Below are 144,179 nucleotides of genomic sequence, written 5' to 3'. Positions count from 1 at the left end.
CAATTTTGGAGAAATCCTTGATAAACCGGCGATAAAAACCGGCGTGACCAAGGAAGCTCCTCACCCTTAACATTAACGGGGAGGTGGTAATTTTTGAATCACTTCCACCTTTGCTTTGTCAACTTCTATTCCCCCGTCGAAACCAAGTGCCCTAAGACAACTCCCTCGTTGACCATAAAGTGGCACTTCTCCCGATTCAAAGACAAGATTAACCTCAATACAAATACTATGCAACACTTTCTCAAGGTTAGACAGACGAGTTAGAAAAATCACTTCCATATACACTAAAGTCATCCATAAAAACTTCCATGATAGACTCAATATACTCTGAAAATATCCCCATCATACACCTTTGGAAGGTGGCGGGGGCATTGCACAAACCAAAAGGTATTCTCGCGATACGCAAAAACACCCTTAGGACAGGTAAATGTAGTCTTGGCCGATCGTCGGGTGGATAGGGATCTGAAAGAACCCGAATACCCATCTAAATAGCGAGAAAAATTTGTGGGAAGCTAACCTTTCTACCATTTGATCAATAAAAGGAAGGGGAAAGCGATCTTTCTTGGTGGCGGCATTCGGTATGTCTCGTAATCTATGCACATCCGTCAACCAGTCACTACTCGGGTAGGTATTAATTCATTCTTCTCATTCTTAACTACAGTTGTCCCTCCTTTCTTCGGGACTACCCTGTCATGGGCTCACCCATCTAGAATTACCTACGAGAATAAATAATACCCGCATCCAGCACTTCATTACCTCGGCCATCACAACATCCTACATCTTCGGTTCGGTTCACCGACGCCGACCTTGTCTGCAAGGTTTGTGATCCTCCTCCAACTCTATCCTGTGCATACAAATATCGGGACTAATCCCCGTGATATCATCCAGTGAATAACCCATTGCCTTCCTGTTTTTCTTAAGTACAGCTAACAAAGAAGTCAGCTGATCATCACTAAGCTTAGCACTAACAATGACCGGATGAATCTTGCTCCGTGTCGTCTAGAAAAGCATATTTAAGATGAGAAGGGAGAGGCTTACGTTCCGGTACCTTTACCTCAATGGAGCAAAGAGTGCTGATCATTTGTTCCACCTGCTCTCCCTCGTGCTCGTCTAGATCATCAACAAGAAGCTCCAACGCAGCGTCATCGTCCCTCGGGTTATCTCGCACACTCATCAAAAAGCATGAGAGCTTCCGGTGGGTCCTTCATAAAAGAACCCGACCAGAAGTCATAAATAGACTCATCAATGATATCGACCGAATAACAAGTGTCCTCTATCATTGGGTGGGCTAAAGTAGTGGGCAAACTGAATGTGATAGCGTCATCTCCTACTGCAAGAGTCAGACGCCCCTGTCTAACATCAATCACGGCCCCCCTGTACAAAGGAACGGTCTTCCTAAAATAATGGGTCGGGTGTCCTCGGCTATATCCAAAACAATGAAATCTACGGGGATGTAAAGCTTGCCTATTTTCACGGGCACATCCTCCAAGACACCTAAAGGTCTCCTAACGAGATCTATCACCCATCTCGTAGGGTAATGTTAGTCACTTTGAAGTGACTCGGTTTCAATTTCTTGCGAGAAGGAAGGGCATGACACTAACACCGGCACCTAAATCGCAAAGGGCCTTATCAATAATCATATTGCCTATGACACAAGTGATAGAAAAGCTGCCCGGGTCTTTCATTTTTGGAGGGGCCTTATTTAACAGTAGGTTACTAGACTCTTCCATAAATGAAATCGTCTCAAATTCGCTCAAATTCCTCTTACGCGTCACAATATCCTTCATAAACTTAGCGTAAGTGGGAACTTGAGTAACAAGTTCGAAAAAGGGACGATTACACGAAGGTTCTTCACGATGTCCACGAACTTACCATCTTGTTGCTCGATCCTTGCGTCCTTCGAGGACGACTTGGGAAGGGTACCCTGGTAGCGATAAGTGGTCCCGCAACCTTTCCTTTACCCTTATCAATGCGTGACGTCTCCACAGCAGGGGAAGATGACACGGTGGCGGTATTAGATATTGAATTAGGAATTCCGCCACTTAATGCATCGGATCGAGTACCTTTACTGGTCGATCGACCAGTTTCTTCTTCGATATCACTCGATCGACCTATCTTGACACTCGATCGAGTGTCTTCTTCAGTATGGTCTCTCGATCGAGTAACTTGGAGTTCTGTACTTCTCGATCGACCGCCAGTGTCACTCGATCGAGTGACTGGATGGTTAGAACCGCTCGATCGAGTAGATGAGTTGCTCGATCGAGTGGTTACTGCACACGCAGCAAGCATCTCCTGTAGAAACTCGTCTAGATCGTCATCTAAGTCATCATCAGCTGCCAAAACTTCATTCTCTCCATGAATAATGTCATTTTGAGAATTCATGGCACTGACGGAATCGCAAATTGGAGGAGTCTTGGTTTGGTCTGTCGCGAGTGTTAACTGCGCGACTTGTTCTCTCAATTCCGATATAACAGCATCAGATTGCTCTGACCTACTCAACATGATGGATTTCAATTCGGCAATTGCCTCTCTTGAAGAAGGAGAGACCGGTTGTGGAACGGGTTGAAAGGCGAAATGCTCTTTATCTCGTCGTATAGCCGGGAGAAAGGAACTCCCTGCTTGAACTTCTTATATGCAAGGGCACGCTCTACACCTGCCGTGCATTCGTAAAGGTCATGTCCTTCTTCACCGCATCTTCCACATGGCTCTGTATGCTCTGTAATCGTAGGCATCTTGACGAATAGACTATTAACCTGCAAAACTAATCAAAGCTTCGCGAAAATGAGATCAGCCTCAAGGAATGAATTCCTTGAGACGAGAGACAAACTTAATTAAAGAAACAAATATGCGATACCTCCCCGGCAACGGCGCCAAAATTTGACACGGCTGTCGCGTACCTGTCAAAAATAACCAACTGGCCAACTAACTAATATAGCTAGGGAAGTCGGGTCGAATCCACAGAGAGGTAGGAAATTGACTGCTAAAACTAGGCTCGTCTAAGTAACCAATTTGGGGGTTATAAAATTGTGATTTCTAAACTAACAGAGTAATGAAAAGAGAAATAAAAGGAGGAGTTAACAGATAAAAGAGGATAGCTAAGACAGGCGGTTCACCATAATTATCTGGTCGAGTAATCTAGGTCCCAGGTCAATACAACACGGTCCAAGGGGTAGCGAACGTCACCTTTCGGTCCTTAATTCACCCTAAAACGTAAACAGCTTAACTCTCGCCCTCGCTGCAATATTCTATTGTTCGCTACTAGTCTCCCTCTTCCAACCTTTCGGTCCAGGTCAAGGTCCACCAAGGATAAAGGTCTAATTGCGTCGACTCAATTAGGCAATTACAGTTATTTGTAGCATTTAAACAACAAAGACGATGCCGGTATCAACCTAGTGGATCGATTACTCTCCCTTCAAATCATGGGTCCCCTATAGTCTTAGCATAGGGAATTAGCTACTCATATTTGTCAGATTAACAATAACAATAACCAAGCAATTAAAACTGAACATGATGAATAATCTAATTGATTGAACGATTATAAGGTAAAGAGAGAAAAGGAATTAAAAACAATAATTACGATAAAGAAATAATTAAATTGATAATACCGATTCCGAGTAGCAAGGTAGAGAGTAGAATTCCAAAAGAACAGTGACCAAAGTGACAGATGAAAAATGTACGTAATAATGGAGATGGGAGTCACGTAGTGTACTCCTCGGTCTTATACTGTAAAAACATCTTAAACCTAATCTATGGACTGATTACAAAAGCCCATAGAAGATTAGGCGGAAATAAACCAAAAACACACGAAATCCCCTCGATCGAGCAAGATGATTACTCGATCGACGTCCAAGTCACTCGATCGAGCTAGGACATCCTCTCGATCGAGCTCTGCCTGCTGAACCTCCTCGATCGACTCCATGAACTGGTCGATCGACCAATAGTGAGTGTAATAAGCATTCGATCGAGCACTAAAGGACTCGATCGAGCTACATAAGCGCGTCAGGACTTGAGCTTCTCCCTTTGCTCAGCTCATGCGTACTCCAGGTGTGAAATTCCTAAGCTCCGGCTCCATATTTCCCATGAATGCATACAATTGGGACAATTAAGGCTCGATTTAGCTCCTCCTTGGTCAATTTCTGCAAATTACAATAAACGGGCCAAAGTAGAATATTCGGGGGTATTTGTAGCCAGATGCTACATAAAAAGCACAGAAATGCGTGTAAAAATGAGGTGAAAACCTTATATAAAAGACACGCATCAAGAAAAAAAAATCATCATTTTTTTTTAACTTGAAATATATAAATACACAACACCCGTTTATCACCCGATCCACCCGTTTCATCCATGGATGATTGATGGATGGATGACGGATGATATGTTTCATGGATGACGGACGGGTTGGATGAGATTTTAAAAGGACGGATGGATGACGGATGAGGCTTCACCCGACCCAAACCCGATCCATTGACATCCCTACCCTCCCCCTCTTAAGTACCGGATTGATAAACTCAACAATTGGTATCCGAGCCTCGTGCTCTTGATTGCCTTACCACAAAGACTTTGATCTTTTTGAGTTTATCAGTTTAATTAATTTTTTTTTCTCAATGAATTCCAAATCAGTCAAATGTCCTGTCTTTGATGGCACAGACTCTGGCTGGTGGAAAAATCGTATGATGCATTTCATACAAGGAACAGAATATGAATGTTGGCTAATCATCGAAAATGGTCCCCTAGCTATCACTACCACCAATGCTAATGGCGTGTCTAGTATAAAAGCACCCAAGGACTACACATCCGATGATTACAAAAAGGCGGAGAAAAACTCTAGGGCCATATCACTCCTGCAATCCGAAATTGGCGAATCAGAAACTAGTCGTATTGTAGGATGTAAAACGGCCAAACAAATCTGGGATAGTCTAGCACTAGCCCATGAGGGGACCGTGCAAGTAAAGAAACAACGTATTCATCTCTTAATGCAACAATAGGAGTCCTTTAGAATGCACGAGGATGAACCAATAAAGAGTATGTCTTCATGATTTTCAAACATAACTAACGAACTTTCAAATTTTGGTCGACAATTTGAAACTGAGGACATTGTCCGTAAAATTTTAAGAAGTCTTACCAAGAAATGACGACAAAAGGTCACGACCATTGAAGAGGCTAGGGATTAAACCACTCTCACCTATGAAGCTTTGATGAGATCTCTTATGGAACACGAAATAACTCTTGATAATGATGCCCAAGAGAAACCCAAAGCTAAGGGACTAGCCTTGAATGCCATCTCAAGTGATAATGAAACTGATCTAGAGAAGGAAGTTGCCTTGCTATCTAAAAGAATTGCCAAAATAATTAGAAAGCAAAATCAAGGAAAGTTCAAAAGTTATAAGCCAACAAAAATCTGTTTCTTCATCTTCCTCATCACATTCTATATCTAGAATGGGTTGTTTCAAATTTGGTGAGCGAGATCATCAGATCCGAAATTGTCCCAAATGGGAAGAAGAGAAATCTAAAGATAAACGTGAAAAATCTAAGCAAGAGTACAAACGTGCAATGATGGCTGCTGTATGGGGTGAGTCTGATTCAGAGGACGAGGAACCTTCTAATTATGAGAAAGATGAAAAATTCTGCTTACGGTCCACATACAAGCCAAGATCTCAACGGAAAAGGGATGATGATTCCCTTATGTGTCTCATGGCTCATTCAGAAGCTTCCGATAGTGAATCTGATGACGAGGTAAGTCTCTCTAATTTCAAAATTAAGATTAGGTCTTTATCCAAGGAGAAAACTATGAGATTACTTAATGAGACTTTGGACACGAGTTATGAACAAACTAAGGGCATTAGCAATAGATGAACCTCTAAGAGGTTTGTTCTAATGCCACATAAGCTAATATACAAACCCGTCTAGCTACAAACCTCAAACTAACAATAGATAAATCTTTACAAAGTTCATAACGTGGCCCACATTATTATTCCTCCCATCACACTCTCTCTCTCTACAAACCAGCATACAATCTAGTAACCCTTCTTAACTACAAACCTCAACACCTATGTCTAGCAATAGAAGGTTTGTAGACAAACCTCAAAAATAGAGGACATGTCATCTTACAAACCCTTGACAAACCTTCTATTGCTAATGCCCTAAGCATCTTGATGCCATACAATTCGAAATTGAAAGTATAGCAGAGGAGAACATTGAGTTAAAACGTAATCTGAAAAACCTTAAAAACAAACAGTCTACCAGACTGTTCAATCTGACTTCACAGCTTGAAACGAGTCTCTTGTTAGCAAAATCCACGTTTTAACTAAGGAACTAGATGAGATTAAAAGGATGCATGCTACTAGTTCAACTTCCTATTCTGAAGTTTGTTCTAAGTTTGATAGACTTAATGTTGATTACAACTCTCTTCTTGATAAGAATAAAAAGTTGCTAATAAAAGTCGAAAACTTAGAAATCGATTTGATGCGAGAAATGTTGTTGCTAAATGGGAAGGTAGTGGTACGGTCCTTGATTTTATGGTTAATCAATCTAAGAACACAAATAAACTTGGATTAGGCTATGACTCTCGTTCCGACTTCAGACAAAACGGTTCTCAATACCGTACTGTCTGGGTTCCTGAACAGAAAGTAAACACTCCTCCTGACTGTTCATAACAGAATGACGCCAGTGCAGAATTTGCTAAGAAACCTAAACCCACTGAGAGAGATTTTCGCAAGCGTAAGTACGTGGGCTTACCTGAATATATCATTTGCAAATTTTGTGGACACACAGGACACGTATTTAATGTTTGCGAAAAACGGTTAAGTCATTTGGATCAAAACATAAGAGTTGTTAAGAAAATGTGGATTAGGAAAGATATTTTAGATACTGTTCGTCATAAGAAGGGACCCAAACTTGTTTGGGTTCCTAAATCATCTAACTAATCTCTTTTTCAGGGCCATATAAGAGGAGGCAGCCGTTGGTATCTTGATAGCGGATGTTCACGACTTATAACAGGTAATAGAAACCATTCCTCTCATTATCGGCCTACGATGGTAGAAATGTGACATTTGGAGACAACAAAAAAGGTGAAGTAATTGGTATTAGCAAAGTCGGCAAGTCTCTTTCACATTCCATTGATGATGTGCTGCTTGTAAAGGGTCTCAAACACAATTTGATTAGTATTTCTCAATTATGTGACAAAGGAAATAAAGTCGAGTTTCATGCAAACCTTTGTTACGTAATCAAGGAAAGTACTAATGAAATTGTTCTTCAAGGTAAGAGAGTTAACAACATTTATGTGGCTGACTTAGGAAGCATTCCTAGGAAAACCATTAAGTGTTTGTCTGTAATGCAAAACGATCCTATATTATGGCATAAGAGGTTTGGACATGTTGGCTTTTCATCTCTAACCAAACTTTACAAACTCAATTTAGTGGAAGGCCTACCTTCTATGAAATTTGAAATTGAAGGAGTTTGTGATGTTTGTGCTCGATGCAAACATGTCCGAAGTTCTTTTAAATCTAAAAGGTTCGTTAGCACCAAGCCTCTAGAACTCATTCACATGGATTTATGTGGTCCGATGAGGATTATAAGCCAAGGTGGAAGTCTTTATGTGTGTGTTCTAGTGGACGATTACTCACGGTTTATTTGGACTTTATTTTTACATGCTAAAAGTGAAACTTTCGAAGAGTTTCATGCCGTAATTAAGAAACTCCAAAACAAACTTGGTCACAAATTGATCTCCATTAGAACCAACCATGGAAGAGAATTTGAGAATAATTCGTTTATATCGTTTTGCAGGGAACATGGTATTGATCATATCTGCTCGTAGGACACCGCAACAAAATGGAGTAGTAGAAAGAATGAATCGAACATTAGAAGACATGACTAGATCCATGTTGCTTTGTAGCGAGTTACTTAGAAATTTTTGGGCCGAAGCTGTGAATACAGCTTGCTATATTCGTAACCGTGTTGCTATTAGATCTATCCATAAGAAAACGCCTTATGAGCTTCTATATGGGCGAAGACCAAATATTTCACATTTCCGCTGCTTTGGATCTAAATGCTATGTTCATAACAATGGCAAAAATAATTTGGGAAAATTTGATCCAAGAAGCGATGAGGCGGTTTTTATAGGATATTCTAATGAAAGTAAGGCCTATAAAGTTTATAACAAGAGAACTATGTGTTTTGAAGAAAGTGTTCATGTAATTTTCGATGAAACTAACGTGCTTAGTGCTGAATTGCAGGATGATGATGACTTTGAGATTGGATTTGTGAGGGACGATCCTCCTGAATTAGAAGAGGGGCCTTCGTCATTAGAAGGAACCGGTGCTGAAGAGGTCACGAATTCGTGGGGAACTGAACAGAACACAGGACTGTTCAATCAGGATAGTTCAACAAATACTGTTGAATGTGAACATACGGATGGACAGTTAAATGCAGGCACAAATCAGGCTTCCAGTAGCTCAGATACTTCGAGAAAGACTAATACAAATGTCGAGCAGAATCGAACAGAACCCAGTACTGTTCGGTTTACAGATACGAATATCGAGCAGAACCCAGAGCTGTTCAATATATACCAGAACCAGAAACATTTGTTCCTCAACGTTGGAAGCATCAAAGTTCATATCCTATGGATAACATCCTAACTGATATCCATGAGGGCGTCTAAACTAGATCTTCATTGAAAACCTTTTGTGCTCATTAATCATTTTTGTCTGAATTAGAACCATCCAGCGTTAATGATGCTTTAACAGATCCTGATTGGGTTATTGCTATGCAGGAGTAGCTTAATCAGTTTGAGCGAAGCAAGGTGTGACATTTGGAACCACAAACAATAGATCGCTCCGTCATAGGAACAAAATAGGTATTTCGTAACAAATTGGATGATGCAGGTGTAATTGTGAGAAACAAGGCTAGACTCGTGGTGCAAGGATACAATCAACAGGAAGGGATCGATTATGATGAAACCTTTTCACCCGTGGCTAGACTTGAAGCCATTTGTCTCCTTATTGCCTTTGCTGCACATATGGGTATCAAACTCTTTCAAATGGACGTTAAGACCGCATTTCTTAACGGCTATTTGCAAGAGGAAGTCTGTGTTGAACAACCTCCCGGTTTTTTAGATAGTAAATTTTCTAATCATGTTTATAAATTGGATAAGGCACTTTATGGTCTTAAACAACCACCTAGGTCTTGGTATGATAGTCTATCAAAGTTCCTTCTTGAAAATGGGTTTCAAAGAGGTTCCGTTGACAAAACACTATTTTTAAAACCGGTGAAAGAGGACTTATTAGTTATTCAAATTTATATAGATGATATCATTTTTGGAGCAACTAATGATGTTTTATGTTCATATTTCTCCAATTTTAGGCAATCGGAGTTCGAGATAAGCATGATGGGCGAGCTAGGATTCTTTTTGGGTCTTCAAATTAAGCAAATCACACATGGAATAATGATCCATCAAAGAAAATACATCAAGGAGATGCTGAAGAAAGTTGGTATGACTACAGCAAATCCATTCTCTACACCCATGTGTTCTACACTAAAGCTCGATAAAGATGAGAAAGGTAAAAGTGTAGATGAAAAGGTGTATCGAGGTATGATAGGTTCACTCATATATCTTACTACTAGTTGTCCAGATGTTCTTTATAGTGTGTGTGATGCGTGTATTTTATATAAGGTTTTTACCCTACATTTACACGCATTTCTATGTTATTTATGTGGCATCTAGCTACAAATGTCCCCCGAATAGTCTACTTTGGTTTATCTTGTATTAATTGCAGGTATGAACCGAAAAAGAGCAAAATCGAGCCTGAACCTGTCCAATCGCATGCATTTTGGAGAAGGAAGAATTGGAGCTTGGAATCTGTTACTTAGGGATGTGTGAAGTGGCTTTGGAAGGTGTTTTGAGTTCATCCGCGCTAACACAACACCATCGACTAAGTTGGCTGCTAAAAACTGGTCGATCGAATGCTTTATCCTGCTGAAGATCCTCGATCGAGTAACTATTGTCCTCGATCGAGAGGGGCGTTTTCAAGGCTCCTCGATCGAGCACTTATTGTCCTCGATCGAGATGTTTGGTCTGGACTTTGCTCGATCGAGTGGTTTCCTTCTACTCGATCGAGTAGTTTCTACCGCGCGGATATTTTCTATGCAAGGATATTCTATTTTCTATCTTAGAATAAATAGGATGACTGCAGTAGGACAATTATCACTTCTTTTACCTTTAACTTTTGGATCTCAAACTTTCATCTCATCACTTCCCTTTTGCACTTTACTCTTAGACCTAAAATCTCCATTGTTTTGGAACTCCTTTGTAATCGGTATTTCTGATCTTCAATTTCTTTACTAATTATTATTGCAATATTTATTTCTTGTTCTATTCATCCTTTCTCCTTTACTCTTTCTCTTGTTTTACTAAGCAATTTATTCATCATGTTTAGTTTAATTGTTGTGGTTGTTGTTACTATTTTCTCAACATTAATTATGCATAGGTAATCTTCTATCCTAGGACATAGGGGATCCATGGTAATTAGGGAGATTATGAATGGGTGATTAGGGTTTGGTATAAATTTGGTTTGTGTTGTTAATCATTGCATTTAATAGCGATTAGTTGCTTGAGTCGATGCATTTCGCTAATTGATTCAGTACACCTTGACCAAGATCGAAAGATTGGAAGGGGTAAGACTTGCAATGAACATTAAGGCATTCTAATGAGGGTGAAAGCTAAGTTAGTAATGTTTTAGGGCGAATAGCGGACCGAGAGGACCTTTTCATTACCCTGCAGACCGAATTTATGCTGACCTTTGACTCTAGATTGGACTCCTAGAAAACCATGGTGAACCGACTGTCCTAGCTGCTTCTCTTTATCTGTTCACTTCATTAAAGCTTATTCCTTGTTTATTTTCTCGCTCTCTTTCTTTTTATCTTCGTAGTTTAGAACCAAAATAATCAAAACCCCAAGAAACAGTTACTCCCTGTGGAGTCGATACCCGACTTGCCTTTGCTGCATTAGTTAGAGCCAGTTGGTTTTATTTTTGATAGGGTTGCGACAGCCGTGTCAAATTTTGGCAGCGTTGCCGGGGAGGTGGCGTTATTTTGTTGCTTTATTTTAAGTTTGTCTCTCGTCTCAAGGAATTCATTCCTTGAGACATCTCATATTTCTTTAAGTTTGTCTCATATCTGTTGTTCTTACAACTACATCTGCTGAGATGCCTAATATCGCTAGTCACTAAGAACCTACTGTAGATACCTTACCAAAGGGGTTTTTACTTTCTACTACGGATGCAGGCACCTTTGGAATACATCCATCTTACATTCAGTTGATGGAGATGAATCTTTTTAGGGGAGTAGCTGGTGCAATTCTGGCCAAGCATATGGAGTTATTCACTGATTACTGCTCCGCCATCCCCTTAGTCGCTGGGGTGACGTAAGAATGGGTCAAGGAATTTCTTTTTCCTTTTTCCTTAACTGATGATGCTCGGGAGTGGTTGCGAGATTTGGATAGGGAAGCTGTTGTCGTCACTGACTGGAATTCCCTAACCTTGGCCTTCTACAGAAGGTACTTTCCTCCACAACGCACCAACACATTAAGAGGCCAAATCACTACTTTCACACAGTTGGCCGTGAAGATTTAAATGAAGCTTGGACTAGGTTCAAGAAACTAGTTCGCTCTGTAACTCATCACGGTTTCCAACAATGATCCCTCTGTAATTATTTTTACAATGGGTTATATGATGATCAAAGAGCCATATTAGATGCTGCAGCCCAAGTAAGATTTCAGAAAAATATTGATGACAACAAGGGATGGCATCTTATTGAAGACATGACCATACATGTAGCTGAGTATGGAAATCCTAGAGGAGGTAGGCGAGTAAGCGTAAAGGATGATGAATCTCCTGTAGTTGTGACTAAAGTTCTTGATGTCAGGTGTGACATATCGGAGAGCCCGACGATGGGTGAACATGTGCAGGTGCATGCTATAATTGAGCAAGAGGTGATTTGAGGTAGATGTGGTGCGGAAGGACATGATCCCATCAATTTTATGGCAGAAGTAGAGAGAGTCTGTGTTTATCAACAATACAAGCAAGGAATCCCATTCTCTCAGTTTTATGAAGAGGTAGCCATATCAAGTACCTCTATTCCTATTGATTCGATGCCGCAACAAGACGAATCTTCTTCCAAAAATATAGAAATAGTAGAGCTGAAATCCTTGGTGCTGTCTTTGGCACTCCAAGTCCAGAAAAATGTGGAAGAAAATGAGGGGTCTATGAAGAAATTGCAGGATCAAATCACTCAATTTGCATCTGAGCAAATGAACCAAGCAAATCAATTACCTCTTTGTGACCCAATTAACGCAATCAATCTCCGAAGTGGTCTTTACCTATAATGGATCAAAAATGCCGGAAAATGCTGATATATTTGTTGAAGAAATTTCGGAAACTGTTTTGGAAGAACAAATTAACGACGTCGCTGCTGAACATCGTTCAAGTCCTCGATCAAGAGAATCTGGTCCTCGATCGAGTTGTTTTTCCTATGAAAGTCCTCGATCGAGTGATCTAGGTTCTCGATCGAGGAGTGCCCAATTAGATGATCTTGATCGAGAGGTTTGCATTCCTCGATCGAGTAGTTCGTATGAAGAAAGTTCTCGATCGAGTGATTATGTTACTCGATCGAGTACAGGTAACAGCGGAGATGCTGTTTTGAAGTCTAAACTCGTTGCTGGGTCATCTTCCTTAGCTGCGTAGATGCCACGTTTAGACAAAGGTAAAGAGAAAGTCGCAGACCCGCTTACTGTTACCAGAATTCCTTATCCAGGACGTCTGAAAGATGCTAAGGTTGAGCGACAGTACGGTAAATTCGTGGATGTGGTCAAGAATCTCCAGGTGACCGTTCCTTTTACCGAACTAATTACCCAGGTACCTTCTTATGCAAAATTTATGAAATATATTTTGACGCGTAAGAGAGAGCTGAGTGAGTTTGGGACTGTTGCATTTATAGAAGAGTCTAGTAATTTAATTCTCAATAAAGCTCCACCTAAAATGAAAGACCCGGGTAGTTTCTCTATTACCTGTATCATAGGAAATGAAGTGATAGATAAGGCTCTCTGTGATTTAGGAGCTAGTGTCAGTGTCAAGCCCTACTCTGTTTGTAAAAAGCTTAATATGGGTCATCTTAAAATTACTAACATCACCCTCTAGATGGCTGATAGATCGGTTAGATGACCCCTAGGTATCCTAGAAGACGTACCTGTCAAAGTAGGCAAGTTCTTTATACCAGTAGATTTCATTGTCTTAGATATAGTTGAGGATACCCGGACCCCGATTATATTTAGAATACCATTCCTATGTATAGCTGGGGCCATTATTGATGTCAAACATGGGCGTTTGAATCTTGTAGTGGGGGATGATGCTATCACTTTCAGTTTGCCTGGTAAACTTGCTAGACCATTGATAGAGGATACTTGTTATTCACTTGATATCGTTGATGAGTCTGTTTGTGAGTTCTGGTCGGATTTCTTGATTAAGGATCCATTGGAAGCTTTGTTGTTGTTAGATGAGTGTGCAGATAACCCAGAAAACAATGATGCTGTGTTGGATCTGCTTGAAGCTGCGATAGATGAGCGTGAACTCACCGGCGCTGAAGGAGAGAGGGTGGAACAATTGTTAAACACTCTTTGCGCTATGGAGGTAAAGGTACCTGAGCGTAAGCCTCTTCCTTCTCATCTCAAATATGCATTCTTAGATGAAACTGAGCAATATCCAGTCATTATTAGTGCCAAATTGGATGATAAGCAGCTGACCGCTTTGTTAGCTGTTCTTAAGAAAAACAGGAAAGCAATGGGTTATTCATTGGATGACATTCAAGGCATCAGTCCTGATATTTGTATGCACAGGATTGAGTTAGAGGAAGATCACAAACCTTGCAGACATGGTTGTTGTGATGGCTGAGGTAATGAAGCTACTATATGCAGGTATTATCTACTCTGTTGGTCATTCTAAATGGGTGAGTCCAGTTCAGGTGGTTCCTAAGAACAGAGGAACTACTGTGGTTAAGAATGACAAAAATGAATTGATACCTACTAGAGTTGTGACTGGTTGGTGGATGTGCATAGATTACAGACAGCTGAATGCCGCCATAAAGAAGGATCACTTCCCCCTTCCTTTTATTGATCAGATGGTAGAAAGGTTAGCCTATCATAAGTTTTTCTGTTATCTAGATGGATACTCAGGGTTCTTTCAGATTCCTATTCATCCGGATGATCGGAAAAAGACTACTTTTACCTGTCCTCAAGGTGTTTTTGCTTATCATAGAATGCCTTTTGGTTTATGTAATGCCCCTGCCACCTTTCCAAGGTGCATGATGGGGATATTTTCAGAGTATATAGAGTCTATTATGGAGGTCTTTATAGAAGATTTCAGCGTCTATGGGAGTGATTTTGATAACTGCTTGTCTAACCTTGATAAAGTGTTGCAGCGCTGCATTAAGGTTAATCTTGTGCTAAACTGGGAGAAGTGCCACTTTATGGTCAATGAGGGAGTTGTCTTAGGGCACTTAGTTTCTGATAGGGGCATCGAGGTGGATAAGGCAAAGGTGCAAGTGATTCAGCAATTGCCTCCTCCTGTTAATGTTAAAGGAGTGAGGAGTTTCCTTGGCCATGATGGCTTTTATCGCCGGTTCATAAAGGATTTTTCGAAAATTGCTAAACCACTTATACAGTTCTTACTTAAGGATGCCCCCTTTGTTTTTACTGATGAGTGTCTTTCTGCTTTTAACATGTTGAAGCAGGCCTTGATTTCAGCACCGATTATCCAGCCTCCCAACTAGGAGTTGCCATTTGAGATTATGTGTGATGCTAGTGATTATGCATTAGGAGCGGTGTTAGGTGTTGGAAATCATATTTTACATATCACATATTTTAGTTTAAAGTTTTAGTCATAAAAATTTAAAGATCTTATGCATGCAAAACATATAATTAAGTGTAAAGGAAAACCGGTTCCTTACAATAAATATTTCGGTTTATGGGCACAAGTAAGGTCTCCTACCTTCACTTGTTCTTGAGCTATCATGAGTAATAGAATGATCCTCCAAAGACTTCAAGTGTAGAAGCCACTCCTCTTGATTGCACCCAAGATTATCCCTTATCTCTACTAAATAATATGTGCTAGATATTTGTTTAGTAGTTTACCTTAAAATTGATTACTAATACTCATATATTACACTAATAATATTAGTAATTTGATTGAAGAATTTTGGATCAAGATTTCTCTAATTTTGGAGAAATATGAAAGAGTGTAAGAGAGGTATACATGTAGAAGAGTATGAATGAATTAATTATCAAAATGAGAACAAAAAGTTCTCATATCTAATGCATGCCACCGGTGGGAAGGAGACAAGGAAGGCATCTTTTCCTTTCTCTTTTTGTCTTCACAATGTGTAGGTGTGTAAGACAAAGTAGGATAGGTGTAAGACTACAAAAGCAAAGCCTATGATTATTTATCATAAAATAAATCAATCTTACACCATCACAACTCCCTCCGTTCGGTCCATCCTCCATAATATGGACTACCATTTTATTTTGTCAATTTGTCATTTGTCACACAATATGTCTCATGTAATATATTACATGTTATTAATTAATTTAATGCATATTTATCCCATAAATACCATTTTACAAATTAATTAAATTACATACAATAAATTGACTAGTGATACTTGATCACATAAATAAAATGGGTCATAAAATTATAATTCACAACATCTTGTAATTATAATTAACCATTCATTCTTATCTCTATTGTTTCTCAAACAATAAACAATTTAATTAGTAACAAAGCATTTTATTACTAAAATAAATCTTATTTAATCCCATTACAATAAGATAATATTATTCTCTCTCACAATTGAATTGTTAAATTTTAAGGAATTGATCAACTTGTATCATCATACAATTAATCAACTTTACAGATAAGGGCATCATCCTTTAGGTGTGACCTTAAGGGATCAACCGACCACCACCGTCCCACGACAGTAACGTCAAACTCTAGCAAGCCAATCGTTACCGATTAATGTTGATCAGTTGACTATAAAATGAATCATCCCTTACGTATTCTTAAAAATGAGATTTAAACATGTGATCATCATGATCGACAATTGTGATCGCATTATTGTAGGGGACACTCCAACAATCTCCCACTTGTCCTCGACAAGTGTGCGTCACCAATTCTCTTGTCCTATTACTATCTCCCACTCAATGCAAGGTGTCTTTCGGGTCATACTTGCAAGTGATCATATCGAGAGTGGTTTCCTCGATCTGGAGAATAACTGATTGACCGGAATTTATCTACCATAGATACCTTCCGAGCGTGGCCACGCATTTCGAGTTCATTACTGCTCGAGTGGCCCTGAGATATTGTTTTAACCCTGACAAAGGGGTGGACAATTCCTATCGCACTATTCCCTTCGACTAGCCACAACCATCATAACCCAAAATATGCCCATTTGACCCCATTTACGAAGGTCGTAGTAACATAAATCAAAGCTAATCTGAAACTGTGCCATCTTAGGCGAACAGTCTTTAGTCAAAATAATCGACTCATTAGAATACTATAGTAGCTCTCGCCACGACCAGGCTATATAAATTTTCCAGAACTCTATAAGCGGTCACTGCCCGACAAAGTGTTCCTAATAGTCTGCCTATGTGATCGACTAGTCATCTCACATGACTGTATGGCACTGAACTTGCCATCAATCGCATCACACTCTAGTCACTTTGAGACGTCACCTCATACAAGTGACTATGGGCGAATACTATGTTAATCCGGGTTCACTTTAACGGGGTTCAATATCGTCATACAACCCGTTTGGATGTAACAAAGTATAATAAAAGAGTTTTAAAGTAAAACTCGAACGACAAATGCGATTATCACATATGAATAGTCAATGCCTGATTATTATTTCATATTCTATAATCTAATTTGATCTTGTATGTAGTTGTTCATATCAATCCAATTGAAATGACATGACTCATCATGTTAAGCCTATGAATAGGCATTGTAAGTAGGTCTTAGCAACTCCATGCTCAACCTTGCTACATACTTGTTTTCCTTTCGTAATGTATACATTTGCATTACAAAACTTTCTGAGTACGTGTCTAGATCCAATCTAGACATAGGCTTTCTTGCCTTAAAATAGCTCCTACTATTTTCACAGTGTGCGGGACTCATCCCTCTTGCACATCCCATGATTGCAAGTGTACTCAATTTCCGTTGTAAATATTTCTCATTGTTCTTTATTGCCTAGAACGATTCTAGAAAATCTATTTCTTAAATAACATAGCCACAATGGTTTCTTAACCATCCTAATGTGTTTTGATTATGGTTTTGTCGGAAACCATGCGCAATCTCAATTGTCAATTGTCATTTGTGTAACACTCTTACACAAAATTGCATCAAAAACACTTTGCATTACATCCTTAATGCTTCTGCAAGCACTTAAGGGTAATCTTTATGGCTTACTTGGTAACTATTACTAAATTCGATTTGAAACAATTCATCATACTCAAAGTATATGAAGTGCTATACATCATTACTCATTTAATTGATCCGGCAGCGGAAGCAAATGGAATCAATCAAATATGTTCAACTTGATTGAATTAATCATGAATCTTATCAACATAACACTTCTTATTTGACGCTAATATCATGTAGATTTATCTACATAAATCTGGATATTAAAGATAGATGTATTATATTACTCCAAGTCATAAATCATTCGCAATGATCAATATGTCATCCACATATAAGACTACTAAAATTTCCGTAACTCCCACTAAACTTCATGTATAAACACAACTTCTCGACTTATCGGGAAAATTTTTATACCATGATCAAATCATTGATTCCAACTCATTGATGTCCTACTCAAGACCCTCTCTTAAGTTTCACATTATCTTAGGATGACAAGAATCTACAAAACTCAAGACATGTATTGAATACATTCCTTCTAATTGAAGAAGTGGGTTTAAGATTCACTCGCTATATATATCTCATAATGAAACACAATCCCTAAGAAGATCCAAATAGACTTAACCATTTCAACTAGTGCAAAACCCTTTGCAACCAATCAAGCTTTGATATCTAACAATTCACTTGGAACTTATTTCGGATTTTCATGGCTCTAAGCCTTATATTGAGTTGTGACTTAAATACTCTCATGTAAGTCATATGTTCATTACTTTCCAGAAGTAATCAACTTGAATCAAACAATTTCTTTGTAAGTTGCAAGCTCTTTAGTTTCTAAAAGTAACACTAATTCATCATCTTCAACAAGTGATGACTTTAACCTCCTAGGTTTTGAAGAAAGAACGTCTTACACAAAACATCTCATGTAGCCAAGAAAGACCAGTTTCTTGCGACATAACATTCTTTGTGTGGCTCTTGAATAATTTCTCCCACTCTGTCTTCTAGAAATAAACTTGTATTCTAGAAAGACAGCTTCACGAACCACAAACCCGTTGTACTCGTGATTATAGTAAGGAAAAATAAGCATTTGTTTCTTTTGAAAAACCTACAAACATTGTACCCTACCATTTCATATCTCATATGACTCGTTTTAGATTTAGTGGAAAAATAATTTAGACAAAATGATAAAATCCCCAAGAGGATCAAGTAACTCAAAGTAACTTAATTGAAGTCCAAACAATATCGAATAGCGTTTGATTTCTTTATCCAACCACACATTATCCCATAATGCATGCTAAGAGAGATTAATTTGTGATACTATATCACATTTCCTTTGGCTTATATCAAAGTCTTCACTTTGATAATCCCATCACGACTAAATCGTGATTCTTTGAACTCTTTGAACTTCTTCAAAGATTTCTCTATTTACCTTATTAAGTGAACACATTAGCGTCAACTTAAATCGTTGGTAAAATAAAATGATCAACCTATTTTGGATCAATGATTTACAACCTTGATCTCCTTTTCAACAAAAAGGCACGAGACATCTTACTTTGAATACAAGATACGCATATACCATAAGATCTAATGGTTTTAAGAGTACTCGATAACTCTTTGCGTTCATCATTCCAGAATCTAAGGTTTAATCTTGGGTTACCAATTTGAGTCTTGCATCATCTTCATGATATATCATTCTAGTTTGGTTTAGAATATAATCACCTTGATAATGGGCTAGCCACACATCAAATTATGGTGTATAGGGTCACAAAAGTGAAACCTCTTTTGTATCTTAACAAGTTTATATTCTTATTTAGAGTTTATACACTTAATAGTCACAATTAAGTAAAACTCTAAACCCAAAAATAGATTTGAGTACACAATGACTCTATCTCTCAACATCATTGTTGCTAGTCGTCATATTCTAATCATCCTATGTATCAAATACAATGATGAAAACCACCACCGGTTTTAATATTATCAGTAGTACTAGCAAAATTTATGTCAATCAAATAAACATTTAAAGAAGAAGGTCCCATTAGATGTCCCACAACTAACTTGTTGATTCTTCAATAATTTGGGGTAGTTTCTTTTCTAGCGTCCAACAATTAAGACAATGGAAACTTTATCGGTCGGGATTGATAGGTTTAGTATCGTTATTTTCAATAACTTTACTTTTAACATTACCTTGTATCAATTCCATTCTAATTTTACTTCTTTGAACTTCGTCCTTTTCTTAACGGTTTAAGAGAATGCTCCTACTCATTTTAATGAGTCTTTGCTTAGAGAAGCAAAATTGAATTTCATGAAGACTACTCTTCAATTCATTTGTTTAGTCTTAAAACTTTCATTGTAGTGGTTGCGGTATTTTGGTCAATTTTGATTTCAAACAAATCTAGTTAATTACCAAAATGATTTAATCGTTTCAAAGTACTTAACTCAATTAAGCATATGAGAAACAATTCATTGTAAGTAGATATGTTAGTCAAGAATCAAAAACCCTTTTGATCACGAATAAATTTTATCTATACTCTTCACAAGAGATCCTTACGAGGTTTTTAGAAGAAAAATTCAAATTTTGTCTTTAGTTACGATGTTTTAATGGAGATATGAACTAAAATCGAAATGATATCGTATATAATTTGAGGTAAAGAAATAGAACAATATGATAACGGAATAATGAAAACAAAACATTTATCGTTATAATAATACTTGTAAATATAATAACAAGTAAAACATTTACATAGTGACCTCTACCCAACTATGAAAAATGATTCCAAGATCCAAATTCATATTAACTTGTGGCACGGTGTGCCGAAATACCCTTTATTAACATGACTCGGTGGATTAACTCTTTAATCGATTCTACTTTTAGAACTCTTGGTCGATAAAATTACATTAATATTTATCTTTAGCCCGAAACACATCCGGAAATCGTCGTGAATACTTTCGTTGAGTTCAATCCAAATTTCGAATAAATGTGTCCATGATCCAAATTCATATTAACTTAGGGCACGGTGTGCCGAAATACCCTTTATTAACATAAATTCGGTGGATAGACATTTATCACCCACTTCCCCTACGTAGCAAGGTTTGTACCCCGGTAAGGCCGAGTGCACTCCCTCACGAAATAGGTTTTCATGGTTTCTACTTTTTGGTAAGGCTAAGTCTCAATTGTTTATTTTAGCGAGAGGTCATGTCAATTTATTACCTATCACGTTTTAAGTGAACTAAAGCGGTGAACTACGATAATTGTAATTGACACGGTCGATAAACTCGATTTAAAATGCATGTTTAGTTATGGGGATTTAGCAATGCATGCAACATATAAATAAAATGCAAAGCATAAAAAATAAAATCCTAGTATGGCCTTCCTAAAATAGTAAATCTAATAAACTATTACAAATTCGGAAACCAACTCCTTTGGTCCCTTGAACTTCGGTCTTGGCACGCACTTCAAGGCAACACTTTCTTTGATGGATCGCCTTCTCGAATGGCACCGTCTTCAAGGAACTCCGGAATAATTAAATTACAAAATGAATTACATAATTTCCTATTATACATTTGTAATTAAAATAAAAACAAATCTATTAAATTACAAAACGGTGATACGAGATCACAATAATTACAACCGAATCGATATTCCCATACATATCGGGTAATACCAATTAAAACTAAGGCCATACTAAGAAAAAATTACATAAAATTAAAATATGACAATCATAAATAAAATACAGCATTATAATATGTATGAACATGCTCAATTTTATGCTAAATTGTCTTTTAAGAGCCAATATCGTATATTTATCGGTTTTCATGGATTTGCGTGATTATAACTTGTTAAAATCACAATAATTACATAAATTCATATTTATGTACAAGTTAATTACCCTAACCCTCTTAGGACTCAAAAATTAGTCTCCACTAACATTTTGACAATAATTAAACTTGATTTCTTAATATTGTTCATAAATGGACCCAAAAATACAAAATTATGCTATAAACTTCAAATTAAATTATAAAAATTTCAAATAATTTCGAAATTTGAAATTTAAACTCATGAACATTCTGGAAAAATACCATGACACTCATAATATTCAAAACTTAGGTTAAAAATTTCAAAAATTTATCGAGAAAAACAATGTTGCGGTTTATCGGTTTTAACAATTATGACCATAAAAATATGAGAAAAATTATTTTTATCAACTTTTCACTTTTAGATCTGAAATATATGATTAAATGCAACATGTGACATTTTTCCTTTAGTCATGAAGTATGTTTTATCATTATTACTAATTATAGTCACTATTTATGTGATTTTTCATCAAAAATTCATAAATCATGCATAAAGACTTCATTATAGCCAAATATTTTACACACATCTTGTAAAATTTCATGTGACAACATACTAAATTTCCATGACCAGATTCGAAATATAACTCATATAACCTATTTACCCATTTAAATACGATTTTAACTTGAAAAATCCATATTTCGAGTAATACAACTCATTTTATCATGAAACTTTACATGCCATCAGTAGATAATTTATGTGAAAACATATCCAAAAACCACTGAAAAAGTCAAAGTTTAGCTATTTTTCGTCCAAAAATGACATTTTCCTCATAAAAATCACATTTTAATGCCAATAATATATAAAATGAACAATAAAAATCCATAAATAAACCAAAATGTCTTAAAAATCACTTACGACCAGAAAATTTTAACATGCAAAATTATTTCATGATTTATCTTCATAAATCCTAAATAACAAGTTTTATATGTTAATTCAATTAACTCGGAAAAACTAACCCGATTTTGCATGCAACAACCGTGATGCTCTGATACCACTTGTTAGAAATCATATTTTATATATCACATATTTTAGTTTAAAGTCTTAGTCATAAAAACTTAAAGATCTTATGCATGCAAAACATATAATTAAGTGTAAAGGAAAACCGGTTCCTTACAATGAATATTTCGGTTTATGGGCACAAGTAAGGTCTCCTACCTTCACTTTTTCTTGAGCTATCATGAGTAATAGAATGATCCTCCAAAGACTTCAAGTGTAGAAGCCACTCCTCTTGATTGCACCCAAGATTATCCCTTATCTCTACTAAATAATATGTGCTAGATATTTGTTTAGTAGTTTACCTTAAAACTGATTACTAATACTCATATATTACACTAATAATATTAGTAATTTGATTGAACAATTTTGGATCAAGATTTCTCTAATTTTGGAGAAATATGAAAGAGTATGAATGAATTAATTATCAAAATGAGAACAAAAAGTTCTCATATCAAATGCATGCCACCGGTGGGAAGGAGACAAGGAAGGCATCTTTTCCTTTCTCTTTTTGTCTTCACAATGTGTAGGTGTGTAAGACAAAGTAGGATAGGTGTAAGGCTACAAAAGCAAAGCCTATGATTATTTATCATAAAATAAATCAATCTTACACCATCACAACTCCCTCCATTCGTTCCATCCTCCATAATATGGACTACCATTTTATTTTGTCAATTTGTCATTTGTCACACAATATGTCTCATGTAATATATTACATGTTATTAATTAATTTAATGCATATTTATCCCATAAATACCATTTTACAAATTAATTAAATTACATACAATAAATTGACTAGTGATACTTGATCACATAAATAAAACGGGTCATAAAATTATAATTCACAACATCTTGTAATTATAATTAACCATTCATTCTTATCTCTATTGTTTCTCAAACAATAAACAATTTTAGTAACAAAGCATTTTATTACTAAAATAAATCTTATTTAATCTCATTACAATAAGATAATATTATTCTCTCTCACAATTGAATTGTTCAATTTTAAGGAATTGATCAACTTGTATCATCATACAATTAATCAACTTTACAGATAAGGGCATCATCCTTTAGGTGTGACCTTAAGGGATCAACTGATCACCACCGTCCCACGACAGTAACGTCAAACTCTAGCAAGTCAATCGTTACCGATTAATGTTGATCAGTTGACTATAAAATGAATCATCCCTTACGTATTCTTAAAAATGAGATTTAAACATGTGATCATCATGATCGACAATTGTGATCGCATTATTGTCGGGGACACTCCAACATTAGGTCAGCGGAAAGACAAAGCTTTGAGCGCAATCTACTATGGGAGCCGAACTCTGGATGAGGCTCAAGTAAAGTATACTACCATTGAGAAGGAGTTGTTAGTTGTGGTTTAGGCGCAGGAAAAATTTCGCTCTTATTTGATAGGTTCGAAAGTTACTGTTTTTACAGACCATGCAGCGCTGAGATACCTTCTTGCTAAGAAGGAAGCTAAGCCACGATTGTTGAGGTGGATACTCCTCCTCCAGGAATTTGATCTGCAAATCAAAGATAAGACGGGCGCCGAGAATGTAGTAGCTGATCACCTGTCGCGATTACCGCAGTAGGAGGGAGAGGATCCTTTACCTATTGATGATTCTTTTCCTGATGATTCTTTATTTGCAGTTGATATCAGTACTAACCATGATCCATTGAATGCATATTTGGCTAACTATGTTGTCAGTGGCGAGCTGCCACCCGACCTGTCTTATCAGCAGAGGAAGCGATTTCTTTACAATGCAAAGCAATATTTCTGGGATGACCCTTATTTATTTAAGGAGTGTGCAGACGGTCTTTACAGACGGTGTATTCCGCAGTGGGAGACCAAAGCAATCCTAGAAGGTTGTCATTTTTCCTCTTATGGTGGTCACCACGGTCCGTCGCGAACCGTGGCTAAGGTACTTCAATCCGGTTTTTTCTGGCCTACTTTGTTTGCAGATGCTAAGGTGTTTGTTTCAGCTTGTGATGCTTGCTAGCGCTCGGGAAATATCTCTAAGAGACATGAGATGCCACAAAACGGCATTCTAGAGGTCGAGGTTTTTGATGTCTGGGGCATTGATTTCCAAGGACCCTTCACGTCTAATAACGGTAACAGGTATATATTAGTAGTTGTGGACTATGTGTCTAAATGGGTGGAAGCAATTGCTTCACCTAACTGTGATGCCAAGACCGTGATTAAAATGTTTAAAAATATTATTTTTCCCCGATTTGGTGTCCTTAGTGTCGTCATTAATGATGGGGGAATGCATTTTAAAGAAAAGAAACTCACAGCTATTCTGTCTAAAGTCGGTGTCCAACATCGTCGCGGTTTGGGGTATCATCCCCAAACTAGTGGGCAGGTTCAGGTCTCTAATATGGAACTAAAGGAGATTTTAGCTAAAGTTGTCTCGAAATCACGGAAGGATTGGAGTCTTAAATTAGATGACACATTATGGGCATATCGGTCTACTTTTAAAACACCGATTGGTGCATCACCATATCGGTTGGTTTATGGGAAGTCTTGTCATTTACCTGTTGAACTAGAGTGTAAGGCTTGGTTGGCTACTCGTGAATTAAATTATGATCCTAAGCTGTGTGGTCAGAACCGTTTATTGCAGCTAGATGAGCTGGAAGAGTTTAGGCTAAATGCCTATGATAGCTCGCGCATCTACAAAGAGAAAACGAAGAGATGGCATGACAAAAGGATCATACCTCGAGAATTCCATGTCGGGCAAAAGGTGTTGCTGTTTAATGCTCGACTGCGCTTGTTTCCTGGTAAGCTGAAGTCCAGATGGAGTGGCCCTTATACAGTGACTCCTGTCACCAAATTTGGGTCCGTTGAATTAGAGAATTCCGAGGGCAAAAGATTTAAAGTGAATGGTCAATATGTGAACCATTACTATGAAGCAAATGACTTTGTTGGCAAGGTTGAAGTTTTCTACTTCGACAATCCAGATGAGCCAGATAATTGAAGTCAAAAGGTCGTGCGGGATCTCTTAAACGTGCGCTATCCGGGAGGCAACCCGGCTTGTAATTTGTTGTACTTTTGTTAAAACTTTTAGTTATTTTTGTGTGCTTTAGTTGTTAGTTTTCTAAACAATAGGCTGAACGTTTGAACTTGTTTTGTAACTTCCGTAGGTTATTTATTGTGTTTTTGCAGGAACATTACGTGAACTCCTCGATCGAGTACCAAAAGGTCTCGATCGAGCACTTTTGCTGCCAACTCTCCTCGATCGAACACCTTCTTTCCTCGATCGAGTACCTACAAAAGAGGACACCCCGATCGAGAGCCTCACTTCCTCGATCGAACACTTTCTCAAGTCCCATCCACTCGATCGAATGCCTTATATCGCGATCGAGTACTGCTGCTTTGCCTCGTGTCTTGCGAGGTTATCACGGGGCTGTTTACGACCTCCCATATTGCTAGCTGGTTTGGGGAGGTCGTTAATTCACGTCATCTTGTAAGTTTTCCGAGCTTACACTCTTCTTTTCTCTTCAGTTTGCATTTCTTTTCCCTATTTTTGGTACAATGAGGGCATTGTACGGTTTGGTTTGGAGAGGGTATGCATCCATATCTGTGTATGCACGTTGTTTTTATAGCATTTCAGTTTGCACGTTTATTTCTGCATGCATTGTTTATTTTAATTACAAAAATCCTACAAAAATTGAAAAATTTCGAATAATTCAAAATTCCACGTTTATTTTTACATTTAGGTTGAGTCGGAACGTTGGAACTTTTATGCTACTTTGAGTGTTTTACCCTTACCTTGCACATTCTTAACATTTATGTTGGCATGGTAATGTGCATAATCTACGAGTTTTTGGTTTAAACTTATCTGAACGAAAAGACTTGACTCTAATATTGGCAAGCTACATATACATTCTAAGGTTTAGATCTTGATAAACTGGTGACATTCATGACCAGTTTCATTTAGGATGTGAATAATACTCTCTATAAGACATGTAACATCAATTTGCACGAGCACTACATTCTTTTATTAGCACCTGTATGCATTCGGTTTGCGGTGGTGAGACACGTGGAGAGGTAACTTACAACCCTTCTTTCATTACTACCCATTAACTTCACATTAGCCAAATTTTCTTTTTGACCCCCTAACTACATCCAAATTTAGCCTGCCTTGTCAAGCTAGTTGAGTGGTTTTTGTGGGTATGCTGTTATCCATGTCAGATTTGGTTCGCTTTGAAAGATTTGAAGTTGGTAGTATGAATTGAAAAAGAAGAAAAATGAAATGAATAAGTTGAAAAAGAAATATGAAAGAAAGAAAAAATGATGAAAAAAAAACCATATGGAAAAAGATCGTTGAATAATACTCATATGCTTATCATTACTTTTCATGGGGAGTCTTTTGTTGGTGTGAGTGATGTTTTGCCACAATGGCACGGTTTTACGTTTTGTATTAAGTAGTGAATGTAATACTACGGTTTTATGTGTCTTTGGGTACTCTATCGAGCGGGGCTTACTCTGTCGAGTAAGTAGCTTTTTACGCAAAACAGTACTCGATCGAGTAAAGGGCACTCGATCGAGTAAGTCACTTACTCGATCGAGTAAGTGTGTTTTTACGGGTTGATTAGCCGGGTTTTGTTAATGATGCAAGATTAATATAAAAGGGTGGCCGTCACTATTCTTAATCACTGTTAACCTTTCTAAAAACCTTTTTGAGAAAAAGAGAAGTTACGTAGTTCGTGTTCTTCGCATTGTTAACAAATCCCAAGGCCAGGAGTGTCGGATTGTCTCGTTCTTTACGCCGTTGTGATCGTTGTGTCGAGGGTAAGCTTTTCATATAATTTTCATAATGTTTCGTTAAGTTTGGTTAAACCCTAATTGGGTAATGTTGGGAGTTTTTGGGTGATTTGTATGATTGTGGTAGTAATTGTATGCATACGTGTTATAGGAGGAGGAATCGTTGAGGAAAGATTCTGATTAGCTGCTAGACCGTCTGTGGTGTTTGCATTCCAGGTAGGGTTTCCCTACTCAGTATTGGTTACATAATGTTGATGTTGTTGTTGATTCCTTTATCGTATTGGATTGGATTTGGTGATTGTTTATAGTATATTGTTGATTGGTTGTATAACTGTCTGTGATCTTCGGGGTGCGTCCCTGGCTGAGTGGAGTCACTTGTGGGAGTGGCTTCACGCCCTTGATTCGCCTTCTGTGAAACCCGCCACAGAAGGGATGTGCACATTAATAAACATGGGTTTATCGCTCGAAGAAGATGAGCGGGGCTTAGGCGGGAACGGCTGCGATTCCCCACTGGCGGCGAGGAGTACTTGTGTCGATGGGTACTCTGGCAGGGCTATACACTTTAGTGTGTAGTCAGATTGTGGAGATGAGATGGAGTTGTGGAGATTGAGTTGTGCTGATTGTGTTGATTGTAATACTGTTTCTTTGCAGCTGTTGTTTTATGTAATCAGTACTGACCCCGTTTAAATGTTTTAAAATACCGTGGTGATCCATTCAGGGATGGTGAGCAGTTATTGAGCAGGTATGAGACGATGCGTATGGGTTAGCTGGGATGAGTCACCGCGTTGCCGTTTTAGAAGTCTTCCGCTGTGTCGAACATCCTTTTGTTGTTTAGTAGTTTGACAGTTTGAGAACCTTTGTATTTCTTTTATCATTTTTGGATTTGAGTTGTATCTTTTAAACTTTATTACTATTTAAGTACGTATCGTTATTGTCCATTTGATTATCATTGCCTCGGGTAACCGAGATGGTAGCATTCTTATATCTTAAGTGGTCCTGGTAAGGTGCTTGGAGTATGGGGGTGTTACAAAGTGGTATCAGAGCGACGATCTTGAAACCTGTAACCAATGAACCTAATGAACATAGAGAGTCAAACTAAAATGAACCCGGGTAGGATTTGTAGGAGCTAATGCAAAGACTTGGGAGACGTCCTAAAGTCGCGAACTCGCCCTACAATTTTGAACCGGTCACCACATGGGATGTGAGTCGGGATCGTTATGTGTTTACCTTGTGTGTTATGTATCTATATAGTAATGTGTTATATGAATCGGTGGATGCATGCATGTGGAGGATAGGAGATGTGTAGTGAAGGAAGATAATGATATGATTATATATGTTGTTGGTTGAATATATGAATGGCATGATAGTTGATTTATAACATGGCATATTAGAAACATGGACGGGAAGTTACTGTTGTTTGAGTATATAAAGATACATGTATATATATATATGCTTTTGGTTTGTCGTTTTGCATAAAAGTATAGATAGTTGGAAGTGTTAGATTGAACATGCGGGTAGTATACGAGTCTTCATGACTCGATCGAGTGGGGGGCCCTCGATTGAGTAGGTGAGTGACTCGATCGAGTGGGTGTAACTCGGTCGAGTAGGTGGTTTTCCGTTTCTGGGCAGTAGTCTGTATTTGGGCACTCGATCGAGTAGGATAGGGCAGTCGATCGAGTGGGGTCAACTCGATCGAGTGGGAGGTTGGCTCGATCGAGTACGTTCTTGGGTGCTTTCTGGGCAGGTTCTGGAGTCGAGGCACTCGATCGAGTAAGTGGGCAACTCGATCGAGTGACCTCAACTCGATTGAGTGGGTTGTGGCACTCGATCGAGTAGGTGTTGTACAGGTCGTTTTCGTGTTCTGAGATATGGGATGTGTGTTCATGTTTACCTTTCTTATATAGTTCCAAGATGCCGCCAAAAAGAACTGCGTTGTATGCCAGGGCAGAGAACATGAGTATAGATGAGATTGTTAAGATGTTGGAGCACCAAGATGTTCTTACTGAGGCTTTGAAGAAAGTGGGGAAAGATAAAGAGGCGGAGCCAGATCACTCGAAGATAAGTATACATATAGCAAGGTTTAATCCTAAGGAGTACATGGGAACTGGGGCGCCAATTCTGCTGGATAATTGGCATAGAGAGATGGAGAACATACTTAATCTGGTTCATTGCCCAGAGGAACTTCGAGTGGAAGAAGCTGCGTTCTACTTGAGGGAAGCAGCTGGTGAGTGGTGGGATAAGGTTATGGTGAGTGCTTTAGACTTATATGGTAAACAGGGGTTACCTGCTATACCATGGGATGACTTTAAGAGAGCTATAAGGCGAGAGTTTGTGCCAGAACATGTGCGTAGTAAGATGAGAGAGGAGTTTGATGACTTTAAGATGACTTCTGACATGACCGTTGTTGAGTACTACAATAAGTTCAACGAGAAATCTAGGTACACAGAGGACATGGGACTAAGCCAAGAGAACTTGGCATTGAGATTCAAGAAGGGGTTGACACCCAAGAACATGGAGAAGTTGCCGGTAGGGGTCCTGACAGATGTTAAGGAAGTGTATGAGCGTGCCGGGAGAGCTGAGAGGTTAGTAGAGATGACCAAGGAGAACCGGGAAAGAGCTTCTGAGAAGAGGAAGGCTGAGAGTAAGGGCGGTGGCCAGTCTAGTTATAAGAGGGGCGGCCATAACCAGGTGAGAGCTTACTCTTCAGGGTCGGGGTTTAGCGGTGGAGCTTCTTATGGGCGTGGCCGTGGTGGTGGTAGCAGCAGTTGGGGTTTTTCTTATTTTAACTGTGGCGGTGTGGGCCACAAGAGGCATGAGTGTACCAGTGCTGTGAGTAGGGGTTTCCAGAGACCGTCATAGGGAAGTTTCGCTCAGGGTCCATCGCAAAGTTATGCTAGTAACAGGGCGGCTGGGTCGTGGAATAACCGGGGTGGTCAGAGTAACAACAATGGTGGGGCTCACCGCAATGGCGGTAATTCATATCAAAGACCGGCGACGAACAACAACAACCAGGGGTCGACTGCTAAGCCATCTACCTCAACTAGTACTGTCCAGGGAGGTGGGCAGAAGACCAGTGGTAAGCTGTTCATGATGGAGAAGAAAGCAGCTGAGGATGATGCTCACTTTATCACCGGTACTTTTCTTGTTAATGGAGTCTTTACCTTTGTTTTGTTTGATTCGGAGGCGTCACAATAGTTTGTATCATCGAGTCATGCCAAGTTATTGGGTTTGAGTGAGTATGAGTCTGTAAAAGAGGAAGTTTTTATACCATCGGGTGAGTCTGTATCTTGTGGGCGGTTGTATAGAGGTGTGTCCATGATAGTTGGGCAGGTTGACCTACCAGTGGACTTGTTAGAGTTTCCTTTGAAGGATTTTGAGATGATAGTTGGTATGGACTGGTTGGGTAAGTACAAGGCTAAGATAGACTGTCATCAAAAGAGAGTTTCTTTGAGAGGTCCTAAGGGGATTAGTGTGTCTTATCGTGGGTTTGTTGTCAAACCCAAAGTTAATTTGATTGCAGCAGTGATTTTGAAGTCTTATCTGAGGAAAGGGTGTCCATTGATCTTATGCCATGTGAGAGACCATAGTATGGAGAGTCCGACAGTTGAGCAGATATCAGTGGTGGGAGAGTTTCCAGATGTCTTTCCAGATGAGTTATCGGGTTTGCTACCGAAGAGGGAGATCGATTTCAGTGTTGAGTTGAAACCGGGGACAAGGCCAATCTCTAAGGCGCCGTATCGTATGGGTCCTAAGGAGTTGGAGGAGCTGAAGAAACAGCAGGATGATCTGATTGAGAAGGGATACATTAGACCTAGTGTATCACCGTGGGGAGCACCAGTCCTGTTTGTGAAAAAGAAAGATGAGAGTTTGAGGTTATGCATCGATTATAGAGAGCTGAACAGAGTTACAGTGAAGAACAAGTATCCTTTGCCGAGGATTGATGATTTATTTGATCAGTTGAACGGTGCAACGGTCTTTTCTAAGATCGATTTGAGGTCGGGTTACCATCAGGTGAAGATTCGGAAGGAGGACATACCAAAGACAGCTTTTACATCGAGGTATGGTCACTATGAGTATATTGCGATGCCGTTTGGGTTGTCTAATGCACCTGCAGTGTTTATGGATTTGATGAACCGGGTTTTCAGTCAATTTTTGGATCGGTTTGTTGTGGTCTTTATCGATTATATCTTAGTCTTTTCTAAGACTAAGGAGGAGCATGAGGAGCATCTGAGGATAGTGTTGCAGACTTTGCGAGACAACCAGCTGTATGCAAAGTTGTCTAAGTGTGAGTTCTGGTTAGAGGAGGTTGCCTTTCTGGGGCATGTGATTTCAAAGAAGGGTGTTGTTGTGGATCCTGCAAAGATAGAGGCAATTACTCGGTGGGAATCACCGAAGAATGTGGCAGAGATCAGGAGTTTCTTAGGTTTGGCTGGGTACTATCGACGGTTCGTGAAAGACTTTTCTAAGATAGCCAGACCTATGACAGCTTTGATGAGGAAGGAGAACAGGTTTCGTTGGGATGAAAGATGTGAGACGGCGTTCCAAACATGAAAGGAGAGTTTGACCACAGCTCCAATCTTAGCATTACCTGAAGGGAATAAGAACTTTGAAGTGTACACAGATGCTTCAAAGAATGGGTTGGGTTGTATGTTGATGCAGAACGGGAAAGTGATTGCCTATGCTTCTAGGCAATTGAAGCCTTATGAGGAGAACTATCCGACACATGATCTGAAGTTGGGTGCGGTTGTGTTTGCTCTCAAGATTTGGAGGCACTATCTTTATGGGGCGACCTTTAAGGTGTTTTAAGGTCACAAGAGTCTCAAGTACATCTTCACTCAAAAGGAGTTGAACATGAGACAGAGGAGGTGGATGGAGCTGATTGGGGATTATGACATGGATATTATATACCATGAAGGGAAAGCTAATGTGGTTACAGATGCGTTGAGCAGGAAGAGTGTGCATTCTCTTTGCACAGCTATGTCTTTTATGAGGTTGAGAGATGAGGTGGGGAAGATAGGGATACATATGATATAGAGAGGGGATGCCAGAGGAGACTTGACTGTGGAGCCAGACCTTTATGTTGATATTCGCAGGAAGTAGGCTTTGGATCCCAAGATTAAGGAGTGAAGAGCCGGAGTAGAGAAAGGGACAGTGTCTAAATTCTCTATTCATACGGATGGCAGTGTGAGATTCGATGGGAGATGGTGTGTTCCTAATGATGAGGAATTGAGGAAGATGATCATGACAGAGGCTCATTGCACACCATATTCGGTACATCGAGGCGGTAGAGATGCGAGGTTCATATCATGGTTTTGGAAAGAGTTGCAGGAATTGATGGGAACTACTTTGAAGATGAGTACTGCATTTCACCCTGCGACAGATGGCCAGACAGAGAGGACCATCAAGACTTTAGAGGATATATTGCGCGCTTGTGTTATGGATTTTGGTGGTAGTTGGGAGCAGCGTTTGGATCTAATTGAGTTTTCTTATAACAACATCTATCACACGAGTATTGGCATGGCACCGTTTAAGGCTTTGTATGGGAGGAGATATAGGAGTCCGATTTGCTGGGATGATAGAGCTGAGGCAGTGGTTTTGGGGCCAGAGATGGTACAGGAGTTGGTTGAACAGGTTAAGCTGATTAGACAGAAGATGAAAGCGGCTCATGATCGACAAAAGAGTTATACAGATTTACATCGTCGTGACATAGAGTTTCAGGTTGGGGATAAGGTTCTTTTGAAAGTGTCTCCTATGCGTGGGGTCATGAGATTTGGGAAGAAAGGGAAGCTGAGCCAGACGTTTATAGGACCATATGAGATTTTGGGTTGTGTGGGTGAGGTTGCTTACCGGTTAGCTTTACAAGCTGCTTTGGATAGAGTGCATAATGTGTTTCATGTGTCTCAGATGCGGAAGTATGTGAGCGATCCTTCACATGTGTTAGATGTAGAGAACATCGAGCTGGATGAGTCCTTGTCTTACCTTGAGGTGCCGAAACAGATTCTTGATCGACAGGTTAGGAAAACTAGACGTGGGGAAACAGTGTTGCTTAAGGTTCTTTGGTCTAACCATGAGGTTGAGGATGCTACTTGGGAGGCGGAGGAGGCTATGAGGGAGCGGTATCCATCTCTTTTTTATCAAGTATGTGTGGTTACGGGGACGTAACCATGTTTCTTTTAGGGGGGTAGGAGATGGTCGCATAGAGTTTTTGTATGTTTTATGTTGGTTTAGTACAGTTAGTAGTTGTCTTGTGTCGGGTTGAGTGTTATTTTGGGAGATGTTTTTTGAGTTTGTTTTAAGTTTTGGTTATGTTGTTGTGTCGGAGTAGTGTTAGTGTGTTTTGTTTTTGGTTATGGGTTGAACTTCGGGGACGAAGTTCTTTTTAAGGAGGGAAGACTGTAATACTACGGTTTTATGTGTCTTTGGGTACTCTACCGAGTGGGGCTTACTCTGTCGAGTAAGTAGCTTTTTACGCAAAACAGTAGACTGCCTGTAGGATACTCGATCGAGTAAGTTGGCGACTCGATTGAGTAGGGGCACTTGATCGAGTAAGTCACTTACTCGATCGAGTAAGTGTGTTTTTACGGGTTGATTAGCCGGGTTTTTTTAATGATGCGAGATTAATATAAAAGGGTGGTCGTCACTATTCTTAATCACTATTAACCTTTCTAAAAACCTTTTTGAGAAAAAGAGAAGTTACGTATTTCGTGTTCTTCGCATTGTTAACAAATCCCAAGGCCAAGAGTGTCGGGTTGTCTCGTTCTTTACGCTGTTGTTATCGTTGTGTCGAGGGTAAGCTTTTCATATAATTTTCATAATGTTTCGTTAAGTTTGGTTAAACCCTAATTGGGTAATGTTGGGGTTTTTGGGTGATTTGTATGATTGAGGTAGTAATTGTATGCATACGTGTTATAGGAGGAGGATTCATTGAGGAAAGATTCTGATTAGCTGCTAGACCGTCTGTGGTGTTTGCATTCCAGGTAGGGTTTCCTTACTCAGTATTGGTTACATAATGTTGATGTTGTTGTTGTTGTTGTTGTTGTTGTTGATTCCTTTATCGTATTGGATTGGATTTGGTGATTGTTTATAGTATATTGTTGATTGGTTGTATAACTGTCTGTGATCTTCGGGGTGCGTCCCTGGCTGAGTGGATTCACTTGCGGGAGTGGCTTCACGCTCTTGATTCGCCTTCTGTGGAACCCGCCACAGAAGGGATGTGCACATTAATGAACATGGTTTATCGCTCGAAGGAGATGAGCGGGGCTTAGGTGGGAACGGCTGTGGTCCCCCACTGGCGGCGAGGAGTACTTGTTGCGATGGGTACTCTAGTAGGGCTACACACTTTAGTGTGTAGTCAGATTGTGGAGATGAGGTGGAGTTGTGGAGATTGAGTTGTGCTGATTGTGTTGATTGTAATACTGTTTCTTTGCAACTGTTGTTTTATGTAATCAGTACTGACCCCGTTTAAATGTTTTAAAAAACTGTGGTGATCCATTCGGGGATGGTGAGCAGTTACTGAGCAGGTATGAGACGATGCGTATGGGTTAGCTGGGATGAGTCACCACGTTACTGTTTTAGAAGTCTTCCGCTGTGTCGAACACCCTTTTGTTGTTGAGTAGTTTGACAGTTTGAGAACCTTTGTATTTCTTTTATTAGTTTTGGATTTGAGTTGTATCACTTAAACTTTAATACTATTTAAGTACGTTTTGTTATTGTCCATTTGATTATCATTGCCTCGGGTAACCGAGATGGTAGTATTCTTATACCTTAAGTGGTCCTCGTAAAGCGCTTGGAGTATGGGGGTGTTACAGTGAAGCGGAATGAGTTTACTATTTGGTTATGGTTGTACTAGCTTGGCTTTACCTCCACTTATCCAAATTTATTTTGCCCCTTCTTACCCAATTACCTCACCTCACATTACATGTAATTCCTTGGCATGTGTCTTGGTCCTAATTGGTTGGAATGCATATGTATGGTCGGTAGAAATCAGTTTCATGTTAGTTTGCATGCATGTTCTTATAGGTCGAGTTAGGTGAGTGTCTTTACTTCTTTATATCGTATGCAATTATACTCACCTTGTGCTTAATTTGTGTAATGAGCGACCCGTGAGAGTCCGATATATATGAGTCTTGCAAGGTCGACGGTTCAGTAGTTTAAAACATTGATTTAACGGCTATTTGCAAGAACAACAACCTAGGTCTTGGTTGAACAACCTCCCGGTTATTTGCAAGAGGAAGTCTATGTTGAACAACCTCCCGGTTTTTTAGATAGTAAATTTCCTAATCATGTTTATAAATTGGATAAGGCACTTTATGGTCCTAAACAACCACCTAGGTCTTGGTATGATAGACTATCAAAGTTCTTTCTTGAAAATGGGTTTCAAAGAGGTTCCGTTGACAAAACACTATTTTTAAAACTGGTGAAAGAGGACTTATTAGTTGTTCAAATTTATGTAGATAATATCATTTTTGGAGAACATAATGATGTTTTATGTGCATATTTCTCCAATTTTATGCCATCGGAGTTCGAGATGAGCATGATGGCGAGCTAGGATTCTTTTTGGGTCTTCAAATTAAGCAAATCACACATGGAATAATGATCCATCAAAGAAAATACATCAAGGAGATGCTGAAGAAATTTGGTATGACTACAGCGAATCCATTCTCTACACCCATGTGTTCTACACTAAAGCTCGATAAAGATGAGAAAGGTAAAAGTGTAGATGAAAAGGTGTATCGAGGTATGATAGGTTCACTCTTATATCTTACTGCTAGTCGTCCAGATGTTCTTTATAGTGTGTGTGATGCGTGTATTTTATATAAGGTTTTTACCCTACATTTACACGTATTTCTATGTTATTTATGTGGCATCTAGCTACAAATATCCCCCGAATAGTCTACTTTGGTTTGTCTTGTACTAATTGCAGGTATGAACCGGAAAGGAGCAAAATCGAGCCTGAACCTGTCCCAATCACATGCATTTTGGAGAAGGAAGAACCGGAGCTTGGAATCTGTCACTTAGGGATGCGTGAAGTTGCTTCGGAAGGTGTTTTGAGTTCATCCGCGCTAACACAGCTTGATCGACTAAGTTGGCTGCTGAAAACTGGTCGATCGAATGCTTTATTCTGCTGAAGATCCTCAATCGAGTAACTATTATCCTCGATCGAGAGGGGCGTTTTCAAGGCTCCTCGATCGAGCACTTATTGTCCTCGATCGAGATGTTTGGTCTGGACTTTGCTCGATCGAGTGGTTTCTTTCTACTCGATCGAGTAGTTCTACCGCGCAGATATTTTCTACGCAAGGATATTCTATTTTCTATCTTAGAATAAATAGGATGACGGAAGTAGAACAATTATCACTTCTTTTACCTTTAACTTTTGGATCAGAAACTTTCATCTCATCTCTTCCCTTTTGCACTTTACTCTTAGACCTAAAATCTCCATTGTTTTAAAACTCCTTTGTAATCGGTATATCTGATCTTAAATTTCTTTACTAATTATTATGGCAATATTTATTTCTTGTTCTATTCATCCTTTATCCTTTACTCTTTTTCTCTTGTTTTACTAAGCATTTTATTCATCATGTTTAGTTTAATTGTTATGGTTGTTGTTACTATTTTCTCATCATTAATTATGCATAGCTAATCTTCTATGCTAGGATATAGGGAAGCCATGGTAATTAGGGAAATTATGAATAGGTGATTAGGGTTTGGTACAAATTTGGTTTATGTTGTTAATCATTGCATTTAATAGCGATTAGTTATTTGAGTCGACGCATTTAGCTAATTGATTTAGTACACCTTGACATAGATCGAAAGATTGGAAGGTGTAAGACTTGCAATGAACATTAAGGCATTCTAATGAGGGTGAAAGCTAAGTTAGTAATGTTTTAGGGCGAATAGCGGACCGGGAGGACCTTTTCATTGTTAGAAATTTATATCTCATTTATACACAACATATTCATATATGTGATGAATTAATTTAGTCATAAAATTAAATATTGATCTTATGCATGCAAACAAGAATAAGAATAAAGAAGAAATCGTCATTCTTACAATGAGAAATCGGATAAATGGGCACAAATGAGTTCGCCTACTCACTTGTTCTTGAGCTTCCTAAAATGGATGAACAAAGGATTCAAGTGGAGAATCCCTCCCAAGGAATAATACCCAAGATAACCTCTTAATAAAATTAATATTATTAATACTAGAACAATATTAATTTAAATGAAATTGACCCAAAAATATTTATTTTGGTCTCTTAATTTCGGTTAAGAGAAGGGAGAATAAGAAGTAATTTTATCTCTCTAAAAATCTATATTTTTTATGTTAGAATGAATGAATATACACTAGCATCATGTAGTGTAAATTGGATAAATTATATAGAAAAACCCTTGGCTTTTCTCTATGACAAAACCGGTTGGGGTGGGGTGGTGTTGGCCAATGCATGATCAAGGTGCTCTTCACAAAAAAACACTAGGGTTGCATGGCTAGTAATTAGGTTAAATGATTATGTTTTTCACTTAATTAATCAACACAATATTTATCCTAATCCACCCTCTATTTCGGTCCATTTGAGATAAAATGGATTCCATTTTATCTTTGTCAATTTGTCAATTTGTCACATGTCACAAGTCATGTAAAATTGTTATGTATTTTTAACATATTAAAAATCAACGCATTAATAAAAATACGTCATATACAAAATCGACTTAGTAATTCATAATTACTTGTACCAAAATAATTTACCAATTATAAATCAAAACATCTTGTATTTATAATAAATTATTCATTCAAATCAATTTGTTTCCGTAAATAATGATTTCATCTAAGTAATAAAACAATTCGATTACTTAGACCGTATCTTATTTAATCAAATTATAACGAGATACGTAAATATTACTTCCAAAATCTTCCGTTAATTTTAAGTAATTTAATTAACTCGTATCGTCATACGATCAATTAAATAATCAATTAAGAGTGTTACCCTTTAGGTATGACCTAAGGGGATCAACTGGTCACCACCGTCGCACGACAGTAATGTCAAACTCTAGTCAGCCAATCATTACCGATATGTGTGGACCAGTTGACAGTAAAATATTACTTCCCACATGTATTCTTAAAATGAGATTTAAACATGTGATCATCATGATCAACAGTTGTGATCGCATTATTGTCGGAGGACACATATTCCAACAATCTCCCACTTGTCCTCGACAAGTGTGCGTCACTAATTCTCTTGTCCTATTACTATCTCCTATCAATTCAAGGTGTCTTTCAGGTCGTACTTGCAAGTGATCATATCGAGAGTGGTTTCCTCGATCTGGAGAATAACTGATTGACCGGAATTATCCACCATGGATATCTTCCGAGCGTGGCCACGCATTTCCAGTTCATTACTCCTCGAGTGGCCCTGAGATATTGTTATAACCCTGACTAGGGGTGGACAATTCCTATCGCACTTATTCCCTTCGACTAACCACGGCCATCATAACCCAAAATATGCCCATTTGACCCCATTTACGAAGGTCGTAGTAACACAAATCAAAGTTAATCTGAAACTGTGCCATCTTAGGCGAACAGTCTTTAGTCAAAAGAATCGACTCATTAGAATACTATAGTATCTCTTGCCACGACCAGGCTATATAAATTTGCCAGAACTCTATAAGCGGTCATAAGGCCCGACAAGGTGTTCCCAACAGTCTGCCTATGTGATCGACTAGTCATCTCACATGACTTCATGGCACTTGAACTTGCCATCAATCGCATCACACTCTAGTCACTTCGAGACGTCACCTCATGCAAGTAACTATGGGCAAATACAATGCTAATCCGTGTTCACTTTAACGGGGTTCAATTGTCTCTACAACCCGTTTGGATGTAACAAAGTATAAGATGAGTTAATAATAACTCAAACGACGAATGTCGACATCACATTCGGATAGTTAATACCATATTACAACCTTGTGATGTATATTGCAAGTGTGTAAACACTAGTTGATTGCAATAGAAGTTTAACATACCATGTGTCCATGTGTTCATACTTCTTGTATTGCACTTTCCTTTATATTCATGGTATCTTTCATAGCATGAACCTTACCAAGTACACATATAGGTTCCCAACCTTGGTTTGGGTTCTTTATCTTGAAAGAACTTTCTTGTTGTTTATCACATAACCAACGAATTTATGGTGGATGATATAACTTGCACTGATCAAGTGTTCTTCCATTTCACAATGCACTAGGTATACGTTTTGTAGGGTCTTGCAACAATTGTCAAGATGATTAGCCTAGCAATTCTCATAAGTCCTAGCATATTAGAAAAACATTAGTTTTGAGTAACTTCTTACTTTAACTAAGTATCTTTCCAAACCTTTTATTTCTCCTTTTAGCTTGAATAGCTTAGGATTTTCATAAATCCTTACGTGTGTTCGAACTTTAATATGTGCAACCTCTTGTCACATAACAGAGTGTTCTGTCCAACACTGGAATCGCTCATTAGTTCTCCTCGAGAATTCATGACGATTCTTCTATGGCTTGCCAATGATTCATCATGCTCTTATGCATATGATTCATTATTGGACATGTGCATGATTATTCTAATGGCGGAAACATTAGTAATGAGTAATCATGTGATCAACCATTCTAAGGTTCAATAAATGACCATGACTGCTAATGGCAATTCCATTTTCATTGACATGAATAACCTATGTTTCTTGTTGATTTCGATGTGAATATCTCAATATCTATCTAACATCTCATGATGTGATTGGATTCATCATAGTCCATTTTCATCCAGAATTGAAAACTCAAATACTTCTTTGTGAAAGACAGTATTCGCTCGTCATTCTCAATGAGTAATGAGTTATAAATTTTACAAGATGATTGCTCCCACTAAATTCCATGTCTTCACATGATAATTTCAAACTCCCACTTAATTCCACATGTTTCGCAATTGACTACTCAATCGAAAACATTTCAAGAATTGAAATATATTTTGCTTTGCCAAGTTATTAAGATAAAACCATATATGTTCCCAGCATATCCTTTCAAAATACCTATTTTGAAAAGATTTCAATCTTAAACTTATGGAAAGAGATTTTAATCTCTAAATCATTCATTTTAATAATGATGCGTAGAAATGTCATTATTTAAATGCGAATTTCATTTAATACACGTCCTTCTCAAAATACCCTTTTCGGAAGGAGTTTTAACCATTTCATTTTCATAATGAGGTTAACTAATGACACTAGCGTGGTTAACAATTAACTTAGCTCTTTTAGATATGGGCATATCTTTCTTTGCAACTAGTATCGGCATATCTTTCTTTGCAACTTTTAGTCATAAATCTCATTTATATTCAAGGATGCAACTTTGTTTCATTTAGGCTCTTAAGTAAATATCAATATTGAAAACTCTTGGTCATACGTTGTTCATAAACTAGCCAAATCTCTTGTTGACACCTTTCATTAGTCATATTCTTCCAAAACTTTCTTTTGGTGTCCTCATATAGTTATCTTAAGAACATGTTCTTTCGATTACTTCACTTGGTCTCTTTTGTCATATAGATCTCATCTATACGAGACCATAGATCTCATCCATTTAAGTATACTCCCTAGATTAGTATACCAATCATTCTATCTTTCGTAGATCTCATTTACTCAAGTACACAAATTTGCATTGTGTTCTTCTTTGTGTCTTCATTTTCCTCCCACTCTATCTTTAAAATAAATACACTAGAGATTCAAAGATAGCTTATAAGACACAAATAATGATTTTGAAGTATAAGGAGGACCATCTCATAGGTTGACTAATTGTTTTAGATTTGAAAAGTGTACTTGGTAATTGACATTCCTTTTACGAGAGTTCATCAACTCATTATCACTTTATAATTGATCATACACAAGCCTTAAGCTTGTGGACATATAATGAATTCCATCATTAAATCATATGTTTCTATGTGCAAGCATATAAAGACGAATTTTTAGAACAAAGGAAAAATACGATAAATCGGGTGACTTGGGTTGCAAACCAAGCCACCATAATCCAAAATACAACAACTGTTTAGAAAGGATCAAACATTTCCATGTCGAACACGGAAATAAAAATAGTTCTAAAAATCCGAAACATAAATTAAAATAAGACAATAAAAAGCCAAGCTTCATGGAAGCTACTCCTAGCTCCTTTATGATTTCTCAAGCTTGCTTTTCCTTTCCCTTGTCTTTGCTTGGAGGAGGCCCTATTTACAATAAAAAGGGGATACATTATCACAACTTTGTATCACAATACCATAATTGAATTAGAAACATAAAAGAAAGGATAGTCATTTACCTACTGGAGTGATCTTTCCAGCTTTGATGTCACCAAGATACTTGGAACAATTTCTTTTCCAATGTCCAACACCATTACAATAATGGCATTTATCAAGAGGACCCTTCTTGATTTTGGAAGTGCTAGCTTCAAAAGTCTTAGCTTTGGTGAAAGTGGGAGCTTGCTTCTTACCCTTCTTCCCATTCTTTTTGAACTTCCCCTTGCTCTTTGTGCTTATGTTAAGCACATCCTTAGGTGGGTTAACATTTAACCCCATGTCTCTTTCGGCTTGCACAAGTAACTTGTGCAACTCTTCAAAAGACATGTCCTTGTCTTGCATGTTAAAATTCACCCGGAATTGAACATATGCCTTGACTTTGGATAAGGAGTGTAGAATCCTATCTACAATGAGTTCTTTGGGGATTTCAACCTTTTGAATCTTCAAAGTCTCGACTAGCTCCATCAATTTGAGCACGTGAGGGCTAACCTTTTGGCCCTCCTTAAAGTCGAGATCAAAGAATGCCGAGGCCGTCATATTGGACGATCCTCGGAGTTTGTGAAAACATTGTCACAAGCTTGGAATAGATTTCATTAGCGGTGCCCATTTTAAAGGCTCTCCTTTGGAGATCCGCCTCCATCGCAAAGATCAACACATTTTTCATTGCGGCGGACTCCTTGTGGTAAGCCTCATATGCTTCCTTAGTGGCGGCGGTCGACCTAGCATTAGGTTCGGGTGGAGAGGCCTCGGTGAGGTAACGAAGCTTGTCGTCACCTTGGGCGGCTAATTTGAGTTGGGCATCCCAATCGGAGAAATTTGACCCATTCTTTTCAAGTTTACAACGATCCATGAAGGATCGGAGCCATGAAGCATTAGCGAGAGGTGTGGCGTTGGTGTTTGGCGTGGCCATTTGTTATGAGAAATAAAAACGGTCTACAAAACGAAAAATAGAAGGAATAAAACATATGTCGTTTTCAAAATAATTACACTCGTAAAAATTTAATTTAAACAAGTTTTATTGCATTTATCTAGTGACCTCTACCCAACTTAGATAAATGATTCCAAGACCCAAATTCATATTAACTTGGGCACGGTGTGGCCGATGAATCCCTTATCAATATAACTCGGTGGATTAACACTTTAATCGATTCTACTTGTAACACCCCCATTTATTTAGGAGCCTTTAGCTAGACATTCCCAAATAAATAGGACTGTTACCATCTCGGTTTCCCGAGGTAGTGAATAACAAAGTCCAACTCACCAAAGTACTTTAAATTAAAACTTTAATGATTACATGTTTATTACAACTTAACCAACTAAAACTTAATATAAAATAATTACAACTCGCAGCAGAAATAAATAAAGTGATAAAACTTTCTATGTGGTCTAGACTTCTAGGTAGGTTGTCCAAGTCCTCACGCATTCCCATAAGCTCCCAAGTCAGCTAATCTTTAGTACCTGTCAAATCTGCTCCCCATAAAACGGTTCACCGCAGGTGTTCACGAATACACAGTCAACCGCGAGGTTGAGTAGGAATAAATACTAACAACAAAAAACATACGATAAACAATCCAATTTCCTTTTTCATTGCACAACCCCCTGACAATGTGCTCCTTTCATTTACTACTCGTTACACTAATCATCCCGCCAATCTCTGGCCGGGGCAGCCTCAACCCGAAGGTGAGTAAACACAAATTACATTACCAAAGGTAATGTCTGCCCCAACATATAGTTGATTAAATATCCACCAGATGGCCTGCAGACCAATCTGGGGCCTGCCTCGAGTAAATACGATAAAATATCGTCTGCCAGAATAAATATGTTCAACCACTCCACATTAGTATAAGTAATGTCTGCCAGAATAAATCTGTTAATACTACAACAATACTCCACCACAATTACCAACATATACAATGTAATTCTCCCTTCCAACAGTTACGATATGATTAACCAATATATGCAATATAAATCTCCCTTCCAACTATTATGATTATATGAAACCAACACAATTCATATACGATCAATTCACTTTAATACAAACCATCCAAAAAACATTATCCAGTAAAAGTTGAGTAGGATTTATCCCTACCTGGCAAGCAATTCCAATTACGCAGCTCAAGCAATCCAATAAATAAAGCAATCCGATTCGATTATAATTCTTCACAACCGTCACCTAATCAAAATATTATAATTTAATTTAATTCAATTATTCATTTATTTATTCCGTTTAGTATACAAATTGTTCAAACCAATTTATTTATTATAATTATTAAAGGTTTACGATTATTAAAACTCGGTTAACTTATTATAAATTAATTAATTACGTCAATTATAATCTCGTATAATATAATTCAAAAACCGGTTTATTAAAGTTAAAACCCGATTACTTATTAATACCTGAGTTAACCCGTCTTAAAACTAAATAAACCAAAAACCCAAATCCCATGAATCCCCGTGAAAACCCACAAAACAAACCATATACAATCGCGTCGAAACCGTTGTTCACTACCCTTCCTAAACCCGTCTTTCACAACTTCCTTGACCACCATCAGCCCCGACCAAACCTGCCACCTCCTAGTCCACACCACGACGAACACCAGAGACCAAGACCACCACCCAAACCGCCACCAGCAGCCCCCAGACACCCCGCCCTAACAGCCCCCTTCAAAACTCGACACAATCAACACTACACCCTTATTCACCTCCTCTCACCACCCTACGACCACCAGTGGCCACCACCGTGGTCTCCCTTGACCCACGGTGGTCCCACTACTGACCCCGACCACTCACGGCAGCTCACAACCACCCAGAACGACACCAACAATCCCCTTAAAACCCCTCCCCTGTTCTCACGTTTTCCAGCCACCACCGCCGCAAAACACCATCTCCGGCCACCAAGACACCACCAAGGTGGTCAACTACCTCCCCCCATCACAACCCTACCATGCCCAGGTCAAGACTCGACCATTAGAGGGTTCAATTACCCATCCCAAACCCCACGACCAACTCGCAACACCTCCCTGACCAGCCACCTTTAGCCCACCGCCACCGCCACCCTAGGCCTTCCTAGATACCACCACCACACCCGTTCCAACCCTTGCAACCCCACCAACCACCTCCCAAAGTTTGGTCTCATTCCGTCAAGGTTTGGGTCAGTTTCTAAGTGTCTTAAGATCGTCCGACTTTCAGCTGTATACGAAAATAAAACAAGATTAGAAATTGTTACCTATTAATTACCGCTTGCTAATTCCGCCTCCAAAAGCTCCTCCTCTTAATTTGTGATTTATTTATCAGATTTAATGGGGTATTTATAGTGTAGGATTGTAGAGAACGCGAGGTCAATTAGGAAACTACATAATTTACCTTATTCTAATTAGTATAGGAATTACTATTATTATAATTTTCATTATATTATTATTATTATTATTACATGTGTTAATCTTACCATAAATAGGATTCCCTCATACAATATGTACTAATTTATTATTGCCATAACTTTATTATTACTATTAATATAATTATTATTACTTTTATATATTATTATTATTAATTCCCGATACAAATCCCGATTACACTCATACCAATTAATAGACTTCGGCCCAATTAATCAATAGCACACGGCCCATATTATTTTAGCTAAACCCAATTCCCGACTTATACACTTAACTTATTATTTAATTAACGTCTTACTTGTATTTATTATTAGAAATGTCACTTAATCAATTATTAAATTATATAAATTATCTTCACAATTTATTATTAAAATACGGAGTATTACAGTCTTCCCCCCTTAAAATGAACTTCGTCCCGAAGTTCGCACACGACTACTACCACAACACACATAGACATTCTCAAAACTAAGCATCATCCAACACAATTATGCATTTTACGATTATCAATCATGCTAATCTTATGACAAGGTATCACAATAACAACTTAAAACACTTGTAGTATCACATTCCTTCCCCCTAAAAATAAACTTCGTCCGCGAAGTTCAGAATATCTAACAATAGGAACTAACAATTCATTGTTGTAACGCCACAAAATATTAAAACACACATTGTAATATAAACAATTATTATTTCCAACACGAATTAATGGTTAAATGAATACAAAATATTTGATTTACTTTCAAGTAGCAAAACCACAACATATAATATATTTAAACTAACTTTATTTAACTATTGGCGAATACATTGCCAAAATAAGTAATAAACTATCACAAAAGCTACGCATAAAGGTTTAGTTACTCTTTCTTAATAATGGTATCTAACTTAAATATGGATGCAATTTTAGTGAACATATATATGGCTTAGGGCAACACATTCCGCATATCACTAGACATGGTAATCTACTCACACAATTCACAATATTAAAATATAAAGAAACAAAAACTTTCATTTGCTCAAGACTAAGGAAAACATGCTAAAACTAAAAATCATAAATAATTAATAAATAATTAATTCTTTAAAACTTATACCTTTTTGAAAATAGAGAGAGTTAGTAAACTATGAGAAAAAGAATGAAGGCCAAAGCTCATAAGATCAATTTATAATGCATTTTACAAACTACTTGGTCGAAACAAAAATTTTACAGCAACTAGTCAGAAACTTAGGTCAACTTGTAAAAATCACTAATAATTATCAAAAATTTACCTTGTAACGTGACTTATCAATTTAGAAATATATAAGAATCTTTTAAACAATGGAGTTGGAATTATACTAAATCGACAGGTAGTTTTTAAATGGCAAATTTTACAAAAACATTGCGCGAAAACATCACTGTACAGGAATATTCTGACCACTGCCAACTAAAATATTTATTTCTCCTAAATCGTATATTATTTGAACATGAGACCAGTGGCATATGAAATCTAACTCATAAGGGTATCACACATAAAAATATCATAAACGGACTTTAAACAGGCAGTAAATGACAGCCAAAACAATCAAGGGTAAAATTTTGAGAAATCAACCAAAATCGCATTCTTCACAATTTCATGCAATTCCTTCAACACTTCACATGTTAATCATACTCACACCTCCCACATACATGCCAACATACCTTCCCCATATCAACATGCTCATAACAATACTTCAAAGAATTCATCCGCAATCATTAACGAAAACAGTCATTCAAACAAGACAAACAAATTCCTAAGGGAAATATACTATATTCATTTTAAATTACCCCACACTGAAATGTCTCTCAAGGTACCCGGTTCAAAACTGGAAGGGCCAAGGTACGAATTAGGCTCGCTTTCCTAACGGTACTAAGAGGGGCTCCTAACAGTTTCTACCCGGGGTTCATTTTATTTAGACACATCCTAAGTTCATTATTATTCATTGGTTAGGCCTGAGGATCGTTTTGCTCTGATACCACTTTGTAACACCCCCATTTATTTAGGAGCCTTTAGCTAGACATTCCCAAATAAATAGGACTGTTACCATCTCGGTTTCCCGAGGTAGTGAATAACAAAGTCCAACTCACCAAAGTACTTTAAATTAAAACTTTAATGATTACATGTTTATTACAACTTAACCAACTAAAACTTAATATAAAATAACAACAACTCGCAGCGGAAATAAATAAAGTGATAAAACTTTCTATGTGGTCTAGACTTCTAGGTAGGTTGTCCAAGTCCTCACGCATTCCCATAAGCTCCCAAGTCAGCTAATCTTTAGTACCTGTCAAATCTGCTCCCCATAAAACGGTTCACCGCAGGTGTTCACGAATACACAGCCAACCGCGAGGTTGAGTAGGAATAAATACTAACAACAAAAAACATACGATAAACAATCCAATTTCCTTTTTCATTGCACAACCCCCTGACAACGTGCTCCTTTCATTTACTACTCGTTACACTAATCATCCCGCCAATCTCTGGTCGGGGCAGCCTCAACCCGAAGGTGAGTAAACACAAATTACATTACCAAAGGTAATGTCTGCCTCAACATATAGTTGATTAAATATCCACCAGATGGCCTGCAGACCAATCTGGGGCCTGCCTCGAGTAAATACGATAAAATATCGTCTGCCAGAATAAATATGTTCAACCACTCCACATTAGAATAAGTAATGTCTGCCAGAATAAATCTGTTAATACTACAACAATACTCCACCACAATCACCAACATATACAATGTAATTCTCCCTTCAACCAGTTACGATATGATTAACCAATATATGCAATATAAATCTCCCTTCCAACTATTACGATTATATGAAACCAACACAATTCATATACGATCAATTCACTTTAATACAAACCATCCAAAAAACATTATCGAGTAAAAGTTGAGTAGGATTTATCCCTACCTGGCAAGCAATACCAATTACGCACCTCAAGCAATCCAATAAATAAAGCAATCCGATTCGATTATAATTCTTCACAACCGTCACCTAATCAAAATATTATAATTCAATTTAATTCAATTATTCATTTATTTATTCCGTTTAGTATACAAATTGTTCAAACCAATTTATTTATTATAATTATTAAAGGTTTACGATTATTAAAACTCGGTTAACTTATTATAAATTAATTAATTACGTCAATTATAATCTCGTATAATATAATTCAAAAACCGGTTTATTAAAGTTAAAACCCGATTACTTATTAATACCTGAGTTAACCCGTCTTAAAACTAAATAAACCAAAAACCCAAATCCCATGAATCCCCGTGAAAACCCACAAAACAAACCATATACAATCGCGTCGAAACCGTTGTTCACTACCCTTCCTAAACCCGTCTTTCACGACTTCCTTGACCACCATCAGCCCCGACCAAACCTGCCACCTCCTAGTCCACACCACGACGAACACCAGAGACCAAGACCACCACCCAAACCGCCACCAGCAGCCCCCAGACACCCCGCCCTAATGACCCCCTTCAAAACTCGACACAATCAACACTACACCCTTATTCACCTCCTCTCACCACCCTACGACCACCAGTGGCCACCACCGTGGTCTCCCTTGACCCACGGTGGTCCCACTACTGACCCCGACCACTCACGGCAGCTCACAACCACCCAGAACGACACCAACAATCCCCTTAAAACCCCTCCCCTGTTCTCACGTTTTCCAGCCACCACCGCCGCAAAACACCATCTCCGGCCACCAAGACACCACCAAGGTGGTCAACTACCTCCCCCCATCACAACCCTACCATGCCCAGGTCAAGACTCGACCATTAGAGGGTTCAATTACCCATCCCAAACCCCACGACCAACTCGCAACACCTCCCTGACCAGCCACCTTTAGCCACCTGCCACCGCCACCCTAGGCCTTCCTAGATACCACCACCACACCCGTTCCAACCCTTGCAACCCCACCAACCACCTCCCAAAGTTTGGTCTCATTCCGTCAAGGTTTGGGTCAGTTTCTAAGTGTCTTAAGATCGTCTGACATTCAGCTGTATACGAAAATAAAACAAGATTAGAAATTGTTACCTATTAATTACCGCTTGCTAATTCCGCCTCCAAAAGCTCCTCCTCTTAATTTGTGATTTATTTATCAGATTTAATGGGGTATTTATAGTGTAGGATTATAGAGAACGCGAGGTCAATTAGGAAACTACATAATTTACCTTATTCTAATTAGTATAGGAATTACTATTATTATAATTTTCATTTTATTATTATTATTATTATTACATGTGTTAATCTTACCATAAATAGGATTCCCTCATACAATATGTACTAATTTATTATTGCCATAACTTTATTATTACTATTAATATAATTATTATTACTTTTATATATTATTATTATTAATTCCCGATACAAATCCCGATTACACTCATACCAATTAATAGACTTCGGCCCAATTAATCAATAGCACACGGCCCATATTATTTTAGCTAAACCCAATTCCCGACTTATACACTTAACTTATTATTTAATTAACGTCTTACTTGTATTTATTATTAGAAATGTCACTTAATCAATTATTAAATTATATAAATTATCTTCACAATTTATTATTAAAATACGGAGTATTACACTACTTTTAGAACTCTTGGTCGATAAAATTACTCTAACATTTATCTATAGCCCGGAACACATGCGACTACGGTCACGAATACTTCCGTTGAGCTCAATCCAAATTTCGAATAAATGTGTCCATGATCCAAACCCACATTAACTTGGGCACGGTGTGGCCGATGAAACCCTCATCAACATGAATTCGGTGGATAGACATTTATCACCCACTTCCCCTACGTAACAAGGTTTGTACCCCGGTGTGGCCGAGTGCACTCCCTCACGAAATAGGTTTTCATGGTTTCTACTTTTTGGTAAGGCTATGTCTCAATTGATTATTTTAGCGAGAGGTCATGTCAATTTATTATCTATCACGTTTTTAGTGAACTAAAGCGGTGAACTACGATTATTATAATTGACACGGTCGATTAACTCGATTAAGAGATGATGCATGTTTTAGTTATGGCGATTTAGCGATGCATGCGACATATAAATAAAATGCAAAGCAAAAATTAAATCCTAGTATGGCCTTCCTAAAAAAGAAAATCTAATTAACTATTACATGTTCGGAAACCAACTCCATTGGTCCCTTGAACTTCGGTTTTGGCACGCATCTCGAGGTAACACCGTCTTTAATGGATCGCCTTCTCAAGTGACATCGTCTTCAAGGATCTCCGGAATAAATAAATTACATAACAAATTACATAATTTCCTATTATACATTTGTAATTAAAATAAAAATAAATCTATTAAATTACATAACGGTGATACGAGATCACAATAAATTACAACCGAATCGATATTCCCATACATTTCGGGTAATACCAATTAAAAACTAAGGCCATACTAAGTAAAATTACATAAAATAAAATTTTGACAATCATAAATAAAATGCAGCATTATAATATGTAAGAACATGCCCAATTTTATGCTAAATCGCCTTTAAGGAGCCAATATCGTATATTAAACGGTTTTTACGGATTTGCGTGATTCAACCTTTTAAAATCACAATAAATTACATAAAATCATATTTATGCACAAGTTAATTACCCTAATCAACTTAGGACTCAAAATTAGTCTCCACTAACATGTTGACAATAATTAACTTATATTTCTAAAATTGTTCATAAATGGACTCAAAATATACAATATAAAGCCATAAACATCAAATAAATCATAAAAATTTCAAATAAATTTGAAATTTGAAATTTTAAACTCATGAACATTCTGGAAAAAAATACCATGACACTCATCATGCTCAAAAATATAGGTTAAAAATTTCAAAATTATCGAGAAAAACAATGTTGCGGTTTGACGGATTTAACAATTATAACCATAAAAAATGAGAAAAAATTATTTTTATCAACTTTTCAATTTTAGATATGAAATAAGAGATAAAATGCAACATTTGACGTTTTTCCTTAGTCATAAAGTATGTTTTAGCAATTTATACTAATTAAAGACACTATTTATGCTATTTTTCATCAAAAATTCATAAATCATGCATAAAGACATCATTATAGCCTATTATTTTACACACATCTTGTAAAATTTCATGTGACAACATACTAAATTTCTATGACCAGATTCGAAATATTTCTCATATTAACCTATTTTATCATTTAAATTCGATTTTATCATGAAAAATCCATATTTCGAGCATAAGAACTCATAAAATTATGAAAATTTACAGGTCATCTAAATATAATATATGTGAAAACATATCCAAACACTACTGGAAAAATCGAAGTTTAGCTAATTTTAGTCCGAAAATGACATTTTTATCATAAAATCACATTTAAATGCCATTATTATATAAAATGAACAATAAAAATCCATAAATTAACCAAAATATCCTAAATACATTTTAGGATCATAAACTTTAACATGCATAATTGATTTTGTGATATATCATAATAAACACAAATTTATAAGTTTTATTTGTTAATCGTATAACTCGGAAAAATTATAACCGATTTGCATGCAAACAACCTAAGGCTCATGATGCCGCTTGTTAGAAATATATATCTCATTTATACACAACATATTTATATATGTGATGAATTAATTTAGTCATAAAATTAAATATTGATCTTATGCATGCAAACAAGAATAAGGATAAAGAAGAAATCGTCATTCTTACAATGAGAAATCGGATAAATGGGCACAAATGAGTTCGCCTACTCACTTGTTCTTGAGCTTCCTAAAATGGATGAACAAAGGATTCAAGTGGAGAATCCCTCCCAAGGAATAATACCCAAGATAACCTCTTAATAAAATTAATATTATTAATACTAGAACAATATTAATTTAAATGAAATTGACCCAAAAATATTTATTTTGGTCTCTTAATTTCGGTTAAGAGAAGGGAGAATAAGAAGTAATTTTATCTCTCTAAAAATCTATATTTTTGATGTTAGAATGAATGAATATGCACTAGCATCATGTAGTGTAAATTAGATAAATTATAGAGAAAAACTCTTGGCTTTTCTCTATGACAAATCCGGTTGGGGTGGGGTGGTGTTGGCCAATGCATGATCAAGGTGCTCTTCACAAAAAACATTAGGTTTGCATGGCTAGTAATTAGGTTAAATGATTATGTTTTCCACTTAATTAATCAACACAATATCTATCCTAATCCACCCTCTATTTCGGTCCATTTGAGATAAAATGGATTCCATTTTATCTTTGTCAATTTGTCACATGTCACAAGTCATGTAAAATTGTTATGTATTTTTAACATATTAAAAATCAACGCATTAATAAAAATACGTCATATACAAAATCGACTTAGTAATTCATAATTACTTGTACCAAAATAATTTACCAATTATAAATCACAACATCTTGTATTTATAATAAATTATTCATTCAAATCAATTTGTTTCCGTAAACAATAATTTCATCTAAGTAATAAAACAATTCGATTACTTAGACTGTATCTTATTTAATCAAATTATAACGAGATACGTAAATATTACTTCCAAAATCGTCCGTCAATTGTAAGTAATTTAATTAACCCGTATCGTCATACGATCAATTAAATAATCAATTAAGAGTGTTACCCTTTAGGTATGATCTAAGGGGAACAACTGATCACCACCGTCGCACGACAGTAATGTCAAACTCTAGTCATCCAATCATTACCGATATGTGTGGACCAGTTGACAGTAAAATATTACTTCCCACATGTATTCTTAAAATGAGACTTAAACATGTGATCATCATGATCAACAATTGTGACCGCATTATTGTCGGAGGACACATATTCCAACATTCATTGCCCTGCAGACCGAATTTATGCTGACCTTTGACCCTAGATTAGACTCCTAGAAAACCATGGTGAACCAACTGTCCTAGCTGCTTCTCTTTATCTGTTAACTTCATTAAAGCTTATTCCTTGTTTCTTTTCTCGCTCTCTTTCTCTTTATCTTCGTAGTTTAGAACCAAAATAATCAAAACCCCAAGAAACGGTTACTTAGACAGACCTAGTTAGCATACAAAACTCCCATCTCCCTGTGGATTCGATACCCGACTTGCCTCTGCTGCATTAGTTAGAGCCAGTTGGTTTTATTTTTGATAGGGTTGCGACAGCCGTGTCAGTGTGTTTGTGTGCTCCGTTTCAGTCAAATTCTAAAGAATCGCATTTAACAGCTGTAAAGCGTATTCTTTGATATTTGATTGGAACTCATGACTTATATCTATGGTATCCTATGGATTGTAATTTCACTCTCACGGGGTATTCAGATGCAGATTATGCAGGTTGCTCAGTTGAGAGAAAGAGTACCTCTGGTATTGCTACTTTTGTAGGACCGTGTCTTATCTCTTGGGCTTCCAAGAAACAAAATACGGTTGCTCTATCTACTGTCGAGAGTGAATATCTTGCTGCTGCTCAATGTTGTTCTCAAATCTTATTGGTAAGACAACAGTTGCGGGATTACGATATGATCATTAATTGTGTTCCTATTCTTTGTGATAACACTAGCGCAATTAATATTTCAAAAAATCTCGTTCAACACTCCAGGACAAAACATATTGACATAAAAATCTCGTTCAACACTCCAGGACAAAACATATTGACATTCGTCATCATTTTCTTCGTGATCATGTAGAAAAAGTGAATATTTGCTTAAAATTTTGTAAAACTGAAGATCAGTTATCTGATATTTTTACTAAACCATTGGCTAGAGAACAATTAGAGAAAATCCTATTAGAATTGATTCTTTTGAGTAGTAGCTCGTAGTCAATGTCGTCTTAAAGTTAATCCCTTGAATGATTGACTAGAATGGAGGTTGGAGTGTTTTGTGTTGACTATGTGTCCTAATGTTCTTGTGCTAAGTGCAGTCTGCTTACTCTAGTCGGTTTCTCATATAGACTAGTAATAAGTTGACCTGTCTTTGAGATGTTATCAAATATTCATATTCGTACTTTTTGACTAAATAAGACCTTATCCTTACTTTCCTAAAACACACAACCCAATAACATCTAACCCAACCGTCCCTCACCTACCTATTAAACCCACCCGTCCCCATTAAAATCAAACCTCTCATAACTCCATCTCCTTATTACTGAAAAGAAACCTAACCCTCTTATCACCTTCATCATACCGAAAAAACCCTCCAAAACCTAGCTCACGGCCACCACTACAACGGCCGACCCAAAACCCGTTCTCCAAGCCACCACCGCCACCAGATCCAAAACCCGGATAATAGAAACCGCATCCATATCCATACCGGAAACCACCATCACACCCCATAACACTCCTGATTCTCCCAAAACCTCCTCAAAATCACCCAATCCCAAATGAAAACCCTCCATTCCCACCAAATCCATTCCCACCCGGTCTTAAAAACCACATGCAACCATCTCCGAGGAGCTAATTAATGCCACCGTCGAGGAGGTCACCACACTAGAAGAACCGATTGTTGTCTCTTCACCTTTGAATCGAAAAGGGAAAAGGGTTTTGATTAAAAGAGGCAAAAGGGTGTTGTTCAAACGAAAAATCCGATTGTTGAACATGATGATGAAAAATCGGAGGATACTTGGGAAGAAGCTTATGATAAGGGGATGGAGAAGGTTCGGTTCTTTTCTAAGGGTAAAGTTGCTGGGGTTAAGCACAATCTTAAACGGAAACGTGCTTTTTTAGATGTCAATAATGATGTGGGGAACGATGATCCGAGTTCGAGCCTTAATGGTCCTGTTTACTCCACCATAAATCGTGACCAAATTCTAAGGTTTATCGACTCTCTCGGGCTAGAGGAGGAAGAAACTGATACGTGTCGTCGTCTGCTCACTTATCCGATTATGTCTGGCAGGTATTATCCTACTGCGTGGTTGACGGAAAAGGTGTCGGTAGGGTTCTTTGTTACTGCACTTGAAATACAAAATTGGGTTCCCCTCTTTGGAATGACTTGTCCTGTTTATATTCTTGAGCTTCTTCAATTTTATCAATCTATGGCTGTTAATGCGTCTTGCAATATGCTCACAACAACTATTAATGGCCAAACTCTAATTCTCCACACAAAAGACCTTACCAGCATGTTCCAAATTGGCACTAAAGGGTTTGGTAAAGTTGACAAAAATACTTGGTCCGGACTCACTTATGTCACTAAACAGGAAGTTTTACAATTTTTTGATAAGAGTCTCATATCTGAATCTAATGTCAAAAATTTTCCCCGTAATATGACTACTGAAAAGAAATTCATGTTTAATTGTATGCGTCGCACTATTACCCCTCGTAAGGAGACCCGTGGCAGTTGCTTGCTCTCGGATTTATTGATCTTGTATCACTTGTTTAAGCAACTTCCTCTAAATCTTCCGTCTATCATATTTCATCATATTCGCTCTGTTGCTGAATCTGTTCAAATTTCAAAGGAGTCTCATCCGTTACCATATGGGATGTGGCTTTCCTATATTTTTCAAGAAAAGGGTCTTCTCACTGAATACAGTTTCGGGGTTGAGATGAGGGATGAGATGAAAGATGTTCTGTTACGACAAATGCAGTTGGAGGAGGTGGGTGATCATTTGGTCGCCATTGGAGGACATCCGACAGATGTTGATGTTAACAGTGTTGGTACAGGGGGTATTGAGGTTCTGAATTCTCGCATGAACACTATGACGGATGCTATGGTTAGTCACTCGGAGAAGTTTGAACGTGGTCTTGCGGATCTTGAAACCCGGGTTGTAGCCAAAGTAGAAGCTGGGAATGCCTCCCTTCATGCCAAACTTGACCAGATCCTAGCCTTATTACAACAATAGCCTTGCCTTACTCATCCTCTGCCTTGTTTATTTTGTCGTCTTCTCTTGCTGGATATGTTTATTTTGGTACTCTTTTAGCTAGTCGTATGCTTGTTATAATGATGTCTTTTGAATGTGTCCGATAGCTGTCATTTTTTATCTCTAACTGTGGGCATTGCATCATCTCTTTTTGCGCTCCTTTATCCTTTTGATGATGTTAAGAGGGGGAAAGATGTAGGGACGTATTGCACTTGGTAGCTACTTAGTATTAGACCTTGACTATGGTGAAGCTCTCGTTGTTTTCTAGCTCTAGTTGCTCTCTATGTCTAATGGTTTAGAACTTCTTATTTTGATCTCAGTCATATTTGTGTGAATGTTCCCATTTTCTATAATCTGTGTTGGATAATTTGAGTATAATTTGGATATTGTCTTGTTGAGGGGGAAAGATTTTTCTAAGGAACTTGCCATCATCAAAGAGGGAATTTGTTGAGCTAAGTTCTTGATGATGACAAGTTCCCAATCCTTTGTTCTGTCTCAATTAATGTTTTGGCAAGAATGTGAATGTTGTAGGTCAGGATTACATCAGTTAAAGAGGATGGAAGCTGCTATATTCAAGTGTTGGTCCGTGTCTAGCAACAATGTAAGAGTATAGTTCTTAAGCTCACTTGTTATGTTATGAACAGTTCTGAAGACTGTTCAGTTCTGAATGGTTCACAAAACAGAATGGAAAAAACGTGATTGATTTTATTTGGCAAAGAAAAGATTTAGAATAAAATATTTTCTGAAATATAAAAGTTTGGCTAAGATATTTTTATAAGAACTTTCTGGTTTTTATTGAGAAAAAATATCTTTGAAATTATTTGGAGGATTTATCTTGCAAAACAAGTCAAACTATTTTATGGAATATTTTTATTCTAAAGATATTATTTGTATTATCTCTTTGCCAAAAATATAGGATTGGTTACCAAACAATCTTCCTATATATATTTTCAGTTGACCATTCATATTGATCGACGAAAAACCAAAGCATCACAATATTGCACTGAAAGCTTTATTTTGTAAACCATTCTTCACGTGTGTCTTTTCAAGTCCAGTTTTATAGGAAAATATTTTTCGTGTCTTGTGAACCATTCCCGTGTGCTTAAGTTCCTATATTCATAAGATTAATTTTATTCTCCATTGTTCTAATTCATTGAACCATTTAAGGAGATAATTTGTATTGTAATCTTCCTTTTGTGAGAGTGTTTATTGGGGTACGCGGTTGTACTCGAGTCGCACGACCGGGGTTGATCGTGGGGATTTACTTTGTAATCGGGTTTGGTTATAAAGTAAACCCGATTACAAAGTAAATATTAATAAGAGAGAGGGTGGACGTAGACCTTTAGAGAATAGGTCGAACCACGTTAAAAATCTCGTGTCTCGTGCCTTATTTTGTTTTGTTTATTTTGCAGCCTTTTGATTCACGCGCTCAGTTAGAACAGTATAGCACAACTCTGATGGTTTGAACAGTCTTCGTGACTGTTCATTTCGCCTTGTATACTGTTTTATTATCGAACGTGGACAAACTACTCGCTTTAATTTTTAAAAGGAGTACTTAATTCACCCCCTCCTCCTCTTAAGTACCGGATCGATAAACTCAACCAGTATCAAGATTATGGTATATTTTTTTTTTACCAGAAGATTATGGTATATTTTAATTTCCATTGACTATGGTATATTTTAATTTCAAGAATCGAAACCAATATAAAGATCTTAACAAGCAATACACCAACAGCATCATCCACCCAAATAACGACCAAAACTACACCTACGGCACTACCTCCTTGATAATTTGGTATGCATTATTAATTACCAATTTCCTCCAAGGAAGTCATACTCCAAAAAGTAACCAAGAAATGGAGTTTAGTTTGTCACTACCTCTCATCACGCTAATCCTTACCATACTACTATTCACATACACTTTTATAACCCATTCAAAGAGACACAAACACACATTACCAGGCCCACCAAAACTACCCTTTATCGGCAACCTCCACCAACTCGTCTCCAGAACAACATTGCCACACCGTCGCCTAGCTGAACTAGCCAGGATGTACGGCCCACTAATGCACCTGCCACCTAACCCTAGGTGCGGTCTCCACTGTTATCGTGTCGTCAGCAGAAACGGCAAAGGAGCTGATGCGGACCCATGACGCAGTCCTATGTAGCCGGCCTAAGCTCATGCTGCCTGAAATAATGTTTTATGGGAGCAGTGATATTGCCTTATCTCCCTATGGTGAGTACTACGCTTGAGCTCCTTACCACCAGTCGAGTTCAGGCGGTCAGGTCAATTCGGGTTCAGGAGGTCATGGACCTTGTCAAGGCTCTAGCGTTGGAGTCAAGTAGTGTGGTCAACATAACCGAGAAAATTTTTGATCTCACTTTTAACATCACCTTAAGGTACTTTTAACATCCGAACTAATTGACGGCGATTGCATCTGGATTATCTATAGGTGATCTTTACCCGTCTATCAAGTTCATACACTCCATAAGCGGGATAAAAGGAAAACTCGAGGATTTGGTTAAGAGAGCCGATAAGTTAATGAACCCGATAATTGAAGAACACATAATTAATAAGCTAAGGGATCATAATAACGAGAATGTTGTGGAAGATTTTGTGGACATTCTTTTAAACTTTCACAAGGGTGATCTTCATCCAACCTCTAATGAATTCTCCCTACAAATTGATAACATCAAATCTATTGTTTTGGTATGTTATGTTAATAATCGTTGCTTCCTTATTTATTTTAGGGATTTTCTCAATTAAACTCATGAACTTTTACGTTTTTTAATGTGTAGTTCTCTTCTTTCACAAAAAACTTTGACCGTCAATAACTCTAGGTTATGAGTTCCGAAAAATGATACACTTTGTTTTCAAACCAATGAGCCGTTTAAAGTATATTATGAAGCATGTGTTTTTCTCAAATGTTGTTACTCCGTATTATTTTAGGCTCCTTTTGTTATGGACACAATATTATCATATCAGCACTTCTTGTTTCAGACGGACTATTTCCGTCTGAAATTAAGACGGATGAAACAAATGTAACAATTTTATGATAAAATGTATTATCAATTTTTTTGTTAAAAAGTGACAACTTCAGTTAATTATAACATTTTATTATTAAATAATACTTAGTTTCTATTAAAAAAATATTGAAATTTTCTGATTTTAAGATGAGACCGTTTAAGAGACCTACCCATATCATATCTACTTCAACCTTTATACGCAGGAATTGTTTGGAGCTGGAAGTGACACCTCTTCGACTACAATAGAGTGGGCGATTTCTGAATTGCTCAAGAACCAAAGAGCATTGGAGAAGGCAACGGATGAGGTGCGCCAAATTCATCAAGGAAAAGAATGTAAGATAAACTTAATGATTTCATTAATGAAATCAGTCACAAGAATCAATATAGACTTGAATTAATTCAACCCTAATACAATCAATAGACGGAATAAAGGACTAACCTTGGTCCATATCTTACAGACGCAATCAATACAATAAGAAGTATAAGACGATTGATTCTCCTCCTTAACCCTTTCCTTTATGTTCCTTTGATGATGGAGGAAGAAACTGACTTTCACCCTTTCACTTTAATCGTAGGTATGTTTGTGTTTTTGTCATATGAATAGATTATTATTTTTAACTCTAAGTATATATAATATATTACGTAGGAACTGTTAAAGACAACAGTAAAATAAACGATTGGGGCCGACTTTTCTGTCGGACAGTGCTTTGGAATTTACCAGTTCCTCAGATGTGGAAGATTTTGATTTGGAAGATTGTCACCAATGCTCTGCCAATCGGACAGGAGTTTTATAAGAGGAATATAGAGGTGGATCCCTCCTGTAGCATGTGTGGCGGTGATCAACGAGCTATGGAAACAACTGAACACCTATTTCGAGATTGTGGTCTTTCAAGCCGAATCTGGGCAGGCTCTGATTTAGGCATTCGGGTGGAGGGAGCAGGGGGCGTTTCTATATCCGATTGGATATGCAACTGGATTCGTTACCTCTCCAAAAGAGATGAGGGGACTCGTGAGGTGATCCTTTTTATAACTACCTTATGGGCTCTATGGACCGTGCGAAACAAGATCAAATTCCAGAATCAGGTTCTCAACTCGCAAGGTATCACCAATATGGTCTTCAAGGTTATCTAGGAGCAAACGAACATCTTGTGGAAGTCCTTCAATTCGAGACAATCTCAGGTTGATAAAGGGATAGAGGAAGGGACACCTCAAAAGGAAGCTTTGGCTATTCGAAATGGTCGTCCGGTGTGTATTCTGGGCATACCGATTGGTTGTGCGGTGGTACGTGTGAAAGTTGATGCTAGCTGGAACCGTAATTATGAGGCGGCTTTCGGATGGATTGCTTCTGATGGCACAGGGAGGGAGCTGGAAAGGAGGCAGGAACGTATCAGGGCGGAATCGGAACTGCAGGCGGAAGCTCTGGGGATACAAGATATTGTGCTATGGGCACAAGAGAGGCGGGTTCTCCACTTGGATATTTCTTTGGATTGTCTACAACTTGTCACTCAATTAGCGGGAGCAGAAAAGGATGACCACAGGATCACGGGTATTCTAGAAGACATTCGGGCTTCCTTTAGTTTTTTTCATTGCTTAGTTTTTAACTTTATTCCGAGGCGTTTCAATGGCTTTGCGCATAATCTAGCAAAGCAGGCCATGAATTTGTAAAACCTTTATTTACAGCTGTCAAAAAAAAAAAAAAAAAAAAAAAAAAACCTTTTCGCACAATCAAACCCGATCGTACCTTTTCGTGAAAGCGGACGTATATTAGGGTAAGGTAGGAGGGAATAATAATTCCCGTACTTTAATTACATTTAATCGAGACCGATCCATCACGGTGTCGTCTTTTATATTAAAATCTCGTAACATTTAATATTAACTTAACTTCTATTTAAACCCGAAACACATAGGCCACTGGAATATTATAAAATGTTCTAACTTTCTCCCACTTGGCCTTTGTGTCGACTTGATGGTTCAATAATACTATAATGTGCACTTTTATGTTAAGCTTTTTAACTTTTGTATCTTTAATTGAACTAGAACTAATTTGATCATGGCGGTCACACGTCATTTATTAATCGACATGATTCCTTCCATGTATCACAAATCAATTCCAAATCTAAGTCACCTTTAATTTGAGAAGAGCATTAATTCTCACAATTAGCCACATGTAATCTAACAACTGTAATGTATACATATACTATAATGATTAACATGTCCGCTATAACAGAAACAGTATTATAAGTGAATTCTAGATGTCACATTTATTACAAGCATATTAACTTTATAATAACAAGGCTTTTGATACAACACCCGTGCGTTCTACATGGCCAATGAACATCTTAGGTGGTAATCCCTTAGTTAATGGATCTGCTACCATCTTATCCGTTCTTATATGCTCAAATGACACTCTTTGCTTCTGTACCTCCTCTTTGACCGATAAGAACTTTAATTCCATGTGCTTAGCACCCTTGGAGTATTTATCGTTCTTAGAGAAGAAAAGCAGACTGAGAATTATCACAATAAATTCTCAGCGGCTTGGCTATACTATCGACGATCCCAAGTCCCGAGATAAAATTTCGCAACCACAATGCATGAATAGTGGCCTCAAAGCATGCTACAAATTCAGCTTCCATAGTAGAAGTAGCAATGACAGACTGCTTCCCACTTTTCCATGATACTGCCCCTTCAGCTAAAAGGAACAAGTAGCCAAATGTTGATTTTCTACTATCAACACATCCGGCATAATCTGAATCTGAATAACCAATCACCTCAAGATGAGATCTCCTATAAGTAAGCATGAACTCCATAGTGCCTTGCAAGTACCTAAGGACCTTCTTTGCAGCTTTCCAGTGGTCCATTCCAGGATTACTTTGGTACCGACCCAACATTCCAACATCAAAGCTGATATCTGGTCGAATACATGTCTAAACATAGTTCAAACTCCCAACCACAGATGCATAGGGAATTCTCTCCATTTCTTTTCGTTCTAGCTCATTACGGGAACATTGCATTTTACTAAACTTGTCTCCTTTTTGTATAGGAATTATCCCTGCAGAGCATTCATTCATTCTATATCTCTCCAAAACTTTGTCAATGTAAGCTTTCTGAGACAACCCTAACAATCCTTGTTGTAATACTACGGTGTTATGTGTCTATGAGTACTCTATCGAGTGGGGCTTACTCTATCGAGTAAGTAGCTTTTACGCAAAACAGTAGTCTACCTGTAGGGTACTCGATCGAGTAAGTCGGGGACTCGATTGAGTAAGGGTCACTCGATCGAGTAAGTCACTTACTCGATCGAGTAAGTGTGTTTTACGGGTTTGTTTTGACGGGTTTTGTTAATAATGCGGGATTAATATAAAAGCTTTCGTCACTTTTTCCTTAAACACTTTTATCATCCTAAAACCTTTCTAAAGAAGATTGAAAGTTACGTTGTTTGCTTTCGCCGCATTATTAGCAAATCCCAAGGCTTGGTTGGTCGGATCATCTTGTTCTTTACACCGTTGTGATCGTCGTGTCGAGGGTAAATTCCTTGTATAATTTATGTAGTGTTTCGTTGAGTTTCTTTAAAATCCTAATTGGGTAATTTGGGGGTTTTGGGAGTATTTTGATACTAGATGGTGATTGTATGATTGTATATTTGATAAGAGGTGATTTTGTTGAAGTTGGTGATTTCTTTTCCAGGTAGGGTTTCCCTACTCAGTATTGATTACATAATGTTGTTGATGGTTGATAATTGTTGTTGGTTTGTATCGTATTGGAATTGATAATTGGTGATTGTGTTGTATATTGTGATTGTTTGTCTGTGGTTCTCGAGGTGCGTCCTCGGCTGAGTGGAGTCACTTGCGGGAGTGACTTCATGCCCTTGATTCGCCTTCTGTGGAACCCGCCACATAAGGGATTTGCACATTAATGAACATGGGTTTATCGCTCGGATGAGGTGAGCGGGGCTTAGATGGGAACGGCTGCGGTCCTCCACTGGCAGCGAGGAATACCTGTTGTGATGGGTATTCTGGCAGGGCTACACACTTTAGTGTGTAGTCAGGTGTGTGATGATGTGACGGAGTTTGGGGATTGTTTGATTGTATTATCGTTTTGTTGCAGCTGTTTGTTTTGTGTAATCAGTACTGACCCCGTTTAAATGTTTTAAAAACTGTGGTGATCCATTCGGGGATGGTGAGCAGTTGTCTAGCAGGTATACTGTGGATGCGCGCGGGATTAGCTGGGGATGGAGTTGCCACGAGTCTGATAGTAGTCTTCCGCTGTGTTGTCATATTACTTTTGTTACTTTAGTTGTAGTTTGGTTTTAGAACGGTTGTACTTTACTTTACAGTTGGTTTTGTTATGTAATCACTTAAACTTATCTATTAAAGTACGTTCTTTTATGGTCTATTTGATATACATTGCCTCGGGTGACCGAGATGGTAGCATTCGCATGCATTAGGTGGTCCTGGTAAGGCGCTTGGTGTATGGGGGTGTTACAAAGTGGTATCAGAGCAACGATTTTGGAACCTGTAACAAATGAACCCAATGAACTTAGGGAGTCAAAATAAAATGAACCCGGGTAGGAGTTGTTAGGAACTAATGCAAAGGCTTGTGAGACGTCCTAAAGTCGCGAACTCGCCCTACAAATTTGAACTGGTCACTAGGGGGTGTCATGGGATCGCTATGTGTTTACTAATGTTCTATTGCGTATGTTGGATGATGTGTTGTATAGAAATGTTGGAAAATGATGAAGTGAATATATGATAAAGTGTTGTGAATAAGCATGTTGCATGATAGTTGGTTTACAATGTTGTTTTAAATTGTTGGAAAAGTATATGAGAATGATGAATGATGTGGTGGAAAAAGGGGAGTAGTTCATATATGATAATATACGATGAATAATGATGTTGCAGGATGGATGCTTTATAATGTGGCATAATAGTAACAGGTGAATTGGAATGTTATGTCGTATACGTATATTTTGTTTGCGTAAAGTTGTATAATAAGTTCATATACTTGTCTATTGTTGTATCATATGCACTTGTTAGATAAAGAATGTGGTTGAAATGGATGAATTGATTGGAAAAGATGAAATGGCAATTGCATGAGAATATGAATTTGTGATTATGAATATGTTTAGGTGACGAAGTGGATTTGTAATATTGTTGTATTAGTAACATGGAAATAGGATTTGTAATGTATGAGTATGTTTTGTGTTACGAAATGTTATAAAGTTAAAGCATGCGGGTAGTACATGATTGATAAGTTGAATGTTATATGAGCATGATAGATGTTATTGTTTGGCTTTTTGTAGGTAGTAACATGTGGTTAGGGATAGTGGTTTTACAAGTATCGAGTTGCTTTTGTTCACTTTGTTGATGTTTAAGTTGTTTGAAAGAGAAAATCAAATAGTTATGTTGTCCGATTACAGCGAAGTGGTCTTTAAACTGTTATAACTTGAGATGTATATATGATTTTGATGTGATTCCAATTGAAGGTGATAGCTTATCTTTTTACGATTCTAACGATAGGTCACACGCCCAAAATGACCAAGAAACGAGTGAGATATGACCGTTTTACGAAAATTGGACAGTGTTGAGAAATGCGTAGGGTACTCGATCGAGTGGCCCTTACTCGATCGAGTGCACCTCTTATTACTCGATCGAGTAATCCTTACTCGATCGAGTAGCCCTGGTAATTTCTTATACGTGCTTCTGACCTTCGCCTACTCGATCGAGTAGATTGTACTCGATCTAGTGACCCCTGTTTTGGGTCATATGCTCATCTTTTGACTTCGTTGCATATTATGTTTAATTCAAAGATGTTATTTTGCTTCTTGATGCATTGTTTTACATGTGTGTCGATCGTGATGCATAAGTTACCCAATCTTATGATGTAGTGAGTGGCACCTTATGGTGGGTATGAGTTCGGTGGGGAGGACATGAGTTATATGTGGTTGTGATGGATAGTGGAAAAAAAAAAAAGGAACATTGATGAGTTGATTGAGGCATGGTGCAAGTTTTGTGAGACGTGGTGAGTGATATATTTGCGAATTTGAGTAATGTAAAGGTAAGTGTATATGAGCATGCAGTGATGTAAGTGTAAGGAACGTGAGGATAAAAAGGTTGACAGGAAGGATGTGGGTAATAGCAACTTGAGATGTGTAAGGAATTATGGAGGGAGATGGTTAGATTGTGTTGGTTAAGAATATATGTAATGAAAGTCGTTGTAGAGGGATGGAGAAGAGTGGTATATAATGAACTCAGATGGAGACATGTCGCGACGTGGATTTGTAGATAGTGAGTGAGTTTGGGAGATTTGGTTTATTAAGAGGTAAAACTAGTGTGTGATATCCTTGGGCAAATAAAGGTATGAGATGAGTTTTGGTCTTAGGAAAGAAGAAAAAAAAAAAGGTAATTGTTGCTCAGTAAACGATGATTTTGTGGACTGATTAGTGGTAGGTGTGAGTGAGTAGAATGATGAGAGAGGGCCCATGGTAAGAAAGAGTGAGAAGGTACCGATATGAAGTAATGAAATTTGAGTTTTGGAGCAACGAAAAGGTAACTGGATTACTAGAGAGTTAGGTAAAAGGTGTAAGGAGATGAACTAATAATTGGTATTGTTGAGTGTAAAGGGAAGAGAAGGATGAAAGTAAGCTGAGAAAATGTCGATCAGAGTTAAGGAACACGAAAGTAAGGAATCATGGAAATGTGTGATAACATCATGAGAGGGTGCGAGTTAATGGATATATAGGAGTTTCAGCACAACATGTTAGCCATGAGCTTCGAGGACTTAAAGGGAGTAAAAGTTGGAAGAGTGTTTGCACGATATGAGATTTTGGAGGTGAGTTAGGTGGCGAAACAATTAAAGGCAAAATTGGATTGAATGATCAGGTAAATGTTGTTGATGGATTTAAGGTACGTTATTTGGGATGCTAACCGAAGATAGGAAAGAAACCGTGATATTTAGAGATGAGTATAAGAGGTTTGATGTACGAACGGTGGTAGTGTGGAAGTGTTGTCACTAGTGGTTAAGGGCGATGATAAGCATGAAAGATAGCCATTTTAAAGAGGTTGGTTTTTGTAGAGGTCGGATTGGTATGTTTGGTTATGAGGGGGTATACGATGTGGACATAGGAGGCGGTTGCTAGTAGTTGAGTATTAGCTGTATGGTTATATTTGGCAGGATAGTTATGCGAATGGGAGAATACGTTATGATAGGCATACGAGTTAAGCTCGGGCGAGAGGTAACCTTTATCAAGTGGTAACTTACGTGTTCAGGATTGACTCGTTGGATGTGATTACGGGTCTATGATGTGTATAAACGTTTGTGTGAGGTTTTGACCTCACGATAAGTGGTATGGTGTGATAGTTATAAAGTTGTTATTTGAATGTTCTGTAATGCATGTTGGGTACAGTAACCTAATGGAATGATATTCAAAAAGTGACAGTTTGAGTGATCTAGCATGGCTAGTTATACTTGTGTGTGTATTCATGATATATGTTTATTCCGTGTAATGGTATGGGTGATATTCATAAGGTTGGTATCTGTTTATTCCGTGTAATATGTTGCGTTGTGATCTAGTAAAGAAGTTTTGAGTAAGTTTTCTTGTCCGAAAAGTTATATTGAGTCAGTGTTTATGGGAATTGTATAAGTTGCGATGACTATCGATGTAGCTGTTGTGCCTCGGGTGATGATTCGGGCACGGTATTTCGTGTTGTGATGCGGGTATTTTCGCGCTGCGGTGCGGCTGTTAGTGGCGGTGTTGTGATGCCGTCGTCGGTTGTGGTGGAGTAGGTGGGATGAGTACGTTTTCGAATGAGTATACCAGTCATATAGATTGTTGTTTTGTTTACTGCTGTTTCCTGCGAGTTTCGGTTTGGACATATAGACGGTTATTTTGTTTATTGATGTTTCTTACCAGTTTCAGCTTGGGCATGAGGGTAGAGTATGATATGGAAGAGAGTTGTGTATGTTTCTGTTGCCGGTATGGTATAGTGATATCCTGTTGGTGGGACACAGTTGTAAGAGGTTGTTAAAGTACTTTTGACCTTGTTTTGGATGAGGCATGGGTTGACATAGTAATGGCAAGTGATTTGTGGAACAGGTGTTGTACTAATCTGGAAGCTGCAAGTAGTTCATAATCTTTTATAGAGACAGTGAACATAAGGTGTTGGGGATTAGTATCAAGTTAAGTTATGTATGAGCTTTGCGGTGATGAAAGAAAAGAATTTGAGGATCTAGTGTGAGTGTGTGTAATAAGTGTGGATCGTGAGTTCTGTTTTTGGAGATAAGTGCTTTGTATAGAGGAGTATGTCGTTTTACGGTAATGTGGAAGAATTGGAGTATTGGTTATACTAAGGATTTTAGGGTATAGGGTAGGTGGTGTGCCGAATGAATTGATGTATGGGAACTGTTTAAGTAAGAGAGCCTTGGAAATAGGAGTGGTTATAGGTGTTGAGGTTTATAGGAGTTTATCATTGACGTGTGGTGGTAATGAGAAGATATAGCTAAGGATCTAGTATTAGTGAGTTACGAGGACATAACATTTATCTTAAGCGGAGTAGGATGCGACAAAGAGAATTTGATGGTTGTGCATGTTGTAGTATAATTGGAAGTAGAGTGTTGGTGTAGCATAAAGGATGGATCTTTGTTGTGATTGATTTTATTAAAGGTCATGGCCGTGCTTGTAGTAGTTCGATGTTTAGGAATGGGAGAATACTTCGATAGTGTTGGCAGTGGGACGATGATGTTTATGAGTTCAATAATGTTGACATTTGGATGATGATGTTTATGAGTGTCAGTAAACTTCAAGGACGAAGTTCCTTTTAAGGATGGTAGAATGTAACATTCCGTTTGATATTTATGAGTGTCTTGATATTGGATTTTCTAGTGGATGATGTAGTTGATACGATATCGTGAGCCATGTTGTGGAGGTAGGTATAGTTGGTGGAGTTGGTGTTAAGAGTTCACGTTTTATAGGTTGGGATTTGTTTTGAGTTCTTAGTTGCGTTGTTGTGTCTTGATCGAGTCAGTACGTTTGTTTTTGAGTATGGGTTTGAACTTCGGGGACGAAGTTCTTTTTAAGGAGGGAAGACTGTAATACTACGGTTTTATGTGTCTATGGGTACTCTATCGAGTGGGGCTTACTCTGTCGAGTAAGTAGCTTTTACGCAAAACAGTAGTCTGCCTGTAGGGTACTCGATCAAGTAAGTCGGGGACTCGATCGAGTAAGGGTCACTCGATCGAGTAAGTCACTTACTCGATCTAGTAATTGTGTTTTACGGGTTTGTTTTGACGGGTTTTGTTAATAATGCGGGATTAATATAAAAGCTTTCGTCACTTTTTCCTTAAACACTTTTATCATCCTAAAACCTTTCTAGAGAAGATTGAAAGTTACGTTGTTCGCTTTCGCCGCATTATTAGAAAATCCCAAGGCTTGGTTGGTCGGATCATCTTGTTCTTTACACCGTTGTGATCGTCGTGTCGGGGGTAAGTTCCTTGTATAATTTATGTAGTGTTACGTTGAGGTTCTTTAAAACCCTAATTGGGTAATTTGGGGGTTTTGGGAGTATTTTGATACTAGATGGTGATTGTATGATTGTATATTTGATAGGAGGTTATTCGTTGAAGAACGATTTTGATTAGCTGAATGTGACGATCTTGGTGATTGCTTTTCCAGGTAGGGTTTCCCTACTCAGTATTGATTACATAATGTTGTTGATGGTTGATTATTGTTGTTGGTTTTTTCGTATTGGAATTGATAATTGGTGATTGTGTTGTATATTGTGATTGTTTGTCTGTGGTTCTCGAGGTGCGTCCTCGGCTGAGTGGAGTCACTTGCGGGAGTGACTTCACGCCCTTGATTCGCCTTCTGTGGAACCCGCCACAGAAGGGATGTTCACATTAATGAACATGGGTTTATCGCTCGGATGAGATGAGCGGAGCTTAGGTGGGAACGGCTGCGGTCCCCCACTGGCGGCGAGGAATACCTGTTGCGATGGGTATTCTGGCAGGGCTACACACTTTAGTGTGTAGTCAGGTGTGTGGTGATGTGACGGAGTTTGGGGATTGTTTGATTGTAATATCGTTTTGTTGCAGCTGTTTATTTTGTGTAATCAGTACTGACCCCGTTTAAATGTTTTAAAAACTGTGGTGAACCATTCGGGGGTGGTGAGCAGTTGTCTAGCAGGTATACTATGGATGCGCGGGGGATTAGCTGGGGATAGAGTTGCCACGAGTCTGATAGTAGTCTTCCGCTGTGTTGTCATAATACTTTTGTTACTTTAGTTGTAGTTTGGTTTTAGAACGGTTGTACTTTACTTTACAGTTGGTTTTGTTATGTAATCACTTAAACTTATCTATTAAAGTACGTTCTTTTATGGTCTATTTGATATACATTGCCTCGGGTAACCGAGATGGTAGCATTCTCATGCATTAGGTGGTCCTGGTAAGGCACTTGATGTATGGGGGTGTTACACTTGTGATCTATCACGGAAAATTTCGATTCCGATCACATAGGATGCCTCACCCATATCTTTCATTTCAAAGTTTTTAGATAGATATTTCGTTACATCATGTAACATGCCTAGATCATTCGCAGCAAGCAAAATATCTTCAACATATATGACTAAAATAACAAATCTGCTCCCACTGATCTTAATGTAGATACACCGATCAACGGTAATCTCTACAAATCCATATGACGTGATGGTATCATTAAACTTTAAATACCATTGTCTAGAAGCTTGTTTTAGTCCATATATCGACTTTCTCAGCCTACACACTTTATCTTCATTACCCGGGGATGCAAATCCTTCAGGTTGGTCCATATATACTTCTTCCTCAAGCTCACCGTTTAGAAAGGCGGTCTTTACATCCATTTGGTGAAGCTCGAGATCATAATGAGCTACCAAATCTAAAACAATTCTTAAAGAATCTTTCTTTGACACCAGAGAGAAAGTTTCTTTGTAATCAATGCCATCCTTTTGAGTGAAATCTTTGGCAACAAGTCGAGCCTTATACCTTTCAATGTTGCCTTTAGAGTCCCTTTTGGTCTTATAGACCCATTTCGACTCGACGGCCTTAGAACCTTCAGGCAACACAACTAAGTTCCATACTTTGTTGTCATCCATAGATTTCATCTCCTCTTTCATGGCAATTAACCACTTTTCAGAATTGTCACTTTCCATGGCCTTATGGAATGAGACTGGATCCTCACTAATGCTCAAGTCACATTCAACTTCAACGTCATATGTCTCGTAGTCATTTGGGATGGCTGATCTTCTTTCTCTTATAGATCGCCTTAATTGTTCCTGTGGAACGTTGGCTAATCTCCTTCGCCTTACAGATTACCTTGACTGTTCACGTGACATATTATTCTCCCCTTGAATTGTGACTTGATCATCATTGTTGTTGTCATTTTGTGGGTTTTGCATGTCATTTCGTGGTTGTTCCATTATGTCATATGACTGTGATGACACGATTGGTACAACAATTCACATGCAACTTCAGGGGAAGGAACTTCAACCTGGATTTCTTTAATGTCCACTTTTCATGGTTCAGTGCTCCCACTAGTTTGACCGTTCTCAATGAATCTAGCATTTCCAGTCTCTACTATTCTCGTACTGTGATTAGGACAGTAAAATCTATACCCCTTTGACTTTTCAGGATAGCCAATGAAATGACCACTGACTGTTCTAGGATCTAGCTTCTTTTCATTTGGGTTATACAACCTTACTTCAGCTGGGCAACCCCAAACTCGAAGAGGTCTTAAACTCGGTTTCCTTCCCGTCCATATTTCATAAGGAGTCTTAGGAACTGCTTTACTAGAAACGCGGTTTAAAACATAGGTTGTTGTCTTTAATGCATAAATCCATAGTGAAAGAGGTAAAGAACAATTACTTAACATGCTCCTAACCATTTCCATTAAAGTACGGTTTCGCCTTTCAGCAACACCGTTCTACTGAGGTGTACCGGACATTGTATATTGTGCACAAATACCCCTACTTTCAAGTAACTTTGCAAATGGACCAGGACATTGTCCATTTTCAGTAAACCTTCCATAAAACTCACCACCTCTATCAGACCTCACAATTTTCACTTTCTTTTCTAGCTGCCTTTCCACCTCATTTATGAATATCTCAAGGACATCCACAAAAAGAGCATTTTCATGCAACAAATAAGTGAAAACATACCGCGAGAAATCATCTATAAAAGTGATAAAGTACTTTTCACCACTCCAGGATGGAGTCTCAAAAGGTCCACATATATCGGTGTGTATAATTTCTAAAAGCTGAGAGCTTCTTGTAGCTGATTTCTTTACTGTATGTTTAGTCTGATTGCCTTTAATACAGTCTACACATACATCTAAGTCACTAAAATCCAATTGAGGTAGAATTTCATCTTTTACCAACCTCGTTAACCTTTCTTTGGATATGTGACCTAGCCTTTGATGCCACAAGTAAGCTGATTTTTCGTTCGATGCACTACGTTTAATACCTTGACACTCAACATAAAATAGGGACAATCTTTAAGATCTATATGACAACCAGTGTCTAAGATTAATCTGTAAGTCCCAATGCCCTCAATGCGTGCCTTCATCCTATTTCCCATGGATACAAACTGTTCAGCTCCTCTTATGGGCCGGATCATACGATATCCCTGTTTAATGTGAGAAATATGAGTAGTTGCACCAGAATCTAACCACCAAGTATTATTAGGTACTTCTATAAGATTTGATTCAAAGCAAACAAAACTATAATGTTTACCTTTCTTTTCGAACTATGCCTTCCTTTTAGGACAATCCTTCTTAAAGTGTCCCGTTTTCTTGCAAAAGTGACACTTCTTTTCTTTCTGGATCGCACTTTTAGGTCCTTTAAAGAAAGACTTTCCCTTCTTACCATTCTTACCCTTCTTACTCGGTTTAGCCTTGCTGCTGCTGGCACCATCATAACTCAAGAAATGAACAGCTTGATCTTTCATCTTCTTTAATCTCCCCTCCTCCTGTATAAGCATGGCTTTTAACTCTTGATAGTTTCATTTATCTTTAATGGTGTTATAGTTCACCTGAAACTGGCCAAACTCATAAGGTAGAGAGTTAATGATGAATTGGACCAAGAAAGTATCACTTACGTCCATCCCTAAAGTCTTCAACTTTGCTGCCAGGTTAGACATGTGTGTCACATGATCATGAATCGGTTGAGACCAGTCAAACCTTTTAGTAGTAAGGTCACTCATTAAACTACCAACAATTGACTTATCAGCTAAATCCGACTGTGAACACTCTTTTACTTTAAGCATGAATTCCCTTACTTTCTCTGTTTTAGGCATGGAGGGCTTAATGTTATTAGTCATTGTCATCCTCATGAGGTGTAAACCCAACCTGTTAGATTTCTCCCAAGCCTGATGATACCGTCGTCAGGTACCAAAAATAAATACCTAGTTACACTAACAGAAGCTAGCAGTAAGTAGGGCCGATCTCCACAGGGAGGCGGTCACTATCCACTTGTCTACTTGGTCTGTCTAAGGTCACAGTGGGGGTTTTGAGTTGTTTTAACTAAACTAATGAGATTAAAAAGGAATAAGAAAAATTAAATAGAGAGAGGACTAGGATTTTGGGTCATCAATGAACGTCAGTCAATTGCAGTGAAGGTCACAGATTAGTCGATGTGTCGGTCTAAGGGGCAACGAATATCTCCTTCCGGTCTCAATTCGCCCTAAAATACTATTAGCTTAGCTTCCGCCCTCACTAAAGCATCCTATTGTTCACTGCAGGTCTCACCCCTTCCAACCTTCCGGTCCAGGTCAAAGCTTACCAAAATTAAATAGGCTAATTGCATCGATTCAACTAGCAGGATACAATTAAAGCAGTGATTAACAACATAGATAAAAACGACAACGACAATCTGCAAACTAATTAACAATTAACATCGGTCCATCGAATCCCCTAATCCCAGCAAAGAGAATTAGCTAGACATAATAAAGGGAAGAACAGAATTAAAGAGAGAAATAATAAACATTAATAAAGGAGAAAAGGGAAAGAGAGGAAGTTACAGTAAATCCGGGAAATGAGAGAAAGGAATGTTTACAGAGAAAAGAGCAAAGTAAAAGTATCAAGGAACGCAGTCGAAGAGTGAAGAGAGGAGAGAAAAAGAGAGGTACAAATGACGTCTCTCCTTCCTATTTATAAGAAATAGGATTTTTATTTGACCTAATACGAAAAAGATTAAGAAAAGCCCGAGCCCATAGAAAACCACTCGATCGAGTGGTTTAGAACAACTCGATCGAGCAAATCCGAGCTCAAACCACTCGATCGACTAGAAACTATACTCGATCGAGTAGACCCTAATAAGAAACTATTCGATCGAGCTAAGAAAGCACTCGATCGAGGTCTTCAACCATCCATAAGTACTCGATCGTCTAGAAATGCACTCGATCGAGTGAAATATGACTCCAGCAGCTCATAACTTCGTTAGTTTTAGCTTTGACTTGTCTTTTTAGCTCCTGAAATGGCTTCACGCATCCCGAGACAGCTATATTTCTTCTCCAACTCACTCTTCCTCCAAATGCATGCTAAACGGACGATAAACGGCTCGATTTCACTACTTCCTGGTCCATTCCTGCAAATAGAACAAAACAAACCAAAGTAACATATTCGGGGCATTTCGCAGCATAAAACTACGATAATAGCATAGAAATACGTGCATAAAAAGGCCTATAAGGGCTATATAGAATGCACGTATCAAATCTCCCCAAACCAAACCTTTACTCGTCCTCGAGTAAACTAAATGCAAACTAGTGGAACGGATAAGATAGCTCAGAGCTAGCTACAAATGCCCACTCAAACCAATTTAATGCAAGCAAACTAACACTTATAGCACAGCATTCAAATGCAAACGAGTTATAGGATGTTTATAAAATAGCTGAACCGTCGACCTTGCAAGACCTTTAATAATGGAATCTCACGGGTCACTCTTCTCTCATGAAGCAAAGGGTGAACATATATATGTAAGAGAGAAATAAAAATAGTCGCTCACCTAGACTACGACCCACATAAACATGCATGCAACTAATATGATAGACAATTCTAGCTACCGTTCACACATTCCAACCAAACAAGGTCCGTCACAGCCGAGGGCTTACAAAAATATGGTAAAGTGAGGCAATGGGTAAGAAAAGGCAAAACATTTATGGGAATGTGGAGGTATAGGCGGCCAAGCTAGTACCTAAACAATACCATATAACAACATCCATTTCCAACTCAATTATAGAATTAAGCATGAGTGCCCTTCATTTGGCACAAAACTCACCAAACCGAACTGAAAATACTCCTCAATAAATATAAGTAACGCATAGGAGCAGAAACCGTCTCATCAAACAACATCTTTTTCTTTCTTTTTTCCATCACGGTTTCTTTTTTTTTCGTTTTTGTTTTTCGATTTCTCTTTCTTTTTTCACGTTTTTTTCATTTTCCAATTCTTTTTCTTTTCATCCTCCTTCTTTCTTTTCTACCAACTCGAAATCAATATAATACAAACCAAACTTGGCACAATAAATTAGATACCGCAAAGATAATCTAGACTAGCTTGACAAGGCAGGCTAAATTTGGATGTAGCTAAGGGTCAACAGGCAAATTTGGCTAATGTGGAGTTCAATGGGTAAAAATGAAAGAAAAGGGAATGTAAGCGCCTCCCTGCGTGTGACACCAACCACTAACCCGAATGTATGTAGGCAAAAAGCAATTGAATTTCATATATGTGCAAATTAATGATACATGTTATGCAAGGAGTAACTACTCACAATCCTACATGAAACTGGTCATAAATGACACCAGTTTATACGGCTCTAATTCCTTAGAAATTATATGTAGGTTGCCAAAATTTCAGGTCAAGTCTAAACAGTCAGCTAAATTTTAACATTAACTCGTAGATATGCATAAGACAAAGCTAATAAGATAATAGTTCAATGCAAGGCTTAAGCAAAAAGACAATTGTAGTGCAATTTCATCATAGAAATCGACCGTTCCGACTCAACCTACATGCTAAAATAAACGTGAAATTTTTTGAATTTTTTCTAATTTTTCAATTTTTATGTGACTTTTTTGAATTTTATGGAAATAACAATGCAATGCATACAGAAATTAAACGTGATAACAGAAATGCAATAAAAACAACATGCAGAAACGGATATGGATGCATAACTTCCCCAAACCAAACCGTACAATGCCCTCATTGTACCAAAACATGGAAAGGAAATGCAAACTAAAAGAGGAGAGTGAAGATGCGGAAAACATACAAGAATACGCGAAGTAGGGACCTCCCCAAACCAGCCCGCAACATGGGAGGTCACTAATAGCTCCAGAACAGCGTCACAGGAAGCAGAACAAAACGAATCTACTCGTGGTACTTCGATCGAGAAGATAGAATACTCGATCGAGTACAATCAGCTGCCAAAGTGTTCGATCGAAGGAAGTAGAACCCTCGATCGAGAAGACCAATTATTACAACTAAAAAGAAATTTAAGGTTCGAAAAACAACTGAAAATAAAAATCTCCGGGTTGCCTCCCGGTAGCGCTAGTTTCAGTCAGGTCCCAGCTCGACCTTCTTTTCCTCGACAGCTGCTCCAGTCAATCAGAATCAAAGCAACTCAAAGCTCTTAATAGTAGATCATATAACTGCGCATGTGCTACACAAGAGCATAAGTAGCACCAAAGTATAATAGTAAAATAGGAAAATAAAATGTATAAACGTTTAAGCCTAATGAGTTTTCTATGAGAGCTCCTAAATTTGTCAACAAAATAAAGGAGCTCGGGAGCAATCATAAATAATTTAGGGCTCCGTTTCAGATTAACAAGTTTGTGACGACAAGTACGGTGAAAAACTATTAAATTACTTGTCCAGCTAGGAGGAGGTATAGTATTAAAATACAAAGCATGAGTCAAATGAGGCAATGTACTATTTAAACAAACAATAATAGAATTATCGTCAACTACCTCGGTGTGGTCGCTCTCAATGATGGAATCATTGACAAAGGAAGATATTACCTCTTCCGCGCTAGGAGCAATTACCGACTCAGCTATCTTCTCATCACCCTCCTTAGTGGAATCCGTCCCGTAAATCGCAGCCTCAAGCGCATCCAGCTCGGCCTTGAAAAGGGGAGATTCACCGTAACCATTATCTTCAGCAAAATCATCATCTAGAACAAACCCACATGACGTTTTATTGCTCACACTGGCCAATTCAATCGATCGAGTAGAAATGTTACTCGATCGAAGACTCTCCTCTTGATTTTCACTCGATCGAGTGCATGAAACAGCTCGATCGAACGTTTTCTCTGGAAATCCACTCGATCGAGCACTATTACTAGCTCGATCGAGTGATCTTTGCAGTGCATCGCAGAAATCTTCATAACTCGCTTCATTTTCGGATAGATCTTCGTAATCCGAGTCATCCAAATCATTAATAGCGCTAGGCAACTCGGGTCCTTCATGGGAAAGACCACTCTTGGTGTAGGTAAAGTATACCTTCTCTGGTTGCCCAACATTCGACTCAGCAGCTAACTGAGCTATTTGAGACTCCAGCTCAATGAGTTGAGCTTCTTTACGTCTATCATCTTCTTGCACTCGGAATGCAAGTGCCCTCAACAAAGATTTCAACTCAGCAATCTCTTCTTTCTGTTTATCAGGAGGAGGAGCTTGTTGTTGCGACGGCAAGACAAACGGAGGCTTTTGGTAGCCTCGTTGATAAGGCAGAAGTGGCGGCGCAACTACAGCGGAATGGCTAGCTCGTCTACGGTGCTTGAACGCGTAGACCTTATCGTTCTCTGCCATGCAAATAGCTGCATTGTGCCCAGCAGCACCACATCTCCCGCAGTAAATCACCTGTTGCGCCATATAATGGAACATAGGTGACGGGTCAAAGATACCCAAGCCTTCCCTTTGACTATATTTTACCTAGAACTGTCTAGGTAGGACCTGTAGGACCTATCAAAATAGCACTAAAGAAAAAGATGAGAACGGCCTCAAGGGATAAATCCCTTGAGACTAAAGACAGACAAAATTAAACAAATAAATAAAGTAATTGCCTCCCCGGCAACGGCGCCAAAATTTGTTACCGTCGTCAGGTACCAAAAATAAATACCTAGTTACACTAACAGAAGCTAGCAGTAAGTAGGGTCGATCTCCACAGGGAGGCGGTCACTATCCACTTGTCTACTTGGTCTGTCTAAGGTCACAGTGGGGGTTTTGAGTTGTTTTAACTAAACTAGTGAGATTAAAAAGGAATAAGAGAAATTAAATAGAGAGAGAGGACTAGGATTTCGGGTCATCAATGAACGTCAGTCAATTGCAGTTAAGGTTACAGATTAGTCGATGTGTCGGTCTAAGGGGCAACGAATATCTCCTTCCGGTCTCAATTCGCCTTAAAATACTATTAGCTTAGCTTCCGCCCTCACTAAAGCATCATATTGTTCACTGCAGGTCTCACCCCTTCCAACCTTCCGGTCCAGGTTAAGGCTTACCAAAATTAAATAGGCTAATTGCATCGATTCAACTAGCAGGATACAATTAAAGCAGTGATTAACAACATAGATAAAAACGACAACGACAATCTGCAAACTAATTAACAATTAACATCGGTCCATCGAATCCCCTAATCCCAGCAAAGAGAATTAGTTAGACATAATAAAGGGAAGAACATAATTAAAGAGAGAAATAATAAACATTAATAAAGGAGAAAAGGGAAAGAGAGGAAATTACAGTAAATCCGGGAAATAAGAGAAATGAATGTTTACAGAGAAAAGAGCAAAGTAAAAGTATCAAGGAACGCAGTCCAAGAGTGAAGAGAGGAGAGAAAAAGAGAGTTACAAATAACGTCTCTCCTTCCTATTTATAAGAAATAGGATTTTTATTTGACCTAATACGAAAAAGATTAAGAAAAGCCCGAGCCCATAGAAAACCACTCGATCGAGTGGTTTAGAACAACTCGATCGAGCAAATCCGAGATCAAACCACTCGATCGACTAGAAACTATACTCGATCGAGTAGACCCTAATAAGCAACTATTCGATCGAGCTAAGAAAGCACCCGATCGAGGTCTTCAACCATCCATAAGTACTCGATCGACTAGAAATGCACTCGATCTAGTGAAATATGACTCCAGCAGCTCATAACTTCGTTAGTTTCAGCTTTGACTTGTCTTTTTAGCTCCCGAAACGGCTTCACGCATCCCGAGACAGCTACATTTTTGTTCCAGCTCACTCTTCCTCCAAATGCATTCTAAACGGATGATAAACGGCTCGATTTCACTACTTCCTAGTCCATTCCTGCAAATAGAACAAAACAAACCAAAGTAGCATATTCGGGGCATTTCGTAGCATAAAACTACGATAATAGCATAGACATACGTGCATAAAAAGGCCTATAAGGGCTATATAGAATGCACGTATTACCTGATAATGACACTTTTCGGCTTCGGAGCTCTGAGGTGTAATTTTTGTTGGTTCCTCATCTGTCAGGATGGCAATGTCCAAAGCCATTATACCCAGTGTACACTGGATCTTTAAGGCCCACTCATCATAATTAAGGCCATTAAACTTTACAAAAGAGTCAGCAGATGCAAACATATTTGGAGATGCTGTAAACATTTATACATGTTTATCTATTAGTGCTTTGAAAAACTATCATACAGATTCAAATAAATAAATAAATAAAATATAAACTTGCATACATGTATTTAAATGACCTTTGGGCAACACTTAAATACAAGTAACCATCATTGATGTTAATATATACTTTAACAATTAATTATAACACACATGAATCAAATAAGGATGCTATCTTTGGATATACATACTATAAGACCCAATTTATGAATAACTAATCATTTTATATTATCAACTATATTTAATGACCCACCTTTGGGTGATCTCCCAAAATATAGATGACAAAAAATAATTGATCAATCAAACTATAATGTCATTTAACCATCTCTTTTAATCATGATCAATTAAAACTTTAATTTCAAATGTCTAAATGCAATATAACAAGGCCACTTTGGTGACTAACATGTAATACACAAAATAAACATTTAAATTTAATGAGTTATATAATCTTTTATGTGTTAATATTTCACAACACTTATCACCCATTCTTATGATATGCCAATGTACTGACTTATATTGTTGTTCTTTCATCTCTTGTATGTGCAAATCAAGAGTAAGTGACCATTTATCATGGTCCATAAAAGAAACCAAGTGAATAATGTAAAGTAATGTCATATATGTCTTCTTTCTATGTATGTATTAACAATCATTTGAGAACAGTGTTTAATATACATGTACTTCATACCTTAATGTAAACACGTATAAGGTAAAAAAGGCGTGGAACTTTAATCTACCCAAGACCATTGACAAAAAAAAAGGTCTGACATAGTCCAAAGAAAACCAAAGACATGATGAATAAGGTTTATCTTACATTCTAATGTTTGTCTAAGAAGTGACAGTAGTATTAGAACCACGAATAAGATGATTGTTGTCACAACAGGTGAAACTTTAATAGAACATTTACCTTTAAAGGGTAATTGTCCTGTTTGAACGAGGGCCGGAATACAAAATTAGACCCAAACATTGTATGCACTGAAACATCTGAATGAACATAATAACAGACAAAAAGGACGCAACGGCAAAACCAAGTGAATAAACATATGGTGTAAAAAATAATCATCTATTCATGATGACAGTAAACTAAGTGGAAGAAAATTCACCGACAATTGATAAACATATCAAATAAAAATCAGTGAATCAATTAAACGTATCTTTAATGGCTAAATTAATCAAATCTACAGTGGCTCTTGATACCAAATGTAAGATAAACTTAATGATTTCATTAATGAAATCAGTCCCAAGAATCAATATAAACTTGAATTAGTTCAACCCTAATACAATCAATAGACGGAATAAAGGACTAACCTCGGTCCATGTCTTACAGACGCAAATCAATACAATAAGAAGTATAAGACGATTGATTCTCCTCCTTAACCCTTTCCTTTATGTTCCTTTGATGATGGAGGAAGAAACTGACTTTCACCCTTTCACTTTAATCGTATGTATGTTTGTGTTTTTGTCAGATGAATAGATTATTATTTTTAACTCTAAGTATATATAATATATTACGTACTTTTTCGCACAATCAAACCCGATCGTACCATTTCGTGAAAGAGGTGTAAGAAAACATCTATGTAATTCATGACATAAGATGTTATTAGTCTTACTCATTTTATGGTCATTAGTAAGAGATGTTTTCTTTTGTAAATAATGAATATGTTACAATTCAAAAACATATGTTTCATATTAATTTGCTAATAAACATTAAGGGCTATACATCAAAGAGTAAGTTTCAATCTTAATTAAACCTTGATGGAGGGTTAATATTATGTTGTTGTTATGAAATTTGGTCCTCTCTCTACCTATAAATAGTGACCTTTGTCCATCACAAAGATCATCACAAAAATATTACAAACACATACATTAAAGGTTTATAGGCAAAGGGAGAGAAACCTCATTTCTCAACTAAGGATTTATTATTCAACAAAACTTATTATCATCATATTGTCCGGAGGTTTGTTCTAATATTATTAAAATTAAATTAAATTTGTGATAATCATGTAATTCAAGATCTTAGGGTTCATGTTATGACTTATATATTTAACATGTGGTATCAGAGCGTTGTTTAGAATGCATGATTATCCATTAAAAGGATTTATATAAATTGATATAGTATGAATAATAGATCCATTATTAACTCTATTTTGTTAACATATAATTATTTAAATTCCGCAATTTTAAGTTTGAAAACGATTTCATTATCGTGATTACATTAATAATAATTAAAATGATATTAGCTAGATTATAATGTTTTTAGTAACATTTTAATAATGTCGACTCTTACTAATGTTCAACTCATTTTATTATTGTCGTTGTTTATGTCGTTATAAATATTATTTTATTTTTTTGTAATTGTTTAACATTAACATTTATAAATAATATGTTTACTTTAACAATAATTTTTTATGACATTAAAATAATGTACTTTTAATGTATTAGTATGTTATACGACATAACTATATATTTTATACGAAGAAATGGTAAATGTAACATATTAACCTACATTTTTCTTTTCTCATCTTAAGCGAATAATAAATATTGTTCAAATGCAAGAATACATATTATTTGTCCACAGACAAATAGTATTTATATATATTTGAGTAATAATTAAGAAAAAATATTCTATTATAATTATGTTTTTTATGATAACCATTAAACGGTATCAAGTCTATATGCAATATTAGGTCACTACCCACAGGAGAACCTAAAATTATATAATTTAATTGTATGTGTTGTTTTATGACTAAATTATTGTATCCCGTTTGCAGTTAATGTATCGTCAACTCTTAATTCATATGCTACGTCTATAATCAAACTTAATGGAACTAACTACTCAGAATGGAAAGAGCAAGTTGAATTTTCCTTAGGAGTACTCAAACTGGACAAGGCTCTTATTACAGATAAGCCTGCACCATTATCTGATAAGAGTAATGTTGAGGAAAATAAACTCCACCTTCATTGGGATCGTTCTAACAGACTTAGCATGATGTTTATGCGAATGGCAATTGACACGAACATCAAGACATCCCTACCTAAACTGAGAGTGCAAAAGAATACTTGCAAGCCATTGAAGATCGGTTTAAGACTGCAGATAAATCCCTTGCTGGGAAACTTATGGCAGATCTTGTAACCATGAAGTTTGATGGTTCTCGCACAATGAGTGCTCATGTCATTGAAATGATAAATCTTGCGGCCAAACTTAAGAATTTGGGATTGACTATGGATGATGCTTTTCTAGTTCAATTTATCTTAACTAGCTTACCTTCTCATTATGAACCTTTCAAAATTCATTACAACACTATTACGGAAAAGTGGAGTCTAAATGAATTAACTAATAAATTGGTTCAAGAGGAGTCTAGGCAAGGCTCGCAAGGCATTAAAGTTGCTCATTTCGTTCAAGGAGTTGGGAAAAAGAATAATTCATCCCGTAAGAGAGAAGCACCTAAATCTCATGATGTTAATCAACCATTAAAGAAGAAAAAGAAAGATGATGTTTGCAAAATTGCAAGAAGAAACCTGGACATTTCCAGGCGGATTGTGCTAAACGTAAAGCATGGTTTGAAAAGAAAGGTAACCCAATGGGTTTCGTAAGTTATTTCGAATCAAATCTTACTAATGTATCTTCTTCTACTTGGTGGATTGACACCGGTGCTAACGTTCATGTTTCGAATTCTATGCAGGGATTCATTATGATCCAAACCACAAATTCAAGTGAGAATTTTATTTTTATGGGAAATAAAGCCAAAGCTCCAGTTAAAGTTGTTGGAACTTTTCGTCTAATTTTAGATAGCGGTTACCAGTTAGACTTATGTCAAACTCTTTATGTTTCGTCTATTTCTCGTAATTTAATTTCTGTAAGCGCACTTGATAAGTTTGGATATTCATTTGAAATAGGCAATAAAAATTTCAGTTTGTTTGAAAATTCTAACCTTATTGGTCGTGGAATATTAATAGATGGATTTTATAAACTTCATCTTAAACCTATTGAAGCTGAAATTTGTCTCACCTTGCATAATAAAGAAACAAAACGTAAGTCATCCAAAAATGACTCTTACTTCGTGTGGCATAAAAGACTAGGTCATATATCTAGCGAAAGAATAAAACGTTTAGTAAAAGATGGTGTTCTACCGGACATTGATTTTACTGAAATTACAGCTTGTGTTGATTGTATTAAAGGAAAAACTACGAAAAACACAAAGAAAGGAGCCACAAGAAGTACTCAACTTCTTGAAATTATACATACAGATATTTGTGGACCATTTGATGTTCCAACTTTCGGAGGAGAAAAATATTTCATTACTTTTATCGATGATTATTCACGTTACTGTTATCTTTATCTATTGCATGAAAAATCTCAATATGTGGATCCTGTACAAGCATACATTACCGAGGTTGAAAGACAATTAGAAAAGAAAGTGAAAATCATTAGATCTGATAGAGGTGGTGAATTTTATGGAAGGTATGACGAAACAGGACAACATCCTCGACCTTTTGCTAAACTTCTCCAAAAACTTGGAATTATTGCTCAATACACAACGTCTGGTTCGCCATGGCAGAACGGTGTAGCTGAAAGGCGAAATCGTACATATATGGAAATGGTTAGATCCATGATGAATCATGCTAACTTGCATATATCGTTATGGATGGATGGATACATTATCATGGTCCATAAAAGAAACCAAGTGAATAATGTAAAGTAATGTCATATATGTCTTCTTTCTATGTATGTATTAACAATCATTTGAGAACAGTGTTTAATATACATGTACTTCATACCTTAATGTAAACACGTATAAGGTAAAAAAGGCGTGGAACTTTAATCTACCCAAGACCATTGACAAAAAAAAAGGTCTGACATAGTCCAAAGAAAACCAAAGACATGATGAATAAGGTTTATCTTACATTCTAATGTTTGTCTAAGAAGTGACAGTAGTATTAGAACCACGAATAAGATGATTGTTGTCACAACAGGTGAAACTTTAATAGAACATTTACCTTTAAAGGGTAATTGTCCTGTTTGAACGAGGGCCGGAATACAAAATTAGACCCAAACATTGTATGCACTGAAACATCTGAATGAACATAATAACAGACAAAAAGGACGCAACGGCAAAACCAAGTGAATAAACATATGGTGTAAAAAATAATCATCTATTCATGATGACAGTAAACTAAGTGGAAGAAAATTCACCGACAATTGATAAACATATCAAATAAAAATCAGTGAATCAATTAAACGTATCTTTAATGGCTAAATTAATCAAATCTACAGTGGCTCTGATACCAAATGTAAGATAAACTTAATGATTTCATTAATGAAATCAGTCCCAAGAATCAATATAAACTTGAATTAGTTCAACCCTAATACAATCAATAGACGGAATAAAGGACTAACCTCGGTCCATGTCTTACAGACGCAAATCAATACAATAAGAAGTATAAGACGATTGATTCTCCTCCTTAACCCTTTCCTTTATGTTCCTTTGATGATGGAGGAAGAAACTGACTTTCACCCTTTCACTTTAATCGTATGTATGTTTGTGTTTTTGTCAGATGAATAGATTATTATTTTTAACTCTAAGTATATATAATATATTACGTACTTTTTCGCACAATCAAACCCGATCGTACCATTTCGTGAAAGAGGTGTAAGAAAACATCTATGTAATTCATGACATAAGATGTTATTAGTCTTACTCATTTTATGGTCATTAGTAAGAGATGTTTTCTTTTGTAAATAATGAATATGTTACAATTCAAAAACATATGTTTCATATTAATTTGCTAATAAACATTAAGGGCTATACATCAAAGAGTAAGTTTCAATCTTAATTAAACCTTGATGGAGGGTTAATATTATGTTGTTGTTATGAAATTTGGTCCTCTCTCTACCTATAAATAGTGACCTTTGTCCATCACAAAGATCATCACAAAAATATTACAAACACATACATTAAAGGTTTATAGGCAAAGGGAGAGAAACCTCATTTCTCAACTAAGGATTTATTATTCAACAAAACTTATTATCATCATATTGTCCGGAGGTTTGTTCTAATATTATTAAAATTAAATTAAATTTGTGATAATCATGTAATTCAAGATCTTAGGGTTCATGTTATGACTTATATATTTAACATGTGGTATCAGAGCGTTGTTTAGAATGCATGATTATCCATTAAAAGGATTTATATAAATTGATATAGTATGAATAATAGATCCATTATTAACTCTATTTTGTTAACATATAATTATTTAAATTCCGCAATTTTAAGTTTGAAAACGATTTCATTATCGTGATTACATTAATAATAATTAAAATGATATTAGCTAGATTATAATGTTTTTAGTAACATTTTAATAATGTCGACTCTTACTAATGTTCAACTCATTTTATTATTGTCGTTGTTTATGTCGTTATAAATATTATTTTATTTTTTTGTAATTGTTTAACATTAACATTTATAAATAATATGTTTACTTTAACAATAATTTTTTATGACATTAAAATAATGTACTTTTAATGTATTAGTATGTTATACGACATAACTATATATTTTATACGAAGAAATGGTAAATGTAACATATTAACCTACATTTTTCTTTTCTCATCTTAAGCGAATAATAAATATTGTTCAAATGCAAGAATACATATTATTTGTCCACAGACAAATAGTATTTATATATATTTGAGTAATAATTAAGAAAAAATATTCTATTATAATTATGTTTTTTATGATAACCATTAAACGGTATCAAGTCTATATGCAATATTAGGTCACTACCCACAGGAGAACCTAAAATTATATAATTTAATTGTATGTGTTGTTTTATGACTAAATTATTGTATCCCGTTTTGCGTTAATGTATCGTCAACTCTTAATTCATATGCTACGTCTATAATCAAACTTAATGGAACTAACTACTCAGAATGGAAAGAGCAAGTTGAATTTTCCTTAGGAGTACTCAAACTGGACAAGGCTCTTATTACAGATAAGCCCGCACCATTATCTCGATAAGAGTAATGTTGAGGAAAATAAACTCCACCTTCATTGGGATCGTTCTAACAGACTTAGCATGATGTTTATGCGAATGGCAATTGACACGAACATCAAGACATCCCTACCTAAACTGAGAGTGCAAAAGAATACTTGCAAGCCATTGAAGATCGGTTTAAGACTGCAGATAAATCCCTTGCTGGGAAACTTATGGCAGATCTTGTAACCATGAAGTTTGATGGTTCTCGCACAATGAGTGCTCATGTCATTGAAATGATAAATCTTGCGGCCAAACTTAAGAATTTGGGATTGACTATGGATGATGCTTTTCTAGTTCAATTTATCTTAACTAGCTTACCTTCTCATTATGAACCTTTCAAAATTCATTACAACACTATTACGGAAAAGTGGAGTCTAAATGAATTAACTAATAAATTGGTTCAAGAGGAGTCTAGGCAAGGCTCGCAAGGCATTAAAGTTGCTCATTTCGTTCAAGGAGTTGGGAAAAAGAATAATTCATCCCGTAAGAGAGAAGCACCTAAATCTCATGATGTTAATCAACCATTAAAGAAGAAAAAGAAAGATGATGTTTGCAAATTCTGCAAGAAACCTGGACATTTCCAGGCGGATTGTGCTAAACGTAAAGCATGGTTTGAAAAGAAAGGTAACCCAATGGGTTTCGTAAGTTATTTCGAATCAAATCTTACTAATGTATCTTCTTCTACTTGGTGGATTGACACCGGTGCTAACGTTCATGTTTCGAATTCTATGCAGGGATTCATTATGATCCAAACCACAAATTCAAGTGAGAATTTTATTTTTATGGGAAATAAAGCCAAAGCTCCAGTTAAAGTTGTTGGAACTTTTCGTCTAATTTTAGATAGCGGTTACCAGTTAGACTTATGTCAAACTCTTTATGTTTCGTCTATTTCTCGTAATTTAATTTCTGTAAGCGCACTTGATAAGTTTGGATATTCATTTGAAATAGGCAATAAAAATTTCAGTTTGTTTGAAAATTCTAACCTTATTGGTCGTGGAATATTAATAGATGGATTTTATAAACTTCATCTTAAACCTATTGAAGCTGAAATTTGTCTCACCTTGCATAATAAAGAAACAAAACGTAAGTCATCCAAAAATGACTCTTACTTCGTGTGGCATAAAAGACTAGGTCATATATCTAGCGAAAGAATAAAACGTTTAGTAAAAGATGGTGTTCTACCGGACATTGATTTTACTGAAATTACAGCTTGTGTTGATTGTATTAAAGGAAAAACTACGAAAAACACAAAGAAAGGAGCCACAAGAAGTACTCAACTTCTTGAAATTATACATACAGATATTTGTGGACCATTTGATGTTCCAACTTTCGGAGGAGAAAAATATTTCATTACTTTTATCGATGATTATTCACGTTACTGTTATCTTTATCTATTGCATGAAAAATCTCAATATGTGGATCCTGTACAAGCATACATTACCGAGGTTGAAAGACAATTAGAAAAGAAAGTGAAAATCATTAGATCTGATAGAGGTGGTGAATTTTATGGAAGGTATGACGAAACAGGACAACATCCTCGACCTTTTGCTAAACTTCTCCAAAAACTTGGAATTATTGCTCAATACACAACGTCTGGTTCGCCATGGCAGAACGGTGTAGCTGAAAGGCGAAATCGTACATATATGGAAATGGTTAGATCCATGATGAATCATGCTAACTTGCATATATCGTTATGGATGGATGGATACATTACGAACAGCTGTTTATATCTTAAATAGAGTACCAAGTAAGTCCGTTCCAAAGACGCCATTTGAACTTTGGAAACGGTGGAAACCTAGTCTAAGACATCTCCAAATTTGGGGTTGCCCAGCTGAAGCTAGAATTTACAATCCACATGAAAAGAAATTGGATTTAAAGACAATCAGTGGTCACTTTATAGGTTACCCTGAAAAATCCAAAGGATATAGGTTTTATTGTCCTAACCATAGTACGAGAATTATTGAAACCGGTAACGCCAGATTCTATGAGAATGATGAAATCAGTGGGAGTACTAAACAACAAGAAGTGATCATTCAAGAAATACGGGTACCAATCCCTATACCCTTAATTTCGAATGATATTGGAAATCCTCCTATTGTTGAACCCATTCACAATAATGAGGAAAACCAAATAATTGATCATCAAATTCATAATGAGACTTTCACCAATCATAATGATGATGAAGCACCACAAGAACCGCCGTTAAGAAGATCTCAACGACAACGGAGATCGGCTATTCCTGATGATTACGAGCTTTATCTAATAGAATCTCAAGGGACTCAGGACCCGATTTCTTATTCACAAGCCATTAAGGATGTTAATTCTTATAAATGGATTGATGCCATGAAAGATGAATTAAAATCTATGGAAAGTAATCAAGTATGGGAAATCGTTCAATTGCCTCCGGGCCATAAAGTCGTCGGATGTAAATGGGTCTTTAAGACCAAACGTGACTCCAACGGAAAAATTGAACGATATAAAGCTCGACTTGTTTTCAAAGGTTTTAATCAGAAAGAAGGCATTGACTACAATGAGATTTTTGCTCCTGTTTCAAGAAAATATTCTCTAAGAATTATCATGGCATTAGTAGCTCATTATGACTTAGAATTACATCAAATGGATGTAAAAACCGCCTTTTTAAATGGAGATTTAGAAGAACAAGTCTAGATGCGTCAACCCGAAGGCTTCATAATTGAAGATCAGGAAGACATGGTCTGCAAACTTAAGAAATCAATATATAGATTGAAACAAGCTTCGAGGCAATGGTATTTAAAGTTTCATGAAACCATAACTGCTTTCGGTTTCACTGAAAACGTTGTTGACTCTTGCATTTATCTCAAGTTCAGTGGCAGTAAGTTCATATTTTTGGTTTTGTATGTTGATGATATTTTATTAGCCAGTAGCGACCTTGGTTTATTACGTAAAACTAAGGATTATCTCTCTACAAACTTTGAAATGAAAGATATGGGTGAGGCTTCTTATGTGATAGGAATAGAAATATTCCGTGATAGATCACAAGGAATTTTAGGATTGTCTCAGAAAGCATATATTGACAAAGTACTTGAGAGATTTGGCTTGACGACTTGTTCCTCTAGTCCTGTGCCACTGCATAAAGGAGACAAACTTGTTCTTGAGCAGTGTCCAAAGACTCTTATGTAACGAGAAGAAATGACAAAGTATCCTTATGCATCTCTTGTAGGGAGTTTCATGTATGCACAGGTCTGTACTAGACCTGATATCAGCCACGCTGTTGGCATGTTGGGTAGATTTCAAAGCAACCCAGGAATTGATCATTGGAAAGCTGCAAAGAAAGTACTGCGATATTTAAAGGGAACAAGAAACTACATGCTCACCTATAGAAAATCAAGTCATCCACAGGTGACTGGTTATTCTGATTCAGATCTTGATGTCCTGACACTAGGATTTGCACTCTTGGCTATTTGTATCTCTTATGTGGAGGTGCAATATCATGGAGAAGTAAAAAATCTGAGTTGCTTTTCGGATCCACCATGATGGCTGAATATGTGGCATGTTATGAGGCTTCAATTCAAGGAACATGGTTGCGTAATTTTGTCTCACAGTTTGGTGCTTTAAGTTTTATCTCTAAGCCACTACTTGTCTACTGTGACAATAAAGCTGCAACATTTTTCTCAAAGCATGGCAGGATAACCAAAGGTTTAAAACACATGGACCTCAAATACCTATTACTAAAGCAAGATGTTAAACTAAAGAAAATTGTCGTCGAATCAATAAGTACAGATTTACAAGTGGCAAACATATTTACGAAAGGATTACCTGCACCAACTTTTCAGAAACACACTGAGAGTATGGGTCTTACAGATAGTTCCTAATTTTTTCATATTATGCCATTTGATTTCTATTTATGCACGACAATTATTGAGCTCTATATATAACGTTTACATCTGCCTTTTCTGTTTTCTAATGTGTACACCTCAAGTATTAGATGAATAAAACAGAATAAGTCTTTCATACAAGACCTTATGTGACCATTACGATACTCTTACTTATGGTCTAGATATGAAAGTTATTAATGTAGTAGTACATGGAAGTAAGCATGTTGCAAAATAACATGTACACGCCATGACTCCCATTGATCGCTAGATTATCCAAGACACTTATGATAACCAATTAAGAAATTTTAGCATATCATGCGCGCCTTATGAATTTAATATGAAAATACTAAAATATATTCCTAATGACCAAGTGGGAGACTGTAAGAAAACATCTATGTAATTCATGACATAAGATGTTATTAGTCTTACTCATTTTATGGTCATTAGTAAGAGATGTTTTCTTTTGTAAATAATGAATATGTTACAATTCAAAAACATATGTTTCATATTAATTTGCTAATAAACATTAAGGGTTATACATCAAAGAGTAAGTTTCAATCTTAATTAAACTTTGATGGAAGGTTAATATAATTATGTTGTATGTTATGAAATTTGGTCATCTCTCTACCTATAAATAGTGACCTTTGTCCATCACAAAGATCATCACAAAAATATTACAAACACATACATTAAAGGTTTATAGGCAAAGGGAGAGAAACCTCATTTCTCAACTAAGGGTTTATTATTCAACAAAACTTATTATCATCATGTTGTCCGGAGGTTTGTTTGTTCTAAAATTATTAAAATAAAATTACATTTGTGATAATCATGTAATTCAAGATCTTAGGGTTCACGTTATGACTTATAAATTTAACAAGAGGACGTATATTAGGGTAAGGTAAGAGGGAATAATAATTCCCGTACTTTAATTACATTTAATCGAGATCGATCCATCACGGTGTCGTCTTTTATATTAAAGTCTCGTAACATTTAATATTAACTTAACTTCTATTTAAACCCGAAACACATAGGCCACTGAAATATTATAAAATATTCTAACAAAGAAATGATCGACGACACAACCATAGCCGAACTCAAGTACTTGAAACTTGTTATCAAAGAAACCCTAAGGCTTCATCCTCCTTTTCCTTTGTTAGTCCCTCGACAATCGATGGACCGGTGTCAAATAAATGGGTATGAGATCGATCAGAACACTCGCATTTTCATCAATGGCTGGGCAATCGGAAGGGACCCCAAATATTGGAAGGATCTCGACATTTTTAATCCATAAAGATTTGATGGGTCGTTAGTAGATTACAAAGGAAATTACTTTGAGCTAATTCCATTTGGGTCGGGGAGGAGAATATGCCCGGGCATGGGACTTGGCATTGCCATTATTGAACTTGCCTTAGCCATGTTGCTATACCACTTCGATTGGAAGTTGCCCCTAGGTACGACACCGGATGATGTTGACATGGATGAAACTTTTGGAAGTTCCTATCATTCTTGACTAACAAGTAACAAGTAGGGAGTAACCTGACGTCTGATCTGTTAATTACTAGTGGTGGATTTAAAGGGGACTAGTAGGGGCGGTCGTCTCTATTGGATATTAGGAATTTTAAATTTCTTAGTTAAAATTTTCGAAATTCAACGAGGTTTACTTTATGACATTACTAGTTTGCCTCCGCTGAAATTTTCCGCTCCCTAATGAAGAATCCCGACTCCGCCAATGTTAATTACTCCTACTTGTGTGTTGTTGGAGTCTTGTAGGGACTATACACGGTACTTACAGTAAGCTATTGTAGCTAAAAGTTAACAAAGAATCATGTAAGCGTTTGTGCTACTTAAGGGTGTGTTTGGATTGAGAGATTTAGGGTGTGTTTGGATTGAGGGATTTGGAGGGAAAAGAAAGGGAGTGAGAGTAGAGATTTAGAATCCCTAGGTTGGATAGAAAATGAGGGTGGAGGGAAATGGAGGGGGGGGGGGGAGATTTGGAGGGATCCAATTTCTCTCCTCCAAGCCTAATCAAAATCTCTCCACAATAGGCAAGATTTGGAGGGAAATTGTATCCAAACAACCACACTCAATTCCCCCTCCTCTTCCCTTCTCTCCCTTTTCCTTCCCTCCTTCCCCCTTCCCTCCCTTTCCCTCCACTTTTGCTATCCAATCACACCCTTAAGAAGAAAGGGAGAGGAGAGAATTGGAAGGATGAGAAATTCATTATTTGGTTAGAAAAATGAAGGTTGAGGGATTTGGAGGGGAAGGAAAATGGATCCCCTCCATTTCTCTTCTACAAGGCAAGTTATTTTCCCATGAACATAGGCAAGATTTAGAGGAAAAATCACTTCCTCCATTTTCCCTCCCCAACCTTTCCCTTCCTTCCTTACCCCTCCCCTCCTTTTTCCTCCTTTTTTCCTATCCAAACAAGGCTTAAGGGTGTCTTTGGAAAGTAAAAGTGGAGGAAAATGGAGGGGAGGGGGAAGGAGGGAAGAGAAAGGGAGAGAAGGGAAGGGGATGGGAAATGGAGTGTGGTTATTTAGATACAATTTACCTCCAAATCTTGCCTAGTATGGAGAGATTTTGATTTGCCTTGAAGAGGAGAAAATGAATCCCTGCCCCTCCATTTCCCTCCAACCTTATTTCCTATATATCCAAGCAAGAAATTTTAAATTCCCTACTCTCCCTCCCTTTCTTTTCCTTCTAAATCTCTCAATCCAAACACACCCTAAGTGCAATTTTCCGTGATTTTTCTGTGAATATAAAATAAACACAAATACATGTATCCTTTATTTTGTAACAAAATACAACCAGTTTAAGTGGGCAAATTTGGAACAACTAAAGGGGTAAGCCGCTATGTAATTTGAATGAATGTTTTACTTTAGATCTAAAAAATCAAAAATTAATGTCGTGGATCCATAAACGAGAAATAATTTGAAATGAACATTAATTTAATAAATAGTTTATTAAAATAATTTTTAAAAAAATTCCAAACATACCGTCCTGATGAGAAGCGAGGGTTTCAAAATACGTAATCAATTTTAATTTCAATGAAATCATGAATATCAAATTAAGATTCTTTGTTTGCGAAACAAGGAATTTGAAATCCAATTTCTATGTTTGGCAATACAAGGAAATTGAGAATCCAAATTTGATCGAAACTCAGTTTTGAAGTATTCAACTCATATTCCAAGGTTGTAGGCTAAAATTTTCAGCACATCAACATAAACAAAATTGCCGTTCGACATAAATTTTAACTACAACCCAAAAATTTCAACATCAAAACAAAAAGAAGAAACAAATTGTCTAACTATCATAAAGTTCAACCTATAGTTTTCAACTAGAATGCTCTACTACGCTCATCAAGACAAAGCAAAATCCAATCCAACTTTTGATCACTCGGAAGGTCTTTGAGAACTTGAAATTTGACCGGCGCCTCCACGAACATATTTATGACTCTTAGAACTTGAGAACGGAGGATGCCAACAACTTTCAAAACCTCATCAAATACCTCTTTTCCTCCCAAAGTTAGAGTTGCTTTTAGTCTAGCCTCAACATATATGTTTTGAGTGTGTCAGCAACTTTGACTAACTTTGACTAATCGCACCAGCTAGACTATCACATTATATGGAGCTAATAAGAAACCTTCGCCATTGATATACCCTAAGTCCATAAGAAAATACTTATTCTTTGGTACTTTAAAATTATAAGCATGCCTTTGAAGAGCGTCGCGGAGGACACGTTGATCAGGAGCACACCCTTCCCACCCAGATAGAACCTATGTAATACAGAGTTTTGGATCACAAGTTGCTAAAACATTTGTGCTAATGTGATTATTTCTATCCCGATACCTATGTCGATCCTCTAAAGGGACAGTCATATCTATATGAGTGCCATCAAGGGCGCCAACCACACCCTCAAACCATTTCCATTTTTGGGTCATTGGCAAAACTAGTGGTAGCATCTACTTCCTTAATGTAATATCTTCCTATTTTTAAAACAGCTCGGAGCACCGTGTGAAATTGGTGACTCACGGTTTCTCCTGATCATGCAAAAAGAGCTTGAATAGATCGATTTTTCAAATTGTGAGCAAGGGTATGGAGAAAAATTGCGACAACTCCTTCATTAGTCACGTTTCTAGAGGTCACTAACCCACCCTTTGATCTCAGAATCCTACATCATTTCTCAAAACAACGCCGATCAAAACGCAATTGCTCTTGACATTTCCTATTGTTTCTTAATGTATCTAACCACACTGCTCTTTTCTGCAAACGTTCGTGTTCATTCCAAGCCAAATCCCTGACCTTATACCTTTTGTAATTCAACTCCCCTACTATATCAACAACAAAACCCACAACTAGCGTGGAAAAAGCTCCATATCATCATCTTCTTCTTCTTCTTCTATTTTTACATGTTTCAATGATTCTAGTTCATTATTATCACCAACCATATTACTTTATAACATGTGAATTAGCATCCTTGCTTTTTAACTCCAACTCATAAATCACATGAACAACACTAAATTTTAGCAAAATTATACATCATCAGCATCATTCAAATCAACCAGAATTGCTTACCACAAAAGACAATTACGGAAACGATTACAATTCACACAGTTCGTATTTCTTCCAGTAAAATAATCACCACAACTAATATTTCATCGTGTTAACGTCCTAATTACAGTTTACTCGATAAAAAAATAACCAAAACACCTACAAACCGAAATGCACAATCATCAACATTAATCAATACTCTAATTCACTGGAAATCTAAATCAAATGATAAAAAACCAGTGATATATAATCAAATCAACTATACAAACAAACACATACTTCGATTACAATAAAATCGAAAAAACCCTAGAAAAATCGAATATGCAACGAAACAAATATTAATGCATACAAAGAGTAATTAGAAGCATAAACTGTGGATATATCGGAAAAGATAAGGAAACGTACTTAAATTGTTCTTTCAATTAGCCGTTTATTGCATAAACCCTATAAATTGGGATGAAAATTGTTGAGAAATAGGAGAGAGGGAGTGACGAAGGAAGTGTGATAGTAGTGTATTTGGAAATACGTGGGGTTTGGGGGTTGATTTGAAATAGGATAGTTTATTAAAGTTGAAAATCCAAATTCAAATCCAAATGCCACTAAACAGCCAATTTGGCCCAAATTCATATTTGAAAATCAAATCCCCTTTCCCAAACAGCCCATTATAGAGTTCAAAAGTAACGGCTTAAGGCCACCCCAAGCAAGGTCAATTGGTGAAAGGTCACCTTAATCCATATTTAAGCAAAAGATTAGGATGACTCAAGGGTTGAAAAGGTGAGAAGAGGTCAATTGGTGACCTTCACTTGCTCAAATTGACCCAAGAATTGACCTTACATGTGTCAAATTGTAATTGGTTACAATATTTAAAATCCAATAAAAAAAAACTAATATATTAACATTAAAAGTACAAAGAGTATGCGGTTTTTTTAATGTATGCAGCTTTTTTAATTATGTATGCGGTTTTTTTAATTATGTATACGTTTTTTTAATGTATGCGGCTTTTTTTAATTGCTCAAATTATGTATGCGGTTTTTTTATTGTCAATGAAATCGGCTTTTCGATTATTAAATTTTAACTTTGTTATTTAATAATTTTTTTCCGAAGTGTACGTCATTAAATTAATGTTTAATATATTGGAGTACTTTTATTTTTTTAAAATTACAATAAAAACTTGTGTATAATTAGTTAGTAAATAATAATTGAAAAAAGTAAGAGAGAGGTTTTAGTGGGGTAGAGTGTAGAAAATGATAGAAAATGTTAGAAAGTGGAAAATGATTGGATTAATTGACCCAGGTCGTGACCTTTTGCTTGGGGGGTGAACATGGGTCAAGTTAATAAGGAGTGATTAAGAGTAAAATTCTAATTGACCCGATTAAGTCGACCTTTTGCTTGGGGATGGTCTAAGGTACACAATTCCATATATAAACTTCAGCTCGGTTAGCTTGATATGTAACCTTCAATATTATTGCATGTTCATATTGCATGTTATAAATTAATTCACAATAACAGGACATCTATGAACAAGGAAGGCAAAGATGGAAAAGAATTTAAGGCATTGTTTTCAGACATGGCTGAGATCAGCTCTGGATTATCTATGGCTGATCTTTATCCGTCGTTCAAGTTTATAAACACCATCAGTGGAATGAAAAGAAAACTCGAAAGTTTGGCTAAGAGAGCTGATACATTAATGAACCCAATAATTGAAGAACACATGATTAACAAGCAAACGGGATGATCATGAGGAGAATGTTATGGGTGATTTGGTGGATGTTCTTCTAAACTTTTACAAGGGTGATCTGCATCCAACCTCTAATGGCTTCTCTCTCACAACTGATAACATCAAAGCTATTGTTTTGGTATGCTCGATCCTTAGTGCTAATCTGTTTATCTCCCCCGTCCTAGTCAATAGTTTACATTTGCTTTATTTCCCCTTCAAATTATTCAGTGGGACAGAGGGAGTACTTATTCTAAATGAATTCAATGCTAATCTATTTATTACTTTAATACTTATGTGAAGGAATTGTTTGGTGGTGGAAGTGAGACATCGTCGACAGCAATAGAATGGGCGATGTCTGAATTACTAAAGAACCAAGCAGCAATGGAGAAGGCTAAAAATGAAGTGTGGTAAGTTCTTGAAGGAAAAGAAATGATCGATGAAACAAGTTTAGACCAACTCAAGTACTTGAAACTTGTTATCAAAGAAACGTTGAGGCTTCATCCCCCTTTCCCTTTGTTAGTTCCTCGACAATCGATGGCTCCATGCCAAATAAACGGGTATGAGATCGATCATAACACCCGTATTTTCATCAATGCGTGGGCCATCGGAAAGGACCCCAAGTATTGGAAGGACCCTGAAATATTTAATCCTGAAAGATTTGAAGGGTCATTAGTAGATTATTACAAGGGAGATCATTTTGAATTGATTCCGTTTGGGTCAGGGAGGAGAATATTCCCGGGCATTGGTTTTGCCGTAGCCACTATTGAGCTTGCTTTAGCCATGTTACTATACCACTTCGATTTGAATTTGCCCGAAGGGACTAAGGCTGAAGAGATTGACATGGATGAAACATTTGGTATAGTTGCAAGAAGGAAATTTTTTTTTTTTTTTGGCAGCTGTAAAGAAAGACACGACTAACAAACAAACAACCTAGTTGCCCATAACTCCTTTTGCAAGGTTATGAGCAATTCTATTAAACCTACGCGGCACAAACCTAAACGATAAACAATGAAAAAAAAGGAAAAAGAAGACGCATGTCTTGAATGACACCATCAATGAGATGGTGTTCCTTCTCCAGCCCGGCAAGTTGAGCCAGAAGTTGAAGACAATCCGAGTTGACCTCCAAATGAAGGATCCCTTGTGAAAAAGCCCACCTTAGCACATCCCATAGTCCTAACGCTTCAGCTTGTAATCCAGATTCCGCAGAAATCCTAACACTTCTGGACAACAGTGACTTTCCACCATCCCCATAGGCCACCCACCCAATACCCGCATGTCCCACCGATTTCCATCCCGCATCTACCATAACCCGAATAGCCTGACACCCTCTCCCACCTCCTACCACAAAGAAGGGCCGCCCTTCTCGTAAATGACATAGATCATTGGCACATGTGTCCACTTCCACACCTCCCTTATCTTTCTTGCCAGACTCAAGCTCCCTCAACGCCGTCTCCACCGAACATGACCACAAACCAAAAAATATTTGAGGATGAAAGTGTTCCCCCTGAAACAGAATTCGGTTCCGCACCAGCCATAAGCACCATAGGGTGGCCAGGAACTTAATGACCTTAATCTCCGCATCCTCCGTTTTTCTTAAATAGATTATCCAGTTAATGACCCAGTCCCCAATATTGATGTGGGCACTGCCTAGTGTCCTAATTCCGAGATCGGAACAAGCCCAGACCCGACAAGCGATTCGGCAATCTCGAAACATATGAGCACTTGTCTCGGCAAGCCCCTCACAGTCCACACACAACTTACAGGAGGAGTCCACCTGAATATTTCTCCTCATAAACTCAGCCCCCATCGGCAGTGAGTTGGTCAAAAGTCTCCACAAGAAGACCTTCCACGAACTCGGCCCCGGTAAATTCCAGAGAATTTTCTTGCAGAAGGACACCCCTGCCTCATTAATCCGATCTTTATCCTTAGTGGTACCATGAATCTTCATATACTCCTCAAAAGCAATACCATACCCACTCTTAACAGAATAAAGACCATCACTAGTGTGTTTCCAAAACACCTTGTCGCGCACCTGTGACAAACAACAAGGAATGACCAAGATCTTATTCACCGACTCCGGCGTAAACAAAAAGCGAAGGAAACCCGTATCCCAGGACCCATCAATCAACCTCAGATCCTTCACCTGTAAATCTTTTAACCAGACATTGTCAGGTAACATGGCATTGTCACTTGGTTCAGGCCTTTCACCATTCACCCAACAGGAGTTCCAAACCGAAAGGCTAGAATTAATCCCAGGCTTCCAAGCAATATTATGCAAAATTAGCTCCATCCCATAACGAATACCACGTACACCCCAGGAGACATTATTTTGTCTTGTAGGAGTTGCGCTCGCGGACCACCCCTCTCGTCCAAACAATTTGGCCCTAAAAACCTTACAAAACAAGGACTCCTGACCCGAGATAATTCGCCACGCCTGCTTGGCCAGTAAAGCTTGATTCAAGCACTCAATATTCCGCATCCCAAGGCCCCCCGCACACTTAGGTAAACTAAGAAATCTTCTACTACACCAATGAGTACTCCTTCCAGATTTGCATCCAGCCCACCAAAAATGTGCCAGCATTGAATTGATCTTGCTAGTCACACTTACCGGTAATTTGAAAACCGATAGAAAGTAATTAGAAATATTTGATAGGACGGACGAAATAAAGGTTAGCCTACCCGCAGGTGATAGAAAAATCCCATTCCAAGAGGACACTCTCTTCGAAACCATCTCAATAAGCCCTGCAAAGATCTCACGCTTCGAACCCTGAAACTCAGTGGGAAGGCCCAGATATTTCCCAATTCCCGTGTTATGTCGATTATTTAGTACCTGCAAACATTCCCTGGCCTGGTTCAACTTTGTACTTGGACTAAATAAGACTCCAGACTTATTATCATTAATGCGCTGCCCTGACGCTCGGCAATAGGCATCTAAGATGCCCTTCAAGCTGTAAATTGACTTGTTGGAATCTTGCAGGAAGAAAACAGCATCATCCGCAAAGAACAAATGTGTCAAAGGAGGAACATTAGGGCATAGCCTTATGCCGCGAAGAGCCTCCGCATTCTGCGCCTAAATCACTTTCCCAGACAACACCTCCATGCACAGAATAAAAAGATAGGGGGATAAAGGGTCACCCTGCCGAAGGCCACACGTTGGCTTAAACACTTCCAGAGGGGAACCATTGAGGAGAACCTCGTAGGACACCGTCGAAACACAATTCATGATAAGATGAACCAGATTTTCCGGGAAACCAAACCTCCTCAGGGTTAACTCCAAAAATTGCCATCGCACTCTATCATAGGCCTTACTCATATCAGCTTTAAACGCAAATCTGCCAGACTGTCCATATTTATGTCTATTAATGACATGAATGGCTTCGTGAGCAAGAAGGATATTATCACTGATTAACCTACCCGGAAGGAAAGCATTTTGGAATTCCCCAACCAGAAACCTCATCACCCTAGCCATTCGGTTAGTAATGCACTTAGTGACAATCCTCATAAACACATTACAGAGACTAATAGGTCGATAGTCCTGAACCTGTTCCGGATTGTCCCCCTTAGGAATCAGGGTAATAAAAGTACGATTAGCTTCTCTCAACACCTTCCCGGAGTTAAGCACCGAGAGAACGGCCTTAGTGAAATCAGATTTAATCATCCCCCAACATTTCTGGAAGAAAACCACCGGGATACCATCAGGACCAGGTGACTTGAGTGCCCCCATTTGGAAAACAGCCTTCCGGACCTCCTTTGCGGAGAAAGGTTTCCGTAACCAATCCACATCATCATCTGTAACTTGTTTTGTGATTCCCGTAAAAATCTCGTCCTCAACATCTAGGAAATTCAGGCTATCATCTGCACTATGCTATGAATGAGCTTTGTAAAGGTGTTTAAAGTATCCCAGGAAAGCCTGACCCACCTCCCCCGGATCATACACCCAATCACCCTCAGCATTCCGAATCCCATAAATAAAGTTTCTACCCGCTCTCCCTTTAACCCAGTTGAAGAAATATTTGGTGCAAGCATCACCATCCACAACCCACCGTAATTTTGCTCTCTGCTTCCAGAAGCTAGCAGCCGCTCTAGCAAAAGCCCGTACCTCTTCATCAACTTTAGTATATTCCTCATCCTTCCCCTCCCTTATAGCTAAATCCATGCCTTTTTCCAAACGAATATCGAACTCTTCCCATTTATGATTCCACTCACTTCTTTTATCAAGAGCCCAAGATTTAACCCTCCGCCTTACCAGGGCCAGTTTTCGAACTGTTCTAAAAGCCGGGGAACCCACAACATTAACCACCCAAGCCTTCCTAATTTCCATGAGGCAATCCTCATTTTCAAGAGCCCATGAATCTAGTTTATACGGTTTCCTATTAACATTATGTACAAGGTTGAGATCCAACTCAATTGGCGCATGATCCGAAATCTGGATCGGAAAATGCTTCAGACCAGTATTAGGAAAAACCGCAAACCAGTCCTTAGAAGCTAAGGCCTTATCAAGTCGTTCATACACCCGATTGAGATCCTTTCTATTATTGCACCACGTGAAACGCGGTCCTTTAAAAGGTATGTCAACAAGCTCATTTCTCACCCTCCATTCGTTAAAAATCGCGGCACCATTGAGTGAAGAAGAATTAGCACCCCATTTATCACATGGATATTCTACTTGGTTACAATCGCCAATTATCAAAAAAGGGTATTCGAAAGAAGCAATGCAACCCTCCAACTCATGTAACACCGAAGCTCGCATAGCTGTTTTTGGTGCCCCATAAAAAAGAACCAAGTACCACAAAAGCCCATTATATTTCGCAATACGAAGGATAACAAAATTCATACAAGAGTAGACATGGCTTATTTTTTCTCCCCTACGCCATCCCACCCATAATCCTCCAGAAGCGCCTAATGCGTCCATTCCAACAGACATATCAAAACCAAAAGAACGAAACAAAGGGCTAATAGAACTAGCATTACATTTAGTCTCCATAAGAAAAAGAAAATCATAGTACTTCCTACTAAGAAGCGCTCTTATCTTAGGAATTGTAGGGGAGAGCGCATTACTAAGACCCATACAATTCCAGGCCAAACCCATCATGGTGAACGAGGAGGTTGTGACGGCCCAACCTCCGCAAAACCATCAGCATCAGCATCATTAACAGAAGACTCAGAAGAATCATCCATCACCAAATCAGGAGCAGTAACACGAAAGCCTCTTCCCACCACACCCTTGTCACCTTGAATACCCTTCCCACTGCATAAATTCTTGGCAAGATGAACGAGGTAGGACTTTGCACTCTCAATTGAAGTAATAACACCATTTGGAACAACCACATTTGCCACTTCAGTACAGCACTTCCTCTTCCTAGAGCCCCAAATAACATCCCTCCTAGCCTCCATATGATCAGGGCGATGATACAAATCAGCAACACCCATGAATCCATCAGACAACCCAGCTCTAACCACGCGGCCCTCATCCATAGTAGCAATGAGTTTAGCAGAGGGACGGCATGTTGAATTCATAGGAAAGCCCTCCTGTGGAGAAGACATGGTCTCTTCAATCAGCAAACCTTTCATTTTCAAAGAGTTATCACTGCCCTTAACCTCAGCTGCACGAAGAGTGGAGATCTTCTTGTTCAGAGCTTCTTCAACTGCATTCAACTTAGCCTCCATTAAAGCAATCCCAGTAGAAGAGAGAGGAGAATGACCCCTAACCTCACTTCTACCCACACCACTCCCCCCCCCCCCCCACACACCAGCTTCAACCCCAGCCTTTCCAGCACCCCTCTCATCAGCCACAACAGGGACACGCAGATCAGAAGTTACCTCAGCTGCCTCCTCAGAAGAAGAAATCAAGTTAATAGCACTGCTATGATGGAATTAAAAGGACTCATCAGAGGAACGTCCCAACATGGCTGGGTTCAGGACCCAAGAGCAGGCAGGTGGTCCCAAATCAGATTCAGAATCAGAGCTTATATCAATAATTTCCACAGAGGTATCCTCTAATGGAGTCCCCATATCCTCAGATGGTGAACCCAAGTCCATATCAGCTGATCCCTCCTCCCCCTCCTCCCCCTCTCCAGGTTGATGCCCAAAACCTTCTGGATAATGGTACACAATTGGCAGTCCCTGAGGTGGAGGATCAAAGGTCTGATTCAGCCCACGGTGGTTATCTTCCATTCTTGCCCAATCAACATCACTCTCAACCCAATTCAGGATTGCCTCCTGAATTCTTAAATCACGGTCCAGACCACCCCTTGAAGAACTAGCCCCAGTATATAGTAAGTAAGGATCAGCAGCTTGCACTTGATGAAGGAAACTTGGAACCCCATGTAAAGGGTTTCCTTGTTGATCAAAATCCTCAGCAGCACTGTGGTAATCATCAGAATTACTAGCATTATTAGCAGGAGCAGCAGCAGTCACCTGATCAGAACCCATCCCATTCCCACCACCATGCTGGGAAGATTCTCCATGTAGCCACCCTCCCAACCCAGGTCGACCATCAGCAGCAGCTCCAAAACCAGCACCCCTTAACCCCTGATCCTGAAAAATTCCTCCAACCCCTAAATTATTAACAACAGGTGGATACCCTGCAACCTGAGCCCCCTCAGCCATCTGCACTTCTGGAATCACACCCTCCCTATTAGCCTGGGAACCCTGTACATCTCTCATATCAGCATCCCCTTGACCCCTCTGACTTCCAACATCCACACGAACACCCTGATTACCAGCAGCAGCTTCATTTCCCCCCATAGCTCCCCCACCAAAACCCATAGGATAGAAAACTGGGGCAGCAAAGGGTCTATCAGTTACAGCAAACCGCATCCCAGGATACACCCTACCACCAGGAGTGAGACCCAGTTCAAAGTCAACCAACCTCTCAGGTGACTCCCTCTGCCTCTCACGACCTCTGTCCACCCTCTCATTAACAAGACGAACATCAGAAGAGATAAACTTGGTGGTAGAGGGGGTAGCACGAAGATCCATATTGAACATTGTATGATTATTGTGAGAATGAAAAACCACAAAGCCCTTATTCATAGTCCTATCCAACATCCCATTTATACTTGAAACAATAGTCATAATAGACTCCCTGCACTGAGCCCCCCTGTGTCCCACTTTACCACACTTAATACAATACTTAAAAATCTCCTCATACTTAAACTGAATCCAGAGTAGATAACCCCCATCCATAGCCAAAAAGAACCCAGGCATCAAGGGTTCATTCAGCTTCACACACACTTTTAGCCTTAAGTAGTCATTTTTTGGAATAACCTCAAAAGGCTCAACTTGAAAGAAGTGACTGAGAAGCTTACTCGCTACTTGAGCCACATGCATGGAGAGGTACTCAAACGGCAACCCACAAACACGGACTTTGACCTCAGCATATGGAAACCGCACAGTTCTAGGGATAGTATCCGGATACCATCGAGCAAAAACCATCAAAGCCCCATCAATAGTAGCTGTCGTCCTTCTCAACTAGCCCTCCATGTCATCACTATCAGCACAGTGGAGGACATAGATATCCCCCATTTTATGAACAGTAATCAGACCCCTGACCTTCCATTTTTTCCGTATCACACCACTTATGAACTCTGGAGTGAACAGACGATAATCCACTAAGAAACCCAGAAGACAATTACCCCAATATTCCCTAGATTGACCCAGGAAACCTGGATCAATATTAACAACTCCCCCACTCCTTGGATACCTCCAAACATTTGCATGCAGTGGGTTCCGGGGATCAAACTCAGGAGTGTTCACATTCTGCTCAAAAGGTTGATGGTTGTAGATGTTCTGATGAACATCATGATCACCTTGCTGCCCATAACCCTCATCACCATAAGCGAATCTCCCAAACTGAGTTTCGAACTCCATAGATAATAAAAGGGAACAGGAAGACTTAAAGAAACGACGATGAATATGTTTACTGATTTTTTTATTTAATCTGGAAATATAAGATGAAGGAAGAAAACGATTTGATGGATTAAAAACCCTAACCCTTGAATCCCTTAAATAGCCCATTGAGCACCCAGAAATCCGTTGCCCTACCCAGAAAATCCCCAATGGAAGATGAAGGGATTGAAACGGATTGGGGAGGAAATGCTTGGAAAGCACAAAAGATTAGACACCCAATACTTTAATACGAAAGATAATGATGACAATATTAAAGAAAGATTTAGAAGAAATCAATCTACTTTTTGCAGGAAGATAGATTAGGGTTTACAGCATACCCAATTAGATTGAAAAGGAAGTGATGATTAGTTTTTTGGGGAAAGAAAAAGCACGTGCTCTCACAAAAGAGAGAAAAAGCTCTCTCTAGAACTTAAGAGAGAGAAAAACTTGCAAGAAGGAAAAATGAATTGCTCGTAATTCCAATTATTATTCATAGTCACCCTAGTTTCAAGTGAATGAGTGTACGTTTCTTTGCTGAAAGAAAAGTCTTGTACTAGCATTCCCATATGTCTGGTGCATTCTATTGGCGATGTGCTGAATCTCCGATTAGAAATTTCAATAGATTTAATCAAATGTTGTCTGGGCGTGTCTACGTGAACATTGTAGAACTACTAAAGTTGATTTGGCTTGCGAAAGTTGATACAAATCAAAATGAAACTAAGAGTAGCTTAGTCATTTATCTCATTTGTTTCTTATTTTCCAAGTCATTATAGCCTATATAAAGGCATTAATTACATCCCCTATTTACTAAATGAATAGGCGAAACTCCAAATTTTCCCGCCTAAACATATTTCCTAAAATAAAGTTTAGTTATTTTTAGCATATTCTATATGTATTGTGGGCTATAATACACATAATCTTTCAGATTTATAAACCTATTTGTGATATTCATGTCATTTAGTATTTTATATTCTACACAAAATTATCTTCAATCTTTTTATAATATAAAAATGAATTTTTTTTGTTTAAAGAATCATACGAAAAAAATTAATTGGTTTTCTATGATAAAAAGTTGCAGCTAAAAATATATTATCAGTAAAATTTTATAAAAATAACACCATTAATCTCTCGCTAATAGGAAAAACTTTCATTGAAATACTCATTTCATGATTAATACGATTTTGACTTTAATTTTTCAAATCTAAAAATATAACGATGAGAAACGTTTAAAAAAAAGATTAGTTAGTTTAAATTTCATAAATATAATACACTAAAAAAAGTAAAACTCTATATATACCGTGCATACATTGCACGGGAGCTAAACTAGTTGTAATAATAAATCAATAAATTTTATTAATGAAATTGTGAGATTTATCTCATCCCCTACTACTAAGAGAATTTTATTCTCTTAGTAGTTTCCCGCCCAAGTGTTCCCCACTTTGATGGGCCCGCCTTATGGATTGAAAACAACACAAATCACGTTCTAAGTTGGGCCCTCGAGTTAAACTAATTGGTTTTGCATTGATTTGACATCATTAATAACATTCTAACGTGATAATTCTTGGAATCTTATACATGGAAATAAATTATGCTTTGACTTTTCTAATTATACAATCTTATATGGAAACAAACTATAATTTGCCCCACAAATTATGCAATGGTAACAATATTATTTCGAAAATCTCAAATCCCAATATCTCGAATCACAATAAATTACCCCCAATATACAATATCTCATATCAATTCGCCAGAGATAAAATCCGAAAAAATAACATCATATCATTTACCCCTAATTTAGGGGTTGTTTGGTTGATCAAGGAACTTAATTTTCCTAGGAAAATACAATTCATGGGAATTAAGTTCCCTCGTCCAATTCGGGTAAATTTCGGAAAAGTGTTTGGTTGCTCATATAGGAATTAAATTCCACAGGAACTTCCAATGACCAAGGGGGGAGTAGGTAAGCAACTTCCTACATCATGTAGGCATTGGAAGTTCCTGGGAAGTTCTAATTTCTACATTTTCCAAAATTTATGGCAACCAAACAACCCATGTTTTTCAAAATCATGGGATTTTCCAATACCTATGTTTTCTAAGTGGCAACCAAACGACCCCTTACCCCTGATATATTATGCAATCTTTACAACATATCAATTACACTATGAATTATGAAAACATTGCAATAATACTGTAGATCAATTATATATGCTATTTTTGAACTCTCAATCCAGAAAATCTGTCGTCACAACATATCAATTCATTTTATCAATTATAGGAAAATATCATCATTATTTATATTATATTTGAGGCAAGTTTTATATAATCACTTCCCTTCCATTCACATTATTATATGTACGTTAATATAACTATATAACCATCACAATCATATAACAATACCACCACAACTTCATCGACATCTCAATACTTTTTCAATATTTTTTCAACTTCTACCAATGGCATCTCAAACCCGACTTCTCAATCTCATAGGTCATATTGACAATAGCAAGGAAACTTGGAGAATCAAACTCAGAGTAGCTAGACTATATGAAGTACCTTCATGGAATAATCCCAAAGAGATATGCCGTATTGAAATGATACTTTTAGATGAAAAGGTAACACTTATATCTATTTAATAAACAACCTTTTTTTATTCAATACATTAATGAGGGTGAACTTTATACCATTTTCAATTTTTTGGCACTATAATGACAAGTTGAAAACATGCAAGAGTAAATGGAAGATCAACTTTTACAGAAACACATCTGTAAAAGATTGCCCACCCATAGGAATTGATAAATTTGGTTTTGAAATGGTTTCCTTTCAAAATATCTTTGATCAACTACCATTGCCTAATGTTTTCATTGGTATGTTTTCATAAATTTAATAATAAATATGAAATTCTATTAAAGTTATTGCTAATATAGCCTACATTTACAACATTTCCAACATTTCTATATGCAGATATTATTGGTTGTTTGAAAGGTAAGAGCCCCGTTGAGATCGTACGAGATGAGGATGGAAAGACAACGAAAAAAATTACTATCAAGCTACATGATGAAAAGTATATAATTTGAATTTATAATTTCCATTCCTATAAATATAATTAATATAACTTCTTCTGCCATGTCATTTATTTTGTTTTAGTTCACTTATCCTAGAGGTCTTGCTATGGGGTGACTATGTCGATTTGCTACTCAACTACGTGGACTCTCATCCAGAAAAGAGAGTTGTTGTCATTGTGCAATTTGCCAAGCATAAATATTTCAACAGTAAATCTGTTTAACTACATGTATTATTAGCTTCTTAAACGTATAGTTTCCTGAATTATATTAACCCAAATCTATTATAGGGATTCCTTACATGTCCAACTCATTCTACGCAACTAAACTATTGTTGGACAAAAACTGTGAGGCTGTAACTTCTTTCTTAGAAAGGTATGCATTTATAAAATGGATTGAAATTCTACAAATATGCGTATCACATCAGGAATTTAACACTCTCCATTTCAGATATGGAAATACGGATGACGGTGCTTACCTTCTGGAAGAAATAGCTGCAAGTCGGTCAGTGTCCATACAAGATGAATTCTTGACTTTGACCAAGAGAGTTCATATTGCTGATGTCGTGGACATAAAAGAGGTCAAAGACATAATTAGAGTGATTTATTTAATAAATTACATAATTATAACATCTACTTTAATATTATATATGCATCCTTGCTTTTGTGCCGTGGTTGGAACGATTAAACGTGTAGATACACAACATGATTGGTTCTATTCATCTTGCAAGTTATGCGCTACAAAGGTTACCATGAAGGAGAAAGGAATTTTTTACTGTTTTAAATGCAAGAAGACACTGAAGTTTGTTTTCATGAGGTAAAATCCACCTTAACATATACTTAAACTGTAAGCATATATGATATGTTAATCCACTTTTACACAATTAAATTCGCTACACATATTCATCCAATCCTTTAAAAAAATTGTAGATACAAGGTTGTATTTAAAGTTGAAGATAACAGTGGTTCAACATCCTTACTGATGTTTTGTCGCGAAATGATACAATTGATACAAAAGTCGGCTGCAGAATTACGTGAAACTTTGATCAAGGTTTGCTATTCCGACACCTTTACCGCATAAGTTTTATCTCTAAATCATGAATAAACAAATATTAATTAAATAATGTATACCTGCACCATTCAAATTGTGCAGAATGGCGATGAGGGACTTTTTCCTATTGAGTTTGATGACCTCCCGGAGAAACAGTTCCTGTTCAAGCTTAACATTAGCGAATATAACTTATCAAAAAACTACAAAGTGTACACGGTCAGTCGCATAACCGATGATCCTGTGTTGTTGAGTGCACACTTTGCCCTCTTACAGACAGAAGAGGTTTGGTTATAGCAAAATATTAATATTTTGGCTACCGTCATAACTATGCTATTTACAATAAAATAAAATAAAATATAGCAAATGAAGCAATCACACACAAAAATATTCCGTTTAATGTTGTTACCCTTTTTTCACCCAAAATCACGGAAATCTTTATCTTTCCCAATATTAACATATGGTATATTCTGTAAATATACCAAATTAAACAATGACACCAAAATATTACTTTTAATGCAATTACCCTTTTTTGAGCAAAAAATCAAGGAAATCATTATCCTTCCCTAATATAGTTATATTTGTTTAGAATAATTGTTTATAATCTCATTAATGGAGAGATGGTAGAGATTGTTAATTTCTGGCAGAAAGGTAAAATTGCGCATGCTGAAGTTGATCATGGATAAACTAAAATCAAAGTAGGATATGTCCACTAGGAAAGATGTACCCAATCAGAAACGTCAACGAACAACAAACTCTCGACCATGTAAAATAAATGCAATACGTAAACTAAGTTAATTCACTACATTTATGTAGGTAGATGAGCTATGTCAATTCTGAACATTTACCTTGATATGTGCAAGGTCAGGTTCACAATTGCTAGATACTACTAAAACAGTTGCTGATCATGACGGCCTTCGTATAAGTCACACACGATCACCCCTATCAAACATTACAAATCGTTACACTCCAGGTAACAGTACTTTGTAAACATTAGCACTACAGGTTCTAATTAATATGTACGTCCTTAAACTTGCTACAAGTAGTTTTAATAGTTACGGCGGATTATCAGACATGATACTATGATGTTGTACCAATACTGCTTGCTAGATATCTTTATTCAATTCTGAACATTTACCTTGATATGTGAAGGGTCAGGGTCACGGTCACAATTAGTGTATACTACTAACACTCAACATGACAGTCTTCGTATAAGTAACACACGATCATCCCCGTATTTCGGTAAAGGTAGTAATACTTTGTTCAACTTATGTCCAAGTTATACGATACATGTATCGTTTACCTTATTATTGCATACACATGATCATTTTTAATTTGTTGCCAAACTCTTATGCAGAGAATGAACTTGAGAATGCTAGAGAAGTTTTGATCAATTGTAAGTACAACTTTAACATTAAGCACATTCATCGTTATATTTTTTACTGTTTGCTATATTTAATTTATTGTACATAATTCATTGTCTCCCACAATATCTTATATCATGAGGCGAAAGAGTATTACATGCACCGTGTTCACAAAGACGGCAACCATATAGAAAAATTATTTACATTATTTTGCTTAAACCGAAAAACTGACCATATATTGCATAAAAAAAAAAGCTTCGCACGGTAGCTCCAGCAGGTCACCTGTCACGTCACCTGTCACACCTGGCAAACATGTTATTCAAAGTCGAAGAATAATTAGCTCAGTAACTCGAAGCATTGATCTAAAAATTGATCAAATGGAATTGGACCATTCCACTAATACAACTGATACACTAATGAGTCCAACTGCAAGTGATAACACCACAAACAGTAGCACAGTGGTGCATGATAACAACGAATCAAGTGACTCTGAAGATGATTACGAAGGTATAAATTTGTTTTATTTACTACTTTTTCATTATAAAATTTATTATTATGATTGACACATTAAATTTTTGTAGGTTATTGGGACATTGGCGATTCTATATGGACATGCACAGAATGCAAAGCAAAAATGTGGTACCAAGAAAGAAAATTGAAATGTCAGAACACTACATCTCCTCAATTCACATTATGTTGCGGGAATGGGAATATCACCTTACCTTTATTAAAAAGCTCACCAGAAACACTCACTGATCTCTATTCTAACAATGACATAAAAAGTAAACACTTTTTAGAAAACATAAGGGCTTACAATATGATGTTTTCATTTACACCAATGGGAGACAAGGCTGATAATTCAATACTTTTAGGCTCCATGGTCAAAATTATCATCGAATAGGGAGTCTTTTACCAGAAGATGGTTCGACTCCAAAATTCGCTCAATTATATATATATATATATATATATATATATATATATATATATATATATATATATATATATATATATATATATAGAGAGAGAGAGAGAGAGAGAGAGAGAGAGAGAGGAGTTCTTATAAGTCCACAAATTTGGTTGAGTCCCTAAGTCCTAATCTTAGCCACTCATTTTTTGGATGTAACTTCAGTACTTTATGAGTGTAACTTTAATCATTTAACGCTATTTTTTATATAAAATTTGAATTTATGGCTATTTTTTAGACAATTTTTTGAATTTATGGCTATCTTTTTTATATTTTGAATATATAAATTTGAATTTATGTAATTTTACCGATTTATGTAATTTCAACATTTTATGGGTGTAACTTTACTGTTTTTTATGTAATTTCAATACTTTTGAGTGTAACTTTACTGTTTTACAAGTGTAACTTTACTCTTTTAACAGTGTAACTTTAGTATTTTAAGAGTCATTTTTTATGTTAAAATTTAAATTTATGTAATTTTTATTATAGGTTGAATTTACATAATTTTAACACTAAGTTTAATGTAATCCTTGAGTCCATTTTGAGTGTAACTTCAGTTTATTAAGAGTGTAACTTCAGTTTGTTACGAGTGTAACTTCAGTCTGTTAAGAGTGTAACTTCAGTCCGTTTAGAGTGTAACTTCAGTCCGTTTAGAGTGTAACTTCAGTCTGTTACGCGTGTAACTCTAGTCCGTCAAGTGTGTAACTCTAGTCCGTCAAGCGTGTAACTTTAGTCAACCACCGACAATACCACCACCATCATCCATCCCGTCACCACTACAGCACCACAGCCATCACCCACATCTGACCCTACCCACACCGAACAACCACCACCAACCTACCAACCCTCACCAACCCATTAAAATCAGATCTAAAAACGAAAAAAAAAGATCAACAATAAAAATAGATCTGAAAAAAACCGACAACCAACAAAAAAAAACTACATACTCACACCACCACAAGACTAGCCCCACGAACACCAACCAAAAAAGATCTAAAAAAGATGAAAACGAGATCTGAAAAAAAAAAAAAAATAGTGCGGCGGCTGTTGTGGCGACGTCATCGTGGTTGGCGGTGGTAGACTAGAGGGGCGGCGTCGCATAGCTGTGGCACACCACCACGACTAGCCCCACAAACACCAACCAAAAAAGATCTAAAAAAGATGAAAACGAGATCTGAAAAAGCGAGATCTGAAAAAAAAAAAAAAAAAAAAAAAAAAAAGGAAGTGCGGCGGCTGTTGTTGCGGCGGCGTCGTGGTTGTGGCGTTGTGGAGCGGCGTCGCATGGCTATGGCGGTGCGGTAGGTGTTGTTATTGTTGGCGGTGGTGTTGACATGGAGGATGTTGTAGTTGGTGGTTGTGTAGTAGGTGATGGTGGAGCTAGAGAGAGATGGGAGGAAGAGAGAGAAGTGAGAGATTTGTGTTGTGAGGGAATGAAATGAGATGGATGTGAGAGATTAGGGTTTTGTACTATTTATATCACATCTCTTTATTTTGGTCTAATCTCAGCCATCCATTTATTAGATCCAAAGGCTTAAATGAGGACTCAAGGACTCACCTAAATAAGGTGGACTTATAGGATCCCTTTTCTATATATATATATATATATATATATATATAGAATCAGGATACTGTACGAACCAAATTATGGAGCGAACCGTACGAACTGAGTGATTAGGTACATTTCTATGCACTGTACTCGTCTGACTTAACATCAAACTCAATTAAAATCCTCTCTCCCCTCAAACCCAAACATTTCCCCATCATTATCATTACCACTACTCACCTTCTACCGTCACCGCTCCACCATCGGCGGCCGACCTCATTAACATCGACGATCCCATTTTACACATTTTCAGTCATTAGGAATTCATTTTGAGTCGAAATCTCTCATAAATGTGTTCAATGTTATTAGTTTTTTGAAATTATTCTTCGTTTTTCGTAGATCTACGATTTAATTCACTCAATTAAGGCGCATTTCAAGTTTATCAATGTCATCGGAGGAGGCGTTGTTGGCTGCAGTTGAAGTGGAACTTCGGGAGGCGTTGTGATGGCTGATGTTGCTTAGTGATCTCGAATTCAGAGAGGATGAGAAGATGAGATCTGAGTTGTAGGCTGTTAGATCTAGATTCTGAATTTTATGGACTTACATCGACATTTTTATGGGGTACAAAAGTATAAGTGGTGGTGGTCTGTTTAAGTCAGCGTCGTCGTTTGGGTGACTCACGGCGGGGGCGTCTGGTGGTGGTTGGGTTGCTGACAAGAGGGGATGACAAGTGTTTATGTGGCGTGTTTGGTGGTAGTCGTGTGTGCGTGGTGATGGTGCTAGTGTGGATATGTGGTGGTTGGCGGTGGGGGTTGCTGTTAATGTTTTGATGGCGGTGACGTCATGCCGGAGTTGGGTGGCGAGGAGCCAGATTCGTGGTGCTGTGGAGAGAGGCTTTTTATGACATTTGTTCCGGTGTCGCATTCGTTGTGGTGGTGGCGACAGTGGTAGTGGGGGTGGCGGGGGTGGTGGCTGTCGGGGATGTTGATAGTGGGGACGGTGTTGGTTGTGGGATTAGTTCAGGGACGGTGGTGGTGGTGCTGCTGGCATTAGGTGGCAGTTGGTGTGGTCGTGGTCGTGGTAGTGTTGGGTGGGGGCTGGTAGTGGTTGTGGCGGCAGGTTAGATTGTGGTGTCACTGGTGTGGCGGTGGGTTTGGTGGATACACATCATATCATGCTGGATACATACGGTATTACTACTGGATACGTACGGTATTACTACCGGATACGCATGGTAATGTTGGTGGCAATGGCGGTGGTTGGGGCTGTGGTCATGGCAGCGGCAGTGGTGGATTCACAAAATAGCACCCTAGATACACACGGTATTACTACCGGATACATGCGTATCCGGTTGTAATACCATGCGTATCCGGTAGTAATACAATGTGTATCCGGAAGTATGAACTAGTGTATCTAGAAGTATTATAGTGTGTATCTGAGAAGTATTGTGTATCTTGAGAAGTATTATACTGTATATCTGAGAAGTATTTATGTTATAAAATGTATTGAATAAGAAGTGTATCTAGTAGAGTAATAAAATGTATCTGGAAAAAAAAGGGCTAGTTCGTACGGTTCGTACGTTAAGGTGGTTCGTACCGAACCCGCTATATATATATATATATATATATATATATATATATATATATATATATATATATATATATATATATATATATATATATATATATATATATATATATATATAGTATTAGGATCATGTAAGTCCACCTCTTACATGTGAGTCCATAAGTCTCATTTAGAGCCAATGGATGAAGAAGATGGAGGGGTGAGATTGAAAGCAAAAAAGAGGGGATTAAGAAGCTAATTTAACCCAATCTCTCTCTACCCATACTAATTAATAACTATCTTATAATTAACCACTAATCTAACATATATATACCTTTTCACTCACCACCTTATCTCTCATCTCATCCAATTCCAATAATCCCCTCTCTCTACAACTCAATTTCTCAGAAAACCCAAATAAATCAAAATAACAAAAAACCAAATAAATCAAATTTCAAAAACCCAATAAATCCCTCATTCTCTCATCCTCACTCCACCACTACCGGCCCACCACCTTCTCCATCACATACAACTTCCACCACTGCCTCCGCACCACCACAACCCACCACCCTCCAACTAACCACAACAACCACCATGATCCGCCGCCCACTCCTCTTCCTCACTCAACCCAGCCGACTCGACAACCACACCCACTGCGCCCAACTCCGCCATACAACCACCATTTTGGATCGAAATTTCACAAGGATTCCGAATATAAAATTTTTTTTTGGAAAAAACTTGTATTTATAAGTAGATCTAACAATTTTAGAGAAAAACAAATTAAAAAACCGCGAGATTTAGATGCGTGGTGGCGTGGATGCTTGGGTGGTTGTCGGCAGTGGTGGGGAGGAAATCTTGGTGGCGGTAGATGCTGGGGTTGTTTTTGGGCGTGACGGTGTGGCGGTAGTAGTGGTGAGATAGGGGTGGCGTTTTTTTTTTAAAAAAAAAAACTTAGATCTTCTTTTGGTGATTTCGGTTTTGTTTTCAGATCCAATTTTTTTTTTTCAATTCAGTTTTGGTTCGTTTTTTTTTTTTTTGGTTGGTGTTTTTGTTGGATGGCATTGGTGGTGTTGTGGATGAACTCGTTTTGGTTTGCTTTTAAGTTTATGGTGGTGGTGGTGGGTTGCGTTTTTAGAGTATTTTTTTTTTTGGTACTAAATCTATAATTATTGGTTTTTTTTTCATCCGTTTTTAATTTTAGTATACTAAATATATTAATTATTGGTTTTTTAGTACTAAATCAGATCCGTTTTTTTTCGTTTTTTTTGTTTTTTTCAGATCCGGTTTTGTTGGTTTTTTAATTTTAGATCCGTTTTTTTTCCGGGTTATTGGTATTCTTACAAGTTATAGTTTTATTTTAGTACTAAATCTATTATTTATGAAATAGTTTTTGTGAGATCTCATTCTCATTTTTTTCTTTTTTTTTTGTTGATATCGCCTTGTTAATATCCGTCTTGTTATATATATTTGCCAATTTTCGTATTTAGAATTTTGTCTTAGCATTGTGTGATTTCTATTAACAAAGTTACACTTTTCTCTATTAATGTTACATTTTTTCCTATTAAAATTACACTTTTTTTCTCTGTTAAAATTACACTTTTTTCTGTTAAAATTACACTTTTTCCTGTTAAAATTACATTTTTTTCTATTAAAATTACACTTTTTCTGTTAAAATTACACTTTTGTTAGCTAAAATTACACTTTTGTTAGCTAAAATTACACTTTTGTCTGTTACAATTACACTTTTGTTGCTTAAAATTACACTTTTGCATGTTACAATTACACTTTTGTTAGCTAAAATTACACTTTTGTTAGCTAAAATTACACCTTTGTTGCTTAAAATTATACTTTTTTCTGTTACAATTACAGTTTTGTTAGCTAAAATTACACTTATCTCTACTAAAGTTACCCTCTCAATTGCTAAAGTTCCACTCTCAATGGACTAAAATTACATTCTCAATGGACTAAAGTTACATTTTCAATGGACTAAAGTTACACAATTTGGACAATTTGGACTAATGGATTTATTAGTAATTTACATAATTTGGACTAAAGTTATATAAATTTGGATTAAAATGACACAATTTGGACTAAAATTATACAATTTTAGACTGAAAAATACAAAATTTGGACTAAAAATACACTATTTACGACTAAATTTCGACTAAAAATACACTATTTATGACTAAACTTGGAATAAAAAATACAATGTTGGACTGAAAACACACTATTTACGACTAAATTTAGACTAAAAATACAACTATATACGACTAAATTCGGAGTAAATATACATAGTTTCAACTAAAGTTACACAATTCATTTAGTTTGAGTCATTGAGTTTGAGCAATTTCAATCATTGTCCACTAGAGGGTAACTTTAGTAAATTGATAGTGTGTATCTTTTATCATTTTATAAGTGTAATTTTAATCTACAAAAGTGTAATTTTAGTACACAAATGTACAACTTTAGTACATTGATAGTGTGCATATTTTATCATTTTATGAGTGTAATTTTAGTCCACAAAAGAGTAATATTAGCTCACAAAAGTGTAACTTTAGTCCACGGAACTGTAATTGTAGTCCACAGATGTGTAATTTTTGTCCATACAAGTGTAATTTTAGTCCACGGAAGTGTAATTTTAGTCCGTAAAAGTGTAATTTTAGTCCATAAAAGTGTAATTTTAGTCCACAAAAGTGTAATTTTAGTACAGGGAAGTGTAACTTTAGTCTACAAAAGTGTAATTTTAGTCCACAAAAGTATAATTTCAGTCTATAAAAGTGTAACTTTAGTTTATTGAGGTTGTAATTTTAGTCCATGACGATGTAACTATAATCATTTTAAGTCATTTTTTTATGAAAATTTGAAAAATAACAAATATAAAAAAAAAAGACCAAAACATCAAAATTGAAAAAAAAATAAAGAAAAACGCAAATGAAAAAAAAAACGGGTCAATGAAAATAATATTTGATCTATTTTAGTAGATATAAAATCAAAATAAAAAAAAACTCATAAATTTGAAACAAGATTGTATAGCAAAACGATATTTGCGAAAAAAAGAATAACAAAAAAATAAAAACAACATCTAAATAAAATAAAATAAAATAAAAACGTCACTGGCGGCGCCGGTGGTCGTGTCGGGTGGGTGGTGGTAGGTGGGTGGTGAATGAGAAATAGATGAGTAAATGATTTTTTTGGTTTTTTTATTTGTTTGGTTTTTTGGTTTTTTTTTCTTGGGTTTTTTATTTTTGGGGGTTTTGAGAGAGAAGTGAGTGAGTGGAAAATATATATAGTGAATTAGCGTTTAATTATGTTGTTAGTGATTAATTAAAATGTGTAGGAGAGAGAGTGGAAAATTAGTGTTAATGGTGCTTTTTTGTTTCAATCTCCACCATCCATATTGGATGATCCAAGGGCTATAGTGAAGACTTAGGGACTCAAAGGCATATGGTGGACTTATAAGAACTTTACACTATATATATATATATATATATATATATATATATATATATATATATATATATATATATATATATATATATATATATATATATATATATATATATATATATATATATATATGACCATGAGGTCAAAAACAGAATGGCTCACTTCAGGTACTCTAGAGGCATTTTATAATTACCTGAGTATATAATGATTATTTTTTTTGTCTGATGATATAAATATTTAATGTCATTTTTCAAATTGCAAAAAAAATCTTTTGAGCGAGGACATCGCCAAAAGTATTCAAGACATGCTAGATGAATATAACAACTTGACAAAATCATTTAGAATGGCAAGAGATCGCTTAGGATATGATGATGATTCAAATGTCAAGCTAAAGCTCATAGGGAGGAGGCAAAAAGATGCTCGAACTTACAACCTACCAACTGTAGATGAGGTTGCAATGTTAATAGTTGGAGACGTTAAAAGCTCTGACGTAACAGATTTAGTTCTTGAGAGATAAGACGACAGATTGAAGAGAATCAGTGAACTTCATCCTTCATATCTTGTTATGCAGTACCCTATCTTATTTTCTAGAGGGGAAGATGGTTATACAGTTGAGATAGGCTTTCATGGTAACACAACTCTTAAGAGGAAAAATATTAGTATGAGGGAATGGCTTGCTTTTCGAATTCATGAAAGATTGGGTGAGGCTACTACTATATTATGTGCCTGCAAATTATTCCACTAATTTTTGGTCGATGCCTTCACAATGATAGAAACTCAAAGGCTCACATATATTAGAATGAACCAAACGAAATTTAGAACTGACATTAAGAGGAATCTAACAGATGCTTTTAATAGAGGAGATAATGATTCTTCATCCATTGGTAAAAGGCTTGTGTTACCTTCGTCCTTCCCTAATGGTGATCGGTTCATGATCGAAAATTATGGAGATGCTATGGCAAACTGTAAATGGTTTGGTTTCCCAGATCTTTTCATTACTTTCACATGTAATCCATTGTGGCCTGAAATTGTAAGACATGTCAAAGAGCGAAGTCTCACGCCTGATGAGAGGCCTGACATTATAACTCGGGTATTCAAGATAAAGCTTGATCAGTTTAACAACGACATTAAGAACAAAAATATATTCGGCAAGGTGCAAGCTGATACGTTTTTATATTTTTGTTCTTACAACATCATATTAATATTAAAGAAAAGGAATATTTTATCCGTATATTTTAAAAAAAAAAAACTTCACTTTTTTTTTTATTAAAAACGAAGTTGTGTATACCGTAGAATTCCAGAAAAGGGGTTTACCACACGTTCATATCGTGTTGTGGTTGCATCAAGATGACAAAATTAAAAACCCAGAGGAGATTGACAAATTTATTCAAGCTGAGATACCGGACTAACAAAGTGAACCCCTTTTGTATTGTGTTGTAACAGAAAATATGATGCACGGTCCATGTGGTACAGATTTCAAACAATCACCGTGTATGATAAATGGGAAATGCTCCAAGTACTTCCCTAAGGAGTTTTCGGATCACACATCTGTGGGTAAAGATGGATTTCCAGTATATAGGAGGAGGGATGATGGTAGATGTGTGAGAAAGAAAGGAGAGCTTCTAGACAATAGAAATGTTGTACCATATAATCCTACACTTTTGATAAAGTATCGTGCTCACATAGACATAGAGATGTGCAATCAAACATCTTTCATCAAGTACTTATTCAAATATATCAACAAAGGACATGATCGCGTCACTGCATCAGTTTGACATGCACAAACGGAAGAAGCTATTGGTGAAATTAAAATTATTATGATTGCCGTTATATTTCAGCATGTGAAGTTGTGCGGCGGATTCTTGGTTTTCCAATACACTATAGATGGCCCTCTATAGAGAGGTTGAGATTTCACCTACCTGATGAACAAAGTGTGGTTTTTGAGGATGAGGATGATATTGAAGATGTGATAGAAAGACCTTCCACCTGATGAACAAAGTGTGGTTTAGTGATAGGTGGAATGTGACGATGGATATCGTCCGGCGGTGGGATGAGTTTGGTTGTGAGCAGAGACGAAGCTACATACTGGCCCAATGGACCATGGCCCGGGCAACATTTTGCAAATTTTGATGGGCTGTAAATTTATAAACAAAGTAAAATAAAAAATTTACTAAGGAGAGAAGAGGGAGTATCTTCTGCCAAAGATTTACGCTCAAATTAGGAGAATAAATGGGAAAGCTCAAATATGTTTACTTATTTAATTCTTGCCATTTTCAAAGTCTTTCCTACTATTCCAACTTAATTACCATAAAATATATCCTTAACCCTTTTCATTAAAATTCCAATCCTTATGATAAGGAGGTTACTAAAACTACTAACTAATAACAATTAGATTTAAAAAAAAAAAATCATAAACTGGATCTCCATTGATGATTGATGCTATTTGAGAGATGAAATGACGAGGATCACTTTAGGGCTCGCCTGGAATGAAGGAAACAATTAGTGGGGTAATGTTTTAAGAGAAATAATTACCGGAGAATATAATCCAGGGAGTAATATGTTCCTTATTTGCAAGTTTGGAATGTTAAGAGAATTATTAGTGGGGTAATCTATTTTCGGGTTTGGTACAAGTGTAACTAGTGCATTAGGTATAAAATGAATCCATATTTGTTCAATATAGAGAGTAATGCATTACTCCAGTAATATTTACCCATGGGGGAAGGTGGGTAATACATTACCCTTGTATAGGAGTAATGAGTTGCCTTGATGAATAATCACCCTCATACCAAACTCATTAAAATGACCCCAAATTATTACTCCCTTATTTTTTCCACCCTTTTCCCCTCATTAGAATTTAGTGAATTTTTATTTGTTGGTTCGAAATTAAACTAAGATGTTAATTATACTAGTGAATTTGTATTGGTTGGTTTGGAAGTTAAACTAAGATGTAAATTATACGCTAACGTTTCAAACTTTTTCATTACTCGCATAGAGATTAATAATACGAAATATAAATAATTTAAAAAGTTTTGTTTATAACGTGTAATAATGTGGACATGGGCCACCTACACGTCAGGCCAATCTGTGGACGTGCAGCAGTCGGAAAGCCACGCTCGGTGGCGTAAAAATGCTTTCGACCGGATCGCTTTAGATCGGTCGGTTTCATCTCGGCAAGGGTCTCGAAACGATGTTAGAGATGTTCGGAGTCGCCACCAAGCAATTGTGGGATGCTTGGAAACCGTTCGAATCGACTTTATACCTAGGTCAACCAAGGCAAAAAGCGGTGTTTGACATAGGTAATAAAGATAAGGAGTTGTCCCTCTTTAGCATCCTATCTCTAGAATGACTCTCGTTCGCCTTGGATAAGGTCGTCCACTATCCAAAGTTTCTGAGTAAGAGGTGAAGGTACGTATTGGGAAGCCCTTTAATTGGATACCCAATCCCGCCCGCGGTAGCAGCGTCTACTGATCGATCTTGGTTGGTTGAATGCAAAAGTTGATAAAACGGGTAAATACATGAATGCGCATCTATAAGTTTAAACCTAACATGTGAGCTTACTATGTCGGTTGTTTATCCAAGTATCAAGTAATTGATGTCGAGTTGGATTTAGTGTTGATTTGCATGCAAGACGGAAATTAAACATCCATTTACCGAGTTAGGTTTATGGTGCATAACGTGATCCATTTGTCTTAGAAAGGCGTTTTGCAAATACAAAGTAAACTGTGGACTTTGTCGATCTGATCCGTCCTGTATTGGGGTTAACCGAAGTCGGGATCGTCTTAGACAAGTGCTAGAAAGGAAGCAGGACCTGCATCATGCAGCCTATTGAGGCGCGAGCCTTTGGGCGATGCAAAGGGACCGGTCCTGGTTTGAAAACTCGAAATCAGTAAGCCTATTTAGGCGTGAGGCAGCGGACGACCCAAAGGGGCGTCTCCTGACTGTTGAAAATATTTTTGAAATGGTTTGTAGAAGGGTATTTGAACCCTTTTTTGTTGAAAAGGTCGTTTAGACCGCTTTTGTACTAATATGAAGAACGGGACTTGAATAATCATCATTGTATTGACGATATTCGATGTCGGGTTCAGTTTTGCAAGCTTGACATGAATAGTTTTGAAAAATGTTTATTATGAACTAATTGTGATAAGTTCATTATTTTGTAATTAGTCAATGTTCATCATCGTACTCGGATTTAAACCGACATGGTTTGTGGAACCAAGATGATTATGCATGTATGACTAATATGATTGTTTTTGAAAATTAAACAAATGAATAAAAAGTTTTAAAATACCTTTTAAAATGTAATTAACCAAATGTTATCACCGAAACACGGATTTAACCGTCATGGTATGAGGAACCAAGGGTGAACACTTTCATGGTTAAAAAATATTCATCATAAAAATGATTTGAAATGGTAAAAAAACGGTTGTAAAATGAAATGAAAATGGAAAGAATGAACTCAAACACGTTTGAGTTCTGACCTTGACAGCCCATTTAGGCGCGAGCCACCTAGTTGTGACTAGGGGCTTCTGTTTCTGGTCAAAACTCGGTTTTGGCTCATTCGATCCGTATTTTAGACCATGTTATGCATGTTTTAGCATATTAAGGTCATGAAAACTGATAAAAAGACTAATAGGCTAATAGGTTTTTTAATTAGAATTTACATCTAACTTAATTTCATAACATAGTTCCCTTTATTGATTTAACATTATATTATTATTATTATTATTATTATTATTATTATTATTATTATTATTATTATTATTATTATTATTATTATTATTATTATTATTATTATTATTATTATTATTATTATTATTATTATTATTATTATTATTATTATTATTATTATTATTATTATTATTATTATTATTATTATTATTATTATTATTATTATTATTATTATCATTAATAGTTTAAGACAAGAATAACTTAGTTTCAACTGTATTTTCTCTATAATAAACTTTCTTTTTGCATCCTTACTAATATTATATTTAGTATATTATAACATTAAATTAAAAGTAGATATATTTTATGCAAATAATTTTATTGAAACCGCCTCTTTATATATCCTATCTTAAAAATAACTTTCTGTAGCACGGGATCTACACTAGTTTGTTATAATGTAATCTAAGTGATTAATTCACCATAATTATATTATTAGGATAGCCTATCAATATTCGTAATTAAACAGCTGCATTTCTATCCTTTTTATTTCTCTCTTAATTTAGATCGTATCATCTATAAAATATAATTAAAAGGCTACCCTAAAATGACAAATAAAAGTCACCTAGACAAAGCTACGTAGGATCCAAAAAGCCACCTAGATTAAAATTTAATGTGATGTGACATATTTAAATGTGATGTTGCCCGAATTAATGTGACATGATTATCAATTTATTATTACATGACATTAATTTAAATAATTTATTTATAAATTAATTTAGTTCACTTATATCTATAATATTAAAGGATATTATCATCATTCTTAAATTAATTTTGTATATTAAATATATTGTCTTTCAAAATTTATATAACTCTTACAAATTTACATAAAATTTCATAATTTATAATTAATATTGACATTTTAATTGAAATTTTTGTAATAAAACATGTTAATAAATTTCATAATTTATAATTAAAATTGAAATTATAATTGAATTTTTTTTAATAAAACATGTCAAGAAATTAATTAAACCTCTTCATATTACTAAACACTCACCATTATTAACATTTTCCTATTTAATTCATTTTTTTTAAATTTTTGTTGTTAATAAATTAATTAAACCTCTTCATATTACTGAACACCCACCATTATTAACATTTTCTTATTTAATTTTTTTTAATTAAACATGGTAATAAATTGATTAAAACTCTTCATAATACTTAACACACACAATTAATTAAAAGTTTTTCCTATTTAATTAATTTTTGTAATATAATATGTTAATAATTTTATTAAAACTCCTTATATTACTCAACACCCATAATTTTCATTAACATTTTGTCCTATTTAATTCGACTCTTGAGGTCCTCGGCAATCAATTATCTAATTTAATAATACCACAAAATAAATTAAAAAATAAATTAAAATATGGGAATTTATGGTTGTGTAACGACTATAAAACCTATAATACCTATAATAGTTTCTATTCACTTTATTTATTTAAAATATACCCATTTGTCATGAGTTTCTAAGTTGTGGATTGTATTTCATGGTTTAAATTATTTATTTGATTATATTGAATAGTATTGTCGAGTATTGTTGTTGTTGTTGTTGTTGCTGTGGTTGTTGTGTCAAATAAAGTATATTTTAATTTGTTATATTGTTGGTTTTATGAATCGTTTATGGCAAATGGGTATTTTGTGAGAGAATGGGTAGGGGGGACAAGGTGGGACACCCTCATGTGCTTCCCAATTTATGGCAAATGGGTATTTTGTGAGAGAAAATGGTATCCGTCTATACGTATAGACGGATAGTGTCCGTCTATAATGAGAATTTGTGTATTCATAAAACCACAAAAAAAAAAAAATCAAGAAAAAAATAAAAGGAGAAAAAAAAACATATATCCAGAAATTGTTGATCGGTAGTAATGGCACTTTCTGACGACGTTGCATCGCTCAAGGTGGAAATTCACAAATTAGCAGTAGTTATTGAAGAGCTCGCTATAAAAAGGTATACCCGAGGAGAAATTGAGAGTAAGTTGCCATGGTTCACTCCTCAATAACTACCGAGTAGTCATTCACCTGCAGCTACTGCCTATCTCGATAACAACGAGGTGATAGCATCTTCAACTTCAAGTTTTCCGAATGCCAGCGATACTTTATTTGGTGCACACCAGGTATTCGATGAAATTCGTGAACCAAATTTTTACCCAGATCAAGTGCAAATGACGAGTTTAAATGGTGAGGGTACTCAAAATCCTCGCAAATGTGAGGGTTTCATACCCATACCTCAAACCCATGAGGTATGGGTTTCTTATACCCAAGGAGGGGTCTGAGTATGAGATTGATACCTATGGGAATGAAATTAAAATAAGCAAAAATGTGAAATAAAAATTATAGCATAATATAAATCAAATCATCTATATACTTTTTTGATTAAATTTATATTTTCATGATTTTATAATACTAAAATTTTCGATTTAAAATATTTTATTTTACTGATTTTAACTTTTAATTGAACTCCAAACTCATAGCGCTCAGAATTGAAACAAACGCATGGTATGAGGAATCAAGTTCAAACCCCATACCACCCAGGTATGATTCCTGATTCCAAACCCATATACGTGCACGAAACAAACGCCCCCTAATGTATAGAGTTCACTCAGTTCAGGGGTTCACCATAGAATTTAAAAATGTAAGGGTATAACATAGAAACCAAAAAACTCGAGGGTATACCATAGAATTTCCCTAAATTTTTTGACGGGTTTGAGTCTCATACTGAATGTGTTTTGGTGAAAGAGTCTCAATTATCAAGTGCTCTATTCGATGAATTGCCGCTTCCAAAATTACTGAGGTCGAGTCCATTCAAGGTGTGATTATGAGCTTGAGCCGGCTATCCAGAAAGTCCAGGATGATCATTTCACACACAAACAACTGTGTGCGAAATTGTGTACTTTAGAGGGATCACACCTCCGTGACTTAGTCATCATCTTCGCGAATAGAATGCGCTTCTCCACAATTCTAGGTTCGCTCTTTAATGGTTGCCAACTTTCTGAGAAATTACCTCACCAAGTCGATGAATCCTTCGGAAATTCGTACTTTGAATGCCCATGTTCTCGGGTGACCTTTAACCCTTTGATAACCTTGAATACAAACCATTCCATTAGTTCCATTGTCAATGTTCTATCACCTTTAATGTTGAGTGATGTAGACTGGTTTATGGGTTCGTCTTTATCTCGAATTTTGGGAGTTCAGGCTAATAATACAAGTCTTTGAATCAGTTGTCAATCGGAAAACATTCTCTACTTTTAAAGAATTATATAGTTGGGGTATACATTCTTCGTATTGCCATTGGGCATGGTTGGAACTTCCATTAGGAGCAGAAAATTTTCTGGCTCGTCTTGGCCGTGCTTATAACTCTAGTGATTATCTGACATCTTGCATTTTTATCTATGATCCTGGAGATTTTTTATTCAGTGCAACATCTTCAGGCCTTGGTTTTTGCTCCAGATATAATAGTCGTGCTTACATGATTGTTGACCCCTTTGGTGACCTACATACCTTTGATCCCAGAGGTAATGTTAATTCATCTTGTGGTTGCAAACTTTGGCAAGTAGGTCAGTTGCAGTTGCTCTTGTTCTCTGATAGTATGCTATGTTTTATAATTGCTCTCTATGACTTGGTAAATAATAAAATTCATGCATTTATCTCTTTGCCAAAATGGAATACCTGGCCTCTGTTATCCACCCTTGAGGACAAGGGTGTTTTTAGGGGTGAGGAAGATACTAATGGGAAATGTACTTGGAAATTGTTCAAGCATCTAGGTTTATGGTCTAAAATTTAAATACAATGCTAGTAGGACAAACATTTGCTTTGTGCTCCTTTCCTATATTTTTGATCCAAGAGGTTTTGCATTTTGTGTGGTAGGACAAACATCTGTGGTGGTGTTGGATGATTGGTTCGTGAAGCTACTGTTATTTTCATTTAAGTCTATCTCCACATATTCTATGCCCGTCTTTGCTTCGATTCCTGTCCTCGAGGTCAATGACGGTTCCATGGGTGATAATGCTGCTGCTTATTCTTTGCTATATGACACCATCATGCATGATTTAGAGATAATCATCAACCAAGGCACAAATGTTCATGCTCACATGGTCAATACTATTTTTCAAGGCCTAGCTTCCAATAAACTTGAAATTACCAACCTCCTCCTTGGACATGGGCATTTGGGTTTTGATATGGTATTCTACAAGGGTGATTTTGAGGAGGTGGGAAATGACATGGGTTTACTTCTATGGTTGAGAATGTCTAGTTTGATATATGTCAGGAATCATCTCGCAAGTAACTGCAACATTCTCTTGACTATGACGTGCAGCTCTCTTTGTTTTGACCCGGGTGGATTGCAGACCAAATTTTGTGTTGTGACCTTATATGGCTTACTGAGAGTTGCTACTTATATGGAATCTACTTGTGTTCGGATTTTCGACCCGGGCGGAAATGGCATATTGTCAGGATCAACTAGTATTATGAGCACATCACACTTGGTGTATGTAATTGGTACAAACAGTGATGGGGTGATGTATCTTATGTTCTTCTCCCACCATAAAAATGATCTTTTTCAAAGTGGTGCTGCAGGTTACGTGCGTAGACTGTACAGGGTACATCATGATGACTTTGCTTCTGTTAACTCGGAGAAAATGTCCAAGTCTCTTCTAAACCATTTCTTAGTTGGACATATGAAACAATTCCCTGCCGGAGACTACCTAGTAAGCACACACTCTTATTCCCCCTATGGATTGCACTGATCTGCTGTTGAGATATGGCATTAAAAGTCAGAATGCCAGTATCTTGATTTTTGACCCCGGTGGTTTTAAAGTTGGCTGAAGATGATGAACATACCTGAAGCATGTCAGTACCATGGTAGGAACTATGAAGAGTAATGGATGCTATCTCTTGCTTCAAATTTCACTTGTCTTTGATCCTTGAGGACAAGGATCGTTTCAAGAGGCGGGTATTAATACACATAAAAATGAGACTAAGGGTAGCTTAGTCATTTATCTCATTTGTTTCTTATTTCTTAAGTCATTATAGCCTATATAAAGGCATTAGTTACATTGTAATAATAAATCAATGAATTTTATGAATGAACTTATGAGATTTATCTCATTTGTTATAATGGAATTTAGGTGATTAATTCACCACAATTCTATTATTGGGGTAGCCTATCAATTTTCGTAATTTAACAGCTGCATTTCTATCATTTTTATTTTTGTCTTAATTTAGATCGTATCAAAATTATACTTGAACTGTCTGAGTGCCAACATGGTATAATCTAGGGGTGGTCATCAGTGCGGGTCGGCCGGGTCCGGGCCCGGGTCAGACGGGCTGGGTTCATCCACCGGTCACAGGCGGGCCGGATCCGGGTTAGCAAGGCCGACCCGCACTAATGACCAGCCCTAGTATAATCTGTAAATTTGTTGACCTAGTCAACCCAACTCGATCAAGGATGTACACCTGATAAGCAATAAACTAGGTCGTTAATATACTAGAATTAGCGTACCAAATTAACAATTTATAAGCCAAACTATACTCTAGACTACTCTAAATGATAAAGTAATATAGTGCAAGTAAGGGTCGGTCCCAAGAGAAGGTCTTTTAAGCTAAAAACTTGAAATGTAAACTAATGACTACTAAAGACAAAGTTATAGACAAACAATGGTTATTCACAATGGCAAACAATAGAGAGACATGAAAAGGGGGGTTTTTGAGTTGATTGGTGACATGAAAACAAGGTAAAATTTGCAAACTTGGTCTAACAAGCAATACAACAAACACTTGGTGAGTAATATGATTCAATAGTTAAGAGGACTTGGTGTAATCCTCCCTTAGTAACCAACAATGGTAAAGCTTGACTCTTTTATAATTCTCCTCCTAATTTCTACCCAATACTATCACCTCAAGATGTTGATACATGCAAATTAAACCATCTACACATACCCTTCAAGCTTAAGCAACAAATCATTAAACCATGACAAGAGACTAAGCATGAGCATTAAGAATTCAACCAAAAGATGAAGCTAGGATCAATTCCTCATAAGATTAAACCATACAAATGAGCAAAAGACATGAACTTTCCTATTTGTTGCATGAATCCTTTAAACCAAATCAACAAACAACAAACTTGCTTCAACAATCCCAACTAAATTAAACCATTTCATTAGGATTTGCAATAATCAAGTAAATAACATGCAAGGATGGCCAACCCAAACATTCAATTACTCAACATAAGAAATAAAGCACAAGAAAAGTTCATTAGATAAATAAGAGGAGATTAAAAGAGTCTTACAAAACCAAAGTTGGAAACTTTGGATGAATTACACCAAGATGGGAAGGATTTAGCCTTCCATAGTCTTCAAAACCCAAAGAAATAAAGAAAGATTACAACTTTGCATCCAAATAGCCTTCTAAATTATTACAAGATTAAACCCTAAGAATGAGATTAAAAGAGATGATATGATGGTAGGTGATGATCCCAGGTCTTCAAACTTCTCGGGTATATATAGGGCTTCACGAAAACCTAGAAAGATTTCCACTTAAGAAGCCCACAAACGAGATTAGGAAAACCCGCAAAAGCGTAGTCTGCGAGTCTGCGCGCAGTCGCGCAATCTTGTTCACTGCGCAATATTGCGCACTGCAAGACTGTTTTTGCGCAGTCGCGCACCGCTCGCATTTTGGGATTTCTATTTTCCACGAGCTAGACCTCTTCAATTGCCTTCATTTCTTCTAGTCTTCATTCCTACTTCTCCCAACTTGTTTCCGGGTCACAAGTGATCTTTTTGTGCCTTATCTTGACCTTTGAAAGGTGCTCTATTGCCGCTCGGGTTCCATGCATAAGGATTATGTGCTCAACCGAGTAAAAATGCACAAGTTACCACCTTATAACCGATTGCCAATTGTTAGGAAAAGTGAACCAAACGACCCATATTAAAAGACACGAGGGTGATAAAGTCACCCTCTTAGACCGACACAAAACAATGCTATCAAACTCCCCCACACTTAGACTTTTGCTAGTCCCGAGCAAAACCCGGAACAAGCAACCGTAAAGTCTACAAGAGGGTGTGGGAGGGAATGATCTCTCTTCCCTTTCCTCTTCCTTCTTATGCCTCCCTCAAAACACAACCACCGATTAAAAAGAAAAAGACATGACTCAAAGTTTTTGCACACACTCTTCACTCACTCACCCTCCTTATTTCTCCCTCAAACAAGACACGACACACCACCAACGCCGACTCATCACGCAACTCCACCCTTCTTATATCACCTACAAGAGATGGCCACTCTCACCTTATCCCAAGGTGGAAGCAAAGTGGCCTAAGCAACTCCTAAAACATCCTAATTCACCACTTATATCACCCCCTTATCACTCCAAGCTAAGTATGATCATGCTACTTGGTTGGCCACACTCCGAAGCAAATCAACAACCAAAGTAGCCAAAACAAAAATCCACCGATTTGGGACAAGTTTTGTGACTCAAAAAGAAATTAAATCCTAATCTAGCCTCCTTCCAAGACCCTCCTTATCACTCCCTTCTTATCCCTCCATCTTTTTGGTGTTACAATTTTCAATTTTTCGATTTTTTTTGGTGAAAATCCCTCATTTTGCCTAAGGTGCCCTTTCGGGTTTTCACCTTAGCTTTTCCTTTCCTCTCATGGTGGCTCGCAACTCATTTCTTCATTTTGCCCGGAATGCCCTTTCGGGTTTTCATCCCGTCCTCGGCCACCTTTCCCAATCTTGCCTAGGCGCCCACCCTTGTGGGTTTTCACCTAGCCGGGATTTTCGTTTTTTTTTTTTTTTTTTTTTTTTTTTTTGCATTTGCATTTGACTTGAAAGACAATTTACATAAGTTACAATTCTCACTCCCCCACACTTAAACTTCACATTGTCCTCAATGTGAGGGAGTGCCAACTTCTTCAAAAATTTAGTTGGAGGGGCCCGAGCCTTCGCCTTGCTCATAGGCCCCCCGGTTCTTTCTTCTTCTTTCTCTTCTTTCTCTTTCTTGTTGGGCCCTTGTGTAGGCCGCATTGACTTGAGCTTCATTGATGGGGGGTTGGTAGGTTGGGTCATTGGGGTGAAGAGTCATGCCGAAAAGGCCTTTAATAAGGCCAAAGGAGTCTTCATGGGCTTTGGCGTCGTAGTAGGAGTCGTCAAGGTATTGGTGGTGCCTTTCGTTTTGCACCCCAAATTGTTGACTCACTTCTTCCCGCCACTTGTTTTGTGCTTGCCACATGGCTTGATTTTCCGCCCAAGCTTTGGCACATTGTTGTTGCCATGCAAGAGACTCCTCTTACCTCTTGGCAATGTCTTCAAGGAGCTTCTTTTGGGCCAATTCGGCCTCATCTCCCAACCTTCTATGCTCCTCAAAAGATTTTCGAAAATGGTCAAAACTCTCCAATCTCGGCGCTTGTTGTTGTTGCCAAGAATGGGAGCTCTCAACCCTCCCACTAATCGCTTCCAACGTCCCCCGGGTGTCCTCAAAGTACTTAAACATTTTGTGTTGCCAAGGTGGTAAAGGTGGACTTGAGGAACCTCCGGCCTCAAACATAGGAGTGTCTTGAGGCGGATGGGAGGATGAAGGAATGTGTGGGGTTTCATGGAAGCCCCCCTCAATAATCTCAACTTCTCTTTCTTCTTCTTGTTGGGGATCATGGGAGAATTCAACGGCTCTCCTCTTCCGAATTTTTGGTGGGGGTGGGTTTGGGAGATTGCCCTCCGGGGGACAAAAGAAATCCCGGGCACGTGGTCCACTCGGGAGGGGGCCATTCAAAGGAAGCTTCATGTATTGCACTTTCCCCTCCCCTAACCAATGACAACTCCATGGAACCGTATCCATTGGAAGAATCATGTGAGTCTCTATCAACCCCGCTTCATTGTATAGGTGATTCCCCCACACTTGAGGTTGCTCTTCCGGAATATCCCCAACCAAACTAGCCACAAAAAGAGTGACCAAACCTCCACAATTAATACTTCCTTTCTTCTCACGTTGCTTGGCCGCACCAACCACAAAAAGCCTTGCCCAATCCAAGCACTCCCTCCCCTCGGGCAACATTGCCCACAAACACTCACGGACTCCATCATTGAGTTTGGTAGGTTCCCCCATCGTAAAGAAAAAACATGAAATCATCCGAGTAAGAATCCGGATGGGGGGATTTGTGATTGAGGAGATTTTGTCATTGTTTGTCCGGGGAGTTTTTCTTGTGAGCCCAAACCAAGAATCGTCCAAAGTACCCGGTAAGTTTAAGGAGGAGGGTGGTTTGGTGATTCTCAAAATTTCCCTTACCCGCTCAAAGGTTAAGGTATGCCAAGTTCGGTTCAACCTAAAGTTCACCCGTTCATTCCCTCTTTCCCCCGTGATTTCGATGGTTGAGAGGAATTCTAAGGTGTAGGCGGGGTAGGTACGAAGTTGAAGGTTAATGTACTTCTCTAACCCCACCTTGGTGAGGAAGGCAAGGGTGTGGTCGTAAATACCCAAATCCCTCAAGGTTTCCGGGTGAAGAAATTTGGAGATCGGTAGGGGCTTACTCTCAAGGAACCTAAAGCGAGTCTTAAGGTTGTTTGGTAACCCTTCATCCCCCTTAAAAGGTTTGGGTGGTGCATTTGGTGGAGGTTGGTTGGATGAGTCACCCTTCTTCTTAGATTTTCCCTTGCCAAGACCAAAAACCATCTTGTTCTCTTTTAAAATTGCAAAAACAACCACTTAAAAACAACCAAAAATCTGAAAAATTTTCTAAGGGGCAATTCAACAAACACCTTGTGAGCACTAGCACAAAATGGTGTAGCTAAGGTAATTTTGTTGAATATTTGCCTCCCCTAACAGAAAATGATTGCCAACAATCCCCAAACAAGTAATTACAAGCAAGAAATCAACTCAACTACTCAAAGGAAATCGAATTGAAAAAAAATTAAGACAAGGATAGTGAAGAAAGTTGTTATACCTTCCCGAAAATCCTCAATCTTGCTTGAATACAGAAGAATGTTGCATAAAAACCCCTTTATAACCCAGAAATCCACTTGAACAAGCTTCAAATCAACCCGGAAAAATTCTAGGGTTTGGGAGATTGGGGGATTTTTGTCAGAAAATTGGAGATTTAAAGGTGTTTTTGATTCCAAGGATGAATTTGGTGAAGAAATTGGTGATGAGATGTAGGTTTGTTGTTGATATGGAGTGATTTGGTTGGACTTGGAGTGAATGAGATGGTGAATGTTGGGGTTTTGTCGAAAAAAAAAAACTTTGGTAAGAAATGAGGGTTGAACACGGGATAAGAAAAGATAAAGAACCGAGATTACAGACCTGCGCAGGCTGCGCAATCACTGTTCATGCCTGCGCAAAATTGCGCACCTGCGCAAGCCATATGCGCAGGCTGCGCTGCCCTTCGCAGTTTCGTGCTCAGCTCTTTTAATTGTGAAAACTCAAATTTAGCTCATTTTTTCTTCTTTTACCCTTGATCTCTTCTTCAAAGCTTCTTCCAATCAGTTTTTCTATTGAACCCGACTCTCATCTCCTCTTGGGCACGCCTTCCAAGAGGGTTCTTGCCAATCACTACATCACTTAACAAACCTCAAGTGCCTTTTTACATGTCAAATGCAAATGGAATGACTTTAAATGAAATTGCGGAATGTAATTGCGGAATTAAATTGCGGAATTAAATTGCGGAATTTAAACTACGCTAGGAAAGCAATTAAATTGGGATAGAATATTTACAAATTTGCCGTTATTTAACGTCGATGGCTCGACTTAGTCAATGTTGGAGAATCAATCTCTATAAATTGGATCTTCTAAAAGAAGATCCTCTTCACCTTGTAGTTCGATTCCTTTGTAGTACTTCTTCAACCTTTGCCCATTTACCTTTATCACTTTCCCCGAGGTCGGGTCTTCCACCTCCACCGCTCCGTGGGGAAAAACCTTCTTGACTTTGTAAGGTCCATACCACTTTGACCTTAACTTGCCGGGAAAATTCTTGAGGCGACTTTGAAAAACCAACACATCTTCTCCCTCTTTGAAAACTCTTCTTGTGACCATCTTGTCATGCCAAGATCGAGCCTTTTCCTTGTAGAGGCTAGCATTGTCATAGGCATTGTGCCTAAGCTCTTCCAATTCTTGTATTTGAAGCTTCCGGTGCAATCCCGCCTCATCGACATTTTGATTAAAAGCTTTGATTGCCCAATAGGCTTTGTGCTCCACTTCGACGGGAAGGTGGCATCCCTTCCCATAAATGAGCCTATATGGGGACATGTCGATTGGGGTCTTATAAGCCGTTCTATAAGCCCAAAGAGCATCTTCAAGCCTCTTGCTCCAATCCTTTCGGTCGGGATTGACCGTTCTTTCCAAGATGTGTTTAACCTCCCGGTTAGAGACTTCCGCTTGGCCATTTGTTTGGGGGTGATATGCCGTAGAAACTTTGTGAAGCACACCATATTTTTGAAGCAAGGTTGAGATCACCTTGTTGCAAAAATGAGTCCCCCTATCACTCACAATGGCTTTTGGGAAGCCGAACCTTGAAAATATATTGCTTTTGACAAATGCTTGCACCGTCTTTGCATCATCACATTTTGTGGGGATGGCTTCCACCCACTTAGACACGTAGTCGACCGCCAAGAGGATGTAGATGTATCCATAGGAGTTAGGGAATGGCCCCATGAAGTCTATTCCCGAAACATCAAAAATTTCCAAGTAGAGCATCGGTTGTTGGGGCATTTCGTTCCTACGTGATATGTTGCCAAAACGTTGGCATCTATCACAAGTAGTAACGAAAATATGAGCATCTTTAAATAACTTGGGCCAATAGAAACCGCACTCAAGGATTTTACGTGCCGTTCTATGAGGCCCAAAGTGACCCCCACAAGCGTACTCATGACAATGCTTTAGGATGGATGGAATTTCTACATCCGGCACACAACGTCGGATGACTTGGTCTTGACACATTTTCCATAAGTATGGCTCATCCCATATATAGAATCTAGAATCGGACTTGATCTTGTTCCTTTGACTAGATGAAAGTGAGGTGGGAAACTTCTTGGTGACCATGTAATTGACAAGGTTGGCATACCAAGGCTCAACGGCCTTCATGGAGTAAAGGGATTCATGTGGTAAGCTACCGTCAACTACCCCCATAGTCTTCACGAGATCTTCATTGATGTGAAGCCTACTCAAATGGTCGGCCACCACATTAGCACTCCCTTGCTTGTCCTTGATCTCTATGTCAAACTCGCTCAACAAAAGCACCCATCTCATGAGTCTTGCCTTGGTGTCTTTCTTGTCTACAAGTTGCCTTATAGACTTATGATCGGTATAGATGATGACCTTTGCACCCAAAAGATAAGCCCGGAATTTTTCAATGGCATACACCACCGCCAAAAATTCCTTTTCCGTGACGGTGTAGTTCCGTTGAGCGTCATTCAAGAGTGAAGAAGCATATTGGATCACATATGAAGCTTTGTCATCTTTTTGTCCCAACACGGCTCCAATGGCAAAATCGCTTGCATCGGTCATGATCTCAAAAGGTCGATCCCACTTGGGTGCTTGAATGATTGGGGCCGATACAAGTCTTTCCTTCAACAAGTCAAATGCTTCCCTACAATGATCATCAAACACGAACTCCACATCCTTGTGCAAAAGTTTGCACAAGGGGTTAGCTATTTTGGAGAAATCCTTAATAAACCTTCGATAAAAACCCGCGTGTCCCAAGAACGATCTCACGTCTCGAGTATTAGATGGATACGGTAAGGTTTTAATCACATCCACCTTTGCCATATCCACCTCAATCCCTCTTTTCGACACTATGTGTCCTAGCACGATTCCACTACTCACCATTAAATGACACTTTTCAGAATTTAAAACAAGGTGAGAGTCTATGCACCGTGATAGGACCATAGCGAGATGGTCTAGACACGAGTCAAATGAGTCTCCATGAATGGTGAAGTCATCCATGAAGACTTCCAAAATACGCTCCACATAGTCCGAGAAAATGCTCATCATGCACCGTTGGAAAGTGCCGGGGGCATTGCACAATCCAAAGGGCATGCGGCGGTAAGCATAAGTACCGAATGGGCAAGTAAAGGTTGTTTTGGATTGATCCTCCGGGTGAATGGGGATTTGAAAATACCCGGAATATCCATCCAAAAAACAATAGTACTCTTTCCCACCTAACCTCTCTAGCATTTGATCTAGAAAGGGTAGGGGAAATGGTCCTTCCAAGTGACTTGGTTGAGGCGGCGATAATCAATACACACCCTCCATCCCGTTTGCAAACGGGTGGGGATCAATGCCCCTTGAGTGTTTTTGACTACCGTCACCCCTCCCTTCTTTGGCACAACTTGAGTAGGACTTACCCATTGGGAGTCACTAATTGGAAAGATAATACCCATTTGAAGAAGTTTGATAACTTCTTCCTTGACAACTTCCATCATAGGTGGATTAAGCCTCCGTTGTGGTTGCCGGACGGGTTTTGCATCCTTTTCCAATCGAATTTTGTGCATGCAAGTGCTCGGGCTTATCCCCTTGATATCCGCGATGCTCCATCCAAATGCTTCTTTATACTTTTGCAAAACATCCACCAACCTCCTCTCTTGATCACCCTCAAGTTGGTTGGAAATTATGAGGGGTAGAGTTTCATTGGCCCCAAGAAAGATGTATTTCAAATTGTCGGGGAGTGGTTTGAGAGTGGGGGTGGGTGGTTTGATGATGGATGGAAGGGGTCTCTCAAGGGAAGCCTCTAAAGAAAGAAATTTGGATGGATTGTCATAGGAATAGGAGGAAAAACACGACTTAATGGGGTGGGAAATTGCGCAGTCGCGCATGGGGTTGCGCAGTCGCGCAGATTGCGCAGTCGCGCATTGGGCATGCGCAGCTGCGCCTCTGCTCGACATTTCGTCCTCAATTTCTTGCATTTCTTTTTCTTCCTTTGATTCTTCTAATGGTTCTTCCTTTTCCAATGCTTCTATACTTTCCTGCACATCATGAGACAACAAAAACCGCAACCCTTCCTTCTCGACATTGTTAGTGAGGGCCACCTCAAGTGGGTCCCTATGACCAATTTGGTAAACCCGATTTGCCAAACTTTCAATCTTGTCAAGAAAGTAGCAACAACTAAAATCATCGGTCTTTTTCATCGTCTCATACACATTATATTTCAAAACTTTCCCTTCAAATTCCATGGTCAAAGTTCCATCATACATGTCAAGCTTGGTTTTAGAGGTTCTCATGAAAGGCCTCCCTAGCAAGAGGGGTGTAGCCTTAGAGTCCGGTTCCATATCCAAAACATAAAAATCGGCCGGAAATATGAATTTATCAACTTCTACCAACACATCCTCTACAAGACCCTTGGGGTGAATTGTGGAACGGTCCGCCAATTGGATCACAACATTGGTCCTAGACAAGGGATGTGAATAGGGATCTCAATGGATGGTAAGGCCAAAGAAGGTTTCAAGTCACACATATCATCTCCATCATCAAATAGACCCTCAAAATAAGAGTTGTCAAAGGTGTAAACAACCTCTTCCTCAACCTTACTTCCCTCATGTTCATCTTTTTTAACAATTTGACCCAATGACTCCTCACACGACAACTCCTCTCCAAGGCCACTAAGGACCGATGAGTTGTCCTCATCCACATGACTATTACTCGAGGAACCATCATCCCTAGTGCATAAGGTGTCGGTAGATAGCACAACGGGGGAATGGCATGGAAGTGTGGTGAAAACATAAGCATCCTTCTCATCATCCCAAAAACAATACTCTTTATAAGAGTAGCTCGTATCAAGATTAAGGGAACAAGGGTCTTCAACCTCACATTCATTCTCTTTATCAAATGAACCATCATCAAAACACTCATTGTCTAAAGTGTGAAGAACCTCTTCATCGATTTTATTTCCATCAATATCACCACGAATTTGGTTCATTTGGTTATTGAAAATGTCCATTTCCAACGTGTTGGGCTCTATTTGTTCATCAAAATTTCGATTCATTTCCTTTTGACCCTTGATAATAGCTTGAAGCAATTCTTGGATTTCTATTGAAGAGTTTTGCAACTCCCGTTCTCTAGTGTCATGGGCAAGATATTGAAAAAGTTCCCATTGATCCTCATAATTCCCTTCACGGAATTTTCCATTACTCAAGCAATGCACATGAAACTTACACTCCTCATTTAAACCATAATAGACCAAATGGACAAGCTCCCATAATTCATAAGAATAGTTGCATTGCAAGACATATTGCTCAACTCTATCAAAGTAATTGCAAAACAATTCACCCTCATCTTGTGGAAAGTAGATATGAGCCATTTAATCAAACAAGTAAATAATCTATGACAAATAAATGAGTCCTAGTATTTACAAAGACTAACCCCACTAATTAAATACCAATAGTTAAAAACAAGCTTTAGCTATGTTGCCCTTCCCCGGCAACGGCGCCAAAATTTGATAAGCAATAAACTAGGTCGTTAATATACTAGAATTAGCGTACCAAATTAACAATTTATAAGCCAAACTATACTCTAGACTACTCTAAATGATAAAGTAATATAGTGCAAGTAAGGGTCGGTCCCAAGAGAAGGTCTTTTAAGCTAAAAACTTGAAATGTAAACTAATGACTACTAAAGACAAAGTTATAGACAAACAATGGTTATTCACAATGGCAAACAATAGAGAGACATGAAAAGGGGGGTTTTTGAGTTGATTGGTGACATGAAAACAAGGTAAAATTTGCAAACTTGGTCTAACAAGCAATACAACAAACACTTGGTGAGTAATATGATTCAATAGTTAAGAGGACTTGGTGTAATCCTCCCTTAGTAACCAACAATGGTAAAGCTTGACTCTTTTATAATTCTCCTCCTAATTTCTACCCAATACTATCACCTCAAGATGTTGATACATGCAAATTAAACCATCTACACATACCCTTCAAGCTTAAGCAACAAATCATTAAACCATGACAAGAGACTAAGCATGAGCATTAAGAATTCAACCAAAAGATGAAGCTAGGATCAATTCCTCATAAGATTAAACCATACAAATGAGCAAAAGACATGAACTTTCCTATTTGTTGCATGAATCCTTTAAACCAAATCAACAAACAACAAACTTGCTTCAACAATCCCAACTAAATTAAACCATTTCATTAGGATTTGCAATAATCAAGTAAATAACATGCAAGGATGGCCAACCCAAACATTCAATTACTCAACATAAGAAATAAAGCACAAGAAAAGTTCATTAGATAAATAAGAGGAGATTAAAAGAGTCTTACAAAACCAAAGTTGGAAACTTTGGATGAATTACACCAAGATGGGAAGGATTTAGCCTTCCATAGTCTTCAAAACCCAAAGAAATAAAGAAAGATTACAACTTTGCATCCAAATAGCCTTCTAAATTATTACAAGATTAAACCCTAAGAATGAGATTAAAAGAGATGATATGATGGTAGGTGATGATCCTGTGTCTTCAAACTTCTCGGGTATATATAGGGCTTCACGAAAACCTAGAAAGATTTCCACTTAAGAAGCCCACAAACGAGATTAGGAAAACCCGCAGCGGTGAAGTCGCGCAGTCGCGCAGTCGCGCAAGTACTATTCCACTGCGCAATATTGCGCACTGCGCACAAGACTGTTTTTGCGCGCTGCACCGGCTCGCATTTTGGGATTTCTATTTTCCACGAGCTAGACCTCTTCAATTGCCTTCATTTCTTCTAGTCTTCATTCCTACTTCTCCCAACTTGTTTCCGGGTCACAAGTGATCTTTTTGTGCCTTATCTTGACCTTTGAAAGGTGCTCTATTGCCGCTCGGGTTCCATGCATAAGGATTATGTGCTCAACCGAGTAAAAATGCACAAGTTACCACCTTATAACCGATTGCCAATTGTTAGGAAAAGTGAACCAAACGACCCATATTAAAAGACACGAGGGTGATAAAGTCACCCTCTTAGACCGACACAAAACAATGCTATCAACACCCGTTCAAGTAAGTCAGTGACCTGTAGAACCCGATTCGTCACGACTCAACCCTAATTGAAACCGACCAGAGATGACCTGTGATTAAATTGTCTTCTCCGTTATCAGTTTTTGTGCCAAAACCAAAGGTAAACAAATAAGGGAAACTGGGAAAATGAAATATATTGCTGGGAATTCGGAGGAGAATTGATGTATGTAATGTGTCTCCTGTGCTTAAATTGTCAGCAACTAACCAATATATATATACCCCGAATTAATAAACAATACACTTATTGTTGTCATAATTGTAACAAACATCTTCATACAACAGTTAATTTCATTTCGTTCCCTTTTCTTCATAACTGTCGAAAATGGAGGGAAATTCAAGAACCGCCATAGACAAAAACTCCATGGAACCTTTCAAGAATTCATCAAAAACAACCAAGAACACAACAATCTCTCTTTTTCTCTTCTTCATAATTCTCACCATTTTCACCATCATTTTCTCAATCAAACAACACAATTCTTCTCTTCAAGAAACCAATCAAAACCCCACTATACTATCTCTAAATCCCACCATCAAAACCGCTTGTGCCGCAACCTTATACCCTTCTCTCTGCCTCACCACTCTGTCTTCCTCCTCTGCGAACGCCACCACGCCCCACCGTCTCTTAACGGCTTCAATCAAGCATACAATCGACCGCGTTTGGATATCTCAGTCAGAAATTGTCAGTTTCTTTGCCCAACAACAACTTAATATGCAAGAAACCAATGCCTTGAATGATTGCCTTGATATGATTGATCAAACTCTCTATGAATTAGACCAAGCCTTGGTTGATGTTCGAGTTTCAACTCGTTTCTTGCCTCACAAATTTGGCAATCTTAAGACCCTTTTAAGTGCTGCTATGACTAATGAGAATACTTGCATTGATGGGTTCTCTGATTTGGATCGATTCGGACCCGGGTTTAATCCGGAAAAGGGTTTCAGAATCTATCTTGAGATTAGATTAAAACCCATTATTCATATGATCAGTAATTCCTTGGCAATTATCAAACACATGGAAATGCATGATCATGGGTCGATTGGAGGGTCGATGCCGACATGGATAAGTAGGAAGGAGAGGAAGTTAATTGGGTTAGGGAATTACAAGATTAAGCCCAATGTGGTGGTTGCTAGTGATAGAAGTGGTGATTATTTGACTGTTGGGGAAGCAATTAAAATGGCGCCAAATATGAGTATGACTAGGTATGTCATCAAAATTAAGGCCGGAGTTTATGTCGAAAATGTTGACGTACCAAGGCGTAAAATCAATATAATGTTGATGGGTGATGGAATTAATTCTACTGTCATTACTGGATCTAGGAGTTTTGTTGACGGCTTTTCCACCTTCACTTCTGCTACCTTGAGTATGTCTCTCCTTCTTTTTCTCTAAATTGGTACTTGTGGTGTTCAACTTTGAATGTCTGATCATATGAAAGTAGATTCATTTTAGTCGGTTCCAAATCATTTCGAGTCTCTATTGCTTTGTTTATGTTATTATGTTTTTGTATAAAATGACAGCATAAAGATCATTACGAGTATTGTCTCAATTTTATACAATCGATAAGAATAGTGAAAACATGCTGTCACACTTTATGTAATTCAAGAATTCAACCTTACCTCTGTGTTGAAAGAATTTGCCGTGTAACCCATAATGAAAATTGTGTCGAAAATTGTATAGAATGGTTACGGAATGATTACTTTTATACCATAAAAAGATCTTAGAACATAAAATGATTGATAAATAATGAACTGGCATACTCTCATATAGTGTAAAATGCCCTTAGAAGTTACGAGTTGAACGATAATAACAAGTTAACAGCGTAGTCACCTATTTAACATAATGTTAACATTTTTGCAGCTGTAGGAGGAGATAGGTTCTTGGCGAGAGACCTTACAATCGAAAACACAGCAAACCCTGACAAATACCAAGCTGTAGCAGCCCGAATAAACTCAAACTCGGGTTTTTACCGTGTCAATTTCACCTCTCACCAGGACACACTCTATGCCCACTCGCTCCGCCAATTCTACCGCGAATGCATCATTGAGGGTACAGTCGATTTTATCTTCGGAAATGCTGCTGCCATTTTCCACAACTCCCAAATTCTGGTCCGAAAACCCAAGAAGGGTCAAACCAACATGGTCACAGCCCAGAGTCGTGGGGACCCGAATCAGAATACTGGATTCTCGCTTCAGAACTGCACAATTCAGGCATCTCCCGATTTTACAAGTATGGACAGGAAGCGGATATTCACGTTCCTGGGTCGGCCGTGGAGAAATTATTCAAGGACGATTGTGACCAGGAGTTATTTGGGTGATTTGATCCATCCCCTTGGGTGGTCCGAGTGGAATGAGTACAGTAATTTGGATACTGTTGAGTATATTGAGTACAAGAATTACGGACCTGGGTCAGATACGAGATTTCGTGTCGGGTGGAAAGGGTATAAGGGAAATTGCACTGAGGATGTAGTTAAGAGGTTTAGCGTTGGAGCTTTTCTTCATACTCCCGAAGATTGGTTGAACACAACAAGGTTCCCTCTTTTTCATGCCCAATGAAGGGTATTTTGGTCAAAGAGTTGGTCGTAAGTAGGACATTATTTTGTGTGTACATTGTCATTCTTTTCAAATAGAAATTCATCATGTATGATATTCATAAATTCATTGATGTGCAAACATAGTAGTGTAAGAAAAAGCTATCGTTTTTTCATTGGACGTATTAATTGGTGCAGCATAGTTTAGTTTGGGTGATATGACAATAGAGTTCTTTCATAGATAACAAAACTAGATTTCATGTTCGCAGCGTATACGGGTTTTATAATTTGTATCCCTGCTGAAATTGTATGGGTTTGTCCATGATTTTAATTTGAATGCGGAATCCATGTTTACATGTCAATACTTCCAACAATGAATAGGATTTTATATAGTTGGGTGGGGGATTATCCGTCAAGTCCCTTGTATTAATGAGTTAGTTTATCTGGGTCACTCGCGGGGAAGTGGCAAATAAGCCCCAAACGTTTGCCATACATGCAAATTGGCCCCATAACATTTAACTAGTGCGAATTAGCCCCATTAGTTATACCCGACGTGCAATTCAGCCCAATTAGAGATATCCGAGTAAAATTCTCGCCGGAAAATTGTGACAAGGCACCGGAAAAATGACTAGGATGGATTAAATTAAATAATAATTTTTAAAAAAAAAACCTAAAATTCTTACGTCTGTTTTATTGCCAAAATTTAGGTTTTCCATCTAGTTTTATTTCTTACGCCTGTTCATCTTCTTCCCATTTTCTTCATTACTATCTTCATTCTACAATAGTTCATTTAATAAAAATGACGGTATATAGTTGTAGTGTGCATAAATTCAATTTCCCCCAAATTTCAAATTTTTTTTTTCAGTTTTTGTGATACTTAGTAAATTTTTAATTACAAAAATGGTGATTTATGGGGATGAGGGTAGGCTACATCAAATAAAATTGAGGTGGAAAAAAATAGAGAAATGGTTAGAGGCGTGAGAATTGAAGAAGGAGCTCAAAAACATATGAGAGTGGAAGAGATAATTGAAGAAGGAAGCAACGAGGTGTTGAGTAGCAGCTTAATTAGGTAGTGATAATTTATGTTTTTTTTAAAAAAATTATTATTTAATTTAATCCATCCTTGTCATTTTTCCGGTGCCATGTCACAATTTTCCGGCGAGAATTTTACTCGGATATCTCTAATTGGGCTGAATTGCACGTCGGGTATAACTAATGGGGCTAATTCGCACTAGTTAAATGTTATGGGGCTAATTTGCACGTAGTGACAAACGTTTGGGGCTTATTTGCCACTTCCCCGGGGTCACTCGTGGTTAATACTCGGCCAAGTTAGGGCCACTCGACCGAATAGTCAGGTAGTACTCGACCGAGTCCGTGCCACTCAATCGAGTGGTAGGCTTGCTCTTAATTCGTTCCTTATCCTCCCTATACCTCGCTTATCCCTAGTAATCAGTTGCTAAACACACTTTACACAATTCTTACCTTCCTAATCGTTCAAGAGTGAAAGTGGGACTCGCTCCAGTGGAACAATTTCTTCCCTTGCATGCGGTCTTAATCATTTGGTTGGTAAGTTCCGTAAGACCTTTAAGGAAACTAGTTAGTGTCTTAATCTGATAATTAGGGTATGATTATAATTAACTAAATGAATTAGTAGTAATTGCATGCGATTATACTATGTAGGTGGTTGATCTGTTATGGTATGTGTGAAAGAATGTACAATTAATTTTGCTGAAAAGACGGGTCGGAGCAAGTGACGGATAATGCCACTCACAAAACGGATAGGGAGACAAGGTGGGGACACCCCATGTGCTTCCCTCTCTCCTCTATTTGGGTCATTTGTGAGGGAAAATGGTATCTGTCACTCCAAAGTGACGGATACGTGCCGTCACAAATGAGATTTTGTGAAGAATGTAAGCATAGATGGATAAAAGGTAGGGATAATCTTTACTCATCCTATGGTTTGGGTTATTGTTAATTAATTATTGTGTGTAATACCATGTGAATGGGTCATGATTGGATTGAGATTATCGCATTTTTTTGAAAAGTGATTGGTATGAGTTGGTGGACGAAGCACGTGTACCGTGTGATTGGGTTTCACTTGTGTTGGGAGTCAATACGGATAATTGGCTCCGAGCCCGTCGATCGTGTTTGCCGCCTCAGAGTGTCCTCTTGTGTGGCCCGCGACAACAGGTATGTGCATATTAAATGATATAACACTCCCGTTTAACCCAGAGCCTTTAGCAAGACATTCTCAGTTAAATGAAATTGTTACCATCTCGGTTACTCGAGTTAGCGAATAAGACGAATTATAAAAGGGTACTTTACAATAAATCACATCAATACTGCCAAACCTTCTCGGAAGTCTTTAGTGCCTAAATAGTAATGACAAATAAACTAAATGTCGACCTAATCCGTCTGCTATCGTCATCCGCCCCTGCCCCACTATAATACCCATGATTTTGATAAGTTTAGTCTATAGACTAAAGGTTTTAGTTGACCGATTTTAGTGTTTATGTAATACCTCGTATTATTATTTTATTTTAACGCGGCGTATATAATTTATTTTATGGTTATTTCCGAGTCGGGAATGAGTAGTACACAACTCGTTTTAGACGAGTTAGGGACCGAGAAAAGGGAAGTGATGGACCGAGTGACGGGCTTACTTGTGATTCATTTAAGTGAGTTAAGTGAGTCGGGATATAAATACCACATTTTACACTACACTTAACCTTTTAAGCATTCTAAACCTAAAAAAAAAAAAGAAAAACAAGAGAGAGGAGAGGCGACATAGGGGACGGACGAACGAAGGGAGATAGGCACGCATTTCTGAGTCGATTTCTTACCTATTTTCATCCTTGTGATCGTAAGATTCATCCTAAGGCTCTCTAATTCATTTTCATATAATTTTTATACGGTTTTGTGAACCTTGCCCCAAACCCTAATATGATTATTATTGTATATTTGAAGGATTTTGTTAATACGATGTTAAGATGGTGTTACGATAATATATGTGACGGATTAGGACCAAGGGTGGCTCGGGGTAAGGGTAGTGTGGCGTGAAATGACAGAGGTTAGCTCCGGGTATGGTCTCGGGTGTTGCGTGGGGAAGCCGTGGCATGTGTGGGGCTGAGTCGTGGCTTGGCAGCAGCCTAGCATAACCTGGCCGTGACCTAGGCAGTACGCAGGGTCATGGTTTGGGTCGTGTTTGCGTAGTTATTATAATACCAGAGGTTTCTGATCATGGGGAACTTGGTCGAGTATGGCTTACTCAGCCGAGTAGGTTGTCGGGTGTGCTGAGGTTGGGTTCTGGAACGTCAGAACTCCATCGAGTAGGTTGGTACTCGGTCGAGTTGGGCTTACTCGGTCGAGTACATTGTGTACTCGGTCAACTAACCGGTCTGACGGGGTTATATCCGCGGTTTTGATTAAAATAATTGGAGAGTATATAAAGACGTCTTAACAGTTTCTTAATCATTCTTTTAAAACCTAAACTGTGTACAACTTCTCCAATTTTTCTAATCACTGCTAGGGCTAGATTGAAGGGTTTTACATCTTACATTCGCGTCGATTCTGATACGTGCCTAATGTATAGTCTTTTTAGCCTATTTCAGCACGTATTTCTATACAT

The 144,179-nt window shown here is 37.5% G+C and overlaps 2 protein-coding genes and 2 pseudogenes across 2 annotated transcripts; all 4 read left to right on the top strand.

Annotated features, from left to right (window-relative positions):
- Positions 1 to 57,486: 57,486 nt before the first annotated feature.
- Positions 57,487 to 90,703, top strand: LOC141608074 (desmethyl-deoxy-podophyllotoxin synthase-like; annotated as a pseudogene).
- A 4,556-nt stretch (positions 90,704 to 95,259) lies between these two features.
- LOC141608073 (melianol synthase CYP71BQ5-like) lies at positions 95,260 to 96,378 on the top strand (annotated as a pseudogene).
- A 20,302-nt stretch (positions 96,379 to 116,680) lies between these two features.
- LOC141608072 (uncharacterized) lies at positions 116,681 to 117,082 on the top strand. Its single transcript, XM_074427425.1, has 2 exons — positions 116,681 to 116,827; positions 116,909 to 117,082. The coding sequence occupies exons 1-2, from the start codon at positions 116,681 to 116,683 to the stop codon at positions 117,080 to 117,082; spliced, it is 321 nt and encodes a 106-aa protein (XP_074283526.1).
- A 21,184-nt stretch (positions 117,083 to 138,266) lies between these two features.
- Positions 138,267 to 140,918, top strand: LOC141609128 (pectinesterase-like). Its single transcript, XM_074428323.1, has 2 exons — positions 138,267 to 139,387; positions 139,882 to 140,918. The coding sequence occupies exons 1-2, from the start codon at positions 138,352 to 138,354 to the stop codon at positions 140,574 to 140,576; spliced, it is 1,731 nt and encodes a 576-aa protein (XP_074284424.1). The 5' UTR covers positions 138,267 to 138,351; the 3' UTR covers positions 140,577 to 140,918.
- Positions 140,919 to 144,179: the final 3,261 nt, after the last annotated feature.

The sequence above is a fragment of the Silene latifolia genome, chromosome 10 (assembly GCF_048544455.1).
Source record: "Silene latifolia isolate original U9 population chromosome 10, ASM4854445v1, whole genome shotgun sequence".
In the NCBI taxonomy this organism is placed as follows: Eukaryota; Viridiplantae; Streptophyta; class Magnoliopsida; order Caryophyllales; family Caryophyllaceae; genus Silene; species Silene latifolia.
This window is presented reverse-complemented; position numbering and strand designations above follow the sequence as displayed.

Excerpts from the sequence above, each read along its gene's own strand:
- LOC141608072 (XM_074427425.1), top strand. The coding sequence starts at position 116,681 with ATGGCAAGAGATCGCTTAGGATATGATGATGATTCAAATGTCAAGCTA. Across the intron at positions 116,828-116,908 it reads GAGACGTTAAAAGCTCTGAC|TACCCTATCTTATTTTCTAG; the intron begins GTAACAGATTTA and ends CTTGTTATGCAG.
- LOC141609128 (XM_074428323.1), top strand. The coding sequence starts at position 138,352 with ATGGAGGGAAATTCAAGAACCGCCATAGACAAAAACTCCATGGAACCT. Across the intron at positions 139,388-139,881 it reads CTTCACTTCTGCTACCTTGA|CTGTAGGAGGAGATAGGTTC; the intron begins GTATGTCTCTCC and ends ACATTTTTGCAG.